The sequence below is a fragment of the Eumetopias jubatus genome, unplaced genomic scaffold (genome assembly GCF_037043125.1).
Source record: "Eumetopias jubatus isolate StellerSeaLion01/CBP00866 unplaced genomic scaffold, mEumJub1_p1.0 scaffold_3, whole genome shotgun sequence".
Classification (NCBI taxonomy): Eukaryota; Metazoa; Chordata; class Mammalia; order Carnivora; family Otariidae; genus Eumetopias; species Eumetopias jubatus.
The window spans coordinates 22,906,330-23,050,508 of record NW_028274809.1 but is presented as its reverse complement, the minus strand read 5'-3'; the positions used below and the strand labels follow the sequence as shown (position 1 = coordinate 23,050,508).

General features: G+C 37.9%; 1 protein-coding gene and 1 pseudogene across 2 annotated transcripts; one reads left to right on the top strand and one right to left on the bottom strand.

Annotated features, from left to right (window-relative positions):
* Positions 1-4,142: 4,142 nt before the first annotated feature.
* LOC148164672 (large ribosomal subunit protein bL36m-like) lies at positions 4,143-4,476 on the top strand (annotated as a pseudogene).
* A 23,304-nt stretch (positions 4,477-27,780) lies between these two features.
* Positions 27,781-116,257, bottom strand: BARD1 (BRCA1 associated RING domain 1). Of its 2 annotated transcripts, XM_028112268.2 has the most exons (11): positions 116,073-116,257; positions 104,998-105,054; positions 100,158-100,306; positions 87,544-88,496; positions 72,588-72,668; positions 70,761-70,933; positions 54,307-54,415; positions 48,052-48,184; positions 47,422-47,514; positions 31,390-31,487; positions 27,781-30,253 (listed from the first exon to the last, which is right to left on the bottom strand). In XM_028112268.2, the coding sequence occupies exons 1-11, from the start codon at positions 116,213-116,215 to the stop codon at positions 29,921-29,923; spliced, it is 2,322 nt and encodes a 773-aa protein (XP_027968069.1). In that variant the 5' UTR covers positions 116,216-116,257; the 3' UTR covers positions 27,781-29,920. The 2 variants fall into 2 exon arrangements, with proteins under 2 accessions (XP_027968069.1, XP_027968070.1); XM_028112269.2 differs by lacking the exon at positions 72,588-72,668.
* Positions 116,258-144,179: the final 27,922 nt, after the last annotated feature.

Here is a 144,179-nt window from a genome sequence, read left to right as displayed (position 1 = left end):
CCTTTGACTTTCTTTGTTGTCCTCACTGCTCCCCCAAGATGGAAAAGGAAAAAAAAAACTGGTATGTTTTGCTGATTGCTGAACAGTCAGGAAAGCTGGGATCAAATTAGAAGAAATATAGACTATTGTAGGTGGTGAAAACATGATCAAACCTTGGAAGATCTATCCATACCATCTTGGAATATATAATAAGAAAGGAACACAGATGTAAGATGAATACAAGCAATGGCATATTCTATTAATTGGAAGTAATGTTTTTAGAGTAGGATCTGCTCCATGCTATAAATTATTAAAATTCATATTCAGCATTTATTTTTCCCCTCTTTATCTCATAATCTGACATCAAGAGTAGATATCCTCCTCAATAACCAATGGATCGATAAAGAAATCACAAGAGAAATTAGAAAATACTTTTATATTAATAAAAATGGAAACATTGTATCAAAATTTATGTGATACAACAAATCAGTTCTTAGAAGGAAATTTATGGCTCTACATTTCTGTACTAAAAAAGATTTTGAAACAATAACTTAACTTTGCACATTAAGAAACTAGAAGGAAAGCAAACAAAAGGAAAGAAATAATAAATTTTAGAATGGGTATTAGTGAAACAATAGAAAAGTAAGAGAGTAAGTCAATAAACCCAAAAGCTGGTTCTTTGAAAAGATCAACAAGATTACAAAACTTTACTTAGACTGGCCAATAAAAAAGGAGAGAAGCCTGGGGTGCCTGGGTGGCTCAGTCATTAAGCATCTGCCTTTGGCTCAGGCGTTCTGGGGTCGAGCACCTCATCAGGCTCTCTGCAAGCCTGCTTCTCCCTCTACAGCTACCCCTGCTTATGTTCCCTCTCTCGCTGTGTCTCTCTCTGTCAAATAAATAAAATCTTTAAAAAGAGAGAGAGAGAGAGAGAGACTAAAATTATTAAAATCAGAAATGAAAGAGGGGACATTTCTACTGAGTTTACAGAAATAAAAAGGATTTAAAGAGAATACTAGGAACAATTGTATGCCAAAAAAATTGATAACCTAAATGAAATAGACAAATTCCTAGAAAGATATAAACTGAAACTAATTCATGAAGAAAATTTTTAAAAATCTGAAGAGACCCATAATGAGAAAAGAGATTGAATTCGTAACCAAAAAATTTCCTGCAAAGAAAAAGCCCAGGAACAGATGGCTTCACTAGTGAATTCAACCCAACGTTTAGAGAAGGATTAATACAAATCTTTCACCAACACTTCCCAAAAAATAGAAGATGGGAGAATTTTTTCCAAAATTTCTTCTATAAAGCCAGGATTACCCTTACACCAAAACAAGACAACGACATCACAAAAAAAACAAAATTGCAGGCCAGTATTCTCTATGAATATAGTCACAAAGTTCATCAACACAATACTAGCAAAAGGAATCCAATATATAAAAAGGATTATTTACTATGACTAAGTGGAATTTATTCCAGGAATGAAAGGGTCTTGTAATATACTAAAATTTATCAATGTAATATACAGTATTAATAGAGTAAAAATAAACACCATATGATAAACTCAATAGATAGAAAAAAAATTGACAAAATCAAAATCCTTTCATTACAAAAACACCTAGAAAATTAGGAATAGATGGGAATTTCTTCAACTTGATAAAGAACATCTATTAAAAACCTGCAACTAACATCATACTTAATGGTGAAAGACTGGTTTCCCTCTATGATCAAGATAAGGCTATCCACTCTAGCCACTTCAATACAACACTGTAATAGGGTTTCTAGCCAGGACAATTAGGCAATCAATCAATCAATATAAAAATGAAAAGCATCCAGATGGAAAGGAATAAGTAAAACTATCTCTATTTACATATGACATTATCTTATATATGGAAAATTATAACAAAGCCAGAAAAACTATTAAAGCTAATAAATGAGTTCACCAAGGTTGCAGAATACAAGAGCAGTATACAGAAGTCAGTTGTATTTCTATACATGAACAATAAAAAAATCAGAAAATGAAGTTAAGAATTACATTTTCCGGGCGCCTGGGTGGCTCAGTTGGTTAAGCAACTGCCTTCGGCTCAGGTCATGATCCTGGAGTCCCGGGATCGAGTCCCACATCGGGCTCCCTGCTCAGCAGGGAGTCTGCTTCTCCCTCTGACCCAACCCCCTCTCATGTGCTCTCTCTCTCTCTCTCAAATAAATAAAATCTTTAAAAAAATTAAAAAAAAAGAATTACATTTTCCATAAGATTAAAGAAAAAAACTACTTAAAATAAATTTAGCAAAAGATGTGTAAGGTTTGTACATTGAAAAAACTATAAAATATCACTGAAATAAGTTAAAGAAGAACTAAATAAACAAAAGACACATCCCATGTTCATGAATTGGAAGACTTAATATTATTAAGATGGGGATACTCCCCAAATTTATCTGAAGATTTAATACAATTGTCTCCAAAATTCTGCTACCTTTCTTGCATACATAGACAAGCTGACCCTAAAATTCATATGTAAATTTATGAGACACGGAATAGTCAAAGCAATCTTGAAAAAGAAAAACAAAGTTGGAGACCTCACACTTCTCAATTTCAAAACACAATTTTAAAACTTACTAGAACTCCACAGTCATTAAGACAGTGTGGCTTGCATAGGCTAGTCCTAGATTGACGAATAGAATTAAGTCCAAGAATAAACCTTTACATTTAAGATCAATTGATTTTTGATAAGGGTGCCAACAAATCAATGGGAAAAGAATAATTTTTCCAACAAATGGTGCTGGGACAATTGGATATCCACACAAAAAAGAATGATACATACCTTAACACCATACATAAAAATTAACTCAGTGGGTCAAAACCTAAGTGTAAGAGCAAAAAGTGTGAAACTCTTAAATGGTAACACAGAAATAAATCTTCATAACTTTGGATTAGGCAACAGTTTCTTAGACATGACACTAAAAGCACAAGTGACAAAAGAAAAAAAGAGATTAATCAAATACCATCAAAATTTGTTGTTGTGTTTTCAAAAGACACCGAAGATAAAACAACAATCATAGAATGGGAGAAAATGTTTGCAAATCATATATTTGATAAGAGACTTGTATGTAGAAGTTGTAAAGAATTCTTACAATTCAATAATAAAAAGACAACCCAATTAAAAAATTGGCAGAGGTAATGAATAGATGTTTCTCCAAGGGCAATGTACAAATAGCCAATAAGCACATGAAAAGATGTTCAGTATCATTAGTAATCAGGGAAATGCAAATCAAAATCTAAATGAGTTGATACTGTACAAGCCCTAGGATTTCTAGAATCAAAAGGTCAGATAACAAGTGTTATGGAGAATGTGGAGACTCAGAACCCTCCTATACTGCTGCTGGCAATGTAAAATGGTACTATCTCCACGGGAAATAGTCAAGACGTTCCAAAAATGATTAAAGATAGAGCTACCATATGAACCAGCAATTTCACTCCTAGGTATATACCCAAGAGAAATGAAAATATATATCTACACAAAAACTTGTATACAGATATTTATAGAGCAGCATTATTCATAGTAACCCAAATATGGAAACCACTCAAATATCCATGTGCTGATAATAAACAAAACATGGTAGATCTGAAACGGAAATTATTCAGCCATAAAAAAAGTGAAGGACCCATAAATGTTACAGTATGGATAAACCTTGAAAGTGTTATGCTAAGTGAAAGAAGCCAATCACAAAAGGCCATATTGTATAATTCTACATATATGAAATGATCAGAATAGGTAAATCTATAGAAACATTTCTTCTTTAAAGAAGAAATTTATGAATGGTTGACCCATTCATTCTTTATTAGGATGCTCTTTAGCCTCCATGTATTTGAGTTCTTTCTGACTTTCCTCTTGTGATTGAGTTCTAGTTTCAAAGCATTGTGGTCCAAAAATATGCAGGGAATGATCCCAGTCTTTTGGTACTAGTTGAGACCTGATTTGTGACCCAGGATGTGATCTATTCTGGAGAACTGTCATTTTTTTTAAGTAGACACCATGAGCATAAAAACACAATTCAAATGAAGAAAATAAATTTTCAGAATTGTATTTATATACTTCTGTTGATAAGGTGCATGAGAACTGTGCTACCAGCCTTCCAGGACATCTTCCCAAATTCAGCGACAACATGGCAACTGTGTTTGTAAGGAAAATGCCTGTATCTTCCCTGAACCCTCTGCTCCATCAAAGTCAGTGCCCAGTGAACCCCCCACCAGGCTATCCACTCTCCTGCCGGGACCACTTTGTGCTGGAGGTCCCGTTGGTGCAAAGCCCAATGTGATGGTGCCTACAGTGCCCTTGTTTCTCCCCAGCCACCTCCTGCTCAGCCTGCAGTTTATCCTGGAGTTCAAGACAAGGGTGTCATCAAGGAGCACTGCAGGGACTGTTACTGGGTGAAGAGGTGTGGGCACTGGTTTATCTACTGTAAAACAAACCCAAAGCACAAGCAGAGACAGATATAATTCCTCTCACTGTAAAATAATGTGCAAAACTGCATCACTCCTTGAGGAATTGTACCACCTTACCAAAAGAAAAATAAAATTTAAACACTAACTAAAAAAAAAAATTCTATTTACATAAAAATATTGCATAATTTTCTTTGTATCAAACATTGATTATATGTTAGTTGTATTTTACTTTTTATTTAATTTTACTTAGACTTACTAATTTTCTGCTTGGGACTCTCAGTAGTGCTGACAAGCAAAGCAAAAAAACGAAATAACCAACTTTCTTTGGCGTCATCTTTGGCAAATTATGACTTGGCAAACAACAATCAGAATATTATCTGAAGTCAGCTTTAAAGTTTTGTTAATTTTCCTTGCATGTAAATGACCATGTGTGCACACAATGTTTCTTTCATTGATGTCACCAAACAAGTGCCAGGCCCAAAAGAAAACAAACAAACAAAAACACACATATAAAAAAAACACGAATTGTGTTAAATGCCACCATAGAGAAGATATTTATCAACATTGACTATATTTTCATTCAGTTTAAGTGCAAGATGGAGGATTTGCTTAGCAGATATATCAAGTGGGGTTAAGCTTGGCTCCTTATAACAAAAAAAATCTGACTCAGACTCAGGGCGCCTGGGTGGCTCAGTTGGTGAAGCGACTGCCTTTGGCTCAGGTCATGATCCCGGAGTCCTGGGATCCAGTCCCACATCAGGCTCCCGGCTCAGCAGGGAGCCTGCTTCTCCCTCTGACCTTCTCCCCTCTCATGCTGTTTCTCTCTCTCTCTCTCTCTCAAATAAATAAATAAAATCTTTAAAAAAAAATCTGAAATAGAAGTAGCTTATACAAGAAGACACAAGTTTATCTCACATAAAAGAAATTCTGAGGTTGGCAGTCCTGAGCTGGTGTGGGCTCTCCACAATGTCATCAGGGAACCGGAGTCCTTTTGGCTTCCCACTCCATGATATCTGGGTGTGATCCTTGTCTAACAAGTCTATCCACTTAGAACAGTAAAATGAAAGAAGACAAGAAGGTTCTTATTCAGGGAACACTTCTTATGACTGACCATTAACATTTAATTGCACAGCTAACTGCAATGGACACCTGGAAAAGTAGTCTTTTAGTTAGGCTAAAAGATTATAAATCTATACTAGGGAAGGAGGAGAGAATGAATTATAACAGGCAACAACTAAAAATCTCTGCTATGAAGAGTAGGTATAACAATGATCAAAATCTCTGTCAGCCCACCAAGTCTAACCAAACAATGAGCATAAACAATGGAAGTTTTTTAGGTGCCTGGGTGGCTCAGTCAGTTAGGTGTCTGCTAGGCATCTGCCTTCAGCTGGGGTCATAATCCTGGGGTCCTCGGATTGAGCCCCACGTCGGGCTCTCTGCTCCATAGAAAGCCTGCTTCTCCCTCTCCTTCTGCCTTCCACTCCCCCTGCTGGTGCCCTCTCTCTGTCAAATAAATAAATAAAATTTTTCCAAAGCTATGTGCCAGATCAAAAAGTCACAATGTTTGTTTGTTTGGAAAGCACAAGTGGGGGGAGGGGTAAAGGGAGAGAGACAGAATCTCAAGCAGACTCCATGTTGAGTGTGGAGTCTGGTGGCAGGGCTGAGATCATGAGGTGGGCCAAAGAGTCAGATGCTTAACCAACTGAACTACCCAGGTGCCCCCCAAAAATCATAATGTTCTATGTATACAATGAACTCTGCTTTGAATCAATAAGCAATGAAGAAGGATGTTTAGCAAAAGCAAGTAATCTAAGTAACAGCAGAATCTGAAACAATGTTTAGGATGCCATGAAAATTTCTCACCAAACATGGAGAACTGTCTCCCCACCATGGGTTAAAGATGGCTATAAATTCTTCAACCTTTCCTTCCACTGAGATGTGGGCTTTATTTCCCCTCCCCTGGATCTGAACTGACCCTGTGATATGCTTCAATCAATAGAATGCAGAATGCAGAATGATAATGTTTAACTACTGAGACCAGGCTTCAAGAGATTTTGCTTCAAGAGCACTTTCTTTCTTCACTGCTTAAAATACTATTCTCTTTTGGAAGTCAGCTGGCATGTTCTTAGAAGTCTAAACCAGATCTAAGTTGAGAGGCCACATGGAAAAGAAAAAAGACACAAGGGGGTTGTGTAGCCAATACCAACTGCCAGTCACATGAGCAATATGTATTAAAGGACTCAACCCAGTCAAATCTACAGATGTCTGGAATCTCAGCTGATACCATGCTGCACAGAACCATCCAAGTGAATCCAATTAAGCCACAGCCTCATGAAATATGACCCATTTTTTAAGCTAATATGTTTTGTTATGGTGATACATAACTAACACACATACACCCTCCCATGTTAGATAAGTGGTAAAATACAATTTGGTTTTGTCTTAGATTCTAAAATTTTGTTGCCTTTTAAAATGATTCTTAAACTTATTTAAATCGGGAAAACTTATCCTCATGAATCAAAAACTATGTCTTCTCATCTTTAATTCTATAGAGTCTACATATGACTAGTAGTAGACCTGGTCATCAGGTAAATATTTACTTAAGAAACAATGCTTTTTGACAGATACAAAATATTTATATTTTGATATAAAATATATTTTATATATATTTGATATAAAATATATTTATATTTTGATATTTATAATATCAAAAGTAAATAGTGTGTAAAGACTTTTTTATAAGTAGTGTAAAAATCTCAATGAAAGACTTATTCTTTTGGAAATTATTTTGAGAATGATGTTTATAGATGGAATGTTTTCCTTCAATAAACAATCACCAAAAAAAGAAAGAAAGAAAGAAAGAAAGAGAGAGAGAGAGAAGGAAGGAAGGAAGGAAGGAAGGAAGGAAGGAAGGAAAAAGAAAGAGAGAGAGAGAAGGAAGGAAGGAAGGAAGGAAGGAAGGAAGGAAGGAAGGAAAAAGAGAGAAAAAGAAAGAAGAGAGAGAGAAGAAGAAAGAAAGAAAGAAAGAAAGAAAGAAAGAAAGAAAGAAAGAAAAGAAAAGAAAAGAAAAGAAAAGAAAAGAAAAGAAAAAGAGAGAGAGAGAGAGAAAGAAAAAAGAAAACAAGGAAGAAAAAAAAGAAAAACATTCTTGGTCATCACTTACCATCTCTTTGTTAGTCATATTGAATTGACCTTTGATTCCTGACTACTCTTCAGAATGTTATTTCCTGAAATGTTATATAGAGTTTTGCAAGTTTACAAGTTCAGAGCTAAGTTCTGATCTCACATATTTTTATTACACTGTAAAGAACAAAACTTCAGACTACATACATATTTTAGATCCCTTTTATGTGATTACTTTGTGAACTTAATAGTCTATACCCCTTAATTCCCCTTTCTAATCCTTGAAGGAGATACTGAATCCATTCATGATTGAGAATCCAATGTAAAATTTAATCTTGATTGCAATTTATGATTCTCCTATACCACTAAGATTACATAATTATGACTAGATCAAGAAAAGATCCTTTATATTGTCATAAAAAATTATGAGGCTTAGAAACAAAACATTTTCATCGAATAATATCTCCTTATTTAAAAATGTAAACATTTTTCAAGAAATAAACTCACTGGGCGCCTGGGTGGCTCAGTCGTTAAGTGTCTGCCTTCGGCTCAGGTCATGATCCCAGGTTCCTGGGATCGAATCCCACATCAGGCTCCCTGCTCCGCGGGAAGCCTGCTTCTCCCTCTCCCACTCCCCCTGCTTGTGTTCCTGCTCTCACTATCTCTCTCTCTGTCAAATAAATAAAATCTTTAAAAAAGGGCGCCTGGGTGGCTCAGTTGGTTAAGCGACTGCCTTCGGCTCAGGTCATGATCCTGGAGTCCCGGGATCGAGTCCCGCATCGGGCTCCCTGCTCAGCAGGAAGTCTGCTTCTCCCTCTGACCCTTTCCCCTCTCATGCTCTCTCTCTATCTCATTCTCTCTCTCAAATAAATAAATAAAATCTTTAAAAAAAAAAATCTTTAAAAAAAAAAAAGAAACTCACTACCTTAAAATCATATGAAGGAAGGATAATAAATAATCTAAGCTATTATCAGAACTGCATCATAGTTGTATTTTGGTATACAACAAAAATATTCCATAATTTTAATAGAGTAGAAGGCATTAATTAAAGCTATCATTCATTTGATTTACCTTTGATTACATGACATCTATAAATATTTCAAATTTAGATAGGTTGTAAATATTCTGACAATAATACTACAATTATTGCAAATCTGTATCTTGGAACTGGAGAGCTTCTGGAGATGCCATTCATCTCTAAAATATCAGTTTTATTTGATGTCAAAAACCCTTCCCATTTCTTTTGACAGCCAATAACTTTGTCTGCCTTGGTCAAGTACATCTATCAGCTATTTTCCCCCTTAGAAAAACTAGTATATTGTCAGAAGCCTCCTAAATTATAATTCCTTTTATCTCCATATAGGTCTCTATAGAGGACCTAACAATTTACACATGCATTATTACTTGATATACAAAGCAACTGGGATGATAAAAGACTATTATTTTTTTGACATAGGTCAAAAAAACGACACTCTGAAAGGCCTTGTCCTGGTTGACAGTAAATGGCCCGGTGGGAACTTAATCCAGAACTTCAACTCCTGGTCTAATGCTCTTGCTACTATATCATGCTGCTTCAAAACACAAAATATACTTTAACTTGAGGGATTGATAGCAGAACCTACAACTGCTGACCTGAAGAGGAAAGTGTAAATTTATTTTGTGTGGTATTAGAAATTACAGAATATTGTAAAGGACAGTGACATAAAGTGTGGTTATTGCCAAAAAGAATCTTTGCAAAAACAGTGCTCCCAAGAATATATATTTCCTTCCCATGTGTCTTCTGATTCACATCTGCTTAGTGTACTCAGAAAAAAATAAATTTTTTACTACCACCTCCTCTGCAGAACCAAGATTGCTACAGAGGAGCAAAACACATGCTATTCTTTCTCATGAATCAAAAGTATTACTAAATTCTGATTTGAGAGTCACCATGGTTGGCAATGATATACAAGCCAAAAGGAACCCCTCATTGTTAAGAAAAAGGTTTTCAATGCTATGTTCTTAATATATAAAATAAACATAAATATTTGGCAAAATGTTCTCTTTGAAACTTGTATCAGAAATACTTAAATTTGTTCTGATAGAGAGAAATGCTTGACATCTTCAGTTGTGGATATAAAAGTGTGCTCTGATATAAGAGTGGCAGTCACCGATCTTATTATCAGGAGATGGGTGATTTAATTTAATACATCCTTGACTTTTATGTGGTAGAAATATGTCGCAAAGCTCCAAGAAATTGAGAAAGATTGTATTGGCCCAACCATGCCTAGCAGTGATTTGAAATCAGGTAGAGCAGAATCCTTCAAGCCATAGAGTACATCTACATAAATATCAGGAGCTTCTGTATGATTGCATCAGCTCTTATCTTTATAATAGCAAAAACCCAGCAGCTGAAGCCGGCAAACTCCATCAATGCCACAGTGAAACTGGCTGTACTTATAATGCAAAAAACAAATATGCCTATCTTCCTCCAAGGGCGATGAAAACTCAAGCCTATAAACATTAAAAACTTGGTTCTGGATTTTTGGCAAAATCCAGACAGCCCATCACTTAAATATTTCTCCAAATTTTTTAATGTTCTTTTTTCACTAGATGGGACAGATTTTGCCTCTTTTATGTATTCTTTATTACTAGTATATTTTACCTAATAAGCAAGAATCTTCTCTGAAATGACCTATATTATGAAAGGGTAAAAATGAATTTTATCAGATCAGAGGCAAAAGAAATGTATACAAGACACTGTCCTCTCTTGAATGCAGACATATTAAAATCACATTACTTTCATATTTTAAAGCAGATAGGGGAAAAACCATAGTTATCTTTTTCAGCCAGGCCTTTTCCCAGCATTATAAGAAATTTGCCATTAGCAGTGAACCTGGACATTATTCTACATGGGTTATATTTCTATCTGTTTCATCCATCTTGCATTGGAACTCTTGAAGATTCCTTTATTACTTAACCTCTTTTAAAATGGGACAAAAATACTACTGAGGAAATGAAGGCTGTTTTGAGAATTATTTAGCACATATGAAGCAATGAAAATGGTGTCTGGTCATGGTAGGGCATGCAGCAAGAAAGCATTCACTGCTATGATCACTACATAGTCCTAGCTTTAAGGAGGTTATATAAATTAGATCACAGTTTCTGTAATAAAAGAGACAAAGGATTACTGATTTTCACCAGTAACAAAATAAAAATTTTGGCAATTGTTTGGTAGCTACATTGAGTAAATGTTGAAGTAAAAGCCAAAATCTGGGGAAGAGGGTAGAGGAGAAAGAAAGAAAACCAATAATTTATAGGGCAAATTAAATTTAAAAAAAAGTAGTATTCCATTTACTGAAGTAGGGGAACTTCTGATGGCTTTACAAAAGTAGACAATTCCAAGAGTCCTGTGAAACATATTCTCCACTTGGATGACAAAGCTAGAAAATAACTGGAGAGTATTGAAGATCAGATATTTCAGACTGAACACCACTGAACAGACAAGGGGCACAAATACAGAGCAAAGCAGGAGAATGGTAGTATCAAGGTAAATGGAAGTCTGGCAGAAGCAAAAAAAAAAAAAAGGTAAGTAAAGGACAACACAGTCTGCTGTTCAATATATAGGAAAAAGATGGAGGCAATGAAACAGCGGAACCTGGGGGAAAAAAGAGACAGGTCAACCATAAAACAGACTCCTAACTATGGAGAACAAACTAAGGGTTGCTGAAGGGGCGTGGGTGGGAGATGGGTTAAATTGGTGATGGGAATTAAGGAGGGCCATTGTGATGAGCACTCAGTGTTGTATGTAAATGATGAATCACTGAATTCTACCCCTGAAACTAATATTACACTATGTATTAACTAACTGGAATTTAAAGAAAAAAGGAGAGATCGAGGCAAATAATTTACAACAAGAAAGAAAAACCTATTAAAAATATCTGGTGACAGAATGGCAAGAAGAAAACACCCAGATATAAAATGGAGAAAAAGGAAAATCTGATAATTGGGGGGGGGGGGTACTCTGAGCTCCAGTACTATAGCATTTTTGCTTACGGGTGATGCAACATTTTAAACAAGACAACTGAAGCAGTATGCTATTTTTAGATATCCTGAAGATCACCTACAAATGGAAATGATTTATAAAGGAACAAAATTTTGGAAAAGGTTCAAAACAAAAGGAGGAAATGGCACAGGATCAAGATTCTAATTCAAGATTTCCTGACACTCAGCACATGCTGACAATTTTAGTAGGGATGGTCCCATTAAAGACAAATTTAACTCTTAAATTCCTCTTTTTTGTTCTATGGATTCCTTTCCTTCAAAAATTATCATATGATATTTAAAATATTCCACAGAGGTAACCACCTGAATATGATATTTCCATAGATTATTTACTACCCAAAGTAGGCTCAGTGGCTTATTGTATAGATGAAAAGGCACAAGATGACAAACTTATCTTTTAGTGAACAGGCTTATCTTACCTGCCAATTTTCTTTTTTAAGAGGTATAATTGACATACATTATATTAATTTTAGTGTACAACATGATGATTTGATACACACACACACACACACACACACACACACACACACACACACACACACTGAGAAATGATCACCACAATGAATCTAGTTACCATCCATCTTCATATGGTTATACACTTTTTTTCTTGTGATGAGAAATTTTAAGATTTACTCTCTGGGTGACTTATAAATATGTACTACAGTATTATTGACTATAGTCACCATGTTGTACATTACAACCCCATGACATTTATTTTATAACTGGAAGTTTGTACCTCTTCACCCATGTCATCAACCCTCAAACCCCCTACCCTCTGGCAACCACCAATTTGTTTTCTGTATCAATGAGTTCTGTTTTGTTTGTTTTTAGATTCCATATATAAGTGAATTCATGCAGTATTTGTCTTTCTGACTTATTTCACTTAGCATAACACCCTTAATGTCCATCCATGTTATCGCAATTTGCAATGTCATTCTTTCTTATGACTAAGTTATATATATATATATATATACATATATATATATACACACACACACATACACATATAGCCATTGATGGACACAGGTTGTTTCCATATCTTGGCTATTGTAAATAATGCTGTGATGAACTTAGGGTTGCATATATCTTTTCAGATTTGTGTTTTCATTTTCTTTAGATAAATAGCCACAAGTGGAATTGCTGTATCATATAGTAGTTCTATTAATTTTTTGAGGAATCTCCTTACTTTTTTCTAGAGTGGCTGCTCTAATTTGCATTCCTACCAATGATGTACAAGGGCTCCCTTTTCTCTACACTTGGTATTTTTTGTCTTTTTGAGAATAGTCATTCTAACAGATATTATGGAGTATCTCATCGTGGTTTTGATTTGCATTTCCCTGATAAATAGTGATGTATATATTTTCGTGTGCCTGTTGGCCATTGGTAGGTCTTCTTCGGAAAAATGTCTACTCAGATTCTCTGCCTTTTTTTAAATCTTTTTTTGACTTTTTGCTGTTGAGTTGTAGGAGTTCTTTATATATTTTGGATATTAACCCTTATCAGATATATGATTTGTGAATATCTTCTCCCATTCAGTAAGTTGTCTTTTCAGTTTGTTGATGGTTTCCTTTGGTGTGCATAAGCTCTGTTTGAGGTAGTCCTGCTTATTTTTGCTTTCTTTGCCTTTGCTTTTAGAGTTAGGTCCAAAAAATCATTGCCAGGGCCAATGTCAAGGAACTTACATGTTTTTTTTTTGGGGGGGGGGTTGTTTGTTTGTTTTTGGTTTTTTGAAGAGTTAATATTGATAGGTCTTACAATCAAGTCTTTAATCCATTTTGAGTTAATTTTTGTGTATAAGATAGTAGTCTAGTTCTATTCTTTTTCATGTGGCTGGCCAGTTTTCCCAATGTCATTTATTAAAGAGACTGTCATTTCCCCATTGTATATTCTTGGCTTCTCTGTCATAAAACTAGTTGACCATACACGGGTGAGTTCATTTCTGGACACTCTATTCTGTTCCATTGATCTATGGGTCTGTTTTTATGCCAATACCATAATGTTTTTGATTACTCCAGCTTTCTAGTACAGTTTGAAATCAGAGAGCATGGATGCCTTCAGCTTTTTCTCAAGATTGCTTTGGCTATTTGAGGTGATTCATGACTCTATACAAATTTTAGGATTATTTATTCTATTCCTGTGAAAAATGCTTTTGGAATATCAATATGGAAGGCATTAAATCTGTAGATTCCTTTGCTTAATATGGACATCTTAACAATATTAATTCTTCCAATCCATGAGCACAGAATCTTTCCATTTCTTCAATTTCTTCTGTCAGTGTTTTATAGTTTAGTGTACAGGTCTTTCACTTCCTTGATTAAATCTATTCCTAGGCGGGCGCCTGGGTGGCTCAGTTGGTTAAGCGACAGTGGGCTCAGGTCGTGATCCCAGGGTCCTGGGATCGAGGCCCGCATCGGGCTCCCTGCTCGGCTGGAGGCCTGCTTCTCCCTCTCCCACTCCCCCTGCTTGTGTTCCCTCTCACGCTGCCTCTCTCTGTCAATTAGATAAATAAAATCTAAAAAAATAAATAAATAAATTTATTCCTAGGCATTTTATTATTTTTGATATAATTATGAATGAGATTTTCTTAATTTCTCTAATAGCTAATTGTTAGTATGTAAAGACACAACAGATTCTTGCATACTGATTTTATACCTAGAAAATTTACTGAATTTATTAGTTCTTAGTTTTGGGCGGGGGGAGTCTTTAGGTTTTTCTATATATAAAATGTCATCTGCAAATAGTGACAGTTTTACTTCCTTTCCAATTTGAATGTCTCTTTTTTTTTTTCTTGTTTAAGTGCTCTGGCTAGGACTTTCAATACTATGCTAAATAAAAGTAGTAAGAGTGGACATCCTTGTCTTGTTGCTGATCTTAGAGGAAAAATTTTCAGCTTTTCACCACTGAGTCTGATGTTAGGTGTGGGCTTGTCATATATAGCCTTGTCATATATGGCCTTTATTATGTTGAGGTACATTCTCTCTATACCCACATTGTTGAGTTTTTATCATAAATAAATGTTGATGTAGCTAAGGGACATTTTAAGGGCCCTGGATTTTTTTTTTTTCTCTAGGGCTAGCAGAAGAGGAACTGATGACTTATGTCTTTCTTGAATTTTACCCAGCATATTCTCCTGGCCTCAGTGCAAACGGCTGGGACCTGCTGTTGGGGCATGTAGAGTATTTTCCATAATGATGATGATTTTAGCAAGGATGACCTCATTATCACACTCAGGGCTATTTTTTCCCCACAAACCCAAGGGGAGGGCCACCCTTAGCTAAATCCATCCTACTGACTTCAATAGAATCTTCTGGGGAGCTCAGGAAGGGGTAGGCTGGGTTATAAGCTGCTGTATATTATGCAGACAGGTATGGCTCCTCACTGTCTCACTATTCCTCATGTGAAGGGAGCAAAGGAAGAGGCTTAGGCAAGAAATCCTCCCTTGTCCCCAAAATGCACCCTCCAGACCACTCTGCAGGCATAGGTCCCCACATGAGAAGTATGACACCCCAAATCCTCAGCCTTTTTCTAAACTGAGAAGTAGTGACAGCCAGGGCACAAGCACATTCCCTGCACTTTCCCTACATCTAAGAGAATGCAGGGGGAAAACTGCAATAAAAGCTTGACCTTCCCTCCAGAGATTTTAAAGTCCTTTTGTACTCCATGAGAAGTTGTTTTTAGGGGAAACAGGAGGTCAGGAAAGCTGCATTTCAGAAATGCTGTTGTAATGGTTTTTAACACTTTTACTCATCTTACTGGTGTTATTTTGTAGGATAAGGAACAACGTTGACAGGTTTTGTGGGAATTTTTTACACACCTTTTTTTTTTAAAATCACAGACTTCTATTTTTATGTTTTAACATTTTAATTTTTTTTTAACTGGAACCACATAACAAGTATGGGGAAAAATTGTGCCTTGTTTCAACAGCTTTGCTAATTTTTAGGCTGAAATATGACAAATCTCTAGAGTTTCCCTTATGCTGAATTAAAATCAGTATTTCTCTTTAAAAGGGGTGGGGCAGCACCTGGGTGGCTCAGTCTGTTAAGTGTCCAACTCTTGATTTTGGGTCAGGTCATGATCTCAGGGTTGTGAGATTGAGCCCCAGGTCAGGCTCCACATTGGGTGAGGAGCCTGTTAGAGATTCTCTCTCTCTCCTTCTTCTCTCTCTGTCCCTCCTCCCCACTCTCACCCGCTCACATAAACGCACTCTCTAATAAGTAAATAAATATTGAATTTTGTCAACCTTTTTTGCATCTGTATAATTTTTAGCCTTCATTTTGTTAATGTGGTGCATCACCTTGATTGATTTGTGGATGTTGAATCATCCTTGCATCACTGGAATAAATCTCACTTGATCATGATGTATGATCCTTTTAATGTATTGTTGAACTCAGTTTGCGAACACCTTGTTAAGACTTTCTGCGTCTGTGTTCATCAGAGATAACAGCCTGAAATTTTCCTTTTGCTGCAGTGTTTTGGTATAAGAGTAATGCTGGCCTTGTAAAATGAGCTTGGGAGCATTCCTTTCTCTTCAATTTTTTGGAAGAATTTGAGAAGGATAGGGATTAAATCTTTGAATGTCTGGTAGAACTTAAAAGTTAAGCTGTCTGGTCCTGGACATTTGTTTGCTGGGAGATTTTAATTACCAATTCAATCTCCTTAGAGATAATTGGTCTATTCAGATTTTGTATTTCTTCATGATTCAGTCTTGAGAGATTTTATGTTTCTAGGAATTTATTTCTTCTAGGTTGTCCAATTTGTTGGTATATAATTGTTGAAAGTAGTCTTTTAAGATTCTTTGTATATATATCTGTGATATATAACAGATGTAACTTCTCTTTATTTATTTGAACCCTCTCTCTTCTTTTCTGGTGAGTCTAGCTAAAGGTTTATTAATTTTGTCTTTTCAAAGAACTAGCACTTAGTTTCATTGATCTATTCTATTGCCTTTTAAGTCTCTATTTCACTTATTTCCACTTTGATCTTTGTTATTTCCTTCCTTCTACTAACTTTGGGCTTCATTTGTTCTTTTTTTTTTTAAGTTCCTTTAAGTATAAAGATTCATATTTTTCTTGTTGGGTTTGTTTTATTTTTTGAGGTAGGCTTGCATCCTGTGAACTTTCCTCTTTGAACTGCTTTTGTATAAATTTCAAACAAAAAACTTTTGGGCATCTGTATCTCATAGATTCTGGTATGTTGTATTTCCATTTTCTCTCAAGGTATTTTTCTGATTTCTACTTTTATTTCTTATTGACCCATTGGTTACTCAGGAGCATGTTATTTAATCTCCACATACTTGTGATTTTTCCAGTTTTCTTCTTATAATTGATTTCTAGTTTCATACCACTGTGGTCAGAAAAAAATGCTTCATATGATTTCAGTCTTAAATTTATTGAATCTTGTTTTGTGGACTAACATATGATCTATCCCAGAGCATGTTCCACGTGCACTTGAGAGGAATGCATATTCTGGTGTTTCTGGATGGAATGTTTTGTATCTATTAAGTCCATCTATCTGCCATTTAAGGCAAATGTTTATTGATTTTCTGACTGCATGACGTACCCACTGATATAACTGGGGTATTCAAGTCCCCTACTATCATTGTATTGCTGTCAATTTCTCCCTGTAGGTCTATTAAAATTTGCTTTAGTTATTTAGGTGCTCTTATGTTTGAATATGTAAATATTTACAAATAGCATATCCTTTTGTTGGATTGACCCCTTTATCATTAAGTAGTGCCCTTCTTTGTCTTTCATTACAGTCTTTGTTTTAAAGTCCACTTTGTCAGGGGGCACCTGGGTGGCTCAGTGAGTTAAGTGTCTGCCTTCAGCTCAGGTCATGATGCCAGGGTCCAGGGAGTGAGCCCCGCATTGGGCTCCCTGTTCAGTAGGGAATCTGCTTTTCCCTCTCCTTCTGCCCGTTTGTGTTTTCTCTCGTGCTTTCTGTTAAATAAATACTTTTAAAAAATAAAACAAAAAGTCTACTTTGTCTGATATAAGAAGAGCTATCCCAGCTTTCTTTTTGTTTCCATTTGCATGGAATATTTTTTCTATGCCTTCACATTGCCTGTGTTTCCTTACATCAGCAGTGAGTCTTTTCTAGGCAACATATACATGAGTCTTGTTTTTTGTTTGTTTTGGTTTTTTTATCCCTTCAGCTACTCTCTGTCTTTGGATTGGAGAATTTAGTCCATTTACATTAAAAGCAATTATTGATAGGTATGTATTTATTGCCATTTTGTTCATTGTTTTCTGGTTGTTTTATAGTTCTTCTCTTTTCCTTTCTTCTCTTGCTCTCGTCCCTTCTGGTTTGATTTCTTTAGTGCTATGCTTAGTTTCCTTTCTCATTATCTTTTGCTTATCTGCTATAGGTTTTTGCTTTGTGGTAATCATGAGGCTCATATATAATAGCCTATCTATACAACAGTCTATTCTAAGTCAATAGCAACTTAGTTTTTATGAAGGAGCTGCTCAGCTAGTTTTCAGGTCTTTTTCAGAGGAATTATCCCATATGTAGCTGTAGACTCAGTATGTTCCCAGGAGGAGGTGAGTTCAGGATCTTGCTAGGCTGCCATCTCTGACCGCCCCCTCTACATTCTGGATGCCTGCCAATTCTTAAGAAATTATTATAGTGTAACATAACAAGACACAAAGCAATTGTTCTAAATATTTTAACTTGTCCTTTCTTCCTCTTTCCTCAGCCATAGTTATAGGAAATTAAAAGGTTTTCCACTTGATATTCCACTCCACAAAATGCCCAATTGGTCATCATCAATTGGTCTTATCTTCTTTGGGTTATCACTGATAGTTCTTTCTAATGCTTTCTAAAAATCCCCATTACCTCTCCTACATCTAGATGACTTCCATTTGCTGTTTAGAAGATCTCCTATCAATACTGCCTTTACTTTTAGGTTACAAGATTTATAAGTCTCAATAGTTCTACCTAAAGAAAAAAGTGCCTGGTCAAGAAACATTAGATTGAAAGACTTGTTGTTTAAAAGAGTATCCATGAAGTACTGATACTTTGTATATAAAATAGTACAAATAGAATCAGTGGGCTTATCAGGGCAGGGCATGATTTGATCACTCAAAATCATCATTTAAGGGCTCAAATCTCATTCAGAAAAGAAACTGTTTATATGTTCTGTAAGTTACCCAAGCCCCACCTGACTAACCTTTTCTTTTTTTGTCAAACATTACTCTCAAAGGGCCACATTACACAATTTTAAACAAGAGTATGCCCAATTATTTACAAATGGCATAAGTAATCCAAAACATCCTTTTGTTAACTATATGTAAAAGGTATTGTTATATATAACCATACATAAAAGGTATTCGAAAGAATGAGTACTGATGTTTAAGACGTTGGTCCACTGCCTGCACTTTCTCTGGCTGAAAACCACTGAGTAATCTGACATAACACTCAACACAATATATGGCAAGTGAAATGACTTCCTAGATGGGAGGAAGCTCAAAACCAAGTGCCTGCAGATGGGCATAGTCAAGAAAGGAGATGCTGATTCACTCTCTGAAACCCCACTCTGAGGGAAAACAATGGCCATCTAAGAATTATTTATCAAAGCAAAATCACAGGTGATAGCAGAATGAAGACATTTTTCAGCCAAAATATATAAAAACTGTATTCTTTCTCATGAAGCTGCTGGAAGATATGCTTAATCATGATACAGGTGTAAACCAGTAAATAGGGACCCTCCCTTCCCAATAGGAAAGAGAAGCAAAGGGGTTTCCTAAGATCTAGACAAGCAGGGAAGTCACAAGATAAAAGCTTTGCAGATTTCACTGGCAAGCAGTCCACATTGGAGAGGGAAGACAGAAGCCTTTAGGAGGTATGTTTCCAGGAAAAACAAGCTAGTCTGTTACCTAGTTTTGTCTCAGAGAAAAATTCCATTGTGACTTTTTTCAAAGATGTCAGAAAGTAGTTGAAGATGTAGACATAGGTTCAAACCTTTAGACAGAGATTTAAAAACTAATAAAAATTAAAGAAAAACAAAAAGGTTTATAAAAAGGAAATGCAATCACTACAAAAAAACATGGAAATCAGGGGACCATGTCCATAGTCATCATTGTGAAAGCCCTGAGAAAAAATTTAAGTTAGCTGTTTGGAATAATTTAGAAAGGAAAGAAGGAATCTTAGAGTGGGGGAAAAAAAAAATCAGCTACCATAATAGGAAATCACAAATGTCTAAAATAGCTTAATCAAAAGAATGCAGTACACCCATACTTACTAACATAGAAGGCAAATACCAATGTAAACTACTAAAACAGTACAAAGTGATTGTTTCTGAACAGAAACTGAGAAAGAGGTACAGGAGACTGATGCCTTTTAGTCTAAATCTTTTAGCACTATTTCACTTTTTAAACTATGTACACAAATTACTTTGCTATAAAATAGAAAATTTCAAAGTATCAACAATCCATTTAAAATATTTTTAACATAAAAAAAAGAAAACCTTCCTTCTAATGACTACATCTAAATTCACAGAAAACCAGCATGAATATTAATATGATGCATTTTTTTCAAAAAGGTAGATGAAATAAACCTGGACAGCTTTAACTACTGTTTAAATTATCTTGAGGTTAAACTTGCTAACTTAGCAAATTAAACAGAGACAGCAAAAAACTCATTTCCTATTCATGGCTTCAGCAAGCTGCATTTCCTATTTCTGACTTGTCTCCCTAATTAAAAGAAAAAATTTTAAAAAAAACTCTCTAATAAAATATTGATAAAATGTCATTCTCTTCTACAAAAGACAAGGAGTATCACTCAAGGAGAATCAAAAAATGCTTAGTGAAACTGTGGAAAGAGCCAAGATGTCCATCGACAGATGAATGGATAAAGAAGATGTGGTATATATACACAATGGAATATTATGCAGCCATCAAAAGGAATGAGATTTTGCCATTTGCAACGACGTGGATGGAACTGGAGGGTGTTATGCTGAGTGAAATAAGTCAATCAGAGAAAGACATGTATCATATGACCTCCCTGATATGAGGAATTATTAATCTCAGGAAACAAACTGAGGGTTGCTGGAGTGGTGGGGGGTGGGAGGGATTGGGTGGCTGGGTGATAGACATTGGGGAGGGTATGTGCTATGGTGAGCACTGTGAATTGTACAAGACTGATGCATCACGTATCTGTACTTCTGAAACAAATAATGCAATATATGTTAAGAAAAAAAAAAGAAGAAGATAGCAGGAGGGGAAGAATGAAGGGAAGTCGGAGGGGGAGACGAACCATGAGAGACGATGGACTCTGAAAAACAAACTGAGGGTTCTAGAGGGGAAGGGGGTGGGGGGATGGGTTAGCCTGGTGATGGGTATTAAAGAGGGCACATTCTGCGTGGAGCCCTGGGTGTTATGCACAAACAATGAATCATGGAACACTACATCAAAAACTAATGATGTAATGTATGGTGATTAAAATAACAATAAAAAATTATTTTAAAAAATGCTTAGTGAACATCATGGTGAATATTAAGTCATCTCATCCTAAGACTTAGTCCTAGGTACCCTTCCAAATAATACTTATGTCCAGAGCAAACACTGGTTACTTCTTCTGCCAAGCGAGCGAGGTAGACTTCTAAAAGTATGCCCTGACATGGAAAAGCCCATTAGTGTGCAGGTTTCCACCAACATGTTCTTCCTGCACAGGTCACAGGGCTGTGCCTCACCAAGAACAATGCCTGTGAAATCTTTACTTTCTACTTTACTTCTTTACTTGTTTGGCTCTCCTGCTAGAGTACAAGCCCCTTGAAGGTTGTAGACATGTCTTATTCACCTTAGTTGTTCCAAGTTAAGCAACACAGCCTGATATCCACTAGTTTCCCAATAAAAATCCAATGAATCAATGTACAAATTTGTGAGTAAATCAGTATCAGACTCTTTTTCAACCTCTTTTGAAAATGTAAAACCAGATCTATATATTTTTTTAAAAAAAGACAAAACTCATATGTGTAACTGCTAGCACTTTAAATATGAGGATACTTACTGAAAATCAATTGCCCACTCTGTGCTTCTGTCACTATCTGCAAAAGAAAGGTCAATAGGAAAAAAATCTTTAGATTTTGTTTACTTTTCAAAATGTAGTAATTAACTTTTAAAATAAACATCACACTTGCTAATCGTTACTTCTACCGCCCAGAAAAATAATCTTAACTTACTACCAGATATCAGAACTTTAGTGCTCACAGGAAAAGGAAAAGTCCCATCACAATGGGAATGTTGATGTTACGGCTTACGCATCACCATATTCTACCTCAAATTCCACATGCCTCAGCTTCAAAATGTAGGTCTTGGGGAACCAGACACATTACATACATAATATATGGTCACATTTGGGCGCGCGCACGTGCACACACACACACACACTCTGCATTGCATTAGGTACCTGAATCAGAAATACAATTTCACAAGGAAATTTCCAGTAATAAATGGTGCCAACCAGTGCCTTGCCACTGTGGTAAGGGCAGGCATAAAAATCACCTAGAAAGCTTTTTTAGATGTATTATCCTTCCTGTGCTCTCCCTGTCTTGGAGGTTTTGCTTGTTGCTGTTGTTGTTCTTGAGCTCCTTTAACTCCCAACTAGGAGGACATGGCCTGCCAGTTGAGAATCATTTCTGAACTGAGCCACAATTATTGACTGGAATATGTCCTATATACTCCTGGCATGCTGTGGGGACAGCAACAAACATATAAAGGTCACGTAAGTTTTTAAGACGTGGTTCAGTTTGGTGATGGTGAATACATCCTAGCTGATAAACCAGCTTCACCAAATGGTTGTGGTTGCCTGAAACTAAAGTTAAAAAAGATTTTAAGATACTTTTTGGTCTCAGAAACAGATGCAGTAATTAGGAATGTCTGCTGAGGGATAGATGCCATCTCTTTCTAGATGTCACAGGCCAGTCCAATAAGTACATTCAAGTAAAAAAATCACAGGCTCCTGTAATAGCAAACACCAATTTACTTAAAGAAGTAAGGTAGCTTGGGAGGTAGTATGGCAGGAAGAGAGGAACATACATGCTTCATCTGGGCCCTGCCAACAATGAGCTGTGTGATCTAGAGTTCTCTGGGCCTATTTCCTCATCTTAACACAGGCAAGGTGATCTCCGGTCTCTACCAAAAGGCCTAAGGCTTTTTTGGGTTTTTTTTGCCTTTTTCAGGTTAGTTTCTAACCCATAAGAGCGGGAGCATTTTGAACCTTACATGCAAAGTCTCATCAACTCATGAAAATCATAGCAATCAATTAAGGCTCATTTTCTAATTTTTATATTTTAAGCATAACTAGAGGTCTTAATTTAAATGCATAGGGCATGCACTGCATTTTGTAGAGATGGTAATGATAGATGGTGACTTAGTTTGACATTTTAAAGCTCCTCCTTCCCCCAGGATCAAAATTTATCATAACAATATTTATACAGATTTATCTATGACTGAAACAATCCAAATACAAAATACCAGTGATTTAGTTAAATTATCATATATCTTGTTGAGAGGCTACCATACAACCAATGGAAACTATGTATAAGAATATTTAATTACATGGGAAGTAAGGGAAGTAAAAGGAAATTTGGGGTTTAATCCCTTAGTTATAAAAGCACTTGAAGAGAAAAAAAAGGACAAGAATGTTTTTCTGGGTTGTAGATTAACTCATGTCCAAAGCCCAAGTAAATTAATAAAGGAGTGTGTATCTCAAGTGTGGAGGCCTAAGCAGTCCTAGTATCCAAAATAAATGTATGCATGGGATGAAAGCTAAACAAAATGTTAGCTGAATGGGTAGGAGAGGCCACACAGATGGAGACACTTCACTAAAGAGATGGGGAGAGAAGTCAGAGGTGAGAAATTAGACAGGCTGGGTCCTAGCTGTTGTTAAGACTAAACCCAGCAGGAGAAGAGAAATTATTTAAAGACTAGAGCAGAAATCAATGAAATGGAAACCAAAAGAACAGCAGAACAGATCAACAAAACTAGGAGCTGGTTCTTTGAAAGAATTAAAAGGATTGATAAACCCCTTGACAAATTTATCAAAAAGAAAAGAGAAAGGACCCAAACAAAATCATGAATGAAAGAGGAGAGATCACAACCAACACCAAAGAAACACAAACAATTATAAGAACATATTATGAGTAACTATATGTCAACAAATTAGGCAATCTGGAGGAAATGGATGCTTTCCTAGAGACATATAAACTACCAAAACTCAAACAGGAAGATACAGAAAACCTGACAGACCCATTACCAGTAAGGAAATGGAGGCAGTAATTAAAATTCTCTCCACAGCTTCATTCTTCTACATGTGGCTGTCTAATTTTCCCAACACCATTTATTGAAGAGACTATCTTTTTCCCATTGGATATTCTTTCCTGATTTGTTGAAGATTAGTTGAATATAGAATTGAGGGTCCATTTCTGGGCTATTCTGTTCCATTGATCTATGTGTCTGTTTTTGTGCCAGTACCATACTGTCTTGATGATTACAGCTTTGTAATAGAGTTTGAAGTCCAGGATTGTGATGCCACCGGCTTTTTCTTTTTCAACATTCCTCTGGCTATTCGGGGTCTTTTCTGGTTCCATACAAATTTTATAATTATTTATTCCAGTTCTGTGAAAAAAAGTTGATGGTATTTTGATAGGGATTGCTTTGAAGGTGTAGATTGCTCTAGGTAGCATAGACATTTTAACAATATTTGTTCTTCCAATCCATGAGCATGGAACGTTTTTCCATTTCTTTGTGTCTTCCTCAATTTCTTTCATGAGTATTCTATAGTTTTCTGAGTACAGATTCTTTGCCTCTTTGGTTATATTTATTCCTAGATATGTACGGTTTTCGGGGCAATTGTAAATGGGATGACTCAATTTCTCTTTCTTCTGTCTTGTTGTTGGTGTATAGAAATGCAACTGATTTCTGTGCATTGACTTTATATCCTGCCACTTTACTGAATTCTTGTATGAGTTCTAGCAATTTTGGGGTTGAGTCTTTTGGGTTTTCCACATAGAGTATCATGTCATCTGCAGAGAGTGAGAGTTTGACTTCTTCGCTGATTCAGATGCCTTTTATTTCTTCTTTTGTCTGATTGCTGAGACTAGGACTTCTAGTACTATTTTTGAACAGCAGTGGTCATATTGGACATTTCTGCTGTGTTCCTGACCTTAGGGGAAAAGCTGTTTTTGAGAATGATATTTGCTGTGGCCTTTTCATAGATGGCTTTTATAATATTGAGGTATGTAACCTCTATGCCTACACTGTGAGGAGTTTTAATCAAGAAAGGATGCTGTACTTTGTCAAATGCTTTTTCTGCATCTTTTGAGAGGATCATATAGTTCTTATCCTTTCTTTTATTTATGTAGAATGAAACTGGACCATTTCCTTACACCACACACAAAAATAGACTCAAAATGGATGAAAGACCTAAATGTGAGACAGGAATTCATCAAAATCCTTGAGGAAAACTCAGGCAGCAACCTCTTCAACCTTGGCCACAAGAACTTCCTGCTAAACACGTCTCCAAAGGCAAGGGAAGCAAGGGCAAAAATGAACTATTGGTACTTCACCAAGGTAAAAAGCTTTTGAACAGCAAAGGAAACGGTGAACAAAACCAAATGACAACAGAATGGGGGAAGATATTTGCAAATGACCTATCAGATAAAGGGCTAGTATCCAAAATCTATAAAGAACTTATCAAACTCAACACCCAAAGAATAATCCAATCAAAAAATGGCCAGAAGACATGAACAGACATTCTTGCAAAGAAGACATCCAAACGGCCAACAGACACATGAAAAAGTGCTCAACATCACTCGGCATCAGGGAAATACAAATCAAAACCTCAGTGAGATACCACCTCACACCAGTCAGAATGGCTAAAATGAACAAGTCAGGAAATGACAGATGTTCACGAGGATGTGGAGAAAGGGGAACCCTCCTACACTGTTGGTGGGAATGCAAGCTGGTGCAACCACTCTGGAAAACAGCAAGGAGTTTCCTCAAAAAGTTGAAAATCGAGCTACCCTATGACCCAGCTATTACACTACTGGGTGTTTATCCCAAAGATACAAATGTAGTGATCCAAAGGGGCACCTGCACCCCAATGTTTATAGCAGCAATGTCCACAATAGCCAAACTATGGAAAGAGCCAAGATGTCCATCGACAGATGAATGGATTAAGAAGATGTGGTATATATACACAATGGAATATTATGCATCCATCAAAAATTGAAATCTTTCCATTTGCAACAACATGGATGGAACTAGAGGGTATTATGTTAAGTGAAATAAGTTAATCAGAGAACGACAATTATCAAATGATCTCACTGATATGTGGAACTTAAGAAACAAAAACAGAGGCTCATAGGGGAAGAGAGGAAAAAATAAAAGAAGATGAAACCAGAGAGCGAAACAAACCACAAGAGACTCTTAATCATAGGAAACAAACTGAGGGTTGCTGGAGGGAAGGGGGGCAGGGGGCTGGGATATCTGGGGGATGGACATTGAGGAGCACATGTGATGTAATGAGCACTGGGTATTATATAAGACTGACGGATCACAGACCTGTACCTCTGAAACCAAGAATACATTATGTGTTAATTAATTGAATTAAAAAAAAGAAAAAAGAAAAAAGCCCAGCAAAGTGAAGACAGGACAGGGAGCAGCTGAGCAGGGGTTGGGGGCAATAGCCAGGACTATTCAGGACTTAAATTGAGTTGTGCTACCAAAAGTCACCTCTAATGAGCTGCTTTTAGAGAAGTCTCTTATTCATATTGTTCACCAAGGTTTTGGAAGGTGATCCTGTAAATGCCCAAACAAGGTGCTCAATGCTTTTGTCCATCTTTATGCCCAGGTGAGATGGAGAGTATTTTTCTCACTTTATTAACTGCAAACACAAGTTAGCGAAACTAGTAGAGATGATAAACAAACCCAGGTCCAGCTGAATCCAAAGCCTGCACAGGAGTCATGCCCCGCCCCCCCAGCCTGCCCTATCTATAATTCAATCTCCAAGCCTGACAATAGGCTTACTGGCCTTCTGGAGGTGACCTACACAGGCGCACGGGACCACTGGGGCCAAAGGAATCCTCTTCACGTCTGGGGAGTTAGTCATCAACCTTTTAAGCTAGGTCAGAGTCAGAAAGGTCTAGTGCCTTCCTCAACTTCTCCCACATTGCTATTCTAATAAAGGAAAGGTATTGTTATGTGCCTTAAAATGCTACATAATCAACAATCCTTAATTCATAAAATAGTATGTAACTAAGTAGCCACAGTATGTATTAGCTGACTGAAAAAAATTAGAACTGCTTAGTTTTCATTAGGTGATCATACATTAAGTTCACAATTTGTAGTTCCAACAAAATAATGGCTTATAGTTATTAAATAAGCATGATTTCCCGCCATTTTGTGTTCTCGTTAGAGAACAGAATACACATTTGTGGCTGTCATGAGGTCCACGAACCTTCAGATCACAGCAGGCTCTTTTTCTGCCCCAACCCAGGGAGGTAATTACAGCTAACGTGTAATGTGACTACCCCTCCCTGCATCTTCTTATTCCCACAGAAACATCAAACCTTCCAATAGATAATCTTCACCTATGCAGAGGTCACTTAATCACCAAATTCACAAAGCAGGCTCAAAAGATATCAAAATAGGTAGAATAAATGGTAAAACTTTTCTACAAAGATTTAAGTATCTATTCGGTAAATCACCAAAACCCTCACACACTGCTTATTTATCCTCATTTCACTCATAATTCTAATATGGTTCCTGCCTGGTTTTCATTCCTTAGCAAGTCAAAAGAAAAAAAATTAATTAGGGGCACCTGGGTGGCTCAGTTGGTTAAGCGACTGCCTTTGGTTCAGGTCATGATCCCGGGGACCTGGGATTGAGCCCCACATTAGGCTCCCTGCTCAGTGGGACTCTGCTTCTCCTCTCTCTCTGCCTCTCCCCTGGCTAGCTCACTCTCTTCAAATAAAATCTTAGAGAAAAATTAAAAAAAAAAAAAAAAAAAAGGAAATAGAGAAGTAACAAGCAGCCCTGTGATACTGTGGAGAAGCTGCCGACCCTCTGGCTTTAATGGATCCATGAAGGAATCACTGTGTAATCACTGACCCTCTTAATGATGATTCCAAACTATCAAAATTACATTGTATTCAGACACATTTATTTAAGGTAGTAAAGTATTATAGTTTAGAAATATTTCTATCCAAAATTAACCACAATGTGTTAAGTGTTCCAAAAGATAAGCTTTTGTTAGCTCAAAGATTTCCTCTCAGGTCTTACTGAGTCTCACTCATCAACAGCCCAGAATAAGTAAACTACTACTATAAGAAGATATAGAAATACAGAAACACAAATAACTTTAATGATTTATAGTCAATAAAAAGGAAGCTTGAATCTGTGATGGACAAATGAAAACAGTGACAAATATATCTACACAAATATTACAAGGTTCAAGAGCTTAACATCAACCAACTGCTGTCAAAATAAATATTTAAAGGAACCAAAAATAAAACTGCTTAATAGTGGGGGACAGAATACAACAAAGAGGGAGGGGTGATAAACCAAGAAAATGAATGAAGGAGAGTGGGCAGCAACCCCCAAAGCTGTTTTACAAACAGGGATTCAAATCGGAGGAACAGACACAAACCTGTCTAGGAATGTGACCGATGAGGCAATAGAGAGTGACCACAAGTCAGTTATAAATCAAAAATGACAAACCGAAATCCCAGAGAGTCCTAAATTATTTAATCCAGACATTAGCTAACCCCTCAGATTTGCTTGGTGCTATGGTGTTCATCATTCTCCATTAGAATGAAATGTGGGACAAAGACATGACTGGTTGGAGAGGGTTGCAGAGCTAATTCATCCGTGAAGGACAGGGTCCCCAGTGTATCAGTGTGTTTACATAATGTTTCTTGATATGGAAACGTGACATGTGAGAGAAGGAATTACAATAAGATTTATTTTGAAATAATCAGCAGAATCTCACACTTACAAATAAATGAATCTTACTAATGTTCATTCACTTCAGACTCTCAGTATTCTCATCCAGTGCTTCACTAATCTCCAGCCCAACAGAGACCAAACCTGGCAGGTCTCTCAGTGTCTCCCTTCCCATGTCTTTCATAGAACTATGTTCAGTTTCTAGGAAGACTTATTAAAGAATTCTTCTTACAAATATTTTTAAATGATCTAATTTACCTTGTCGATTCATTCACCAACAAGAACACTCCAATCAGAGTAACCTCCCCAGGACTCCCCAGGCTCAGGCGGCGTCCTGTCTCCTACTCTGTGGTCTTGTATTAGGAGACAGCCCTTCCTACTCCTGCCTTTAGACTTATTGTGATGGCCTTTTGTACCACCTGGACAAAATCTCTTCTAATCAGATAATTCCCAACTTCTGCCTCCACAGCAATCTAAAAATGGAAAAATAAAATCTTCACAAAAGAAGAAATTAAGACCTTCAAAAACAATTATTTTAGCAATATGTAGCGAGGTCTACTGGAAAAAGGACTAGCCCTAATTTAATTAACATCTGATTGACAACTTACTAATCTGGTGAGACCTTCTAAGGAATACTGATACTAAAATTTGTTAGAGAAAATGCTCTATGTATATGTACATACACTGTAGATAAACACAGTCACAAATTGATAGCTAACAATAAGCAAGTATATACAATAAAAATATGTACCATGAGTCCAATGTTGATTTTTCACCACCGAAGAAAAATGCTACGGTTTAAATCATGATTTCTTGATGAATACGGAAGATAAAAAGAAGGGATAAAAACGTAGGAACTAACAGCCATGTAAATTATAAGAAACTAAACACAACGTAAGATGAAGACAATTGTAGACAGAAGAATTTAACACCTATGGTGGTACATTCAGACCAGGTACTCTATTACAATAAAGCCAGAATCAATTATTTGACAATATTCTTTGTTTACTAAGGATGGGAAGTATTTTTGCTGGTGGCAAGTGTGGATTATTTTCATCAAAGAACATTAAAAGGCTGAGAGAGTAATGATACTGCTTGTATATTTAACCAATAGTTCTGGTACTCCCTCATTAATCTTTGATAGCTGATAATTTGAATAAAAAGACATGATGAATCAAAACATACACCAGTTTTAAAAAGAAAAATCCTTCAAAGCAATTTCAGCATCTAAATGGTAAACAGAGAATGAATTCTAAGTCTGGCCCAAGTTTTGTTTTGTTTTTTAATTCAAGGAAAAAATATGTATGAACGAGTCTACCTATTATAAAAATGTGAATGATCAAAACAGTGTGAGTTCAATTTGAAACGTTCATCTGGTGCAATATTCAGCTGTCAAGAGGGAGCAACTCAAAGGACATCACACAATCAATAAACCAGCTGGAAGGAGCCATCCAGACTTTGCCCTGCCGGACCCTCTCTGGGCGATGATTAGACAAATCTTCGTAGATGATATACTGTGTGCAGAAGCGCTGATCAGAATCAGGTCTCGCGTGGTATGCAACTGTATTGATGGTCTGAGTCACGTCACTGTCTGGCTTGGGCTTTCTACTAAGGACCTGGCCCCCAGCTGCAGCGACAAGCTTAATAAGGTTGTCCTTTGGATGGTGTTTGAAGGTTCCCCCGAAATAGAAGTAGCATCCATCAAACAGCTTTGGCAACTGAAAAAACAAGAAAAGGCTTGTTAAAAGCAGATCAAAATATTTAAAAACACTGCATATGAATGAGGAAAATATAGATAAGTAGTCATGAGCTATTAAGAAGCTGCTTAAATGAAGTGCTGGGATAAACTGCATTTCAAGTGCATTATTTGGGTCAAGAAAAGTACTCCGATATTTATAGGCTTCCTAGTTACAATCTTTCTCCTAAAACTCAGCCACCATCGCAGGAACTTCACTCTCCTCAGATTTTAGGTGTTAGGGTGTGCTGCGTGTGGATGTTTCTGATAAACACACATATTTTTAAAAAAAGCAAAGAGAAACTTCTCGTTAAACTTCTTTTATCAGAATGTTATTCATATTTGGTGGGACTTAAAGCCCCATGAACTCCTAGGGTATCTCAACTGAGCTTCAGGGATACCCGGCAACATTTAATAAAATTATACAAGTAACATCATTCTGTGGATCTTGACCCAGTTCTGTCCATCCTTACTCAGGTCCCTCTGTGTGATGAATCTCTGCTCTCGAGGACAGCTCCGGTGGGAATGTGGCCTCCAGGGTTCCAGACACATACACCACAACACATACAATACATTACGAAGCTATGGCTAGGCATCCAGTTAGCTATGAAACACACCTCTTTGTGCTTTATGGAAAAAAAAGTTCCACAACTGCCTTCTATGCAAATTTTTCTTTGTCATTTCCTATATATATATATATATATATATATATATATATATATATATATATATATATATATATATATCACGCACACAGGATAATGGAATGTTACCCATTAAAACTACAATATGTGGCAATAAAGACATATGGGACCTAAATCCAAGCAGTAGCCATAAGTCTTCTTTCAAGTTACTCCCTGATTCTGAGACTTACCTCGGATTCTGAAAGGTTTATGGGAATGTTCAAGATGCCAACAGTCCATTAACAGCATGAAATTATCACCTTCTGGGTTTTACTGCTCATTGTGATCATCTCTCAGAATCAAGTGCTTGAAACAAGCACAATTAAAATTTTAATCAGTCACCTGTACTTGTTGAAAGGGCAAGAGAAGTTTTTCCTGACAGTGATACTATTAAGTTATAATAAGCCCAATGAAAGTAGTATCGAAAGACAAATACCAGCTGTTCCTTGTTGAGCCTGCTTCGCTGTGGCCCTTCAGGAATCTCATATTTTTCCTCCTGTTCACATGCTTTTCTCTGTAGACATGCTTTCACCCCTAACAAAAAAAAAAAAAGGATAAAAGCAAAATAAGTATCGAGTACTGGTTTCTCACTGAAACAAGTAATTTACCTAGGTGATTTTTCTTCTCCGTGGCTGTTTTAACTGTTGTTCTGAAACAGAAATAGAAACCTTACTTATGTTAAAACAAAATGTAAAAAAATGGTTTTTCCATATAAATATAAGGAATCTTTCCTTCAGAGAACTGAGCAGTGAAGTGTACTGAACACTAATTTTAGTCTCTTTTCTGAAAAACCTAAATCAATATGCTATTTCACATGAAATTATAAAAATCTAAATTTTTATTTATAGCAATTACCAAAAGGAAGGTGGATAAAAAGTTCCTCATTTAGTTCAGCCCACAGTGATTTGAACTTGAGGGCTTATCTCCTGCACTGCTCATTTCCACAGTTTTTGTCTAACCCTGTTAGACTCTAAAGTGAGCTGACATAAGGAAAGTGCCTGAGTCCACAGCACCTAGCTCAGATGGCCACCCAGCAGAGACACGACAGTGCTTGTTAAATAGTAAGCAGAGCTTGGGACATGTTTGGAATTTGACAGGTACAGAGTTGAATTCTCCAGGCTAAAGATGACTTGGTGAATATTTCAAATGCTTTAGAGCTGCTTCAATAAAGATGTTCCAAGATACTGCTTAAAGTCACGAGATTTTAACAACTAATTCACCATCTCTCCAAAAGCAGAGCTTTGTCAAGAGATTGAATTTTTCTTAACTTGGAACTGTTAATGCATATTCAAATTCAACACTCAACCTTGGGATAGCTGTAATTCCTTATCATGTGATTCTTTAATTTTGCTTATGCTTTGGTATCCCTTTCCTCCAATGTTTTTAATACAAAAATCATATTTAGCCAAGTTTGTTATGCTGAACTTCTGAATATTATTCTAACTCATCATAAATACAATTGTTCTATAAAAATTGTTGGGTTTCTACATATAATAAAAACTGCACTTAAAAAATTTTTAATAGCTTGCCCACTGAGTAAACAACTGGCTTTCTAATGGAGCTAATATTAAAATATATATGGTATAGGGATGCCTGGGTGGCTCAGTCGGTTAAGCGTCTGCCTTCGGCTCAGGTCATGATCCCAGGGTCCGGGGATCGAGCCCCGCATCGGGCTCCCTGCTCAGTGGGGAGCCTGCGTCTCCCTCTGCCTGCCACTCCCCCTGCTTGTGCTCTCTGACAAATAAAATCTTTAAAAAAAATATGTACTGTATATTGAAAAATAAGTCTCAACATTTTTGACTAGGCCAAAGCATCCTACCAGAAACAATGCCTGTGTGCTTACACTGCATCACATACTGTTTCTATTATTAAAAACCAACCTAAAAAACATTAGCAGTCTAACTCAATCATGGACTTACCTTAAACTCATTATTTTACATGTAAATTATTATTTTTAGTTATCGCTTATGCACGTAGTCCCCTTCCTAAATCTCCTTTCCTAATGACACTTGCAGAGCATTCGTACCAGTATCTTTAGATGAATGAACATGACAGCATATAAAGCCAAGGACCGAATACGCCTATGATAACTACTGTAACAAGTGAAGAGCAAATGTCTTAATTACAGAAATAAATAAATGGGCTGGGCCCATGCTTGCTGCTTATCTATTTTACAAATTCATTTGGTTGATTACTGAAACTGTCAAACGGTGTATTAAGATGGTATCTATTGATCCCAGCGATGTGCTGGCATTGGCTCAGTCACCAGATTCGGGAAGGAGAGAAGGGTAACATCTGGCTGTCCCAGACAAGGCGGCAGGGCGGTTCCACGGCAAGACGCCGGGGCCTCTATAGTGTGAATACCTCAAGTCACAAAATTTACAGCTTTACAGCAATTGTTCAACAAATTCTATACAGTAAGAAAGAAAAATCTGATGCTCTAATTAGTGCGTTGAATACAATCTGCCAACTCTCTCTCTGCAACTTCATGATCAAGAAGAAAGAAAATAAAGCATTTTCCCCCTGAAAATTAAGGAACAGTGTGCAGGTCTTTAATAACATGCTTGAATGATGACTAAGTGTTCTGTTAGTTGCTGTCATAGCATAGAAAATATGAAGAATCTTTTGAAAATTAGGAGCGACATCTAGTCCAAATTGAATGCCTACAAGGGCCAAAGGGATTATGTAAACATGTAAGGAACACACGATGTCAAGGAGCAGGAAGTCGTGGTGTCAAGGAGCAGGAAGTTTTGGAGACTGTAACCAGTAGGAAAAAGAACATCATACATAAAGACACAAAATGTAAACAGTTATGCTGGACTGAGTTGTCCACATAAATTGTATCTGCTTTGGCCCTTAGACTACCAATTTGAAACGTGTGATGCAGGGCTCCTGGGTGGCTCAGATGGTTAAGCCTCTGCCTTCAGCTCAGATCATGATCCCAGAGTCCTGGGATCAAGTCCCACTTCCAGCTCCCTGCTCAGCGGAGAGCCTGCTTCTCCCTCTGCCTCTGCCTCTGCACCTCCCCCTGCTCATGCTCTCTCTCTCTCTCTCTCTCTGTCTCAAATGAATAAGTAAAAAAAAAAAAAAAAAAAATCAAAAACAAAACAAAAAATAGAAATGCCTGATGCTTCACCTAATCAATCTCTTCATTTCAGATAAAGAAACTCAAGTCTTTTTTTTAAAGATTTTATTTATTTACCTGAGAGAGAGCCAAAATGGGGGTGGGGTAGGGGCAGAGGGAGAGGGAGAAGCAGACTCCCCGCTGAGCAGGGAGCCCAACCTGCGGCTCGATCCCAGGACCCCAGGATCATGACTTGACTTAACCAACTGAGACACCCAGGCATCCCAAAACTTAAGTCTTAAGAAATTTAAGCAGTTTTCCCAGTGACACAACTAAGAACGAGAACTCGGATATCTTCCAACTCCTAGATCAGTTTTAATCTTTATTCTTTAATCTTTATTCTTTATTAAAAAAATAAAGCATCAAATAAAATGTCAGACATTCTCTACTCAGATATAACATATTACACCTCTCTTACAATGTCATATAACGACTTAACAGATGACTAAGTAGGAGGATCCTCATTGAAGAGATTAGCAAAAAATTATACCAAATGGCAAAAACTGGTGACTACCCTGGGAGAGGAGGTGTGGGGAGAACAATGCATTTGGCTTTGTCTTTAGTGAATCAATTATTTTATTACTAGTCTTTCTCAACATTTACTTATTGACATTTATGATCATTACATATCAATTCATATCAATTTTCTAGTGAACCTCTTTTGAGATAAACCAACTAACTTGATTTACTAAACAAGTAAAAAAAAAAAAGGATAAGATACTTTAAAATAAACTTTCAGCTATTTAAATAGTGATACATTAACATCATCAATGAAATGGAAGAATCTGCCAGCCAAAACATTACCAAATTAACAAGTCGAAATAATGGATGGTATTTTAATATTTTATTTACTCAATAAAAGTTAAGCAAACTGCAGCAAGAATTCCTAAACCTATCTTCCATGTTAAACAAAACATTAGAACTTTCATAACATTCATTGACATAAGTCACCCAAAGTACAATATATATTGTAATCCTTATTCTCTATATATACATCAAGACTTAAAAATAGGCCATTTTCCACCAATTAAAAGACACTTCTTAAAACCAAAAAATGTTTTATGTTTGTAATAAATATTTAGTAAAGTTGGTATTATTCCATCATCAGACACTAAAACAGCTTATTAGCAAAAGATGGATACTTATCCTCTCTTTTGAAGAAATAAGAAGCATATGCAAGACCATTTATTAGCTTTTCGGCTAATAATTTCCAAACCAAATGACTACATGAATAAGCTATGTTATTTATGTAAACACAGATTTCTACATATGCCAGAATGATATATACATTAAAATGTGTGGAGCCACTATCCTTATAAAAAGTTTATACCCTTTCTTCCTTTTCACATGTTCCATTATGTTTCGAGATTTTGACTGAAGCTATCATTTTGCAGAAATACTGGAATGAATTACCTCTTTTATTAAAGTTCAGAGATTCTTTTCGACCACATATATTCCTGATCATGTCTACCATTTCAGGGAAGCTTTCCTTTGGCCCTGATTTATTACTTTTTTATATAGGTAAGGAGCCCAATTCCCAAAGTACTGCTTAACTCAAAGTCATTAACTCAAAAGTCATTAAAAGTAGCTCTGGCTACCTTAGCAAAGCCTGGAATCTTTGCATACTAACGCAGCTTATGAATTCTGGGCTACAATAATTTTTTTAAAAGGGTGCCTGGGTGGCTCAGTTGTTAAGTGTCTGCCTCCAGCTAAGGTCATGATCTCAGGGTCTTGGGATTGAGCCCCGCATCAGGCTCCCTGCTCAGCGGGAAGCCTGCTTCTCCCTCCCCCACTCCCCCTGCTTGTGTTCCTTCTCTCGCTATCTATCTCTCTGTCAAATAAATAAATAAAATCTTTAAAAAAAAAAAAAAGAAATTTGTACTATATGGAAAGATATCCCTTTATCTTAAATCTCCAGTAACCACTCTTACCTCCTACACCTCATAATAGCACATATATATCAATGACTGTTTATTTTCATGAACTGCTGATGATACTTGTGAATCTATACTAAGCTTAATCACTTTTTTCTAGTTTTAGAAGGGAAAAATCTAGTTTTAAATCATGGAAATGGGAAGGAGTAGGAAAAAGGTTTCCTAAATCCACAGCTACATACAAATGATTATAAAATACAATGAAGATGGAAGCTTTAAAATGGAGATTTATTAAATGTCCAAAGTGGGAAACTACCCTTCCATGGAAGGCCACAGAATCTGCTCACTTTCTTCAAAACCTAGAGCAGTAAATAAACCATTTTAAAGAACTGCTATTTTTTCTGGAGTTACTGGTTATCCATAGCTGAAATAGCAGTGAAAATCAGAATTAAATACCACTCTCACACAACACCTAAGTCCTAAAAAAAAAAAAAAAAAAAAAAAAAAAAAAAAAAATTAAAATACAGAAACAAATATCATTCTATGGTAAAATCAGAAGTCCTAATAAATGTATCACTAGATCTAAACCAGGCACTTATGGAACTCAAAATAACAGCATATTAGTAAAACAGACATTGAGAAACTCCCCCTCTGATTCTATTAAAAATGAATATCCAAGTTGTACAAATAAAATATTTTTTAAATGCTTTTCTATTTGGCTTTTTAGGCAAATAAGCTATGATATCACTAAACTTTAGAAAAAAGGAAATCATCCCAGGAAACCTTTAACAGTGACAAAAATAGTGGAAAAACAACTTACACTCTCCCTGTAATTTCTGAAAATCTGGGTGGCTGGTAAAAGAAGAAATAAACCCAATATTATGAAATGCCGCAGTACAGAGTGGAAGGACAATGAACTGAAGGCTGAAAATATAAAATAAAAGCTAAATGTTCCACTCATGACATCATGAACCTCTAGACTGGGGATATCACAGAAAATGCTATCACAGACCATTAGATTTTGTAACTTTATATAAATACCATTTAACAACTGGTTATTTCTGACTACTTTTTAAGCTAGTATTCCAATTACAAACTTATTTATATATAAAAGCATATTTCTTCATAGGAGAGTATGCTGAATTTATTTTACTTAATGCATATTGAGAAGCAGATCAAATTCTACCACAAAAATATATTACATGCTGTATTGGGGTGCCTGGGTGGCTCATTCGGTTGAGCGTCTGACTCGGTTTTGGCTCAGGTCATGATCTCAGGGTCATGATCTCAGGGTCGTGAGATCAAGCCCTGCCTCAGGCTCTGCACTCAGCCAGAGTGTGCTTGAGATTCTCTCTCCCTCTCCCTCTGCCCTTTCCCCTGCTTACACACACACTCTCTCTAAAATAAACAAACATATCTTTAAATATATAGATATATATTACATGCTGTATCGTAAAATTTTATTAGGCAAACTTTCGGTATCAATTCTAAAACCCCATATTATGAACAATATCAAAATAATCCCTTTTATTTTTTTAAGATTTTATTTTTAATTTTTTAAAAGATTTTATTTATTTATTTGAGAGAGAGAGAACACGAGCGAGAGCGCACAAGTAGGGGGAGCGGCAGGCACAGGGAGGAGGAGAAGGAGACTTCCTGCGGAGCAGGGACCCGACATGGGGCTCGATCTCAAGACCCTGAGATCATGACCTGAGCGAAAGGCAGCTGCTTGCCTGAGTGACCTACCCAGGTGCCCCCAAATAATCCCCTTTATAGAGTTGTGGGTTAAAGACTAAACTTTTTTCTTTTTTTTCAAACATCCAAATTTTTTCTTAATAAAATAATTTAAAAACTCATACTTGGTATTCTTTAGTCATATATTTAAAGTTTAAATATGTATATAAGAATTTCTGTTTGACTGGTAGGACAATCACCACATCAAAATGTACTTGCTAGGTCTACAGAACTAGTATAAAAGATCCAGTATATCTGACAGCAGCAACATACACACACAGGTGCTAATTTCACTGAAAATGAGACTGAAGCCCTTACCTATCCAATTAATCTTTGTAAAGTTGAAAAATAAACTTTCTAATTTTCATGGGAACTTAAGAAGATGAATTTCTTCTTAGAGCACATGGATTTCATTTAAAAGACACACAGTGGGTTTTTTGGTTTGCTTTTTGTTTTTCAGAGAGAGAGTGAACAGCAGAGGGAGGGGCAGAGCGAGAGAGAAAGAGAGAGAGAATTCCAAGCAGACTCCCAGCCAAGCATGGAGCCCAATGTGGAGCTCAGTGTGGGGCTCAATCTCAAGACCCTGCGATCATGACCCAAGCTGAAATCAACAATCAGATGCTTCACCGACTGAGAAACCCAGGCGCCCCAGACACACATCGTCTTTTAAAATGTCACAAATAGGTCTCTGCTTATCAACCCACCAACATTTTCTCTTGACCTATCCTTCGCCTGCATGCATTCACACATTTATATAATGTTAAAAGTGAAGATATAATTTTTTTATGCTTTTTCAAAATTTCAACAATCCTGTTTTTTATAATACTTTAGTCTTAATACTTATCACATAAAAATATGAATTTTTTCAGAGAATACATTTAAACTTTTCTTAATTACTTACAATTTAAGGTTATTTCCCCCATGTCCTGCTATTGGAAATAACAATGAAAATAACTTTTTTGTTTCTTCAGTATTTCTTACTTAGGACAAATCCTCAGAAGTGGGACTATTAGATCAAAAGATGTTTTGTTTTTTTTTAAATAATTCTTACAGAATCATTGGTGAAGGATTTCAGTAAACATGAAGTTGCCTATCAATTTTAGTTGATAAAAATACTTCACTAAGAGGCACAGAGAACCCCCCCTCAAAACCAATTAAAATACATCAACACCCTGACATCTAATAGTAAAACTTACGAGTCTCAGAGACAAAGAGAAAATCCTGAAAGCAGCTCGGGAGAACAGATCTGTAAGCTACAATGGTAGAAACATTCAATTGGCAACAGACCTATCCAGAGAGACCTGGCAGGCCAGAAAGGACTGGCATGGTATCTTCAGAGCACTAAATGAGAAAAATATGCAGCCAAGAATACTATAACCAGCTAGGCTGTCAATGAAAATGGAAGGAGAAATAAAAAGCTTCCAGGACAAACAAAAACTAAAGGAATTTGCAAACACAAAACCAGTCCTACAAATATCAAAAGGGGTCCTCTAAGCAAAGACAGAGCCGAAAAGTAACACAGATCAGAAAGGAACATGGACAATACACAATAACAGTCACCTTACAGGCAATACAATGGCACTAAATTCATATCATTCAATAGTTACCCTGAATGTAAATGGAATAAATGCCCCAATCAAAAGACACAGGCTATCAGATTGGATGAAAAAACATGGCCCATCGATATGCTGTCTGCAAGAGACTCATTTTAGACCCAAAGACACCCCCACATTGAAAGTGAGGGGGTAGTAAACAATTTATCATGCTAATGGACACCAAAAGAAAGCTGGGGTAGCAATCCTTATAACAGACAAATTAGATTTTAAACCAAAGACTATAATAAGAGATGAGGAACGACACTATATCACCCTTAAAGGGTCTATCCAACAAGAAGATCTAACAATTGTAAATATCTATGCCCCTAACATGGGAGCAGCCAATTATATAAGGCAATTAATACCAAAAGCAAAGAAACACATCGACAACAATACAATAATAATAGTGGGGGACTTTAACAACCCCCTCACTGAAATGGACAGATCATCTAAGCAAAGATCAAGAAAGAAATAAAGACTTTAAATGACACACTGGACCAAATGGACTTCACAGATATATTCAGAACATTCCATCCCAAAGCAACAGAATACACATTCTTCTCTAGTGCCCATGGAACACTCTCCAGAATAGATCACATCCTAGGTCACAAATCAGGTCTCAACCGGTAACAAAAGATCGGGATCATTCCCTGCATATTTTCAGACCACAGTGCTTTGAAACTAGAACTCAATCACAAGAGGAAAGTCGGAAAGAACTCAAATACGTGGAGGCTAAAGAGCATCCTACCAAAGAATGAATGGGTCGACCAGGAAATTAAAGAAGAATTTTAAAAATTCATGGAAACCAATGAAAATGAAAACACAACTGTTCAAAATCTTTGGGATGCAGCAAAGGCGGTCCTAAGAGGAAAGTATATAGCAATACAAGCCTTTCTCAAGAAACAAGAAAGGTCTCGAATACACAAACTAACCCTACACCTAAAGAAGCTAGAGAAAGAACAGCAAATAAAGCCTTAACCCAGCAGGAGAAGAGAAAAAATAAAGATCAGAACAGAAATCAATGAAACAGAAACCAAAAGAACAGTAGAACAGATCAACGAAACCAGGAGCTGGTTCTTTGAAAGAATTAACAAGATTGATAAACCCCTGGCCAGACTGATCCAAAAGAAAAGAGAAAGGACCCAAATCAACAAAATCATGAATGAAAGAGGAGAGATCACAACCAACACCAAAGAAATACAAACAATTATAAGAACATATTATGAGTAACTATATGCCAGCAAATTAGATAATCTGGAAGAAATGGACGCATTCCTAGAGATGTATCAGCTACCAAAAATGAACCAGGAAGAAATAGAAAACCTGAATAGACCTATAACTGCTAAGGAAATTGAAGCAGTCATCAAAAATCTCCCAACAAACAAAAGCCCAGGGCCAGATGGCTTCTCAGGGGAATTCTACCAAACATTTAAAGGAGAATTAATACCTATTCTTCTGAAACTGTTCCAAAAAATAGGAATGGAAGGAAAACTTCCAAACTCGTTTTATGAGGCCAGCATTACCTTGATCCCAAAACCAGACAAAGACCCCATCAAAAAGGAGAATTACAGACCAATATCCCTGATGAACATGGATGCAAAAATTCTCACCAAAATACTAGCCAATAGATCCAACAGTACATTAAAAGGATTATTCACCACAACCAAGTGGGATTTATCCCTGGGCTGCAAGGTTGGTTCAACATCTGCAAATCAATCAACGTGATACAATGCACTAATAAAAGAAAGAACAAGAATCACAGGATCCTCTCAATAGATGCAGAAAAAGCATTTGACAAAGTACAGCATCCTTTCTTGATCAAAACTCTTCAGAGTATAGGGATAGAGGGTACATACCTCAATATCATAAAAGCCATCTATGAAAAACCCACAGCGATTATCATTCTCAATGGGGAAAAACTGAGAGCTTTCCCCCTTAAGGTCAGGAACGTGGCAGGGACGTCCACTATCACCACTGCCATTCAACATAGTATTAGAAGTCCTAGCCACAGCAATCAGACAACAAAAAGAAATAAAAGGCATCCAAATCGGCAAAGTAGTAGTCAAACTCTCACTCTTTGCACATATGATATGATACTTTATGTGGAAAACCCAAAAGACTCCACCCCAAAACTGCTAGAACTCATACAGGAATTCAGTAAAGTGGCAGGATATAAAATCAATGCACAGAAATCAGTGGCATTCCTATACACCAACAACAAGACAGAAGAGAGACAAATTAAGGAGTCGATCCCAATTACAGTTGCACCCAAAACCACAAGATACCTAGGATAAATATAACCAAGAGGCAAAGAATCTGTACTCAGAAAACTACAGAATACTCATGAAAGAAATTGAGGAAGACACAAAGAAATGGAAAAACGTTCCATGCTCCTGGATTGGAAGAACAAATATTGTGAAGATGTCCATGCTACCTAGAGCAATCTACACATTCAATGCAATCCCCATCAAAATACCATCCACTTTTTTCATAGAAATGGAATAAATAATCCTAAAATTTGTATGGAACCAGAAAAGACCCCGAATAGCCCGAGGAATGTTGAAAAAGAAAAGCAAAGCCGGCGGCATCACAATTCCGGACTTCAAGATCTATTACAAAGCTGCCATCATCAAACAGTATGGTACTGGCACAAAAACAGACACATCGATCAACGGAACAGAACAGAGAGCCCAGAAATGGGCCCTCAACTCTATGATCAACTAATCTTCGACAAAGCAGGAAAGAATGTCCAATGGAAAAAAGACAGTCTCTTCAACAAATGGTGTTGGGAAAACTGGACAGCCACATGCAGATTAATGAGACTGGACCATTTCCTTACACCACACACAAAAATAGACTCAAAATGGTTGAAAGACCTAAATGTGAGCCAGGAGTTCATCAAAATCCTAAACGAGAACACAGGCAGCAACCTCTTCGACCTCAGCCACAGCGACTTCTTCCTAGAAACATGGCCAAAGGCAAGGGAAGCAAGGGCAAAAGTGAACTACTGGGACTTCATCAAGATAAAAAGCTTTTGCACAGCAAAAGAAACAGTCAACAAAACCAAAAGACAACCAACAAAATGGGAGATGATATTTGCAAATGTTATATCAGATAAAGGGCTAGTATCCAAAATCTATAAAGAACTTATTAAACTCAACATCCAAAGAACAAAGGGTCCAATCAAGAAATGGGCAGAAGACATGAACAGACATTTTTCCAAAGACATGCAAATGGCCAACAGACACATGAAAGAGTGCTCAACATCGCTCGGCATCAGGGAAATCCAAATCAAAACCTCAGTGAGACACCACCTCACATCAGTCAGAACGGCTAAAATGAACAAGTCAGGAAACAGCAGATGTTGGTGGGGATGCGGCGAAAGGGAAACCCTCCTACACTGTTGGTGGGAATGCAAGCTGGTGCAACCACTCTGGAAAACAGTATGGAGGTTCCTCAAAAAGTTGAAAATAGAGCTACCACACGATCCAGGAATCGCACTACTGGGTATTTACCCCAACGATACAAACGTAGGGATCCGAAGGGGTACATGCACCCTGATGTTTATAGCAGCAATGTCCACAATAGCCAAACTACGGAAAGAGCCAAGATGTCCATCGACAGAAGAATGGAGAAAGAAGATGTGGTGTGTGTGTACATATATATACATGTATATATACACACACAATGGAATATTATGCAGCCATCAAAAGGAATGAAAGCTTGCCATTTGCAAAGACGTGGATGGAACTGGAGGGTATTATGCTGAGCAAAATAAGTCAATCAAAGAAAGACGTGTATCATATGACCTCACTGATATGAGGAATTCTTAATCTCAGGAAACAAACTGAGGGTTGCTGGAGTGGTGGGGGGTGGGAGGGAGGGGGTGGCTGGGTGATAGACACTGGGAAGGGTATGTGCTATGGTGAGTGCTGTGAATTGTGTAAGACTCTGAATCACAGACCTGTACCTCTGAAACAAATAATACATTTATATGTTAAAAAAAAAAAAAAAAGATGATGATGATAGCAGGAAGGGAAAATGAAGGGGGGATCGGAGGGGGAGATGACCATGAGAAACGATGGACTCTGAGAAACAAAGCGAGGGTTCTAGAGGGGAGGGGGTGGGGAGACGGGTTAGCCTGGTCATGGGTATTAAAGAGGGCATATTCTGCATGGAGCACTGGGTGTTATATGCAAACAATCATGGAATACTACATTAAAAACTAATGATGTAATGTATGGTGATTAACATAACAAAAAAAAGAAATGCTTTGGTATATTTATTTTTTTAGAAATTAGCAAAGTTTAAATAGAACTGAATAGATTCTATTCATTTTATTGAATAGAATAAAATTTGAAGAAACATATTTAATAGAAAAGTCTAAGTTTGTTAACCTGATTATGAGGTTATTTATAATATGATGGTATGATGATTGTCTTTTAGGTTCCATCCACCTCAACTGAAACATAAACAAAAAAACACCCTACTTGGTGCTTCCTCACCTCACAGACACAGTCCAGTGTAAAATATTTGGCACATTCCCATGGCAATGCCCTCGGGTGTTAAGGACTTTCAAAACTTCTGCAGCAGCGAAACTTAAGAGGAGAACGGGGAAGAAGGAGAGATTATTAAGAAAAGATGACAGCCATCTGCTCTCTTCACATTGAGATGAGAAGTGAAGAGGCAGATTAAAAAAAAAAAAAGCTGAGGCTAGAGGAGATTTTGAAAGCAGTGTACTAAAAGGATAGGTCAATAAAAGACATTTCCTCTTTTTGAAGGCTAGTTTACATCTTTAGGATGTAGTTCAGCCGTATTCACAGTCTAGAAGGTGAATAAAAATCACTTATTTGTGTATCTTCTATTTTTTCATTCTAGTCATGTCTTTAATTACCCAAATTCACCCTTGTACGATGACGGTTCTAAGTTGCATGTGAGGAATTAGCACCAGAACCAGGACTTAAGCAGGAGCTCAGTCATAAACTTAATCTTAAAGGAATTTTCCTATCTGTATCTCTCATTTCTGTAAAATATTTATAAAATAAATATGAAACAAATGGCTGGCACAATAGTCTAACTATAGCCTATTCTCAGAATCCCCATTGGTATATCCATTAACTGTGACACACTCTACATATATAATGTGGGAAAATAAGGAGATAGTAACCAATTAAGACAAACATGGTTAAACAGAACATTTCCAATAGGTAAATTTAGATAGCTATAATTCCTTTTTGTTAATTTGTTTAAATTTGTTTAATTTGTTAGATTATTTTGGTAATTATCTACAGAGAAAAGTTTAGATAGAATTTCCTCTTGAATCTACTTGGTTTATGGAAAAATCCCATGAAAAGAGAATACTGAAGTTTCCACATAGTTAAACAAGTAAAGATTTTGTCTACCAGGAAGCTAATCGGTATCTTCAACCACAAGACCTACTTTCAGTAAGTCATAAATCTTTACAATTAATTTTGAAAGCTTTGGTCCATCTCATGTTTCTTCAACATACATGTTTGTTTCAGAAAGTTCTGAATAGATCTGAACATGTTAAAAAATCAAACTGACGTGTCTGACGCAAAAAAACAATGTAGTGAGAAATATGTATTAGGACAGAAGGTATTTGCAGTTTCTTGCCTTCTCTTGATAGACCCAATGACCATTTACAACACAACATGAATTGTCCCAAACCCTGACCCTATTTCTCTTTGGACTCTGTTAGAAAGTACAAGGATATGAACTTTAGTAAGAGATTCCATGCAATTACGAGGGTGCCTGGGTGGCTCAGTTGGTTAAGTGTCTGCCTTCAGCTCAGGTCATGATCCCAGGGTCCTAGGATGTAGCCCAGCAGGCAGGGCTCCCTGCTCAGCAGGGAGCCTTTTTTTCCCTCTCCTGCTCTACCTGCCACGCCCCTGCTTGTGCGCTCTCTGTGTCAAATAAATAAATAAATAAATAAATCTTTTAAAAAATTAAAACAATTAACAAAAAAAAAAAAGATTCCATGCATCCTTTATCCTACAGAACTACTGACACTGGAGTGTGTTATTCAGCACTGTGAGAATCACCGAACAGCACACTACTGAGTCAGCTTGAGTCCATTGTGATTCTATAAAAATGACATGGCCAAGCCATTAAAATGATAAAACTTCCATTTCTTAAAGAAGGCAGATTTTATGGAAATGAATCATGTAGCATGTACATTTAATCAGATGCAAGTTGAGCATATTCACAAGAACAAGACTTAAACTAGCAATGCTTTAACATTCAAAATTTCACATGGCTTCTTTATTGTTAAGACCTTGTTATTACGAAAATCTGTTCCTTCCTATAACCGCTGGCAAAGCTTCTGGAGCAGTTTCAATAAAACAGCATCTACAGTCATGAAACCAAATGTTTTAAACACTGAGGCTCAATAAGACTTGCCACAGATTTAAAAGGGAAAAGAAGTTCAAAAATAAGAGTGAGGCAGAAAGGGAAACTTTTTTTTTCTATGTACATAATCCGTCAGTCCAACTGCTTATCATACTCCTTGAACTGGTCATAACCAGGACAGACTAATCACAGATAGGATGAGCAGAGATGAGTAACAGTGCTGGTCACAGCCTTCGCTGGATCTGACCCATCAGTGGAGACTGGCATCACAAGGACAGTGGTAGCTGCATTTAAAAAGGACATGAATACCAATTGCTAAAGGGAAACCGTTCTACAAACCCAATTAATTTCAAACTAGAGATCAAATTAATAACACAATTAAGATCTTGATAAATCAAGCATTTCTACCATAAAACCTTCAAGGCACAAAGCCATAACATAAGTTTTTTAAAACTAATTCTAATCCATCCTTTGCTTCTTAAAAACAAAGTTTCATTAAAAATACTTGCTATCCTTTTTTATCTTTTTAATCTGAAATAATTATAGATTCACAGGATGATACACAGAAATGTACAGGGAAGTCCCATGCGCCCTTCCTCCAGGGTCCAATCTAACTCCCTACACACATTTAGAGCACAATATCAAAACCACGAATTGACACAGATACAATCCATAGAGCTTATTCAGATTTCATCAGTTACACATGCACTCAGGTCTGTGTGTATGCATATGCATGCAGATCTATACAATTTAATCATGTGTGTAATGTACCACTGCTAGGATCAAGATACTCGGCCCCATCATCACAAGACCCCTGTGTACCTCTTTTACAACCATTATTCTCTTCTAAAAAACTAGTGCACAAAACAGATATACCCACCGTCCTATTTTAGTCATCACATGCAAAGTAGATACTTTAGCTGTTGAAGAATAGGAATTAACCCTGTATATGCTTTCTTTTGTTGTTTGAAGTCCTAAGTGAATCTAAGGGTAAGAAAAGCGAACAAGTGAGAGCAGGGAAGGTGGAAGGCAGTTCTCAAAGTGGTGCTTGAGCACCAAGAAGAAGCAGATAAGGACGATACATCTTTAGCAGAGGTGTGGATAACAGCTGGTGTAATCACTCCAACTCAGGTAGTACAAGGCAGTCGAAACTTCCAACAGTTTCTAAAGATACACTGGATCAGCTAAGAAAGCGTGCAGTTTTCAGAAATCATAAAGCAAGGGGTGCCTGGGTGGCTCAGTTGATTAAGTGTCTGACTCTTGGTTTCAGCTCAGGTCATGATCTCAGAGGGGTGAGATTGAGCCCCGCGTCGGGCTCTGCGATGGGTGTGGAGCCTGCTTAAGATTCTCTCTCTCCCTCGCCCTCTATTCCTTCCCCACCCCTAAAAAAAGGTCATAAAATGAAAGCCATAAACTATTTCACATCATGGTAGTATATTTAAAACATGTGTTTATTAAGTTAAATATATCTCAACAGTGATATGGATTGCTTAAGCTTAAAAGTCTACTATATAATCCATTTACTCTTTATTAAAATAGTTCATAGTAGAGAAAAAAAGACTTTAAAGAAGACTAAAAAGCACTTCTGTGGACACATCAACAACATCTAAATGATACCATTAATATAAGTTTTTTCAAAATACAGTGACTAACCGGGGGGGGGGGGGGGGGGGGAATAGCATTTAGTTCCTTAAATAATTATTGGCAATAGAACACCATAAAAAATGAAATTAGTCAATTCATTTTGTAGTTCTCCCAAGTCCAGTACTTACATTCAAATTTTAAGATCCAACATCCACTGAGAATCCCAAGCATACATTTTAGGGTACTTTGAACTGTATCCCCAGGAACAATGACATGAGTTACTAGAATACAAAAAAAAAGAAGAAAAACAGAGATATAAACCAAAATAATTCTTTAACTATAAGAACCAGTTAGTCAGCGCTTCATAATCTGAATTTTCTTCAAAAGCAACAATCTTTATACTTAGATATAAGACTTTTTAAATTTAGTATCATTCTCCATCCTGGCCAAAAACATGAAAAATCAGATCATAAACCATGTACCTTAAAGCCACATTAGCAAACATATATTTTTATTTTCAAATTATAACTAAAGAATTAAAGCATTCCATTGCACACAATTTATCTGTCATTAGTGAACTCAGAAGTTTGCCCTTCTGACACTTATTCTGTCCTAGAATATGTGCAAAGCTTTAAACTTCATGTTTCCTAACTAAATTAGGCCTGTAGTTTATAACTATGAACACATTTTTGATTACAAGATTCAAAGCATACTGCCAATCCCCAGTAGTTAAAACATATAAATTATCAAGGGAGGTCTACAAAGGGATTACCTATTTAAAAATTTTTTGAACCAAAAAATAAATATATAAAACTCACCTGTATTGTCAAATTCAGCACATTTTTTAACCTTAAGAATTGCTGCAAGCTCACTGAGCATTTTTTGTTGTTCTGAAGAAAGCCCACTGCCTATAAGCACGAGAGGTCCATCCCTACGCTGACCAGTGTTCATCTGTTAAGAAAGGGGAGATACCACAGTGTTAAAATTATTTAAAGACTAGAGAAAGATATTAACTGACTTGCACTTGATAGAAGCTTGAGTCTCTGTACTTACCTTCCTCTATCCAGTGATTCCCCACAATGTCCATCGAATCGTCACTCAAGAGCCTTAATGCTCAATGCATTTTATTAGTCCCTTATTTTTCCCCCAATAAAACGTTATTTGGAATAGCAATCTAAACCCAGGGCATCTTGTCTCCTTGATTCTAAACTGGATTTCTGTAAGATTTTACGACTTCATTCTATCACCAGGAAGCCTTTTATTTTTTCCTTAAGTAACCCAAAACACCCCCTTAAAAAATGATCAATTCCTTATCTCCCCTCCACTAACTTACTCCACTGAAGTTAAAACTGTTTGGTCTTGTTATTTTAAACTGAGATTATGTGAAAAATCAAAGAATACTAAAGCTTCTAATAGCACGGAGCTCAAAAATCAAAAACCCGAACTCTTAACATCAAAACAGCTACCTATCAAAACCAAGAAAATTAAAACAGACAAGAGAACACAAAACTTAGATCAGATCTACCAACAGTAATAACTCAACGCAGCTCATGAAAAGGAAAGAACTGCTCTAACAACGACCAATATTTTCACTTGAAGAGAGAGACAGAGCTTACAGGAAACAAAAACAAAGAGAAGACACCAGTGGACAGCATTTGAGATCAGAAGTGAAAGAATCAAAGAAACAAGGAGATGTGTGCCCAACAGCAGCCAACAGAACTTAACGAACAGAACTGGAGTGAGGGCTGGCCACAAGCCATCCGGTAAGAAACGAGCAACGACCCAGCAGAGAAGAAAAGAAAAAGCAAACCAGCACCACTGAATTAGAGGACAAAAAGCCAAACAGAGTACTGGAACTTTCAAATACAAGACACAGGGCCTTCTGACGTTGTGTAACTTTATATGCAGAGGATTTTTCTGGGTTCTCAAAAGCTCCGAAGAACATGAGTGAAACACTGAAGGTATGATCACTAGTACAGTTCAGCAACTAGATTTGAGACAGTTAGTATTTAAATATTCACTTCACATATCAGAGTAGTGATAATTCAGTCTGACGCCCTACAAGGTAACATCTAAGTTGTTTAGCTATATCCATAAACAGATCGACCTCATTCATTCAAATCTATTGAATAGATCTATAGTAGATTTCTGTAAAAGGTTTTTTTGATGGCAATATTCAGCACTTAGAAGTTAAAGTTTCCTGAATTACTTATTCATCTAGGGCTCAAGGGGCAAAGGTTTTACTGGACGAGTTTACACATATTGACATCACATTTCTGTATATGTATCTCCCCTATTCACTAAGTTATAAGGTGATGTAACAATGTCTAATCTAAACACTGCAAATATTCCTTAAGATGAAAATAGTGCAGTACACTTTATGGATCATTCAATTACTAAATACTAGTAAAAAAGAGGGGGGCGCCTGAGTGGCTCAGTCGTTAAGCGTCTGCCTTTGGCTCAGGTCATGATCCCAGGGTCCTGGGATCGAGCCCCGCATCAGGCTCCCTGCTCGGCAGGAAGCCTGCTACTCCCTCTCCCACTCTCCCTGCTCGTGTTTACTCTCTCGCTCTCTCTCTGTCAAATAAATAAATAAAATCTTTAAAAAATAATAATAATAGTAAAAAAAAATAGTAATTCAAAAATTGTCAGTTATACAAATAAGTGCCACAAAAATAGCTCTAAATGCAACACATTACTTTCCAATTTATATAACTCCACTTCAGCTAAATGAGTTCTCTGCACAAAATACCAAGAGTGAAAAGATATCAATTCTAAATATAGCATATGATACTATTTCCATCAACCCCAGAAAAGCACCAAAGTGGGTCAAGCATTTTCCTATCAGTTTCTACATTTGAATAAAAAATAGAAACTGGCACTAATTTCTCATAGTTAAGAAATACTATTAAAAAAATAATAATAAAGCAAACAGCCACCAATGCCACACATCTGATTTGTAACAGGCGGTGAAGGGTGGGCGAGGAATTTGGCTTGAATAAACAGAGATCTTAGAACCATGAGGTTCAAAAGATGTTCAGAAAACATCCCAAGGGTTCAGTACCCTGACTCTATAGATATTAGTTACTATGTACAATGACATTAAACAAACTCTTTTTTTTAAAAGATTTTATTTATTTATTTGCGAGAGAGCAAGACAGTGAGAGAATACACCAAGGGGAAGGGCAGAGGGAGGGGGGAAGCAGACTCCCTGCTGAACAGGGAGCCCTCCAAGGGAGCTCGATCCCAGGACCCTGGGACCATGACCTGAGCTGAAGGCAGACGCTTAACTGACTGAGCCACCCAGGCGCCCCATGTGTCTCCATCCTCACTCTCAAATTGAAGTTCCAATCTAGCAGAGATCACAGTATCCCCAAGTGCCTGGAACACTGACTGATATACTGCAGACACCCAATAAATATTTGTCAGATACGTGAACACATTTATCATCATGCCTGCATTGCTGTTTCGCATAAAGCAGATAAATATTTCTCAATACCCATGACATTATCTTAAAGCCCTGAGCTAAATTCTAAGAAGTAAAAACTCAAAGTCTTGGGTCTGTTGGTATCTGGGCACCTGGCTGTGGGCATAAAAACAAAAGGGGAAAAAAATCCAATAAAATAAAAATATATTTTGCCAGGGCGTCTGGGTGGCTCAGGCGGTTAAGCACCTGCCTTCGGCTCAGGTCATGATCCCAGGGTCCTGGGATCAAGCCCCGCATCGGGCTCCCTGCTCAGCGGAGAGCTTGCTTCTTCCTCTCCCTCTCCCTGCTGTTCTGCCTACTTGTGCGTGCTCTCTCTCTCTCTGTCAAATAAATAAATAAAATCTTTAAATATATATATATATATATATTTTGCCAGACGATTAGTGGTACAGGAAAATAAAGCCGGGTTGGGAGGACAGGAAGCACTCTGCTATGTAAGATAGGGCTGTACAGAGCGCTCCCTGATAGGACTACACCAGAGTCGGATGCCACGTGTACACCGAGCTCCCTACAACTGTTCCTGGCAGAGAAAACAGCTAGTGCGGAGGACCTGAACTGGGAGCGTGGTTGGTGTATTTAAGAAACAGTGAGGCAGCCCAATGTGGCTGAAAAAGAGTGAGTGAAAGGGAGTCTAGAAGCAGCTGAGGGAAGACAGATTCCAGAGACACAACCCTTTCAACTTAGGACTTCTAGCCATTAGCTTTTCCTTAGCCAAAAATCTACCACTAAGGTAGTAAACAATGATATCCTCAGGCCATGTCCACGTGACATGAGGAAAGTGTAGGTTTATTACATTTAATAAAAACAGTAAATGGACAGTATAATTGAGAGGACGATAACCAATTTCCCATTTTCACGCTCCAACAATACCATAGTGACATCTTTATTTTTGACACATTTAAAACAATCCTTCTCCAGCTTTTCATAAAAGCAACACTGGCAAACGACAACTTAGTTCTTAGTTCTATGTTCTGCCAGGAGAGTCCAAGTCCTAATGAATAAAATAAATGCCAATTTATTTTACCATATTAAGTATGGTGGGACTGAATAAGTACTTACCTAAGATGTAAGAAACTCAAGTTCTAACTGATCCATTCAAAAAAAAAAAAAACTTTTTTTTTTTTTTGTAATGGCTCCTTAACCATGAGCAAATCAAACTAGGTTTCAGCTTTCTCATTTATAAACTAAGAAAATTAAACTGCTGACTTCTACTTTCTCTTTCAGTTCATTATCAAAATTCCAGCTTGGTGCCCATTGCAGAGCTGACGTCCAGGAGAAGGCAGGAGATAGAGAGTTCTCCGAGTACAAAGGTAACTAGCCTGCAACAGCACCTATGATCCCCTCAAGTACCTTAGGTCACCTCCTCATCTGCAACAATGGGATCAATCACCGCGCCACTGCCCTCACCAGACAAGACGCGCAGGACCTCTGGTCACAGACCTCAAGTCATCTCTTTCTCTCATCTTCCCCTATCTGGGCAGTTGTGATGTGCCCGCCACACCCCTCTCCTGAAAACCCCTCTTCTCTCCCTGCCCACATCAACCACCCTTTCACATCAGAGTTCTGTCTACCTCACAGCCTCCCAACAAGTCTTCGGTCTCGGCCCACTCTGAACTGTCCTCTGCACTAAAACTCACTGCGAGTACCCCACTGAGTGGACCAGTAATGCCTAAACTCCTCCTCAGGGCATCCAAAGCCTTTTACAGTCTGATCCCAACTTCGCTCCAGCTCCTATCTAATAATACACCTTCTGCTCTTCTCACGCTAACTCTAGTTTCTCAGATTTTGAAGGTTCTTTACACCTCCTTGTCTTCAAGCTGTTGTTCCTTAGGTTTGAACTGCCATCCCCACTTTGTATACCTGATTCACAGTGGGGCAATGCTCACTGGATCCATGCCTCACTTCCTCCACACTAACAGAATCCCAATTTTTACAGATATCCACGTATGTCAGCACCAATTGTGTGACCAGTTCTGACCAGTAAGACATAAGGGGAAGTCCAGTGGAAGGCTTCTGGGGAACGTTTTAGTCCCTCTTTTAACACTGGATACTGTCCCATCTACAATTGTGGCAATCGTCCTATAACCACTGAGGGGAGAATAGTGAAGTGAGGACAATGCCATCAAGCTGAGGATGGCAACGCAGAAAGACAGAATTTGGGTCTCTGGTGCAGCCATTTAATTGCTGAACTCACCAAGGAAAGCTCTCCTATATTGAGATTATCTTTAGATAAAATAAAACACTGCCTTTAGGCATTTAAGTAACTTTTGTTATCTGCAGCCAACATTCTATTAGGCACCTTGCTAAAACTTTTACCTTTACAAGTTTACATGCCTTCTTTGTCACCTTCTCTGTGAAGCTCTTCTGATCACTCCTGAAGTCAGCTTCTTCCTTCTCTATGAATCTACTGTACATTTTTATGGCTTCTATTATAAATTTATTACAGTATATAATGAACTTTTTTAACATCTATATTCCCCACTAAACCATAAGTTCCTAAGGAATAAGCATTCCTTCCACTTTCTCTAACTTATAGCTCTTTCCTAAGCTACAGACCCACCTGCCCGTTCAACATGTTTGCTGCCTTAGATATAAAATTGGCAGGGAATTACTGGTTTCCTTCCCCACAGCAGGAAATGGCACCATCATCTACCACCCCACCGCTGAAGTCACACTAGTTCTATTTATCCACACTTCATATATAATTCATCAGAAAATTTGTTGCCATTAACTCAAAAATATACACTAAACCTCATTACTTCTCACAATCTCCACGGCCATTACCTTAATCCAGGCGCTATCTCTTCTCATCACAGTGAAACAGTCCTCAGTAACTGCCCTGCTTCTGCTCTTGCCCCACCCGTCTCTTTACTACAAATCAGCCAGAGTGAACTTTCTAAAACATAAATTGAATCATGTCATTTCCTTGCTTTAAATCCTTTCAGTGGTTTCCATTACTCTTAGACACTGACTAGTCGCCAGCAAGTATGACCTTCTCTCTAACCTTCAAACACACCAAGCTCATCCACTGAGGGACCCTATACAACATTTGCTATAGGGAACACTTGTCATCCAGACAGATGTTCACCCGGATGCCTCGTCCTCCTCATTCCAGTTTCACATCAAACATCAGCTCTCTGGAGGCCCTCCTCAATGACCCCAGCTAAAGCAGTACCTTTTAAACTGGAGCCCTCCACCTCCACTCAATTACATTCTACAAAATCTTCAAACCACACATTTGTAAGGTCCTGAAACTATTTCATTTATATTAGCTTACATATTTATAGTCTCTCTCTTTCCTATCTCTCATTACAGTGTTAGCTACTTGAGAACAAGAGCTCCATCTGTCACATTGGTTGCAGTATGAATGCTCCCTAAAATACAGAGGGGGGGTTCAAAAAATACTTGTTGTTAGACTTATTCTGATGATAATAGTCTTTGAACTCACAATTCCTAATACAAAGGAAGTGTTCAATAATTGTTTGGTGATTGAAAGCAATTTGCTAAGTAGAAATTTTCCTATTATGTTCCTTTCACAACCAATTTCAAAAAGACATAATTTTCCCAAAGCCTAATCCATACTTACTACTGAGCAATGGCGAGTTGATGATGATTCATTCTTCTCTGGCAGCAGCAATAGTGATTTCATATTTTCACCATTTGCATAATCCACAGGTCGCAAACCAAATATGTTACTGGCAAAATAAGTGAAGATGGGTTTAAGTAAATAGAATGTGTGACTTGATTTTTAACTAAATGGATGAACCAGGGGAAGAATTTTTAAACTTCCTTAATAATATACAACTTTTACTAAAATGAATGACTCAGAATTCACACAAAGCGTTAAGGATCAAGTATCACAAGCTGCTGAATTCAATGGAAAAAAGATGTGAAATTTCAATTTGACATCAGACCATTCTAGGGAGTATTTTTAATTGAATATGTTGTTACTTACACATGAATTTTTTCACAACTGTATTCTTCTGTATTCATACGCATATTTCTAATATAGCTTCATAATCATTAATCACCAAGGGCAAGAGACTTTCAAATGCAAATAAAAATGATTTCCCATAGCTATTATAAGCTCTATATTCTACATAAACAAATAAAGAAATTAGATAAATACACAAGACAGGAATTCAGATCTGCAGAAAGAAAACCATGCCACATGACAAACAAATGAATAAAGCAGTGAGCAGGGCACTTTGAAAATTAACTTTAATATGGATGTACATTGTGTAGTAATCAGCCATCAAGAGAATCAACTGGTGGTTTAGGGAACAAGCTGACGCAGACACCTCAGCGTGTACTAATTCACAAGTCATAGAATATGTTACACTGGAAGATAATTCAGAAATAGTAGAGAAGTCTGCCATTTCATACGTAAGAAAACAGAAAGAACGAAGTTCCAATGACTTGACTAAGGTTGTGTTTTTCTTGTTTATTCCAATAGTCAACATTGCCCATCATTAGTTTTATAATTATAATTATAATTATTTAATTTATTATATACCATTATAATTTTATTATAAAATTATTGTAAAAATTATAATTATTAAAAATATACTTTTGTCTACCCTTCCACTTCCTTACATATGGTTTCATAATAGTTTCAATATATTTTATTATGACAAGAAAGTTTCCTAAAATGAGCATTTCTTTTATAAGCTTTTATGGTTTTTCAGATTATGGTATATCCATGTAATGGCCATTAAAGTGCATATGAACATGCAATGTGTTCAAGAGGACATAAAATGATAAACACGGTACAATACCAGTTTTTAAAATTGAACTGAATGTACAGGGAGAGATCTGGAAGGAAACATGAGAAGGAAGAGGAAGGAGGAAGGAGTCAACTCTGATGCTGCGTGAAGGGCATATAGATGAGGGACAGAAGCACCAATTTGGTTTGGAGACAAGGACATTAATGACCTTGGAGAAAGTGGTTTTGATGGCATAGCAGGAAGAGATAGCTAGTGAATGAAGAAATAAACCACAGTAACCATTTCTCTAATGACTGCCACTCATGACTATCTGATCACTCACTCTTCTTGGGATGTGCCCACAAACATCGATAAATTAGTACTCTCAGATTTCCCTTTAGGCCTAGGTTCAATAATTTGCAACCCTTCTCTGGCAACAGTCCTTCTCCAGCCAAGAACTGTATTGTGTTTCTGCTTTCTGGTTTACAACAAAGCGACAAGCCACTGTGCTGGATTTGGGGTCTTTCCAAATTCCCATACATTTAGAGGAATCTCAGTTTATTTCAAAAGGTATTTGATTTCATCCACTATACTTGATACTTCTTAATTTCATTCTCTTACTGTGCTCACATGCCAAATAAATAATCCCCTCACACATATATTCTGCAAGTATGACAATCAAAATAGAAATCTGAGATAATGAATCAATATTCTAGGTCTTAAACCAAGTACAAAAATGAATAAACAACAACAAAAAAAAGATGTCACACCATATGCCATCAAAAAAAAAAAAAATCACTGTACACCAAGGACTTTTTAAAAAAGACAACTGTAAATTTCACACTTCAAAGAAATAAAAGAGCCTAGGCAAGTATACTTTAATAAACAGTAACTACAGTATACTTGTTTTACACAGATATGAATAACCACTATGACAACATAAAACAATGTTTATGAAAGTATTTCCCAAAAGTACCATCAGCAGCTAGTGTGCCTCAAACAAAAAGTAACCAGTAAAACAACTGTCTGAACAAGTGAGATGCTTGTACTGTCTATAAAAGTTTTCCTTCATAAAATAACTGGCAGGCTTCTAATTTATACTTCGAGCCTTAACTACACAAAGCTCACTCTCTCATATGGTCTTTAGACATGCACTTGGATTAGGGACGCTTCTGCTTCTACACAGTCCACTAAACCCTTAGCCCTCCGGTATTGCTAATGAACTGGAGAATGGCACATACAAATGCTACAGACCGAAAGATAATTGGTGAAACCTCAGTCCTGCATCACAGGAGATGGAGCCTATTAAATCCTGTCATGTGGACCACTGAAATTTGAAATTAGAATCAAGTTTTTATGCGGCACCTTCAAAAACCCACAGCAAGAGGAGACAGGGCACACCTAAGATTTCTCCTTTATCACATGGGCACAAAAAAGTCATCCAACTTTTTTCCACATAATGATATATTTGAATGGGCTAACATTTACACTTAGTGTAAAAAAAAAAAAAAATTGGTTTTAAATGCACATAATTAAGGGCGCCTGCGTGGCTCAGTCAGTTAAGCGACCGCCTTGTGGTTTCGGCTCAGGTCATGATCTCATAGGTCATGAGATCAAGCCCCGTGTCTGGCTCCATGCTCGGTGAGGAGTCTGCTTGAGATTCTCTCCCTCCTCCCACTCACACTCGCTTCCCCCCCAAAATAAATAAATAAATCTTTAAGTAAATAAACACATAAATAAATGTACATAATTCGATTTATCTTCTTTTTTGAAAAAAGGTAACACTTGGAAGAAAAGTCACATGTTGTCACATGCACAGAAGACTATCAATGTGACTGAATATTAATTGAAGACAGTGAGAATAACTTTCCTCACTAGGATTCTTTTTGATTACTAAGACTAATGAGAAGGAAGCTCTTATTAAAGAGTTGAACTGTTGTGTTTAACATTGCAACTTTATCCCAAAGGCAAGAGTTCATAATATAGTATAACCCTTTAGTGTCCTTTCTACTTAAGAATATGGTAGAACCTGCCCACAACTAGGCCCAAGAGAAGGCTCACCACTCAAAAAAAGGAGGAGAGATGGGCAAATTCAAATTTGCACTTACACATACAGACCATTCAGTCCCGAACACTCATGCAAAAAGGCATTTTTGCTAATACTAACCTATCACTCATGACAGGCTACCAAGATCGTCCATGAATGAAATCCTTTATGAATCCTATAAAACTGCAAACATACAGATTTTAATTTTTCAAGTCACTTGGCTTGCTGTGAAGCAGGAAAGGCACAGAAATTCAAAAGAGCAACACTTCTTTTTTTTTAAGCTATGAAACAAATTATCTGTTATAGCAGATTAATTTTTTTTAAAAATTAACTAGGGCAGTGGGACAATTAATAGGTCCAATGGTCCACGTAATATTTTCTAATTATGAATTCTACACCCTTGCAAAAAAAAAAACTGTGTTAATAGCAGACCAAGTACCAAATCCTAAACTTTATACATCTCTTAAAAAAAAAAAAAAAAAGGCATATGCTACTGTCTATACACTCAAAGTGGTTCTGATGGGATGAAGAGTTTGTGTTTTAGGTTCACAGTGGATGCACTGAAGGCAGTGGGGAAGAAGGACAGCCACTGAGGTTTTGACCAGTCACCAATATAAATATTCTCAGGCGAACAATGAAGCATAGAAGATCTGAACCTCTGTATCTGAGGTTGAAACAGAATTTTCCCTCTTGGGTAATGGACTCTTAGCGCATAAGAGGTAAATTTCTCATGTGGAACATGAGTAAAATCAGAGTTAAGTGAATTAATACTGCATCTAAATGCAAAATGTTACTTTAAAAAGTGGCAAAGTTTGCACAGCAAAAGCCCAAAGCACATAAGAAATTATTCTAAGTGAAATGTGATTTAAAAAACAGTAAGGTGTTAGATTAACATTAAATTTAAACAAAAGATAAAGTCTGAAGTAGATAAATATGACCTTCTGCTATATACATAGTCCCTCCATAATCATAAAAGACCTAGGGTCCCAAAACCTTGTAGTAGGAAATTCAGAGTTAAGGATCATAGCCTCCACGAGGAAATACAGGATTAGGAGACTTCACTGGTGAACTTATCCATCAAAAGTTGGATGACTTTTTTGTGCCCATGTGATAAAGGAGAAATCTTAGGTGTGCCCTGTCTCCTCTTGCTGTGGTTTTTGAAGGTGCCGCATAAAAACTTGATTCTAATTTCAAATTTCAGTGGTCCACATGACAGGATTTAATAGGCTCCATCTCCTGTGATGCAGGACTGAGGTTTCACCAATTATCCATGAAGATGGTAGATAAAGAGTATCAACGATAGTACTGTATGTTGTTAATTCCTAGATAACCTTGTGTTGCCTTATAAGGTTTCAAGATTTCCCTCCACCAGTATTCAGTAAGATGCTTTTAAATTCATTTAACTTCGCAATAATTCATATTCCATTCTTTCTTTTCCTATACCTGGTATTCCACAGACATTTAATGCCTAATTATATTTCTGAGTTGTTGACTCTCTCCACCTCCTGGATTAAAAAAGATTCTGTATTTTCACATTTTAAAAGTGTTACTAAAAAAAAATAGCTCTTGAGCCTTCTCTCCAAAATTTAAATTCACATGGTCTTAGCACCATTTATGACAACTTAATACTAGAACACATCAGAACATAGAACTTTCTAACCTAGGTCCCCTAGCCCTCATATACATGCTTTGCTCCCTTCTAAAGACAACCAAAAATAACTCTAAGGATGGATTTTTGTCCCAGGTTTTCTTCTACCTACCAGGGCTAAGTTACAAAAATTTTTACTCCTCTCTAAAAGTTTGCTTTACATGCAACTGAAATAATTCAACTTAAATTCTTACAGTAGCAGAAAAGGTATAAAGTCAATCAAAAAATATCAAATGTTGGGGCACCTGACCAACTTGGTCAGTAGTGCATGTGACTCTTGATCTTGAGGTCTTGATTGCAAGCCCCACGCTGGGTGTAGAGATTACTTTAAAAAAAAAAAAAAAAAAAATATATATATATATATATATATATATATAAATAAAATTATACCTCAAATGTTGAATAACAAGAATCTATGTTTGGTATAAGGACATATGTCTTCCAACAAACATGCTTTCAACAGAAACTACATTAGCCATGACTTCCTTATGTCTGTAGTGCAATGAAAATCAATGGACTCGAGACAGGCTTACATGCCTCCTTTAGCTTACAGGGCCCTGAAGAATGTAGAAACAAAGAGAGCATTTTTTGGCATTCAGTACTTGAGAACTATCACTACATTTGACGAAAATATATAAAGGCAGACCCAAAGCTTTATAGGTTTGAGATACTCCGCTATACATATCAGAAATATAATAAAGACAGTATTTCCTCACAGACCCTGTCTCACTGGTGTGCCATGTGCTAAGCATCAGTAAGATGATCTTCACGGGCATCCTCTTAAAAAATCACAGCCTTAGATAAAACTGCAAAATAGGTAAACTTTGTTTTTATAGTCTACGGGGACTATTTATTTATTTATTTTTGGCAAGCCGGGCCTCGGGGGAGACATTTAATGATCAGTGGGGACACAACACAGCCCCGTACGGAAGCACCAAACTTAGCTCTGAAGGAAAACACCACACAACAGACTTGCCTGGAGAAGGAGCTGCCTTTCAGTTGGTTGGGGGAGGGGGAGGAATGTTCCCAGGGCCTTCGGAGGGCAGTGGGGGCCTCAGCATCGGGGGCATGGGAGTTGGGGGACGTACCCCAGGATTTGAGGGGTGAACTCTAGGAGGCTGGGGGTGGACCCCAGGAGCTGGAGGATGGACTATGGGGACTATTTAAAGATAAATTTAATGAGATAACAAAAGTCCATCTTCTGTTTAGTACCTATATTCTATTATTAATGCATTACTATTTAAGAGTGATAACTACTAGTAACAAAATCGGAGAAATCTTCAAATATTATATACTATGCAAGTTATAAAACTGACAATGATGTGCCAAATGGAGGGAGAGTATTTCTGTAAGATACTCCATTCATGTTCCAGTAACCAGAGAAGGTAGAAAGCGTCCCTGATTGTCTTTAAGAAGCTGAGCAGGAGGGGCTGAGAAGATGGTGGGGTAAGAGGACCCTAGGGTCACCGTGTGTCCCATGGACACAACCAGATGACACTCCTGTCAGTATAAATAACCCAGAAAACAACCCAAAGACTGGCAGAACAAACCCCACAATGAAAGACAGAAAAGAGCCCACACTGAAGAGGGTAGGAAGGGCAGAGACATGGTGGGAAGCTAATTGGACCATGGCATCCCCGAAGGGAGGGAGCCATGGGCACAAAGGGAGAAAAAACAGACTGTAACCAGGGAGCTCACATGGGGAAGACAATTCCCCATAACACTGGGCTTTGAAAATGAGAGGAGCCAAATTACTGAGTTCTTACAACCAGAATGAGTTAAAGCCTAAAATTCTAAAAATCAGCCAGCTGGGTTCTGGGAAAGCCCAAAGGGCCTTAGAAAGTGGAATTCCCACCCTTTAAGAAAGTTCAGTGAACAGCCAGGGGAGATGCAGCATAGAAACAGCAGTTTAAAAAACATCTGGGGGATAGAGAAGAGTTACTTACTCATCTCCGAGTGATAGGGGAGTTTCACAGGGAGACTCCACCAGGAACAAAGGAGCCACTTCCCTCCCCAGCCGCCAGGCACAAACGAACAGCCCCGTGGGAGAAACAGTGCAGCGCCAACATTCACGGACCTGCTTATACCAAACCCCACACCCTGCAGCCCATCTTGCCTCAGTCCCACCCCCCCCCCACCACCCCAGAAGACCTGTGCCACATTGCAGGGCCTTGGTCTGGGCAGTGGCGGAGAGCCGCTGTGGAATACCATATACCCTGTTAAAATTATGCACTTCACCCTAGCTTCGGACCCAACACTGCCCACAACTGGCAAGGGGAGTCACTGCAGACGACTAGATTGAGGGTGAAAAAGCAGCCAGGACACAACAGCAGGGTTCATGCTACACACAGAGGAGACACTCCAGAAGTGCCAGGTTCTGGGGAACAGGGGACACCACACTGCAGGGCACTTCTTCTTCACAAGGCCATTACTTTCAAGGGCAGGAGATGTAGCTGACTTTCCTAACACACACAGAGACAAAATGAGGACACACAGAAATATGTCCCAAATGAAAAACAGGACAAAACCACAGCAAGAGATGTAAGCAAAATTGATATAAGTAATATGCCTGATAGAGAATTTAAAGTAATGATCATAAAGACTCACTGGACTTGAGAAAAGAGTGCAGGATATCAGTGAGGCCCTTAACAAAAAGATAAAAAAGAACCAGTCAGAGATGAAGAATACAATAAATGAAATTAAAAAAATACACTAGGCAGAATAAACAGCAAGCTAGAGGAAGCAGAAGAATGAATTAGCAACTGGGAGGACAGAGTAATGGAAAGTAATCAAGCTGAGCAGGTGAGAGGAAAAAATTACACAAAATGAGAAAAGACTAAGGAAACTTAGTGACTCCATCAAGTGTAATAACATTTGTATAGACACACCAGAAGAAAAAGAGAAAAGAAGGAGGCAGAAAATTTATTTTAAGAAATAATCACTGAAAACTTCCTTAATGTGGGGAAGGAAACAGATATCCAGATCAGGCGGCACAAAGATTCCTCCAACAACATTAAGCCAAGGAGGTCCACACCAAGACACAGTAGTTAAAATGGCAAAAAATGTGGATTAGTCAGTTGCTCAGCCGACTCTTGATTTCAGTTTGGGTCATCATCTCAAGGTTGTGAGATTGAGCCCCTAGTTGAGTTCAGCACTCAGCATGGAGTCTGCTTGAGATTCTCTCTCTACCTCTTCCTCTGCCCTTCCCCCCCACCTGTGCAAGTGCTCTCTCTCTCTCAATAAATAAATAAAATCTTCTAAATAAAATAAAATGGCAAAAAGTAGTGATAGAATTTGAAAAGCAGCAAGAGAAAAGAAGATAGTTACCAACAAGGGGAAACCCCATATGCCTATCAGTGGATTTTTCGGCAGAAACTTTGCAAGCCAGACAGGAATGGCATGATAAATTCAAAGTGCTAAAAGGAAAAACTCTGAAGTCAAGAAGACTCTATCCAGCAAGGCTATTATTCAGAACAGAAGGAGAGAAAAGAAGAGATTCCTAGACAAACAAAAGCTAACGGAGGAGTTTGTAACCACTAAACCAAATCTGTAAGAATGTTAAAGGGAACTCTCTGAGTGGAAAGACAAGACCACTCTGGGGGATACAGAAGAGTTACTTACTCATCTCCGAGTGAGAGGGGAGTTTCACAGGGAGACTCCACCAGGAACAAAGGAGTCACTTCCCTCCCCAGCCGCCAGGCACAAACGAACAGCCCCGTGGGAGAAACAGTGCAGTTAAGGGTAAGAAAAGTAGGAAGCACAAAAGCACTAAAACTAAGTCAATAAAAATAAATCAGTCAAGAGAATTAGAAAATAAAAGGATATAAAGTATGACACCATACACCTAAAATGTGGGGTGGGGGGGGGATGGAGTCAAACTTAAATGACCATCGACTTTATACATACTACTATATACAGAAGGTATTACATACAAACCTAATGATAACCACAAAGAAAAAACCAGTAATAGAAATGCAAAATAAAAAGAAAGGAATTCAAGTGTATCACTAAAGAAAACCACGAGAGAAGAGAAGGATCAGAGAAAAACTACAAAAACAACCACAAAACAACTACAAAAACAAACAAAAACAAGTAACAAAATGGCAATAATAAATTCCTACCTATCAATAATTGGAACGTAAATGGACTAAACTCTCCAATCAAAGACAGAATGGGTGACCGAATAGATAAAAAATACAAACAAGACCCATCCATATGCTGCCTACAAGAGACTCACTTCAAACCTAAAAACACATGCAGATTGAAAGTGAGGGGAGACAGAAACATTTATCATGCAAATGGATGTCAAAAGAAAATCAGGGCAGCAATACTTGTCATCAGACAAAATAAACTTCAAAACAAAGACTGTAACAAGAGACAAAGAACACTATATAATCATTAAGGGGAGATCCAACAAGAAGATACAATGATTGTAAGTATTTCTGCACCCAACATGGGAGTACCCAAATACATAAAACAGTTAACAACAAACAAAGGAACTAATCAAAATAGTGATACAATACCAGGGGACTTTAACACCCCACTTACATAAATGGACACATGATTGAAACAGAAAATCAACAAGGAAACCGTGAATGACACACTGGACCAGATAGATTTAATAGATATATTCAGAACGTTCCAACCTAAAACAGCAGAATACACATTCCTTTCAAGTGCACAAGGAACATTCCCAGAATAGATCACAGAGGTCACAAGTCTCAACAAATTCCAAAAAAGCAAAGTCATACCATGCATCTTTTCTGACTGTAAGGCAATGAAAGTAGAAATAAACCACAAGAAAAAAATCAAGCACAAATACAAGGAAATTAAACAACATGCTACTAAATAATGACTGGGTCAACCAAGAAATCAAAGAAGAAATCAAAGAGCACATGGAGACAAATGACAATGAAAACAAAATGGTCCAAAATCTTTCAGATGGAGCAAAAGCAGGTCTAAGAGGGAAGTTTATAGCAATACAGGACTAGCTCAAGAAGCAAAAAAAATCTCAAATAAACAACCTAAACTTACACCTTAAGGCGCTAGAAAAAGAAAACTCAAACCAGCAAAAGGAAAGAAATCATAAAGAGTAGAGCAGAAACAAATTATACAGAAACTAAAAAAAAAAAAAAAAGAAAGAAAGAAAGAAAAAGATCAATGAAAACAGGAGGTGGTTCTTTGAAAAGATCAACAAGGTTGATAAACCTCTAGCCAAACTCATCAAAAAACAAAACAAAACAAAAAAGACAGGGCTCAAAAAAACAAAATCACAAATGAAAGAAGAGAAATAACAAATGACACCACAGAAATACAAAGGATTTTAAGAGAATATTATGAAAAATTATATGCCAACAAATTGGACAACTACTGATAAATGAATTAAGGTCACAGGATACAAAATCCATGCGCAGAAATCTGTTACATTTCTACAGACTAATAATGAAACAGCAGAAAGAGAAATTAAGAACACAATCCCACTTAAAATTGCACCCCAAAAAAATCCATTTATGATAAAAACCCACAACAAAGTATGGTTAGAGGAAGCATACCTCAACAATAAAGGCCTTATATGAAAAACCCACAGTGAACATCATTTTCAATAGGGGGGAAACAGAGCTTTTCCCTGAAGGTCAGGAACAAGGCAAGGATGCCAACTCTCACCACAACACTTGTATTCAACATAGTACTAGAAGTCCTAGCCACAGCAATCAGACAACAAAAAGAAATAAAAGGCAACCAAATTGGTAGGGAAGAAGTGAAACTTTCACTATTTGCAGACAACATGACACTATATATAGAAAACCCCAAAGACTCCACTGAAAAACTACTTCTTTACGCAACACACAAAAATAAGCTCAAAATGGATTACAGACCTAAATGTGAGACCTGAAGCCATAAAAATATTCTAAGAGAGCACAGGCAGTAATGTCTCTGACGTTGGCCATAGCAACGCCTTTCTAAATAGGTCTTCTGAGGCAAGGGAAACAAAAGCAAAAACTATTGGGACTACAGCAAAATAAAAAGCTTTTAACATAGCAAAGGAAACAACCAACAAAACTGAAAGACAACCTACTGAATGGGAGAAGATAATTTGCAAATAACATATCCGATAAAGGGTTAGTATCCAAACTATATAAAGAATTTACACAACTCAACACCAAAAATACCAAATAATCCAATTAAAAATGGGCAGAAGGCATGAACAGAACTTTCTCCAAAGAAGACATACAGATGGCCAACAGACACGTGAAAAGATGCTCAACAGCACTGATCACCAGAGAAATGCAAATCAAAACCACAATGAGATACCACCTCACACCTGTCAGAATGACTAAAGTCACAAACACAAGAAACAAGTGTTGAGGATAATGTGGAGGAAAAGGAACCCTCTTGTACTATTGGTGGGAATGCAAACTGGTGCAGCCACTGTGGGAAACAGTATGGAGCGTCCTCAAAAAAGTAAACCTAGAACTACTCTACAATCTAGTAACTGCACTACTGAGTATTTACCCAAAGACTACGAAAACACTAATTTGAAGGGAGACATGTACCCTTATGTTTATTGTAGCATTATCTACAATAGCTAAACTATGAAAGCAGCCCAAGTGTCCATCAATAGATGAATGAAGATGTAAGATGTGGTGTGATACACACACACACACATAATATTATTCAGTCATAAAAAAAGAATAAAATCTTGCCATTTGCAAAGGACATGGATGAATCTAGAGTATCAAGCTATGCGAAAAAAGCCAATCTGAGAAAAACAAATACCATATGATTTCACTCATATGTAAAATTTAAGAAACAAAGCAAATGAACAAAGGAAAAAAGAGAGAGACACAGACCAAAAAACTGACTCTTAACTATAGGGAACAAACAGATGATGACCAGAGGCGAGGTGGGTGGGAGGGTGAGTGAAATAGGTTAAGGGGTTAAGAATACACTTACCTCGACGAGCACCGAGTAGTACACGGAATTGCTAAATCACTCTATTTATAGTACACCTGATACTAATACAACACTGTATGTTAGCTACAATGGAATTAAAATTTTAAAAAGAAATTTTAAAAAGAAACTACAAGTATTATTTTAATATCAAAATCTGAGGGCAAAAAATTAAAGATAAAAACAGATCATTTCAACTATAAATGCAAAAATACTAAATAAAATCCTAACAAACTGATGTAAATTATTTGTTTAAAGAATACCACACTATATTAAATCAAGTTTATCACAGGAATACAACATGGTTTAATATTTTAAAATGTACTAATGACATCAATAGGCAAAAGGTCTAAGATCATCTCAGTATAAGCTAAAACCAGATCTGTATTTTTAATAGATTTTAATACTGACTGTAAACCTACAGTCAATATGTTTTTTAAAATGAGAATAAAACAAGTTATGCCAACTATCACATTGTTTTGTAATACTGTCCTAGAAACTCAGACAAATGCAGTTAAGAAGTTAATAAATGATAATCCGATCCTTAGAATTAGGTGTTAGGTAGACGTAGGAGAAATGTACTAAAATGAACAGCTTTCCTACATGTCAGAAATAACAAGTTCTATTTATTAACAGAACATCCATTCACCAGAGCAACAAAAGAATCAAATACCTAGAAAATCTCAATAAATACCATGTGCACACATAAACATACAAATATATAAAATCACATATATATATATAAAATAGATGAAAACCTTTACTAAGATGTATAACAGAAGGCTTAAATAAATGGAGAAACATGCTATGTTCCTGAGTGAAAAATCAAGTTTATTAAATCCCCTATAATCCACACCCTCCTGAGTCTCAATCACAACCCTGATAAGGTCTTTCTCAACAGTGTACCAGACTTCGTGCGAAGGAAGAAGCTGATAAAAAGAGTGCATTCCCTCCCTCCGCCACCACTGTCCCCACCACTACTTTAGCTCAGACTCACCTCCCTGGGTCACTGGACACACCCCTCCACTGAGCTCCCAGCCCAGGTGCAGGCGAAGGTTTCGGCGTACAATCCGACCCCTCTGGCTCGCAAGGTCTTTCTGCCGCAGCCACCTTCCCCAGCCTCTTCAGTGGCCGTCGGCCTCCCATTCACACCAGTCTTACCCACCACCCAAAGCTTCTAGAGCTGAAAGGATAACGGCCTTGGCTACAGTGTGCCTTAATACCCACCAGCTCCTTCCGGAAAGCCCATCCTCCTGTTCCTCTTCCCAATTCTGTGTTCATGCTCCTTCCTCTAGAAAGCCTTTTATGACTTCCTCTAGTCACACTCAGAGCCCCCAGTCTAGATTTTCAGAGAATCTTGTGCGCTGACCTATGAAGGCACGGACCTGTCTGTTCACTCCACTAGAACAGCAGGAGCAGATAAACAACGAGGGATGAGGAAGTAAAGGAGCAGTGGCGAGAGTCTGAGAAGACCTAACAGGATGTCACTGGAGACCCAGAAAATGAAGGCATGTGAGTAAGAAAACTACCCCAAGCTCGAAAGAATGAAGACAACTAACAAAATGTCTGTTATAGAGCTGAAGATTGCCCTTTGGAAACCCAGAAAAAGTAGATATAGACTCTACCCACCTACAACTTCAATTAGTCCAAGTACCAAGCCATCAAGAGGGAAGGACAGAAGAACAGCCTTCACCCTTTCTGGTTCCAACCCTTCTTCCTTCTTCCAGGGATAGAAAGTGTCTAGTCCTGGTGATTGAGAGAAAAGTTCCATTAAGAGTAAAAGAGACATAAACAGAAATAAAAATGTAAGAGAAATAAGAATATAAGCAGAGAAAATAAAAGTAATATGCTTGCGAACTCAGATTCTAGAGTCAGAGATAATAATGGCTTAAAATGAACAAGAACATCAGGCCAAAAAAAAAAAGAGTAGTAAGAAGTCCATACAGTCCCCCAGGCTCCCCTCCCCATGCTCTGCTCTTAAACAGAGAAAGTCAAGCAATGAATTCCATCTATTGTTACTTGTCAGTACTTAACTCAAAAATACAGAACACTGGCAGAAAGAAAAACAGATCTTAAAAATGTCAAGGCTGTAGGAATGGGAAGCCATGACCCCACAAAAGGTAACATACTATGGATGCCCAATGGACCAGAGACTAAGGATTCTGCCCAGGGAGCACACATCATTTACCTAACATCTACCAGGAACCAGTGCTACCACCCTAGAAAAGGTGCAGCTTATGGAAACTTGGGTTTTAGACTTTCACTGCACACTTACAGTGAATCAGGGAGCAGAGGGAGGCTATTTCCATTGTCGTCAGATCTGACCCTTTTCCAAAAGAGAGGAAAAAATATACCATCTTTTCGTGCATTCAAATACTTACTCGCTTCCACTATGAATTGAGTGTGGGTACAGACTACGTTAGGCACTTGGCAGGACCAGGAGAGCAGGCGTGATTTAGAAAGGCTGGTATAAAAAAGGCTGAAAGGAAAGGGGGATGGGAGGAAGAGGGGCAAGATGAAGCTGGGGAAGTTAGTGGTGCCACACCATCCAGGGCCTTACGAACCACGCCTTGAAGGTTATTTTAAAAACATTAAGAGGTGCCAGTGAAGGGTTTTAAGCAAGTAAATGATTTGGCCAGACTTTTCTACTTTTTAAAAGTTCTTGGGCTGCAGTGTGGGGAATGAACAAAGAGAAATAATCGGAAAAGGAGGAGACCAGTTAGAAAACTGGTGAAGCCAGTCAGGTGAACAACCACCACTATGAAATAAAACAGAAAGCAAAAAAACACAGCAAATACCAGAGTATGATGACCACCAGTCTGGAAAGGAAGGAATAATATTTAGAAACAGCTATCACACACTCTCACACCCTGGATTAAATCTACCACTGTACTGGCCCCACAGCCGCCCTACCACCCTCCGCCCAGTGTTCTCCCCAACCTCTCACCAAATAATTCTTTTTTCCCCACTGTCCCAACCGTATCAAGCAGCTGTCCAGTTCATTAGCCACTTGGCCCATGTGGCCCTTTATATTGGTTAAAATACGTTTTCAAATTTAGATCCTCAACAGACACAGCCACATCTCCACAGCAGCGAGCGCCCAGCACAGATAAGAGAGCACTCCCATCACGGCAGCAAGGTCTGCTGGACAGTGCCGGGCTACAGCTACATCTACATCTGCCACCTCACTTGGCGAGCCTATTTACAATGACGTATTTACCTGAGAGGCACCTGTGAAGGCAGACTCGGCTCACTGTCTTACGCCCACACCTTGTATATTAATAAGCTTCACGGCGCGGTGAAGAATCATAGTGTACAGACCACCAGACAGGCCCTGTGTTTTGGCTCATTAATCCTCACTATGCTCTGAAGAGAGAGAAAAGCAGCAGGCATCATCCATGTTTTATAGGTGAGGACACCAAGGCACAGAAATTAACCTGCCTGAGGCTATAAAGTCAATAATGGAGTCACAAATAAAAGCTGAATTCCCTAACGCCTTGACCAGTGCTCCATTCATTAAAGTAGTCATGGCTGATTTAAGAACCCAAGGATGGAAACTATTCAGTTTCACCTGACCCAAGCAACCATCTGCTTTAACAAATGGCTGGCTATACCCACAGGAGGGTCATATATGTTGGTCCACGTGTCTGTGTGTGTATATATATAATGTATGTGTGTGTATAATGTGTGTGGTATAACGTGTGTGTGTGTACACACGCACGCATGCACGTGCAAGCCAGAAAAATAAAAATACAGAAAAGCAGGTACCCCTTGAGTTTGCCCCAACTATCTCATCACTTGTGATAGAAAATAGAAGATATTAGACACACTTAACTAAAACTAACAGCACCAAGGTACGGTACACTCCTGCATTATTAGTTTTTCAATGATGCTATAAAAAAATTACAACCTAAAAGCTCTGCATTTTGTAATTCTTATTTGCCTCTGTAGTCAAAGTAAGCATGACTTTCATGTGCACTCTCCAAACCTGTATAAGCAACGGGGACATGAAGAGGCAGTTCTTCTATTTCCATTTCAACTCCCTCATTAACTGAAAGGAGTAAAATAATACATGGGGAGACATGAACCAAGCTATAGATTAAAGACATAAAACCCACGTACAGCAATTGCTTGTGACACTCTTGACAAAGCAATTTGAAAATGCAGCCGCCAGCATTCACTAATGCATCTCCGTGCCCTAACACCGCAAAACAATTTACCCGGAGCTTCATTTGAATGATGTGAAGTCTAAGAAATAACTCAATAGTACTTGCCCAACATCTGAATTCTTACATATTTTAACTAAATATGCAGAAAAAGCACAAAAAATAGATTCTGAAGTGCTGGAAAGCATACAAAATAGTTATTTCTACACTTCTTTTCTTATTAATAAGTATGACTCAATCTACAGAATATAACTAAGTGAATTTATGCAGAAAAATCAAAGCTTCCGAAATTAATTTGGCAATTGTTTCGAAAGTAAAGGAGCAAATCGCCCTCAAAAATGTCAAAGAAAAAGGGCACAAATGCTGAATTTTAAATATAAGATATAATGGTCATGTCTAACCTCAGCTGTGAAAGACAAGAAAGGGAGCCATCTGCCTGGGTCTTACAGGGTGTGTTCCATCACAGTCTTGACTCAGGAATACAAGTCAACTAAACAACACTGTTTAAGTTTAACGACTTACACAGCGTTCCTCGAGGCTCCGTAGGAAATTAAGAGTTTGACTATATCCAGGTGCCCATTCTTGGCGGCATCATGAAGCGGCGAGTCGTTCTGATAGCCAGTGGTGTTCACCAACGCCTTGTGCTGTAGCAACAACTCCACTACCTTCAGGTGCCCATGATTGCAGGCTTCATGCTAATTAAGTAAGAAAGGAAGGGAGAAAAGCAATGAGGAAGAACAATGCATAATATCGTAATAAAATTGCACTTGAGAAAAATAAATGTGAACTTGTCAGTAAATTGATTCTTATCTAAATATTCATACAGACTGTAAGTATTGACCCACAGTAAAGCCCTGTTAATAATCTTAATAAGATACATGATGATCAAGATCTACACAATTCACGGAAAATGGTGTTATTTATCTAAGCCTTTGGTCAACTACTTTTTTAAGAAGAAAATGTAGTTGACCAACTCTGTATGTGTATAAACCAACTCTAGTTCCTAAACTGTTCCATAGTAAAAAATTACAAACAAAAAAAGACTTAGAAAGTATTTAACAATTAGATCATGCATAAAAAGTGAAATTCTCCATATGCTAAGTGGTGCACCCACACATACACATAACCACCCCACCAAGTGAATATCCTGGAGAGAGTATTTACAAGACAATCCTCTCTATTTGCTGAAGCTACAGATTACTGTACAGCTGGTATTGATGATAACACAAATAACACAGAGTAAGTGCTCAAAAAGAATAAATGATGTAACAGGTAACAATGCGATGTGCAAAGATGCTTCATGGGCAAATATTTTCTTATGTCTAATGAACTGTTAATGACGCCACTATATTGTCCTCCAATAAATCTTGGGCATACTGTGCTTAAGTACATCTATTTCATTCATAATAAGCAATACCACACGAAATGTCCGTAGGGCTGTTTCTAGGAGAAAGGAAGCCAAATTAGACATCAGCTCCTCTAATAAATCACTCACCAAACTTTACTACAATTTGCCTTACTGGCTGAAAAATACAAAACAAAAAACAAAAACAAAAAACCTGACCTTTCTTTGAAAAGGTTAGCTAGCCCATGGAGTCAAAACTTAACAAGTGACTCCAAAAGAGACTAAACACTCCCAGCTTAGAAATTTGGTGAGAAATTATTATTCACAACTTTAAACCTTGTTTATACCTGGACTAATGAAAATCTCCCAATTTCCAACTCACAGGGTAAGGGCTTCCACCTCCTCTGTTGACACCTCTACGGCTGCCTTCAAACTGCCCACAATGAGCCCAGGTAGCATTGTTCCCATGAATTTGTGCCATTCCTTTTCCAGACTATACTTCACATTGCATTTTTAGTAATAAGGATTTTTTAAAAATGTTTAATGTAAGCCAAGATTTTCTACTGCCTCTATATATTTGCAACTAGGTAGGGTATAAATGAGGCTACAATAGATTCTCAGTAAGAATCACTGCCTTGTGATACAATCCTATACCCTGTTTCTGACCTCTCTCTGTTCCAAGAAATCTAGTTCTAATGACATGCAATGTGGCCAAAGAGCCCTGATGTAGGTTGTAGTAGCTACCTCCATGTCAGCTACATTCAACAATACAGTATAACAAGATTCCTAAATCTAAAGGTAGTCGGTGAAAAGGTAGGCAATTTCTTGCCTGTCACAATTGAAAAGCTAGATGAAAAAAATCATCATTTTCCCTTACTTGAGGAAAATATAAATTCTTCAGATTAAAAAGAGAGTGAATACTGCAGAGGGTAATATACAGACAACTATATAACTATAAAGTATAATAACCATAAAACATAAACAACATGAGAATAGAAAACTACCAATGGTGTCCATCCAGCATGATCTTTAACATTTGGGTCGCTTCCGTTTTGTAAGAGGTACTCAACAGAAGGTACATCGCCCTAGTAGAAAAATGAAAAAATAAAAAGAAATTAAAATCATCAAGAAAAGAAAAGAAGATATTGAGATTTGGGTTTGGTATTAAGATTCTGTCTTCTTAAAGATAGAATCAAACTTAAATCTTTTCTCTAATGCCTACTGCTCATGAAAAATAAAAAGTAATGTATGGATGAAGTGTTCTGAGGTATCAAGTCATGAAGTCATATAGTCCATCCTTGAATATCAAGTATAAAATACCTGCGATTAGCAACCCTTATCAAAAGTCATTTCAAAATACCAAATAAAGGGCACTAACCAAAAATCAACTAATGATAATGAAGTATTTAAAGTCATCACTTCATTTATGAAAAACATCCTTTTTGAGGATGCATTAAAATGATTTCCAAGTACTGTTTAAAGCAAAATTAAGGCTAACAAGATTACTCAGTTAAAACTGCCAAAAACTGTTTTCTTATTGACAGTTACTCCCTTTATCCTTAATACAACAATTTAGTTTATATTCACCTTATTTGCTCTAAGGTATTTTTCTAGGCAAAAGCCAGGCTTATTTCCTCCAAATACTGCACAGCTTACCCCAAAAAAGGCTGAATAAATAAAAGTTACATAGGGCAAAAGTTACCTATGACAAAGCTGTGTTCAACTGGTTTTGTAAAGAGCTTCTTTAGGGAGAAGGAAATCTCTCCTCTCCCACTCCCAGCTCCAATATTCTTCTGAAATGAGTTTTTCCCCTCTTGGTTTGATTATCTATAAGTCACTAAGTCTCCTAAAGACAGTAACTTTTATTTGCTTGTTTGGGGCTACCTCTCAAACACAGCAAATCTTAAGATGATAGCTTAACTTAGTTTTCTTAAAAAAAAAAAAATCCATTTGCAACATACATCTTTATGTTCCTAAATTAACAAAATGACCCTATATACTTAATGGATCTAAAAAATAAGCATTATATATGTTTCAAATCAACTGCCCCAGTTTCAGTTAAAAAAACATTTTCCCATAGTTTCTTAGGGGTGCAAATTCTATACTAGTACAAGTTAACATTTACTTAGCAACATTTGCTCTATCTTCCAGTCAATTCCAAATAAAACTAGGAGCACCTGTCAAGATACAAATTTGAATTTTCTTCAACAATCCCATGAATATTGGGGCAGATCAACTGCCAGAACCACACACATTCATACATTTCCAACCTTCAACATGAAAGTACACACACACACACACACACACACACACACACACACACACACACACAGTCTTCTGAAAGATGTCCCCATTCTAATTCTACATAGTAGTCACAAAAACATATTAACCTAAAGAAGCCCTTAAAATAATATAAACACAACGGTGGGACAAAGAATCACAGGGGAACAGTCACATATAAACAGTGACAATCTAAAGACTAAAAGCAGACTCTCTTATAAGGTTGCTAGACAGTGGTATTTTTCTTTCATGTCACTTCATCAGACTATCAAAGTGTCTTCTGTTAACAAACCATCCCTAGACTTCCCCCAAAACACATAGCCAATTTGCAAACTACTTGTTATTTATACCCAATCTGCTTTCTCCTCCACAGTATTAAAAAGTTTGTCATAATTTCATTGTTCTACTTTATGTAAATTTAAGGTCATGCACATAAATAACATTATGAAAATTAAAGCCCACAGAAACTGAGTAAGCTTGAAGCAGTATGGCGTTCCTGGGAAATAAATTAACTTCTGCTTCTGATTTCTTTAAATTACTGTCTTTGCTAACAGAATATTTTCTGAGTAATAAGTACTCACTTTTATTAGACTCCCCACAACTTAAAAGGATAACTGAGATTTTCTTAAACCACGGTAAGAAAAACAAAATCATCTAAGGAAAGTTTTTACCAAGGCTTGTAAGAAATTTTAAATGGATTTGCTATTTTCAAGTAATACCTAAGAGGCTGAAAATAAAGGAAGATGTGTACCACAATCAATTTTCTTATTGCTAACCTTTCGTTCAAAAAGATTCTTCACACATCCATACATGTTACAGCAGTATAATCTGAGTTCCCAAACACACACACACACACACACACACACACACTTATTTTTCCTTATTATAAAGATTAGCTCTTCTAAAATACAATTAAGAGTAAATATCTTGATAAAAATGGTACAGGACATTACAATAATGACGACTTACGCAAATGGTTAAGCTTTTCCACATAAATAAACTAATCAGCTACCTAAAACTTCTTCTTTTGGCAACTAGATATTGTTAGAAAATTTTTTTAGTCATCAGAATGAAGCTCTAAAATACATTAAACCCTTCCCTGGCTTCTCAGACTTTACTGAGTAAAGTAGTTTCACAGATGATTCTGACAACCTAGTCTGTGATGGTAAGTTCCTGATATTAAGGAGGTTCAGTATTATAAAAGTGGTGGGTGACAGAGGGAAAAATGGATACTGAGTCCAAGGGATGTTCTAGAAATTAAAATCTTGAAAATATCATAGATGCGAGTTTGCTTCTAAGTTCTCTGCTACTTTCTCAGGAAGGTACTATGAAGGATATGTAGTAACATGTCTTTACACACAACATGACTACCTTAAAATACAATGAATTACAAAGTCAAACCCTGAAGGAGACTCCTCACAAGGGATGTTCTCTCTCCACCCAGGGGATTCCCATCACCTTTGTTAAGTGTATCATGCCTTGTAAGTTGCCTTCAAAATATGATTATGTCTGCATCAAAAGTGTATTATGGGGGCACCTGGGTGGCTCAGCCGTTAAGCATCTGCCTTCGGCTCAGGTCATGATCACAGGGTCCTGGGATTGAGCCCCGCATCAGGCTCTCTGCTTGGCAGGAAGCCTGCTTCTCCCTCTCCCACTCCCCCTGCTTGTGTTCCCTCTCACTGTGTCTCTGTCAAATAAATAAATAAAAATCTTAAAAAAAAAAAAAAAGTGTATCATGACATGCCAAGGTCAAGCCTTTCTTTCTTCTATTTCATGATACATTCAGTACTGTAGCATGAATTATAAGTAATCATTACCATTTTAAGAATCTGCTAGAAACTTGAGGATGTTTATTCCAGAAACTACAAATTTTCAAGCAAAGGTGACATAATAACAAAATTTTCTCTATGTCTAAAGAAATATCAAATACTAAGGTTTTAAAAGTTATACCAGAAGAACAAATAATGAGTGCTTATCTTAGTTTCTACTTAGGTGCAACACTTTCTCATAAAATCTCACATTTATAACAATGTTCTCTAGCATTTTAACCATAGGTGACATTCACATCCAAATACAAATAGAAAAACAGGCAATAAAGAGAACTGACTGGATCTCAACTTTTGTTCTGGTTAAATGAGAATATGCACAACATCCCAGACAACATATTAATGAATAGTCTGCTTGAAATTCCACAGTGTAATAAAATCAAAGTATAAATAAGGAATTCAAGAATAATCCTGTGTGGGGTTTGCATTAAAATAGTGCTGGATGTCCAAAAACTAGATGGCTCATCTGTAAATCCATGATTCTGAGGGGAAAAAAGGATTTGAGAACTGATCATTACAAACAGAATCGGCAAGCAATAGAGTAGCTGTCTGCATTCAAGTAGCCTGAATTTAGGCAGTCTGGATATTTACTAAGACCCTTCCACTGCCAAGTACGGAGCTTATCAAGATAAATAAGGTAACAGATGCCTAAACTTAACTCAGAAGTCCACGTCCAGGAATTTAGCCTACAGATACACCCCCTCACATACGAAACAAAGATTGCTTACCACAGCACTGTTTATAAAAGCAAAAGAATAGAAGCGAACAGTCATCCATCTATAAGGGACTAGTTAAACAACGAAAATTCATAGAAAGCAATGCTACGACAAAAATATACAGAAAGCTGTGTCGTAATATGAAAGCATTTGCTTATATTTACATAAAGAAATTCACAAAGGACACACAAGTAAGAAAGGTAGTTAGCAAAAAGGGCCTGTCAGTATTAGGGTAGCTAAGGGCCGAAATGGAAGTGAGGTTTTCTACTATAAATACTTTTATTCTTATTTTTGAAACATGCAGTTATGAAGTTAACTTTTAAATGAAGAATATACTCTGGATAACCACAATATCTAAGTCATGTCATAAACAGAAAGCTAAATGAATATAAATGCAAACAAAATAATGTCACCATAGAGAAGAAGCTAACTCTGGGAATTCTGAGACTTACTAAGAAGGTAGGATGTAACCTGGATTTTGAAGGTTAGGTACAAAGAGCCAGGAAGGAAAAAGGAAGCATGTAAAGGAAAGAATTTAAGAGTCGGAGAAAAGAACATGTGAAAAGTATTGGTAGCATTAATGAACATACCCAAATAATTCATAAAGCTAAATACAGTTCAGTGTGACAGGAGAATGGAATGGGGTTCAGATCATGATGGAGTAGAAAATTTGCTCATTTATTCAACAAATTCATCTGCTATGTTCCAGGCAATGTTCTAGATCCTGAAGATGTAACAGTGAACAAACAGCATTCTTGCTTTCATTCTAAAGAGAGAGGCAAAAAACTAAAAGATCTATAATAATAACAGCATGAAAAACAAAACAAGCAGGGCTGCTAGGCAGTCTCTCTGAGGAGGTGGCATTTGAGCAGAAGCCTGAAGGAGGCTGAGCACACTGGGCTGTGTAGACCCTGGGAAGGACGGTGGAGTCTATTTTCACGGGGCCAGGAAGCTACTGGTAGGAGAGCACAGAATGACAAATTTTGACTTAGGTCAGATTATTCTGGCTGCCACAGAGAGAACTGAATGCAGTTAGAGTACAGGAAAGCAGAGCAAGAAATTAGGAAGCTACTTCAGTGGTGGTTGTTAGTATAATCACACCCCCACCCCCGCACAAATGTCTGTGACCTAATCCCCAGAACTTGTATGTTACACCTTACAGGACAAAAGGGACTCTGTAATGTGCTACAATTTCCACTATATTTTAGGGTACTGAGCTTCAATGGGGATTAATGCTGCACTGTCTAGGTAGCCGCAGTCTAATCATGGGAGTGTTTAGAAGCATCTGCTGTGGCAAGCTTTGAAGACACAAACTAAGGAACATGAAAATGGGGGGGGGGGGTGAGCCTAGCTGGCTCAGTCAGTGGAGCATGAAGACTCCTGATCTCAGGGCTGTGAGTTCAGGCCCCACATAGGGTGTAGAGATTGCTTAAAAGTAAAATCAGGAAGAGGGAAAGGGAAAGAAAGGAAGGAGGAGCAAGATGGCGGGGGAGTAGGAAACCTAAATTTTGTCTGGTCCCAGGAATTCAGCTGGATAGGGATCAAACCATTCTGAACACCTACGAGCTCAACAGATCGAAAAAAAGAATAGCAGCAACTCTCTAAACAGAAAAGTGACCACTTTCTGGAAGAGTCATATTCTATCCTTTCATAGTAGTTAACCTTATTTTTGGTGTGTGTGTGTGTATATATATATATATATATATATATATACACATACATATATATATATGTTATTCTCTCTTTAAAATTTTGGGATACAGTTTCTTCTAAAAGACCAAAATATACCCTAAATCTCTAGTGTATGGCTTTGTGCTAGTCTCCTGCCTGATCACATTCTCTCCTTTTTTTTTTTAATCCTTTTTTTTTAAATCCTCTTCTTTCTTTTTTCAACCAACCTCTTACCTGATCAATTCCTTTTATAAAATCTTTTATAATTTTCATCTTTAGGGACGCCTGGGTGGCTCAGTCGGTTAAGCGTCTGCCTTCGGCTCAGGTCATGATCCCAGTGCCCTGGGATCAAGTCCCGCATCAGGCTCCTTGCTCAGCAGGGAGCCTGCTTCTCCCTCTGCCGGCAGCTCCCCTTGCTTGTACCCTTGCTCACTCTCTCTTGCTCACTCTCTCTTGCCCACGCTCTCTCTCTCTCTAACAAATAAATAAGTAAAATCTTGAAAAAAAAAATAATTTTCATCTTTACACTCATATTCCAACCCTTCATCGTGTTTACCCTTATTTTTGTACATACATAGTATTTCTTTCTTTAAAATTTTCAGAGGCACTTTCTTCTAACAGACCAAAATACACCCAAAATCTAGTGTGTGGCACTAATCTATGCACCAGCCTGATGGAATTTGATCATATTCTGTTTTTTCGCTTGTTTGTTGGGTTGGGGTTTTTTTATCTTTTCCTTTCTCTTTTTTTTTTTTCCTTTTTCTTTCTTTCCCTTTCTTTTCCCCCGGTTTAAGGTCTCTTCTGATTTCTTTAGTGTATATATTTCTGGGGTCATTGTTACCTTGTTAGAATTTTGTTCTCTCATTCCTCTATTCTCTGAACAAAATGACAAGACAGAAAAAATCACCTCTAAAAAAAAGAACAAGAGGCAGTGCCGACTGCCAGGGACCTAATCAATACAGACATTAGTAAGATGTCGGAACTAGAGTTCAGAATGACAATTTTAAAGATACTAGCTGAGCTTGAAAAAAGCATGGAAGATACTAGAGAAACCCCTTCCGGAGAAATAAAAGAACTAAAATCTAACCAAGTCGAAATCAAAAAGGCTATTAATGAGGTGCAATCAAAAATGGAGGCTCTAACTGCTAGGATAAATGAGGCAGAAGAGAGAATTAGTGAAATAGAAGACCAAATGATGGAAAATAAAGAAGCTGACAAAACCAGAGATAAACAACTACTGGATCGTGAGGGCAGAAGCTGAGAGGTAAGTGATACCGTAAGACAAAACAATATTAGAATAATTGGGATACCAGAAGAAGAAGAAAGAGAGAGAGGGGAAGAAAGTATACTGGAGCAAATTATAGCAGAGAACTTCCCTAATTTGGGGAAGGAAACAGGCATCAATAACCAGGAGGCACAGAGAACCCCCCTCAAAATCAATAAAAACAGGTCAACATCCCGACATCTAATAGTAAAACTTAGAGTCTCAGAGACAAAGAGAAAATCCTGAAAGCAGCTCAGTAGAAGAGATCTGTAACCTACAATGGTAGAAACATTCTATTGGCAACAGACCTATCCAGAGACACCTGGCAGGCCAGAAAGGAGAACATGATATCTTCAGAGCACTAAATGAGAAAAATATGCAGCCAAGAATACTATATCCAGCTAGGCTGTCATTGAAAATAGAAGGAGAAATAAAAAGCTTCCAGGACAAACAAAAACTAAAGGAATTTGCAAACACAAAACCAGCCAAACAAGAAATATTGAAAGGGGTCCTCTAAGCAAAGACAGAGCCTAAAAGTAACAAAGACTAGAAAGAAACACAGACAATATACAGTAACAGTCACGTTACAGGCAATACAACGGCACTAAATTCATCTTTCAATAGTTACCCTGAATGTAAATGGAATAAATACCCCAATCAAAAGACACAGGCTATCAGATTGGATTAAAAAAACATGGCCCATCGATATGCTGTCTGCAAGAGACTCATTTTAGACCCAAAGACACCCCCACATTGAAAGTGAGCTGGTGGAAAACCATTTACCATGCTAAAGGACACCAAAAGAAAGCTGGGGTAGCAATCCATTTAACAGACAAATTAGATTTTAAACCAAAGACTATAATAAGAGATGAGGAACGACACTATATCACCCTTAAAGGGTCTATCCAACAAGAAGATCTAACAATTGTAAATATCTATGCCCCGAACATGGGAGCAGCCAATTATATAAGGCAATTAATAACAAAAGCAAAGAAACACATCGACAACAATACAATAATAATAGTGGGGGACTTTAACAACCCCCTCACTGAAATAGACAGATCATCTAAGCAAAAGATCAACAAAGAAATAAAGACTTTAAATGACACACTGGACCAAATGGACTTCACAGATATATTCAGAACATTCCATCCCAAAGCAACAGAATACACATTCTTCTCTAGTGCCCATGGAACACTCTCCAGAATAGATCACATCCTAGGTCACAAATCGGGTCTCAACGGGTACCAAAAGATCGGGATCATTCCTGGCATATTTTCAGACCACAGTGCTTTGAAACTAGAACTCAATCACAAGAGGAAAGTCAGAAAGAACTCAAATACATGGAGGCTAAAGAGCATCCTACCAAAGAATGAATAGGTCGACCAGGAAATTAAAGAATTTTAAAAATTCCTGGAAACAAATGGAAACAAAACTGTTCAAAATCTTTGGGATGCAGCAAAGACGGTCCTAAGAGGAAATTACACAGCAATACAAGCCTTTCTCAAGAAATAAGAAGGGTCTCAAATACACAAACTAACCCTACACCTAAAGGAGCTAGAGAAAGAACAGCATAATAAAGCCTTAACCCAGCAGGAGAAGAGAAATAATAAAGATCAGAGCAGAAATCAATGAAACAGAAACCAAAAGAACAGTAGAACAGATCAACGAAACCAGGAGCTGGTTCTTTGAAAGAATTAACAAGATTGATAAACCCCTGGCCAGACTTATCCAAAAGAAAAGAGAAAGGACCCAAATAAATAAAATCATGAATGAAAGAGGAGAGATCACAACCAACACCAAAGAAATACAACAATTATAAGAACATATTATGAGCAACTATATGCCAGCAAATTAGATAACCTGGAGGAAATGGATGCATTCCTAGAGATGTATCAGCTACCAAAACTGAGCCAGGAAGAAATAGAAAACCTGAGCAGACCTATAACCACTAAGGAAATTGAAGCAGTCATCAAAAATCTCCCAACAAACAAAAGCCCAGGGCCAGATGGCTTCTCAGGGGAATTCTACCAAACATTTAAAGGAGAATTAATACCTATTCTTCTGAAACTGTTCCAAAAAATAGGAATGGAAGGAAAACTTCCAAACTCGTTTTATGAGGCCAGCATTACCTTGATCCCAAAACCAGACAAAGACCCCATCAAAAAGGAGAATTACAGACCAATATCCCTGATGAACATGGATGCAAAAATTCTCACCAAAATACTAGCCAATAGATCCAACAGTACATTAAAAGGATTATTCACCACAACCAAGTGGGATTTATCCCTGGGCTGCAAGGTTGGTTCAACATCTGCAAATCAATCAACGTGATACAATGCACTAATAAAAGAAAGAACAAGAATCACAGGATCCTCTCAATAGATGCAGAAAAAGCATTTGACAAAGTACAGCATCCTTTCTTGATCAAAACTCTTCAGAGTATAGGGATAGAGGGTACATACCTCAATATCATAAAAGCCATCTATGAAAAACCCACAGCGATTATCATTCTCAATGGGGAAAAACTGAGAGCTTTCCCTCTAAGGTCAGGAACATGGCAGGGACGTCCACTATCACCACTGCCATTCAACATAGTATTAGAAGTCCTAGCCACAGCAATCAGACAACAAAAAGAAATCAAAGGCATCCAAATCAGCAAAGTAGTAGTCAAACTCTCACTCTTTGCAGATATGATATGATACTTTATGTGGAAAACCCAAAAGACTCCACCCCAAAACTGCCAGAACCCATAAAAGAATTCAGTGAAATGGCAAGATATAAAATCAATGCACTAAATCAGTTACATTTCTATACACCAACAACAAGACAGAAGAAAGAGAAATTAAGGAGTCGATCCCATTTACAGTTGCACCCAAAACCACAAGATACCTAGGATAAATATAACCAAGAGGCAAAGAATCTGTACTCAGAAAACTACAGAATACTCATGAAAGAAATTGAGGAAGACACAAAGAAATGGAAAAACGTTCCATGCTCCTGGATTGGAAGAACAAATATTGTGAAGATGTCCATGCTACCTAGAGCAATCTACACATTCAGTGCAATCCCCATCAAAATACCATCCACTTTTTTCATAGAAATGGAACAAATAATCCTAAAATTTGTATGGAACCAGAAAAGACCCCGAATAGCCAGAGGAATGTTGAAAAAGAAAAGCAAAGCCGGCGGCATCACAATTCCAGACTTCAAGCTCTATTACAAGGCTGTCATCATCAAGACAGTATGGTGCTGGCCCAATACAGACACATAGACCAGTGGAACAGAATCGAGAGCCCAGAAATGGACCCTCAACTCTATGGTCAACTCATCTTTGACAAAGCAGGAAAGAATGTCCAATGGAAAAAAGACAGTCTCTTCAACAAATGGTGTTGGGAAAACTGGACAGCCACATGCAGATTAATGAGACTGGACCATTTCCTTACACCACACACAAAAATAGACTCAAAATGGTTGAAAGACCTAAATGTGAACCAGGAGTTCATCAAAATCCTAAATGAGAACACAGGCAGCAACCTCTTCGACCTCAGCCACAGCGACTTCTTCCTAGAAACATGGCCAAAGGCAAGGGAAGCCAGGGCAAAAGTGAACTACTGGGACTTCATCAAGATAAAAAGCTTTTGCACAGCAAAAGAAACAGTCAACAAAACCAAAAGACAACCAACAAATTGGGAGATGATATTTGCAAATGTCGTATCAGATAAAGGGCTAGTATCCAAAATCTATAAAGAAATTATTAAACTCAACCTCCAAAGAACAAAGAGTCCAATCAAGAAATGGGCAGAAGGCATGAACAGACATTTTTCCAAAGACATGCAAATGGCCAACAGACACATGAAAAAGTGCTCAACATCGCTCGGCATCAGGGAAATCCAAATCAAAACCTCAGTGAGATACCACCTCACACCAGTCGGAACGGCTAAAATGAACAAGTCAGGAAACAACAGATGTTGGTGGGGATGTGGAGAAAGGGGAACCCTCCCACACTGTTGATGGGTATGCAAGCTGGTGCAGCCTCTCTGTAAAACAGTATGGAGGTTCCTCAAAAAGTTGAAAATAGAGCTACCCTACGATCCAGGAATCGCACTACTGGGTATTTACCCCAAAGATACAAACGTAAGGATCTGAAGGGGTACGTGCACCCTGATGTTTATAGCAGCAATGTCCACAATAGCCAAACTGTGGAAAGAGCCAAGATGTCCATTGACAGATGAATGGATAAAGAAGATGTGGGGTGTGTGTGTGTGTGTGTGTGTGTGTCTCTCTCTCTCTCTCTCTCTCTCTCTCTCTCTCTCTCTCACTCACACACACACACACACACACACACACACACACACACACACACACACACACACACTGGAATATTATGCAGCCATCAAAAGGAATGAAATCTTGCCATTTGGAACAACGTGGATGGAACTGGAGGGTATTTTGCTGAGCGAAATAAGTCAATCAGAGAAAGACATGTATCATATGACCTCACTGATATGAGGAATTCTTAATCTCAGGAAACCAACTGAGGGTTGCTGGAGTGGTGGGGGGGTGGGAGGGATGAGGTGGCTGGGTGATAGACACTGGGGAGGCTTTGTGCTATGGTGAGCACTGTGAATTGTGTAAGACTGTTGAATCACAGACCTGTACCTCTGAAACAACGAATACATTATATGTTAAAAAAAAAAAAATGAAGATAGCAGGAAGGGAAAAATGAAGGGCGGGGAATCGGAGGGGGAGATGAACCATGAGAGACTATGGACTCTGAGAAACAAACTGAGGGTTCTAGAGGGGAGGGGGGTGGGGGGATGGGTTAGCCTGGTGATGGGTATTGAGGAGGGCAGGTACTGAATGGAGCACTGGGTGTTATACGCGGACAATGAGTCATGGAACACTACATCAAGAACTAATGATATAATGTATGGTGATTAACATAATTTAAAAAAAAAGAAAGAACAACAAATGAACACGAGAATGGCCCTCAGCAGAAAATCAGCAAGAAAACAGGATCTCAGTCCTCCCACCACAAGGAACTATCCAGTTCTGTGCAACATCCCAAATAAGCAAGGAAATGGGTCTCTCTTAGAGCCTCTAGAATATAACACAGCTAACAAACTGATTGTAGTCCAGTGAGACCCATACTGGCCTTCTAACCTACAGAAGTGTAAAAAAAAAAAAAAAAAAAATTAATTTGCCTTAAGTCACTAAATTTGTGGTAACTTGCTATGACAGCAACAGGAAACAGACACATGCGGTCAGGGCAAGAAAAGGTAAGTTCCACTAGAGTAGTAGCTATGGAAAGATTATGGCCAAAAAAGATGCCAAGGGGTAGGTGTGTGGCAAGATATTAATAGAATTTTATTAATCACGTTACAAAGATCGGAGATGATTCTGTAAAGCTGTAACTGCAGTAAGAGATGCTAACTAGCCTAATAGAACTGCTGGGGCGGGGCGGGGAGTGGCTCTCTACCCTCAGTGCACACACCAACTATATATGGTGCAACCGTGCACTCCTAAAAGCTGACTGGAACGATGGAATTGGCAAGTCAACCAAGACACTTTGGGGAAAAACAACAAGCACAACAACAAAAATCTACCTTTCACAGCAAAAAACCTGGTACTACTCCTTATCTGCCTTGGCTACCTGAAAGGTCATGAGATCTACACTCCATTCAGCCACAGTTAGCTCTCCTCTCTCCCTGCTCCTTGTTCCATTTTTAGTATGTGAACTTCAGAGCCACCTCACATCTTTTTCTAAAGTAGGTGGGCACAAAACATAAATTAAGATAGCAGAATCACAATATGTGGTTTTCTAGTACACACAGATCATTCATTCTTGGCTGCAAGTGAGAAAATTACGGCGGAAAATGAAATGAATACTATTTATAAAAAGATAAATATCCTGATAAATCCACTGGGTTTCTTGTGCCCCCCAAGTATTTGTTCATTAAAATCAACCTGGATGGGGCATTTACACTCAACTCATTAACAAATTTTTAAAACAGTGCATCTTTGTTAAATAGTGACTTAAAAAACAACAGAAATCAATTAGCTTTTCTTAAATGTACTATATCAGAATCTGCCAACTAGTGACAATAACAGTATTTGATAAGTTCAAGAGAATCAAATGGGTAATTTTTATACTGGCAAGACTCTTCCTAGGTAAACTAACAATCCGACAAAACTTATATGAAGCAAACTTCAATGGAGAAAATTCACAAGACAGAATCATTTTTTTTTCCTGGTTTTAAGATTCTGTGTCTTTTTCCATTGCCGAGGCCAAGGGTAGGCAAACTATGGCCTATAGGCCAGACACATGATTTTATATGTCAAGTTTTATTGGTTTTCATATTGTCTATGACTGCTTTTGAACCACGGGCAGACAGGAATAGTTGTAGAGACTACATGACCCGTGAAGCTGAAAATATTTACTCTGCCCCTTTAAGAAAGAGTTTGTCGAACTATGGCCTAGTTCTTAGGGATCTTCATTAGTAAAGATAAATTATTATTATGGTTAAAGAAAATTCTCTACCAATGTAAATGGAGGCTTGCCTGGTGGTCTGAAAGTAACTACCAGAAAGCAAAATGTAGAAACTAAAGCAGTCTACATTCTTATGCGCTAGTCAGAAAAATGAAAAAATTATTATTATGCTAGCTACTTATGTCTAATGAAGCATTTATAACATTGTAAAGTTAGGATTATACTAGCTTATGAGCATATATACTAGATATATAACAAGTAAGACAAAAAATATAGTCTGATTTTTTAAATTAATGCTTTGCAAAAAATAAAGTATACCCGGGACAAACTTTGAAAATTCAAGTTGTTCAAAGGATATGTATATAGAAACTAGCAGTTTTCCTCTTCCCTGTTATCAGATAGAGAGTATTCTATATTCATCATTTATTAGAAGATAATGGATAAATGAATGAATGAATGAATGAATGAATAAAACCCTAGGGGCGCCTGGGTGGCTCAGTCCATTAAGCGTCTGCCTTCAGCTCAGGTCACGATCTCAGGGTCCTGGGATCGAGCCCCGCATCAGGCTCCCTGCTCAGTGGGGAGCCTGCTTCTCCCTCTTCTCCTCGCTCCTGCTCTCTCTATCTCTGTCTCTCTCAAATAAATAAATAAAATCTTTAAAAAAATTCTTTTTAAATAAAATAAAGAAAACCCTAACAGTTGGGGAAACTCCTTTTTATGCTTTTCCCTTTCTCCATACAAAAATATAGAAATGCCTGGACTCAATGTCTACTCCATGTTCTTCCCAGATGTTTTGTGTTGCCGACCAGCCCTATGTTTGGGGGTCTCCAACGGCTTCCAGATCCCCCAAAGTTCTCTATCCATGCAAAAGACTCAAGGATTTCCTGGTGAATTTACTAGAAGATCATAAAAGCTATCCTAATTCAGTCCTAAGCTCTCCCATATTTTATTTTGATAACACTTGCATGAAATCACAAAGTCTATGAAGCTATGGTGCTAAGTGCTCCCCGTATGTGCAGTTCTTGAGTCAGCTGCAAAGATTGAACCCTTGCAAGTTTATCTCATGCCTGACAAATGGGCTAGGTTCCCAAAAACTCACACTGCAACACCTCTAGTGTTGAGGCAGTAAATAAAGAGAGGTAACTTGAATGGACAGGCTAGTAAAGAAATGGCTGGCTGTGGGATACAGACAAACTCCTTCATGGTCAATCGTGGGAGCCAGTTCTGAGAGTCAAATTTCCAGGTCATTGGAAAAAGATACGGACCACAACTTTCAACCTTGCAAATCCTGGCAGTGCCCACGACAAGCATCCGACATACAAAAGTCTGTCACCTCCCACACAGTCCCTAGCTCTCTGGCTAGGTAAAGATGTGCTGCCAGCAGTAACTTGGCAGTTGTCTGTATTCATAAAGCAGGAGAATGTGGTGAAAACTGAACAAAATCATTATGGAATAGACAAATGAAAGCCCCTGGCAAAGTAGAAGCTGAAATATTGAAATACTTGTTCTCTCCTGTGAGTTCATGCTCCTCAGGCCACTGCTCTGAGGTGGGGAGGCGGTCCCTGTGAATTTTCTTCTCTGGTTCAAAGGAAGTATCACATGTGGTAGGCTAACTATCCTAGTCATCTTAGGTCACTGTTCATAAGCCCTGCAGAAATTGTTTTATGGCTGGTCTCATTCCAAAATTGTATTTCAGGGTAAGCATCCTACCTTAATGGAAGCAATATGGAGCAGAGTCTCTCCTCTATGATTTCTTTTCACAGCCATAAGGCTAATGGGTGACAGCTTCGCTGCTGAGGGGCTAGACATCATCCGTCTGTAACTCGGATTGTTCAGTGCAGAAGGTGGCGTACCTGGTAAGAGGCTCATGGACTTGTCTGATACATTACTCTTTCTCCTCCTTAATGTGTCACCAACTTTGAGTTTGTTTGAGGGTGGTGAGGGGCAGTCAGGCGATGGTTTGTTTTCTGAAAGCACTATGTACTGTCTGCTGGTGCCAGGAATGCTGCTCCTGCATCTCTTAGGGACGGGACTGGACCGTCTGCTGCGACACCCACGTCGCCCACCGGGACCTGACAGCAAGCACTGCTTAGATGGACGAGGATTCGCACAGAGCTTCTTCTCGGGAGTCACTTCTTCATTCCTGCTCTCCGTTTCTGGGGACTCTATGTGCTCAGCTAATGGTAAAGAGACTTCAGTTAGGCTGCTACAACCCTGTGATTCCGCGGCAGAGCCACTGGCTAGTAAGTCTATCTCACCACTTGTCTGAGGACTAGCGATAACAGACGGCTGGCTGCAGAAGGACACCAGCTTTTCCTTTAATTCCTCTTTGGAGTCAAGTTCACCATCTTCTTTTTCTGCCTCCAAGTTCCATTCTTGGTTGATTTCAGCTAAAGTTTTCTTTTTCTGTTTTTTTCCAGATCTTGCAGAAGCCTTTTTAGCCTTCTCAGAAACACCTGCTGGAGGACTTGTAGAAACAAATTCGTACATGGAAGCCTGCTGAGCATTCTCATCATTTATCACTTGAGGCTGGGTTTGCACTGAAACTTTACTCATGACATATCTGACCTTCTTACTTCGAGGACTAAACCACATTTTTATTGAATTCTTCTTATTTTCTGCATCATTAAATAAATTTTCCCTAGATGTATCTTCTTTCAAATCTGACAGAAAAAAGGAAAAGAAATCTGTTACATGAACTTAGTCTCCGCCAGCTTGAGCTCCCAAAGAATTGTGTTTTTAGTTCTCCTAAGTTGTATCACATTTCTGTACCTCTTTCTCCCCTCCTAGACTATGAACTCCTTGAGATCAGATATTCACTTACTGAACAAATATTTACAGAATCCTACTTTAATTCCAGACAACATTCTAGGGACTGGCGGGCGATACAACAGAGAAAAAAACATGGAGCTTAAATTCCACTAAGGATGGGCAGAACATACAAATAAATAAATAGAACATACAGCATGCTGGCAGTAATAAGAGCCAGGGAGAAAAGATATACTAGATCAATAGATAGGCAGGCAGATATGGGATTTAATAAGCAGTAGTCAAAAAAATTAAGACTTGTTAAATGATGCTTAATTTTTTAAAAATACTTGTGGAAAACAACCAATATACTACAATAATCAATAATTCACTACAACAATCAACAATTCACTACAACAATCAACAATTCACTACATGGCCAAATTAAAAGAAAACCATATGATGTTCTCAACAGATACAGGAAAAAAAAAAAAGACAAAATCCAATGTTCATTTATGATTTTAAAAAAGAATCAGCAAGTTAAGGATAGGAACTTCTTCAACCTGATGAAGGGCATCTACAAAAATACAGAGCTACTATCCTCCTTAACAGTAAAGGACTGCAACTACCATTTTGTTCCTACAAAGGAACAAGGCAAAGATGTCTGTTCTCACCACTTCTATTCAGCAACATACTGAAAGGTCTAGATAGCACACCAAAGTAAGAAAAAGATCTAAAAGGCACACAGATTATACAGGAATATATAAAACTGTCTCTATTTACAATTGACTTGCATCACTATATAGAATATCCCAAAAAACTTTTTTAAATTAATGAAAACTAACAAGCAACTTTAACCTACCAAGGTCATAGAATACAAAGTCAATATACCAAGTTCAACTTCATTTCTATATAATAACAATGAACAAATGCAGAATGAAAATTTGTTAAAAATTGGTATCATTAAAATAGTACAAAAAAAAGTACTTAAAGTAAATCTAACGAAGTATGTACAAGTTATGAAAATTATGCAACACTTCGTGAATAGGAAGACTCAAAATTGCTAAGATGTCAATTCTCCCCAATAGATCTATAGACTATATATAATCCAATGAAAATTCCAGGCTTTTTTTGTAAAAATAGACAAGCTGATTCTAAAATTTACATGAGAAAGCAAAGGAACTATAATATGGAAAGTAAAAGACCTAGAATAGCCAAATCAACACTGAAGAAGAACAAAACTGGAGGACTCATAGACTTGTGAGTTCAACTGACTTCAGACAAAATGAATCTAGCGGTTTAAAGACAATAGTCACAACTCTTTAGGTCCATCTAATGTAACCTCAAGCTATGTAAACCAGAAATTAATGTGAATTAATGAACTACAACTACATACTCAAATATATTCTTCAGCAAAAGAAGCCAGGTATAAAAGAAAACAGCTGAAACGAATCTGATGAGTTAAGTCAAAATAGTGATTATCCAGTAACTACGTGGAAAGGAGTTAGTGACTGAAAAGGGGCAACAAGAGGGGCTTCGAGAATATTGTCAATTCTTCTGGGCAAGTTCAGTTTGTGAAAATTCATCAAGCTATAGAGTTATAACGTGTATACTATAAAAATTTTTTTAACATTTTATTAATAATCAGATATTAAAACTCGTACAAAGATTCAGCAGAATCTAAAAAAAGAAAAGAATCACTGCTCCTAAGTAGACCAGGTGCCATATTTTGTGGGTGAGTATTCTTGTACAAACACCTCGCTGTTAGCTAAATGTCATCAAGGAAGGCCTCTCTGTGAAGCTCACTTCTGAGCTGAGACCTTAGGACAAATGACAAAAGGGAAGCAGCCACATAAGGATCTAGGAAAGTGGTTCCCAAGTAGAAGGAAGAGGAAGTGCCGAGGTCCTAAGTTGGCAATGAGTTTAGCACATTCAATGGACAGAAAGCCACTGTGGCTGGAGCTTGGAGAAGGAGCAGAAAATTGAGTCCGACAGGTAAGCAGAAGCATTCTATAAAGAGCTCAGCCTCAAGTTTTACTGCTAGTATTCCTCATTCCATCAACCTCTGAAGTGGGAGGGCTTGGGACTTCTTCATCTGCAATCACTCCTTTGGTAACCTTACATCTATCTATCTATAGATACACGAACAACTTCAAACATGTACATACAGCCCAGATCTCTTCCATGAACTCCAGACTAATATTTGACTGCCTACTAAACAGCTCTTACATGCAAAGTCTACTCCTAGTAAGTATTTCACACTGAACATGACTAAAACTGAGCTCCTGATCCAAATCCTCCCAAACCTCCTACAGTCGTCCCCATCTTAGTAAATGACACATCATCGATCCAGTAGCTCAGGAATCAAACTTGGTTCTCTTTCATATCCTATATGCAAAATGCAAGTTCCATAGTTCTACCTGCAAAAGACATCCAAAATCTGACCACTTCTTACTGCCTCCACTCCTGCCAGCATGGTGTAAGACACCATCATCTTGCATTAGGTTATTATAACAACCCCCTAGATAATCTCCCCGATTATGTACTTGCTTCCTCCCCCATAAGTGTATTCTTGACACAGCAGTCAGTGATCCTTTTATAACTGGTCAAATCATGTCACTAAAGCCCTCCTGACTTCCACTCTGACTCTGAATAAAAGCCAAAATGTTAGTAGCCATCTAACAGGTCAGAAACAACCTGATTTTCAATTACCTTCCTGATCTCCTCTCCTGTTCTCTCCTTATTCCATTCTAGCCACTGGACCTCCTTGCTGTTTCTCAAACCAATAAAATGTTTTATATAAGTCAGATGGCATGACTACATCTGTGTTTTACAAGATCAGTCTTGACTGGAGAGAAAACAGGTTGGAAGAAGGCAATGGGTAAGAGAAGTGGATGATAACAGACTGGAAAGGTGGTAGAAGGCGGGGGGGAGAACTCTTTGAAAAGTATTTAGGAGACAAAATTTACAGAATTTGGTGATGCAGTGAATACAAGAAGGCGGCAATGACAAAGATGATTCACATATTTCTGGCTTACACCACTGAAGGCACCTAGACACACTGATGTGGGGGACACAAGCTGCGAGGGATCCTGAGCAGCCTGTATGTTTCTGCAGGGTGCGCCAAGAAGGCCCTGGCTGCTCTTCCCAGACCACTTCTCAGGACTGTGTCCCGAGCAAGCCTCTCTGAGGGATGTGGCAGTTGTCTCCCTGTGGGAAAAAGAGCAGGCCTATTTCTGCTTACTATAATTCCCCAAGGTTAGAGTTCATTTCCTGTATTGCAACCCACTGTGTGTGCAGGATTCCACGATGAGGCCTTTGCCAATTATGATCAAAGATGCAAAACTGCTATATAAAACATTAGCAAATCAAATCCAGGAATTTCAAAGGCAAGATGGTAAGATATTTGCAAATTTTAAATGTGTGTACCCTACCCTTTCACAAAGCAATTTCACTTCTAGTCATCTTTCTTACCAAATATAGAGAATACCCACGCATGTACCTGCAAACATAAATGTGTAAGAATGTTAACTGCTGCAGTATCTGGAATAGCATAAATTAGGAAAAAAAAGCAGTGTTCATCTATCAGCAATCAGTTAACTATGGAGCACGTAGACTACAAAATCGTATGTGGTCACTATATACATCAATGGACAACCCAGAGATCTTCAAGACACTTTTAAGTGTGGCACAATCCCATTTATGTTCTAAAAGTTCTATTGCATTTATGTCCAAATAGTTTCATAAATTCACAAAAGAAAAAATATAAAGTTAAACAATGAAAACAGTACCTCTGTAAAAGAATGGGATTTTCTACTTTTCAGCAGAGGGAGAGGGTAGAGGAGGACTTTCACACTTTATACACTTTGATATAGCTTAATCAGTTGTAAAAAAGAATGTTTTTTCTTATGTAAATTAAACAGCAAACAAAACTTGTTTAAGGTTATAAACGTGGCTGCTGAAAAGAGCTGGCATTTGAACTCATACCTATTTTTACTGAATAAACATCAAAACTTTTCACTAAGCACACACCATATGGGATACTGTAATTTATAGTAAGAAAATAGATTTGGTCTTCATCTATGGTTCCCCGTACAGAAGTCCAAAAACCCTTGTAATGTCCTAGAGAATCCGTAGGGGCATCTTTTGTTGTATTTAGTACAGTTCCAGTGCCTAAAATAGTTCCAGAGGAAATGGGTGTCTTCTGTTATTCATCAGAGCTTCTTTCAACCACACTAAGCTTATGTTAATGAGGTGATTTCTGGAGTCCCTCGAGGGATGGGGGCTGGTTGCCAGGGGAACCAATCAAGATCAGAGTTACAACTTTCAGTCTCACCCTCAACCTTCAAGAGGGGAGAAGAGCTACACGTTGAATCAGTCACCAATGGCCCAAGGATTTAATCAATTGTGTCTATGTAATGAAGGCTTTAAAAGAAAAAACCCAAAAGGAAGGGTTTGGAGAGCTTCCAAGCTGGTGAACACGTGGAGGTGCTGGGCGAGCGACACACCCAGAGGGTATATAAGCCTCACACCCTTTTCTTCATTCCTCGCCCTATGTGAATCTCTCCTATCTGGCTGTTCCTGAGTTATATCCATTTATAATGAACAGTAATCTAGTAAGTAGAAGATTTTCTTGAGTTCCATGAGCCACTCTAGCAAATTAATCAAACCCAAGGAAGTCATGGGAACCTCCAATACACAGCATCTGAAGGGCAGCGGCGGGGGTGGGGGGTTCTTGTGCGACTGAGCTCTTAACCTGGGGCTTTGACATTATCTGCAGGCAAGCAGTGTCAGAACTGAATGAAAGAAACTGTGGGACACTCAGTCAGTGTCACAGAATGGCTTAATGTGGGGAAAACCCACACATCCGGTGTCAGAGTGAAAAAAGAAACACACAGGCAAAGTGAGTTTTTCTTCACACTATATATGTACTATAATCTCTATATGTATTGTATTTTTTAGACCTACCAATCTTGCCCATTAACAGACGCTTAAGAAATAGTCAGTGAATGAGTTGTATAGTGATCCACTTTCTGATTCTGTCAGTGATCCCCCTTCAAGTTGTCTTATTTTGTTTTTGCCTTTAAGCCCATTCATTTTTCTTTAAAAAACATTGCCCTCAACATTCTTGCCTCCCACCCCACACAGACAGGTAAAACCAAACCAGGTCAGCCCAGCACAGTGGTGAGCACAATCAACAGTGCTGAAAAAATACTGATGAATAAATTATTTGATATCTGCTCTTAAACCTTGACAAGTATTTATACGAGAGGTTAGACTTTAAGGGCTAGAAGAAAGTCATACATCCAATTCTCTCACGTAAAGATGAGAAATTAAAGGAGAGGGAGGTTGGTCGCCCAATCCAGCACTCCTCTCCTCCCCAAGAACTGGATTACCATGAGGCTGTTTCAGGTCAAAGCACAAGCACAGGAAAGGCAGGTAAACTGGAAAACCACCACCACCACCACCTTTCATGATTAAACAATGCCTAACAAACAATTTCCTACTGCCTGATACTCATTCTCCAAATTAACACAGACTTAATCTCCTTTGACCAACTAGAGTACTTGGAATATGTTTTATTCATCCTATTTAAAAAAATAAGAAAAAGGAAGCTATCTGATTATATATTTCTCCTGAGAAGTTACTCCTCATTCGAGATGAAGAGAACTCTTTATAAGCCTTCTCTTAACATTACAGAATCTAAAGCAAAGTTTTAACAAACTTAGTTCTAAAACTAAGTTACTTTAAGAAGAAAACCAATGGCATCTTACTCCTAAGAACTGGTAACATCTGCTGTGTAGGAAATAAATGTGCCTGATGCTACTAAGGTGTTATATAAAATTGTCAAGTGCGTTTATTCCTGAAAAGTTTTAATATTTAAGAGATAAAACATAATTTTAGTTACACTTTTTTTGTTTCTGGGAATACATTTCTTCTCAACATCCTCATGTGTTAAAATAACAGCAAGAGAAAAAGAAATTATGAAATATTATTTTTTAATTCCTTTCAGGTATTTTTTTATTCACACAAAACACTATTATTTTATCAGTTTAAAATTATTAATACACCAGAGGATTAGTTACTACAGTCTCTCAAATCTCTTAAGTTCAAAATTGATTCTTCTATTCCTCTTTCACCTCATATTTCTTGAGTATAAAACTATCTTTATAAATAGATCTGTCAAGTAAAGACAGCACTTTAAACAGGTAAGAAAAAATGAAAACTAGTGGATTATAAAAAACAAATGATTTGTATTTCACTCTGTAGAAATTTCATAGACCTTATACTCTGCCTAGCAAAGGAATTCAGTCAAACTCCATTCTACTCCAAAGAAGCTCTCTCTTCCTCCTGGGGCAAATGGAAGCACTACAACTGGCTAGACAGTGAGCCAACAAACCCAGCTGGAAGCAGGAGCGTGTATCTGAGTAACGTCAAGACTGTGGGGCACCCTTCTTATGTCCTGGCTGAACATCAGCTGATCCACAAAGTGTTATTAGGTCAGGATCTTGGAAATAAAAACAATCAGAATAAGGTATCCATTCACACAGAGACTTTATGTCTAATTTCTAACAAGGTCTCTTCTCTGCAGTGATTGGTAGATTTCAAAAAACAAGTCACTTGTGATATAATCTTGAATCTAGAGGAAAGGTCAACATGAAGTGTTACCAGGATTGCTTTTTTAAGACTCAGGATTATAAAGACTGAAAGGTTAATCTGCTGGTAGTCTGTAAGAACTTGTATTTGATGTTCTAAAATTTATTTTAAAGCTAGATAATGACATTTTCAATTAAACACAAGTCAAATGCTAAAGTCCTTAATACTTACAAAATTTACAAAATGTAGAATTAGGCACTTAAGAGAAAATTAAAGTAGCAGCAACACACTCAACTGACTAAAAAATCTAAATCTAAAATTTAAGACAATTTCATATTCGGGTGTACCTCCCCCTTAACTTATAAGAAGTGAATGAAAAGAGCATATGTTGATGTAATTTATATGTACACAATAATTTACTAATCATCCAGTAACAATGCATACACTCAGGAAGATTTCATGTTGACCTTTTCTCTAGATTTGAGACTATATCAGAAATGACTTGCTTTTGAAATTATGCTTCTTGTCCCAACTAAGCCAGACCACAACAGCAAATGTGATTGTAAATCCTGGATTTTACACAGCTATCTAAGTTAAGACTGTAAAAAGCAAAAGCACCACCCCTGCTGGAACATAAATCATATTACTAACAGCTACACCAATTTTTAAGAGTGAATGCTTCGAAGCACAATAAATTGTCATATTCATTTCATGACGAAAAATACTGGTCTTTCCACTACACAGTAAATTTCTTAATGATGGCATTTTAAAAAATTCTATTCTCTGAATATAAATATTTCTGAGAAAACCACAAAATATCGAGGAACAGAGATGCACATGTTGCTAAGGAGCAGCTTAGCCAAGTTTTCTCTTAAAATTTAATAACAAACTATAGAAGAAGGAGGCAATTAGAAAATGTGATTTAGCTATCATTAATCTACATCAAAGGATTATAATGATGTACATTGTGTGCCTTTCAAATTATTCTCTATTATAGGTTTCACAACAGAAGTTGAGAAATCTCTTTGACAAACTAGTCCCTTATTAAAAATCAAAGGAAAGTACTTTGCTACCATCTGTACAACATTAACGCCTTCACTGAAGAATGATTAGTTTGTAAGAAGTACTCCATTCCATTTAAAAAAAAAACAACAACAACACAGCTATTCAAATGTTCATCTTCATCTATTATAAAAAAGTCATAACATATATGAAACACTATGTAATTCACTCCAGAAAGACAAGCCTCTCTCGGGAAACCAGAAAACAGAAAAGGAAACTGTGATCCAATGAAAGCATCATCAAAGTGCTTTTGTTTTTAACTGTACCACCACCACCCACACATCCTTCAAAGAGCCTGACCAGCACCTGCAAGGTCAGATTTAATATGATGGGAAGCAATATAAAATACAAACTTTTAAATTTGACTCTATTAGTAGAAAGCAGATTATGTTATAAAGAATAAGGTAAAATTATCCATAAATGGTTGTCAGAAAAATTTGTGACCGACAATCTTTTCTCTTTAAAGTACACTGAACCGAGGACAATCTGTTCGAGTATTTGGAAGCTCATTTTAAAAAGTATTTCTATAAATCAGGCTTCTTTATCTCCAGTATACTATATACCATGTCCATGATTTGACAAGCTCTTCCTAATTACCCACCTTAATTATGGTAATTACATATTTTATAGTAAATGCAAGTAACAAGGTTCATTTGAAAGATAAATTGTGAACTACAGGGTTTAAAAAAAATAGAGATGTAGGAGATAGCCAACCATCCTGCTTAATTCATCATCCTCAACACCCATTTAACAGAACCATATGATTTTCAAGCTAGACCTTAGGGATAACTTAACTGAATAACCTTATTTTATGAGACCCATTTCCAATTTCCTCATTATAAAGAGGACAAACCATTATTTGTCCCCAACTGTTTGTTCCCTGTACCTATTCACCTAGTACACCTTATACCACTTTAGGTTTAGGGAGTACTTGCTGTATAAATCAACATGAATTGCTACATAAAATACTGAGTACACTATAAAGAAACAAAGAACAATACTCTCCAACTCAAGTGCCCTTTGAGGCTAGTTTGTTTTGGGGACCTCAGGAGGAAAAGTTGATGACAATGCAACTGATAAGCAGAAAAGGCTCTGCACCATGTAATTTACAGATCTGGACAGATATTTTTATTTCAATATGCTTATTCTCTAGATTTACCATCTTCTATAAAAGGAGCAAAGGAGGATGTTACCATTATAAATTGAATTGTTGAAACCAAAACCTAAGAATTTGTTTTAAAATTGCTTTAATTAAGTTTAGTCTTTGGGATATGAATTAAGCCTTAGCACTTCCAATTTGTCTCCAATTCAAAAACTATAATGAACACCTACACTCCTCATGAAAGCTTTGAGCTAAATGATAAAACAGTAAACAAGAAACTTACAGTGTGACCTCCCTGCATAACCTAAGTCCTCGATTTCCTCACCCACAGAATAAGGGACTCAAGATGACCTTCCTGCTCCTAAAATTCTGATTATATGTTATCCAAAGTGAAATTTCAATTCATTTTAAAACAAGTAAGGTTGAAGCCAGCACTACTAAAGTCTGGTAAGGACAAAAGTAGTTATTACTCACTATAATAAGGAAGATGAACACAAAATGGCTTTCGAAAAATGAATCACCATAATTCCCTCCCCAAACTCCACATCTATTTTTAGATGAGAAAGACGGCATTCTAAAAGGCCTCAAGCCCCATACAAAAACTTGTCCTAAACTCAATGATTTTCCACAATATCTTTAGTAATGATGAAATGTGGAGGCCTTTCACAGAGTCCACAAAATATGAAAACCATACTAAAGACTCAAATATCACCAACCACAGTAAAATTTCTAGAGAAGTTCCCTGCTTATTCTCCTCTCTTCTCTCAAGTATCATACCAGTACCCCATTATGCCATAATTCACTACCCATCAAGAGTTACCCTATTCCCTTTTTATCGGCATTAAAAATGTCACTTAAAAAAAATGTCCATTACTTGTCATGGGCTAAACTGTGTTCCTCACAAACTTAGAAATCCAAGTCCTACTCCCAGCACCTCTGGCTGTGACCTGATTTTTGGAAACAGGGTCATTACTGATATAACTGGTAAAAGTAAGTAGAGTGGGACTCAATAATGCAGTATGCCTGGCATCCTTATAAAAAGGGGAAATTTGCCACAAACACGCATACAGGCAGAACACCACGTGGACACAAAGACAAACCAAGCAGAGAGGCCCTTCCCTCACAGACATTTTTTCCTTCACAGACCCTGAAAGCACGAACCGAACTAACACCTCAATGTAAAACTCCTAGACTCCAGAACTGTAAGATAATAAATCCGTATTTTTTAAGCCACCCAGTTTGTTACCACAGCCTGAGCAAGCTAATATATTACTATACAGCAAGTGAAGAATCAAATCAAAACATCCTGACAGAACTCTCAGAGTAGCACCCCAAATGTCAATGCATGGCCACCATTCCTAATAGACCACATCTTTAAGAATCTGAGGAAAGCCACTTTCATGCACACATGAACATTTTTCATATTGTACACTTAAATCAAGAGTTTAGGGGCACCTGGCTGGCTCAGTTGGTGGAGCATGTGACTCTTGATCTTGGGGTTGCAAGTCTGAGCCCCACACTGGGTGTGCAAATTACTTAAAAATAAAAAATCTTAAAAAAAAGAGAGAGAGTTTAATCCTCCCCCTCCACCCCCAGCATGGTCAAAGATGCATGGACTCTATTTCATCAATGGTATCTGTATGTGGAAGAGCAGATCATATACTGATCTTTTTCATTAGAAAATAAACACTACCAGCCCTACCTTTGAGTAAGAAAGAAAAACAGATGTACTAATAATGAAACTTTTCCTCACTGTGTTCTTAAAAAGATTTACAACACATATTATTTTTTCAAAAAGGTAAGTACTTTTTGAACTGTGTGTGTATAATTACATCTGAAAATAAATAAAACTTTATCACTATAGCACATTTTATCCTAAAGAATAGACTCTAACACAATGATCAGATGAAAAAAACTTTTCATAGGTAGACTGTAATTTAAATTCTTAAAAATATGGAGTCAATTTGAGTCAATAAGACTCAAAGTACTTGCCTTGTTTCTTTATTTTGTCTAATCAATTTCACCTTTAGTAACTGACAATAACACATCATGTCAGAAATCTAAGATCAAAAGATTTAAAAACAAAAATTCAACGATTTTATATAAACATTATCAATCATTCACAGCATCCTGCCAATCAAGAAAAGGTTATCCTATAAACATAAGCAAAATGACATGATCTGGTCAATAAAAAGATAATTCTAGTATCTAATTATGAAGTTTCAAAACTCTTTCCTTTCTTTCCCCAGCTAATTAGTTCTCAGCAGAAAGCACAATGGGAAGATATATAGTTAATACAAAGAGTCTAAGAACAATCTGAAAAACATTAACCCCCATTTAAATAGAAAAGAAAATGAATATTAGATTTTGCTCTTAAATGTGCTCATCTAATTAATTCAGTCAGGAAAAGCGATGCACAGAAGGTTATATTCTATCTTGTAAGTGTATTTAAGTGAATTTAAGGGCAAAATCTCTTTTCCATATATATTATACAGAAATTATTATAACTGTAAAAAGCAGGCAGTGTAGGTGGTGAAAAGTGTCTAGACTGACACTCAGAAGAAATGGGCTCTATTTCTCCTGCTTCTGGTACTAACTACACATGTGAAATTAGGCAAGATCATTTAACTTCTCTGGACCTTGGTTTCCTTAAGTTATCTCTAAGTTATCTGTCACTTCTCAAAATAACTGCAAACACTGTATAACTTAAAATCTAAAATAGGTCATCAGAATTCCTGATAGATGTTTACATATTTTATATGATCAATATGAATTCATCAGCTACTTAATGAAGAGAGTCAGTGAAATTTCTCACCTGAAAGCTTATCATCATGTAGCAAATTCCGAAGCTTACTACAAAGCTGGATCATGCTGTCCAATTGTCTATTTATCTTCACATCTTGTATCCAGGCTGGGGTATAACACACTGGACATCCAGTCCCAATGCAGTCACTTACACAATTACTTAAAAAAAGATTAAAAAAAAAAAATACATATATGTATCAGTGCATTCAGCAGAATCTTAATTCCAAAATATAAACATAAACAGTTTGAACAGAAGTAAATGAAGCAAAGTTTGTTTTAACAAGCAATGAGCAAACATAAAATATTTGTTAAAATAATGTTTCTGAAAGAATATAATACACACAAAATCTAAATCTGAAGGCGCATAGGTAATTTGAGATGAAGAGACTTGACTTAACCAGACATTAGTCTACATAAATTTTCAAGCAAATAAGTCTATAGTTTCTAAAGGGTAAGGGTACAGAGAGGGACATACATAAACATATTTAGTACCAAATGCATAACAGCCATGCATCTCAACCTTTTGTATCCTAAATCTTAATACTGTGCTTCATGGAAAATTACCGCAGAGAGACCGGGAAAGGTATTTTTTGTTTTGTTGCCGACAAGTGTCTAAAGGCTTTAATGTAGTTTCTGAGAAAAGACACTTGGTTCTTTCAGACACTTTTATAACCTGTAGACTCAATTAAATTACCTCAGGTTATCTGTCTAGAAGTTAAAGTTTCATAGTTGGGGGGAAGGGGTTCTTAACTTTAGGTTACAAGTCCTTTGCGAATCTGATGAAGATATACATAAACTCTGGTAAAAAAAAAAAAAGGGTGGGGTTCATAATCCCCCCTCCAAAGCTTATCTGTGGATTCAGAAATAAGAAACCTAAAAATCCACTCCTTCCTTAGCCTCACCAGAGGAACTCCAACAAGACTGGTTACCTAACAGTGATGAAAGCCAGATCTCCCCCCAAACACCACATTCCTTTCCATGGGACCTACTCATTTGTAGGCACAGAGGATTCTTAAAATATGAGCTTCTTCCAGAAAAAGCCTGTAGCATTTCTAGTCTTTGCATCTTAAATTCTGGCATGATTCTGATGCAAAGTAACTCAATAAACGTTATAAAATGAATCTGTAAACCATAGTAGAGCTAGGAGAGATTATACTCAAAAATGTCGAATTTCTTTCTTCCTTTTTTTTTTTTTTTTGAGAGAGAGTGTGCGGGCAGGGTGGGGGGCAGAGGTGGGGAGAGGGAGAGGGAGAGGGAGAATCTTAAGCAGACTCCACGCTCAGCAAGGAGCCCAACACGGGCTCAATCTCACGACCCTGAGATCAAGAAATGTCAAATTTCTATAGCAAAGAAAGAAACTTCTTGGAGTTTCTTTGCTTGTAGTTATGAACTCTTAACCTAAAACCCCAACATATAAAAAGGGGAAACTGATTCCACAGGGAATTAAATCATCAATTACTGTGTAATACTTAAGTATTTGAGGAACACTAGTGACAACGTCACAATCGACTCATCAAGAATCATTACCTTATTTTCAGATGAAGAAAATGAGACTCAGGTAAGACACTTACCTAGCACCACACTGGTACCCAGATCAGTCTATTTTATACATTCTATAATGTTCATCTTTTAACTGTTCTCAAATTATTTTGTAAACATAAATCGAGAATTCTAGGGAAAGATGTCATTTCTCAATAGATCTGTGTAACTCAGTAAGTCAATATTTCCCAAATGACCAAAGCATGATGTCAGAAAATCATGCTGGGAAAAAGATCCATTCAAAGCACAGGATAAACCAGTGAAATTTAATGTAACAGAATACCAAAAATTCATTGTTATCCTTTTAGATTCCACACCATAACAAATCTAAAGAAACTAGCACTTGGCAAATAATGGTGTAGTATCAAAGAATATCCAAAATTACCTAAAAAGGCTATTTAAAAATCCTTCCTTTTTCCAATTATGCAGATGTATAATACAAGATTTTTCCTCACGTGCTGCAATCAAAACAATATATCACAACAGATTGATTACATAAGCAGGTATGCGATCTACTGTCTTCTATTCAGCAAAACAATGAAGAGATTTGCATAAATATAAGTGTCACTCTTCTTACTCGTTTTTCTTTATGGTCATTTTTCCTTAAGAAAGTGTTATTTATGTTACTATGTAAAGAGTTTATTATTGTTATTTTTAACTAAACACTATTTTTTAAATGTCTCGGTTTTACATGGCGAATACACACATAAAACTGCTTTAGGGGCCTCAATTTTTAAGGGTGTAAAATGATCCAAAGCCAAAAAGTTTGCATATGTCTGCCATATGTTTTAAACGATTTCTATCTTAAAAAGAATACATGGGTTATTTTTATCAGGGATTGGCATGAAAGTACCTTGAAACTACCACAACACTGTCAATGACATAAAAATCTGTGCCCCTCCCCCAACCTCTCCCCACCCCCCCCCCCGCCCGCCCCACTTCTATGCTTCAGCAGACTGGTATATATACCAAGCCATCTTTTAAAACTGCATGATATTTACAGCATTGCTCAACAGTTTTACACAGCCTCAAATCTGCAAAGACTACAGTTACCCTAATTGTGGCATCACATTATCAAAATAAACCAAAATTACACTGAATCTATTCTTTCCTGTGATCATGTCATATACAGATGTACAGATGACCACTTTCTAAGATGTTCTCATGCCTCTCTTAATCTTTCATTGGCCATTTTAAGTCACAGACCCCTTTAGAACCCAATTAAAGGTATAGATCTCTCTCACACTCCATACACTCACACATACACACACAGACACACACTTTACATACTATTTCATGGAGTTGGTTATGCTCCAGCAGACTTGTCACTGATAGATTATACACAGTGAGTCCATCAGCTGAAACAAAATAAATCTGCTTACTACCGAGTGAGGACAGGAAGTAGGCGTCATTTCATAAGGGGATCATGGGAGGCTTTTTGGAGGAGGTGACATATGAGCTGAAATGTAATTGATGAAAAGTCAGCGTCACAAAAATTTGGCAGTACATTCTAGATGGAAGAAATAGCAAGTGCGAAAGTCCTGGGGCAGTAGTAAATTCGGTATGTTTAATGAACTAAAAGGAGAAGGTGGCTAGAACAGGGTGAGCTAGTGGGAAGTGTGGTTGGAGAGGTAGGTAGGAATTGGGTCCTGTACAGGGTCTTCTGAACCTTAAGAGTGAAGAGTTTGGATCTAATTCTAACTGTAATAGAAGCCACTAGAGGATTTTAAGGAGGGTAATGATATGGATGTGATTTACATTTTTAAAAGATCACTGGTAAGAATGGAGAAAATGGGGAAGGGAACCAGGTAGGAACTTAGGACAACAATCTGAGGAGAGATAATAGGATAGTGGCTTGGACCAAAGTGTAAACAGTAGTAAATATAGAGCAAAGTGGGAAAATTCAAGATTCAAGGGACATTTTGAGGTGGAGCTGAAAGAACTTAATAATATGATAAGGAAGAAAAGAACAATCGGGTATGACTTGTGGCTTTTGCCTTGAGCAACTCTGCAATCAGTGGTACGCTTTATGGCCACGAAGATCACCGATGGAAGGGGAGAATGGCCAACAGACATGCTCTGCACAACCAGCCAGTCTGAAATCCCCTGTCATCATCCAAATGGAGTTATCAGGTAGGCAACAGGTATAATTTCCTATCCCCCCTCCAGCTGGATATGTCCCATATATCAGATCCATGTTTCCAGAAAGAAAATTGGGACCCCAAGCATAATTGCTTCCCACGCATCCCAGCCCACAGCAGTCAGGCAGTAAATTATTTTCATATGTGCTTAACTCCACATTGCAGCGGCCCGTGCCAGACAGTCACATAGTCGTAACTGAAATCATGAAAAACTACTCAAAGGAGGCTGTATCAACTCTGTCTCACACAAAACTAAGACATTCAATCCTTGAATTTATTTCCCCAAAATAAGGAATAGAATGAGGTGAAAATCTAGTATTCTAATCTATAAGCCAGGGCTTTCCTACTAGAACACGGATATAACTTCACAGTAACTGTTATGGCTTGAACTGTGTCCCCCAAAAAGATGTTGAAGTCTTAACACCCAGTACCTAAGAATGTGATCTTATTTGGAAATAGGATCTTTCTGGATGATCAAATTAACATGAGATCGTCGAGGTAAGGCTTAATCCAATATAACTAGCATTCTTACAGAAAGGGGAAGTTTGGACACATAAACAAATACACAAGAGAGAAATCCATGTGAACATGAAAGTTCAAATCAGAGTGATATATTTACAAGCCAAAGAATGCTGAAGATGCCAGAAGACAAAGACTTCTCCACCAGAAGGTAGAACAGACTCATGGAACAGAGTCTTCCTCACAGCCCTGCTTGTCACCTTACTCTCAGAATTCTAGCCTCCCAAACTGTGAGACAATAAATTTCTGTCACTCTAAAGCACCCAGTCTTTGGTACTGTGTTACAGCAACCCTAGAAAACCAACCCAGTAACTATAAGAACTAGATTTTCATAATCTGGAAAGTCTAGACTCAAAACTAACTGGAAGGAAAAAAAGAGACATACTTCAAATACACAATAGATTTTTCTCCCCAAGCTTAGCCGAGCTACTTAGTAAGCTTCACAACTTTGGACAAGTCATCCCCTTTGAGCTTTGATGCTCTTATTTGCAAATTAAGACAGTTATAAGAATCAAAATGAGAGAATGTACAGTAAGTTATCTGCAGTCTATGAGAGCTACATAAACATAATGTAATGTTATTATTAATATGATTACATGATGACCTAGTAAAAAAAATAGTAACACTGAGTATCAAGTCATAATTACTTACCTACAGAAGATGTGCTCACACCCCCCTAAACACACAGGCTCCCTCAGAATATGAGTGCTGTTTGAAGAAAAGAAAACAATCGAGACTTAGGTCATTGTTAGATAAACATTTTACACCCAACATTTCATAAATCCAAAGCCTAACACTACCATAGTTCTCTTTCTCAGAAGATACCAAGCAGAAAAAGAAATTAAGGATGTTTTTATTTGAAAGGTTATTACTACCTGATTAAATACTGTATCATCACACATCTGCTGGACTCAAATAGCTACTACCAAACTCAGTACATACTGTAACATTTTCTATAATGCACATACTGGGAAATTATAGAAGCAACTCTGTGCAAGTATCTCTATACCTCTTACAGGCAAAACCAACCACTGGCTGCTTCTTTCAACTACTAAGATACATCTTCACCTAATGATTCAAAGTACAGACCATAAATTTCAAAATAAGACTTAAAAATAGAATGACCATATATTATCCATATGAGAACATTTCTGAGAGTGAAGGGGCGTGATAACTGAATAGGACACGGGGACAAGCAGGTATAAACCAGGGCGGACCCGGGAAAATCAGGACATCTGATCACTTAAGACCCTAAGAATTCACGATTTCCCATAGGAATACACTGGTTTCTGGCTATTGTTGAGTGGCCATTTACATTTCATCGATGCCTTGTCAAAAATACAGCCATTCTTTCAGTTCACAATTAGTTGACTGTTTTGTACTTTAAGCAACCGCAAATAGGAATCATCACTCTGCAGACTGAATGAGATTCATGGCATTGGGGGAAGAGAGACAGAAACACAATTATTGTCCATCAAAGTACCTGCTACATTTGAAAATAACAGTACTTACTTATTAATAAACACATCAAGTCATTACTTTCAGAGGGCGTAATGCAGTGAGAGCAAACAGGAAAAATAAAGCTTTCAAAGGATGAACATTTTTTGTGCTTGGTTTATTACATTAACCTGAGGACCTTTAGGTATTTACACCATTATTATCCAATTACCTCTGTACACATTACCACATACCAATAAAAAGTTTTCCACATTTCTTGAAAGATCAAAAGTATCACACTGCACATTTTAATAGATATGAACATTAAAGTGAAATCGAGCTTTCAGAAAGAATGCTAACAACAGAGTATAACACCTACAATGTTATCCTCAAGATACCAAAAATGGTGCTCATTGACATTATAAAACCCATTACTTTTTTAAAACTCACAATATCTGATTTTTCTATCACATTACACAGATCACAGTGATAAAAATACGATTTGTGACGTGCCAGCCACTTTTGTGATTCTGGCAATTAAGATGATCTCTGCTCCAGCGACCATACTCTTCCTGTAATTTTTGTTCATGATTTCATCTACCAAATCTCATCTTCTATCTCCTAATCAAGTGTGCTGAATTCTACCTTCATTAAAAGCTCTGCTCTAAGATCTCAGAAGTGGTGGTGTTTCACCTCCCCCATCAAAATAATTCCCCGTATCTCTTTCATTCCATCACTCTGACCAAACCTCCACCTTCAGGTCGCGTTCCACCTTGAGAGAACACCGTTCAGTTCATTAGCTCCTTGGATTCCCTAGGCCAGAGTTAACTACTTCACAGTCACCTTCACCACCACCCCATTTCCACTGACCTCTGAGACACTCACAGACACCAATCTACAATGCCAGATAGGCCCCGCAGTCCACTCCTTCCTCGCCTACTCTCAGGCTATGACTAACCATTATAAAAAGACAGTGAGATAGAAGTGCCTAGGTGGCCCAGTCAGTTAAGAGCTGGACTTGATCTCAGCTCAAGTCATGAACTCAGGGTGGTGAGACAGAGCTCTGCATTGGGTTCAGTGCAGAGTCGGCTTGGGATTCTCTCTATCCCTCTCCCTCTGCCCCTCCCCCTGCTCACTCTCTCTCTAAAAACAAAGAGAGAGAGATAAATGTGTCTCTATACATTTAGTTGGTAGTTTCTTCACCTTTGTATCTCTACCAAAGTGGCACGTATTTTCGGTGAGAAAACAAATGAATAGATGCTTTTTGAAACAATCTCCATGCTCTGAAATCCCACTAACCTGACTGGAGATGAACAGTGTGAGCTTTTCACCACCCATTCCTACCTCTTCCTCCATAATGCTTATCCGTCCCTTCAGGCTCAGAGGAAAAGATCTCCTGCAGTCACTCTTCCTTCTTAAAATGTGCCGCTGGATCTCTCCCTAGATCCCTTATCTTCTCTGTCTCCTAAAGTGGTCTATTCTTATCATTATAGTCACCTTTCTTCTTCCATCTGCCTAAACATGCCCAAGTAGGTACTCTCTCTTCCACCCTAAAAACAAGCACTTTCTTTAGATCCTGCCTCTCACTCTACCTTCAACCCCAGCTCTTCCCTACAGATCAAAGGTCCTAAGTGCTCTACAGAGTTCACTCCATCTCCTCACCTCCCTAGCTTTAACTCCCAACACTGCTGAAACTGCTCCCCAAAAGCACTTTTAGGCCTCATTTTCCCTGACCCTTCTGTGAAGCAACATTGACCTCAACTTCTTTCCTGAAACCTTTCCTTCTGTTGAGTCTTAATTTTCTTATAGCACATTTATCTGCCCATTTCAGCATTCCGTTAACTGCTTCTTTCCTGTCTCTCAATTGTAGGCTTACCAGGATGCAGTCCAGACTTCAGCCTTCTATGGTAGTACTCTACTCAATGCCTTGATTCTGTTTCTAAACTTAAATGTCCTTTCTAAGATGACTCTGAACCCTTTATCTATGGTTCTGATCCTTCACCCTAGCAATGAGATGCTACAGTGTGATTAGCAATGAATCTAATATCTATGAATAACTGATCAACTGTACTAATTATTCTAATTAGTGAGCTAAAATATATTTTGTTGTTGTTAACAGATGAGGAACACCACTGGATGAGTGACGGAGAAGTATGTGCCTGTGAGCATAGGGGAAGGGACAGGGAAGGGGGTGTTAAAACCAAGACTGGGAGGGGGCCATGTCAAGTTCAAAAGAATGTTACTGAAGAGCTCAAAAGTGCAGATACAGAGGGTGGCAATGATCTATGTCAGAGCCAGGCTTTCTGACAATGCCTAGAGCTTAGCTGAGAAGATACTATGGAATAAAACAATTTCTATTACAACCAGACAATATCTATCAAAATTTTAAATGTACCCACTTTTAATTCAACTATTCCCCTGCCAGGAATTTATCCTTTAGGGATACTCAGATGCTTGCAAAACTGAAACTTCAAACATAACTACTTAAGACAGGATACCAAGAGATTGCAGAGATTAAGAAATAATAAAACTAAAATGTCATAAATACATATATATATATATTTTTTTTTTATTAAAGGACTCAGAATAGCCTAAGACATCTCAAGGATAACAGGGATGCCTGGCCTTCAAAATAATGATTGAAAATTATTTTGTACTTCAAATTCTATAGTCATCTTCCATAGTAGAAAATTTTATTATAAGAAAACATAATAAGAAAACTCTTTCTTATAATAAGAAAACTCATCTTTTAGAGTAGGAGGTTAGAAAGTAAATAAATAAATGTCTAAAATGGAAAAATTCAAGAAGTAGCAATAGAAACATATCATTTGGAAATGCAGAAGTAAATCATGAAGAACTAAAAGAGATGAAAGAGGTTGTATCTGAAGTACAGATGAAGCAAAAGAATGTTTCCATTATGTCTTTGCCTTATTGACTTTGTTGACTATGTTCATGTATAATTTTAATAAAAAATTTTAAAATGTTAAGGCCAATGGACAAGGATATTCACTCCAGCACAGATTACAGCAAAAGACCAGAACAATCTAAATTTTAATCAACAAGGAAATGGTTACATACATCATGATACCTCTCCTGATGTATAGCATCTTCTCATCTGAGGCATATAATGCTTATATAAACAGACAACCTCTTATTAAAAGATACACAAAAAAATTGATCATAGTGGGTCCTTAGAGAAAAGGATTCGGGCTCACCTGTCATTCACTTATTTAATGGCCACATACCTTGATATTTTAACGCATGTATTACTTTCAATTTTTAAAAACTTATTATTAAAGTTCTTCACAATCCAGTAACTACAAAGCAGGCAACCTTTTCTTATACTGCTCCCCCACAAAAACTCTGGTCTCAACAGTCTGCAACATTTCTCAAATATGCAATGTCCAAAACCAAGCCCATGCTTAGAATGTTCTCCCCAGCCTAGAATACCCTTCCTCCCTCCCACCCCCAAAACTATTCAAGCCCAACACATCCAAATACTATCCAGGATGATATAATAAAAACAACACTGGAAAAGAAGCACAGAACTTCTTGGATGTTAGTTTCTATACCATCACTTATGCAAAATCTGTACCTTGCACCGGACACGTAAGGACACAAGGTTGCCTGCAACACAATCTATATACTAAGGGGCTTATAACTGAACTAGGTAATTTTATAAGCAAAGTTAGTATATGACTTAAGAGAAGTACAAAACACTCTAAAGTTCCAGAGAGATGGAATCTAGTTGGAGCTCTGGAAATCAATGCTGAAAGCGAAATATTTTGAATTTTATCTGCTTGGTTCCCTATTTTTCCCACTGGTCTCCAAATAGACTGTAGCCCTACAAACAAGAGAATTTGACCTTTATTTTTTCTGAACTCCCCAACACACTATTACCTCCCTAGCATGGTGCTATATGAACAGCAGAATTTCAATAAATCCTTAGTGAATGAAGCAAATGGAAAACTACATGCAAAAATGAATTTATATTAACAATTCTATTTTATCCTTACCCTATTCTTTGTTTGATATACATATATATTAGAAAGAAAAAAAAACCCAGAAGAATAAGAAAAGACATCTGCATGGTAACAGGATTTCTGTACCTTGAAAATTCAGCTACTCTACTTTTTCCCATCTGCAGTCATATTTCTGTTACTTTACATGTAGTTGATTTGGAAAGATCGGCGCAGTCAGAGGATTATAACTTAGGGAAGAACTAAGTAGTGAAAACAAACAATATTTTTTTATAAAAAAGTCCCACTGAAATAAAAATTTCTTTGCAAAGAAGAAAAGGACAGTAAATTCAGCTGAGATTACAATACGGAGGCAGACCTATTTCTTAACAGAACGGCTCCCTAAGCTTCTATGAAATAAACTGCTATTTAACATTAGGCAAGATAGCTAGCTACCACTGTGCTCACATTTTAGAAAACTGCCAAGTTATTTTGCCAAATGTGGACAAACACATTTGGTTAACAAGTTTTCCAAGCCAATTAAACAATTTCTTGTATTTATCTTTAGAATAAACAAAATTATCATCAAGTAAGGGATATGAATAATGACACGAAAGCATTTTATTCTGTGTAGTTATTTTGTATGCCAGATTCAAGTAAATCACATGGGAAAAAATTTTTTAAAAAATCATGTCTAATTTTTTAGTGTTGGTAAATAATGAATAAATCAATGAGCCAATATACCAAAAGCCAAACGGGCAATAGACTTCTATCTATTAACGATTAATTGTAATAGGATCTACTGTTATGAGACAGACAGGCCACAGAGAATATCATGTATGTCTGACTCGAACAGTACTGGTTTACTCTGTCCTCTATTCCGTTTCTTCCAAAGCAAAACAGTACCTAAGTAACTGTCCTTAAAGCTTCACCTCTTCCACCTAATGTTCAAATGTTGAGTTTCAAGGCTCAGACACAGGCGTTCATCTTTACATTTGCTTCCCTGCTCACTTCTAGAAGTATGCCTTAAATTACCATCTACATCCAGGTGACTGTCAAAAGTACACTTCCAGCCTGAAATCCCTCCTCTAAGTCCCAGACCCATTTAACAACTCCACTTGTAAGACGATCCCCTATACTGTAAGAAACAGGTGCTCAATGTGTCTGGTAAGTTTCTCTGGCAGTCCCAAGCCCTATGTAATACCAGGTATGTGTAGGCCTGTGCAAGTCATGGTTCTAGCTCTAACTCCCAGGGAGAAAGACCTTTGCCTTCTACATTTGCCCTAAGACCTCAGTCATTGTTTACTATGGGTAACTAACCCTAGGAAACTATGGAGGATTCTTGGTGAGGCAAGTGAAATTAACCAGGTCCTTCTGGTATTCCCACCGGCAAAGGCTCCTCAAATGTCATCCCAACTTAACCTAAATTCTTTTATACATTAATTCAACAAACACTAAGAAACTATGTCTTCAGCACCATGGCTACAAATGTGAACCTGTCTTTATGAAGCGTGTGGTATAACTGAAGGCAACAGGTTATCAAACAAAATACCACATTAAGTAAATCAATCCCACAATTAGGAGGGATATATGATACATGCTGAACACCAATGATTTGTGCCCTTTTCTGGATGTATGTTAACCCTCAATAAAAGTTTTAAACAAAAATTTACAACCAATGGAAACTAATAATTATGGAATCTGCAAACTGAAGGGAGCCTTAGAAAGTACTTAGTCCATCTTCCTCATTTTATAGAGGTGAGGACACCAGAGTTACAGGAAAGTTAACACTAATCGCCTCTCCTTAGGAACTATGCAAACCGACTGAATAGGCTGTTGTTAGGCCACTAATCACTCTCTGATCTGACCCTTTCCTAACTCTTTGCCCACCTGACTCACTTCCCCTTTATTCTACAGTACCTTTTAGTATATTGTGATTAGCACATTCTACCTGTCTCCATCTATGAAAATCTTTCCAAGGCCCAATTCAAAAGCCATGAAGCTTTCCTGTATCGGCACCATCCACATACTCTTCTCTGCATGTCCGTGGCCCTCATCCTAATTTTCCCTGAACTCTGTGTGCACTTTATCCCTTACAGTTAAGCATTTGCTTCTTAAGGGTAGAAAATGTCTCACCAAAGCATCATTAATGTAGTGCCTCAGTGATCATTTGTGGTCCTAATGAAGAATCAGCACCAGAGCAAGCCAAAGGAGTAATCATCCCATTTAAGGATCACTGGCCTATTAAAATGCTTCTGAACATTCAAAACTAATGAAGGCAAAAGCTTAACGCTGGGGTCAGGAAATCTATCCTGTGTCTTACAAATATTCATACAGCACTTAGAACATAATAGGCACTGCTCTAAGTATCTTATAAATATTAACTCATTTAATTCCCATAATAACCTTATAAGATAGAAACTACTACTAACTCATTTTGCAAATGAAAAAAGCATACAAAGATAAAATAATTTACCCAAAATCACTGAGCCACGATTGGAAGCCAGCGTTCAAAATCAATGCTCTTAACAACTAAGCTATCAATAAGCGAAAATAATCCCGATCGCCTTTAAAATGACAAAAGAGGGCGCCTGGGTGGCTCAGATGGTTAAGCGTCTGCCTTCAGCTCAGGTCATGATCCCAGGATCTCGGGATGGAGTCCCGCATCGGGCTCCCTGCTCCCTGGGAGCCTGCTTCTCCCTCTGCCTCTCTCTCTGTGTCTGTGTCTCTCTCTCTCATGAATAAATAAATAAAATCTTTAAAAATAAAATAAAATAAAATGACAAAAGATAATTTACAAAAATAAAATCCACTACCCTAAAAATCACAAGATTATTTTTTACTGTAAGTCGATTTAAAACGTGATAGAGCTCCAAATTACATTGTAGTAGAGGTCAAAGCCCCTGCTGCTCCCAATGGCAAGCGGTACCTAATTATTTTAATTCACAAAATAGTGTCATATGACACGTGGGCTTTTACACTACAGCTCCTATTATTTTTTTCCTACTGCCTTTGGGAACACGTTATTACTAACTATGCTTTCTGCCAGCTTCTCAAATGACATAGTCGTCCTGTCTCATTTTTCCAAATCTTTAAATACCTTCTATCTGGTTGTGAGGCTTGGACCTAACACAAATGTCACATCTGGCCTCTTGAAAAATTTCATCCGCTTCACCTTGGAGCCACACTTATGTTAAAGGTCAAGAAAGGATGCCCTGTAATGCAGCCAATCCACCCTCACTCACCCTCAAGTAATGCTTCCTGCAAAATAGATCCAATGTGCTACGCGAGACAGGTGACACCTGGGAACGCAATATAGATGACAGCTGCAAGCTGAATGTGAGGGTAATCGGGGTAATCACTAGCCCACTGGGTAGAACTTTGAAACTCTGTAAAAGGGCATACTGACACACAATTTCAAATAATATGGCACTGCTATTAATGGTGGGTAGCAAAAGCAAGAAGCAGACCATCCAGAGTTGCTCCTTTCAAGCAATGATATCAGGCGGTAGGAAAAGGCAGAGGTGGAAAGAATGGGTTTGGTTTTTTTCTTTTTTTCTCCCCATGGGTAAGGAGCAACTAGCCATGCTTTATTCACTACAAACAGTGCCAAAACATACAGAGACACCGAGAAGACCGCCAAATTATTTCTAAATATTAAATCTCATGGGATATAAAATTTTACACTGAGAAGGATCTCTAAAGTTAAGACATTCTACTCATTAAAACAGTTTGGCCAACTATAGCCTATGCACCAAATCAAAACTATCTTTGTACAGCCTTGAGCTAAGAATGCTTTTTGGGTTTTTGTTTTGTTTGAAGATTTTATTCATTTGAGAGAGAGAGAGAGCGAGTGAGAGAGAGCAGGCACCTGCACAAGAGAGCATGAGCAGGGGAGAGGGGCAAAGGGAGAGGGAGACGCAGACTCCCCGCTGAGCAGGGAGCCCTACGCGGGGCTGAATCCCAGCATCCCGGGATGGTGACCTGAGCCGAAGGCAGACCCTTAACTGACTGAGTCACCCAGGCGCCCCTGTTTTTAAGGGCTATAAAAAAACAAAAAGAGTAAGAACTGAGACCGTGGCCAGCAAAGCCCAAAATAGTTATTATATGATTCTTTACAGGAAAAGTTTGCATAGGCCTAGGTTAAAAAATGCAAAGAAACAGGTGATGAGTTTAGTTATTCCATGAGTGGTTCATATACTAATTTTTTAAGGAAAATCACCGGAGTTCACTATTATTCTCCAGCCAACAAAATGCATTATATTAAAAGTCTGGACCTAGTTACTAATGTCCACTTTCAGTCCTCTGGCTCTTATTGTCTGCTCACTTCAGTTAGAAACTGGAAAAATATTTGGTTGGGGATAAAAAGTGAAATTGGCTGTATCAGATTTTAGGACAACCTATAGATTATTCTTATAAATCACCTACTTTGTCTTCCCCGAACCATTCAGCAAGCAGGCTATACTTCTTTGTATTTTTATAAGACAGCTATTATTTATCACTTATCCTATGACAACCAACATACTCAACCCTGTACACATATAATTTCATTTAGTTTCTTCCCTCCCACAGAATGTTAGCGTCATAAGGATTGAGGTTTTTGTCTGCTTTGTTTTGTTCACTAACGAAGCCCCAATGCCAAAAGAGCACTTTGCTGGTGCTCAATAATATATTATTAAGGAATCCTCATAGGTGGATGAGCTGAGCACTATTATCACTCAGATGGGGAAGCCAAGGCAGAGAATTTGAATGACCTGGGCCACAGTATCAAAGCTAGAACCTGAACTCAGGCAGTCTGCCTCTCTAGTCTGAGCAAAGCACTAGGCTACTGCCTGCCCTAATGCCTTCCATACAGAAATGTCCCATCTGAATGTCTTTTTGCTGACCTATGAAGGTATGATTATAATTGCTTCTATTACAGCAACTGGCAGAGCCAGTTGTAAATTTCTTATTCTCAGATGGATGACCCCTGTGTTATGAAAAAACACACAACTCAGAATGTCTCCATGTGCTAACAAAAGTGCCACTTTTCTAATGGGTGCAATGATTTTTTAAAGTTTTATAAAACAATATAAGTGCAAAAGTCTGTGACAGTTAAGTCCATTTCTTTTTTTTTAAGATTTGAGAGAGAAAAGACAAAGAGAGGGAGAGGAGGGGGAGGGGCAGAGGAAGAAGGAAAGAGTTTCAGGCAGACTCCCCACCCAGGACTAGATCTCAGGACCTTGAAATCATGGATGTGAGCGGAAATCAAGAGCCCCACGCTTATCCTACTGAGCCACCCAGGTGCCCCACAGCTAAGCCCATTTCATTTTTAAAGAAAAAGCTGCGGTGTTACTTGTACTTGTTCTGCAGGTTGGAAATCAGAGGGAAAAAAAACAAATCAAAACAAAGTCCAAAAAAGAAACACAGGACAGCTACAAGCAGAGAGAAAACCTGCCTGAGTGATACTGATGCAGAAACACTGAGCTGCACGCACAGCAGGTGCTCAATCAATGCTTCTGGAAGAAATGAAAAAGGTGACAATTCCTTCTTGCGTTTTATAAACCTCCTTGGTTTGTACAGTACGAAAAGCTACAGGAAAAGAGTAGCAGTCATGAAAATGATGTCTTCAGATATAATGAAAACCTGGAAGTGAGAAGACTCCCATGGCGCAACAGCATGAAGGAAAATAAGAAACAAAAAATGATAATAAACAGCATCCGTTAAGAGCTGGAACCTCCAGCCGTACAGGCTTTTGACTAAACCAAGGAAATGAGAAACTGAGAAATAGAATGGCGGCGTCCATCACACTGCTATCTTCAATCTACCTCCAACAAGGGTACCCAAAACTCTCCCCAGAAAAAAGCTGCTACGGAGAAACGGTCCAAGGGCCAGCTCAGCAATGAGCGACACTGCTTCAAACTTAGCAGCCCTCGGCAGAGGTGCTGTAATTACTTTGGTCAGCAGGGGTCCCGGGCCCTGTAAAAAGTGCAGATGTCTTAGCCCCACCCCAGCCCTACGAAGTCAAACTCCGGAGGCGGGGCCTGGGATCTGCATTTTTAACCACACCTCCAGACGAGTCTTCGGCCCGCTAAGTTCGAAAACTACCATCTCCGTTGGGTTTGGTGAAGAAAAGGCAAGAAAGCCGCGCGGAAAGGCTGTGAACCGGGCCCAGGGAGGGGCTAACTTAACACCAGATCCCTGGGCAGGTACTAACTCTGCTCGCCGCCCCGACTGCGGGACGGCAATGGGAAGAGGGAACCCGGGGTTTGAAAAGATCCCCGCCCCCCCCAGATTGGGGTGACCCTGACCCCCGCGCTCGCGGCAACCCGCCCGAGGGTCCGTCTTTACCAACGCGAGCAGCGCAGCAGCTTCTCCAGCCGGTCGAGCGCGGCGCGGCTGTGGGCCCAGGCCCCGCGCCCCTCCGGCTCCATGGTGGGCGCGGGACGAGGCTCGTTCCCGGAGCGTACCCTCGGCTGCCGGTTCCCCGGCATCGCCCCGCCTTCCGGGGAGGTGCTCCTCCCAGGGCTGGAGCCGCGGCGGGCTCGGGCAACGACCGAGACGCCGCAGGCCCGCGACCCGACCCCGGCCGCAGCGGTCCCCGAGTCTGGGCGGGCAGGACGCTGGGGGGCGGGGCCCGAGGGGCGGGGCCGCGGAAAGGCGCCAAAAGTCCGGGCGCGCGGGACGGGAGGGGTGGGGCCTGCGGTTGGCGGGAAAGGGGGCGGGTGCAGAACGCCCGGAGGGGTGAAAACGAGAAAAAAAGCCAGTCCTTGACTTTCCTGAACCGACGGCTCTAGGGACCTTCGGCAAGGCTTAACGGATGGAGGGAACTTTTAGTTGAGAATAATCTCTAAGGACTGCTGTTTCGACTACCGTAAAACTTGGGAAAGCTTTGATCATGACACTGAATACGCCACCTTCTTTACTCCTAAAGTTAACTTTCTCCTCCCCTCCACCTTTTCCAGGCTTTTTGTTTTGTTAAAGATGTGTCTACCCTCCACATAAGAATCCTTCATTGATCACCATATTAAATGGATAACACCTACTGAGCACTCTTCACCCTCCCCATCCAATCTACTGCCAAATCTTTGCGTTTCCCTCCTTGATTTACTCTCAAATCTACCCACTTCTGTCTTCACTCCACCACAGGCCCTTTGTCTCATTCTCACCTAGACTGTTCCCATAGCTTTCTGGCTGATAATCCCTGTGTCCACCCAAGGCCCCTCCAATCCTTAGGCTACACTGTAGCCATCTAAAACATTTCCAAATAAACACTTGGTTAGTAGAAGCAGAATGGGTAACACTAAGATCTTATAGGGTGTTTTAACTGACCTATAATAGCATAGTAAACAAAATTTTTTTTCTTAATCTCATAGGTAGTCAAGAAAATTATTATTAACCCTGTTAAGCTAATGCTTACTCTTTGCAGAGCCTCAGAGAAATCAAACTCTAGAAGACTTGAAATGTTAAAGCGTTGCTGTGGTGTGTGTAACGGAGTAAATTGGGGAGTTCTCACACTTTTTCAATTAGGACGTAATGTAACTGATGAGAGTAAGTGCAAATTTCACATTTTGGTAAAATGCTGTAAGGACCAAACAGTTGTCACTGGCCTATTTGTACAGTGCTGCTAAATGGATTGTGATACAGGGGCAATGAGATCTTCCATTAGTTTCCTTTTCCTTCCTTCTGCCATTGCCCCATTACCTCTTGCCAAATCTCATGAAATTCCCAACAGCTGTTTGATGGTGGCCATAATAAACTCATCAAGAGAATAAGCCAGGTTATTCTCCCATCTGCAGCTTCCCCTTCTACTTCTTTCCTTCCAGCCCTGTTATAGTGCAAGTGGAGGATGCTTTACTTTTACTTGTTAAATTCCAGTATAGTTAGCACAGTGTTATATTAGTTCCAGATGTATAATATAGTAATTCAGCAATTCTATGCATTACTCAGTGCTCGTCACAATTACCGTACTCTTGGGGCACCTGGGTGGCCCAGTTGGTTAAGTGGCTACCTTCGGCTCAGGTCATGATCTCAGGGTCCTGGAATTGAGCCACATGACGGGCTCTCTGCTTAGCGGGGAGTCAGCTTCTCCGTCTTCCTCTGCCTGCCTCTCTTAGTCTCTCTCTGTCAAATGAATAAATAAAATCTTTAAAAAAAGTGTACTCTTAATCTCCTTCATTTCTTTCACCCATGGCCCCACCCATGTGCCCTCTAGTAACCACCAATTCTCTATATGTAAGAGTCTGTTTCTTGGTTTGTCTTTTTTTCTCTGTGTTCATTTGTTTTCTTAAATTCGACATATGAGTGAAATCGTATGGTATTTGTCTTTCTCTGACATACTTATTTCACTTAGCATAATACCCTCTGGATCTATCCATGTTGCTGCAAATGGAAGATCTCCTTTTTATGGCTGAGTAATATTCCATTGTGTGTCTATGTGTATGTGTGTATACATTTATACATTCATCTATGAATGGACACTTGGGTTGCTTCCGACTTTTGGCTATTGCAAATAATGCAGCAATAAACATAGGGTGTATGTATCTTTCTAATTAGTGATTTTGTATTCCTTGGGTTAAATATCCAGTAGTGGAATTGCTGGATCACATGAGAATTCTATTTTTAACATTTTGAGGAACTTCCTACTGTTTTCCACAATGGCTGTGTTGCAGGATCACAGCGTTCTTGTCTCATGGAGTTGAAGAATGAATCTCGCGGACACAAAAGGGTGAAGTGAAGTGAAAGTTTATTAAGTGAAGGTGAGAGCCGAAAGGAAAGAAAAAAACTCTCGAGAGTGAAAAGGGTCCCTAATGGGTGGCCACTGAGGGCTTTTAGGGGCGCTCTTTTATTGAGAACTGACTGGAAAGCTTACGGCCTTGAGATTCTTGTGCCCTCTTGGTTTGTTCCCTTATCTCTTGTTCTGCTCTGTCTCAGCATCTCCACCTGCCAGGAATAGTTTCAGAGCCGGGTCAGGGGCCTCCTGTCTCTCTTGCCTAGACCTTCACCACTTCCCTACTCAAGGGACAGGACCTCTGGGCAGAAGAGCTCTACTGGGATTGTGAGGAGTGATTGATTTTTTACTTTTGAATTAGAGGGGGTTAGGGATAGGTTAAGACCCCAGGGAATCTGGCAGCAAGGCTTTCAGGACCTGGAGGGGCCACCTGCTGCCAAGACAAGGTGCCCTTTAAACAACGAAGGTACTGGGGCGCCTGGTTGGCTCAGTCGTTAAGCGTCTGCCTTCGGCTCAGGTCATGATCCCAGGGTCCTGGGATCGAGCCCCGCATCGGGCTCCCTGCTCCGCGGGAAGCCTGCTTCTCCCTCTCCCACTCCCCCTGCTTGTGTTCCCTCTCTCACTGTCTCTCTCTGTCCAATAAATAAATAAAATCTTAAAAAATAAATAAATAAAAAAAATAAACACGAAGGTACTAAGGCAGCCACAAGTTCGTTGAGGAAGGTCACGCTCGGCATGTTTCAGGGATCTACCAGTGGGCTGCAAGCTGTAAGAAGATTTTAAGCTACATTTCTTTTGCCTGTGTTTCCCACATTAGCTGCACCAGTTTGCATTTCCCACCAAAAGTGTGCAAGAGTTTCTTTTTCTCCACATCATTGCCAACACTTGTTTTTTCTTGTGTTTTTTATTTTAGCCATTCTGACAGGCATGAGGTGGTATGAGATTTGTGTTTTTGAATCAACCCTTACTTTTAGCCCTGGATCCTGAATTTCAAGAGCCAATTCTTTCTCCCACGTGCATTTATGTGTGTGCATAAAAGATGGGCAACCGATCCAGGATGAGGTACACCAAGAATGCATCAAATCTTGAAACTCTGCTTCCAGAGAGAAATTTCCTGGGAAAATCCAGTCCATCTATAGGGTCTTGGTAAAGCCCTATAGGGCATTCGCAATAGCTTGTCTTCACTTTAAAAGGGACTAAATGTCTTAATTCCCCTTCTGTGTCCCCGCAAGGACCTCCCGAGGACATCAGAGTTGAAGTGTGTTGCTCCACTTTGCTCCCAGTCTGCTCTCTTCCAGCTCAGCAGTATTCCCCAGTACCTTAGGATCTTACAAAATTATTCAGCCTACCCACTATAAAACTCGGGTCCTACAGGCATTCTGAGGCAGATAAATTGGCTTGCTTGAGCCTGTTTACCTATCCTTCTATCTTCCTGCCCTTCCTCACCGCACTGATTATCATCTCTAGTGCTACTATACTCCAAAGGCATCTCGGTCTGGTCTCTTTCCTGATCTGCAGGCTCAATATAACAGTTTGTTGAAAACAGTCTAAATGCTAATTTTTTTCTTCCATTGTGTTGTGAAGGATTTCACAAAGTAGTAAATCTTCCTCATATTCACTTGGATAAACATATTTAACAAGCAAAATGGGACAAACATAATACCAAGACTCTCCTGCCGCGGCATGTAAAGCTATCTCCCGAATTCAGCATGTTCTCTAATTCTTCTCTGGCTTTTAATTATGGTGCCAGGCAGTGGAATCAACCGCTTTGACTCTTCTGAGTGCATTCTCTTTGTCAGATATGAATTTGGTTTGCAAGGACCTCTATGAAACCTAGATTCCCTCCAAGAACTGCAGTTTGAGAACAATTAATAAAGAACAATTGAATGTGATAATTGATGGCATGGAACAAACTGCCACAGCACCAAGGAGTGGTCTGTGCTCTCTACATTTGACCGAGTTAGCTTCCTAGGTGAAAATGCTCTTAACCTAAGTTAAAATCCTAAACTCTGTGCTATTTTTTCTGGAATCCAGTGTGGCATAATGATTAAGTGCATAGAGCTCTGGAGTGAAGCAGAACTGGGTTACAGACCAAGTCCTGCCATTTCCTAAAATGGGCTCCAGGGGCCCATTGTTTTAACCTACTTTGGAACTTAGTTTCATCTTTTGTAAATTTAGAATGAATGTATACTAACCTCACACTTGTGGGGTTGTTGTGAGAAAGGAATTACAAATCGTGAAAAATGTTCTAAACCAGGAGCACAGCACAACCAATGGATATTCCTTCACAATGGACATGTAATGTGCTTTAATACATATATTCACAATAAGCTTAATTCACAACAAGTGCTCAATACCTATTCCCAATTTTAGGACTAGTTCTAGCATTTTTGAGTTGCACTATGCCAGTTACCCTTGCTTTAAAATTCTGTTAAGAAAGAGTACATATTTTGGGTAAGAAGGAGCCACTCATTTCATGACTATTGGAGCAGAGATACTTGCCATAGCAATTCCTTTGCAAATATGACACAATAACTCTGAAAGGCAGCTTGCATTTTGTTTAATGACCATAATCTTTTTTAGTATCATCTCAAATGAAGTATCCACTGGATTCCTAACACCATCCATGGCATGATATTAGGACCAGATAATAAAAAAATCTTTATGGTTTTTGTTCAATTAACTTGGAGATCTTTTACTGACAATATTTTGTTCATCCTTTAAGAGCAAAATGTCCTCAGCAATGAAAAACAATAAGTTTGTTCTGTGTACTATAGCTTATATGAAGCAAACAAAAAAAATATGGCCCGGGGCACCTGGGTGGCTCAGTTGGTTAAGCGACTGCCTTCAGCTCAGGTCATGATCCTGGAGTCCCGGGATAGAGTCACACATCGGGCTTCCTGCTCAGCAGGAAGTCTGCTTCTCCCTCTGACCCTCTTCCCTCTCGTGCTTTCTATCTCTCATTCTCTCTCTCTCTCTCTGAAATAAATAAATAAAATCTTTAAAAAAAAAAAAATATGGCCCAAACTAATCAGTACCTACCACTTAAGGCCAATGTGAATCTCTTCTTGATTGGTACAGTTGTGCATATATCTAGGGATCAAGTTATTGGCTGCAGTATACTGAACTGTTTTGACATGCTGCTGTCTCTGACTTACATATAAGGACACAGTCTCAATGTCACGTAGACCTCGGAATTTACTGAAAAATTACCCAAGTCTCTAGAAGCATCTAGATCTTTTGAGATGGTGTTTGAAAGAATGTTAGCTCCATTCTTGTGGGCATCTGCCAGATTTCTGTCACAGGATCAAAAGTAACTAGTCTAAGGACATAGTTACATTAATATGTCCCTACAGCAGTGGTTTTAAAGGTTTGGGTATCTTCTGTATTGCCTGATCATTTATCAAATACAGTCTGACACACATATTTCACTGGTCATTGTTTTCTGTTCAATGGACTCATTGAGAGTTCAGCCCATTCCACTGCCTTTTATTGCTTGCTATTTTTAAGGAGACACCTCAGTAGAAACCCCCTTTCTCTGTACAGTGTAATTACTGAAGCACATAAAGCGGTTATACCAGGGATTTATCACTTTCAGGTGGAAATACCCCCAGCCAAATAAAAGATAGAGTAGGAATGCCGGAAGCAATTTATAACAGGCTCACTGACATTTTGTGTTGAGAAGCTCTACCACTGAATAAGCATCAGGTCATAAATCTCTGTAAACGTGATTAAAGCAAGCAAGTTATTCTTTGAGGGGACACTATAATAAAAAAAACAAAAATGGTGTGATGGAAAGCAGGAAAATTCTGTTGACAAAAATCACCAAAAACAGCTGTCAGTAAAATTTACGAACAGCTTGTTTTAAATTCTGTTGAATTTCAACAGCTGTTTGTTTGCACATAAAATGTTCATTTAGGAAATGAGCGTTGGCCCTCGTTTGGATTCCATTGTGTTTCAAAATTTTGTAATCAGCTTAAACAAAATTCATACAATAACTTAAATTTCAATGGACAAGAGGTAACTAGTATATTTAAGTATGCCTTGTATACAGTATGTGTTCAATAAAAAGAAGAAGAAATGAGTGAATACTGTATACCATTATCCCTGAAAGCAGTGGTCATTACAAACCTTTTTTTTTTTCCCATCTATATACACTGCTTCAGAAATTATGCCTTGCTCAGAGGGGATTCACTTTACTAGTATTGGTAATAACCCTTCATACCCCTTCAGCAATACGTTCTAGAGTTTTAGAAAGCTGAATTAAAATTTAGTTACTGTTGTAAAATCACTCTCTGTGAGAATTCATTAATCTCTCATATTTTTGCAAACGCCTTCATTTAGTTACCTTTCTCACTATCTCAAAAAAATAGATTACATTTTTTTCATCTGTGAAATGGGACTAATAGAAAATACCTCGTTGCTGCTATATGAATATAATAAGCTAATACATTTAGCAAAGTCCTTAGAACATAGTAAGTTCATTATAAATGCTAGCACTTATTAGTGTACAAAAAAACTCTAGGTGCAGGAATAAAATGCTAATTTTATTCTTAGGTAATAAGAGCCACAATATCCTAACGTATACTCAACTAGACAGGAATCCAGTGTGTTTCAACTTTTAAACGTATCTGTGCCCCCCCAACATCTATCTATCTATCTATCTATCCATTTATCTGTGCCATTTTTAGGTATTCGTTTGGAAGATTGGGAAGTTGAGTCAAACCAAAAAACATTACCTAAAAAATCACTATACAATACTTTTCATTCTTTAAGCCAGACATACACAATGATAATCTTACCTTTCCCTGAATTACTGAAATCATTAAGAAAAGTAGATTACATTCATTTTAAATTTCCAGAGAAGAGTCTATATAATCCAGATTTACCATATAACCCTAACATCACCCAATGGTGTTGACATCATTATCTCTCCGTTTGACAGAGGAGGAAAAGGACCTTCATGTTGTTAACTTCTAGTTTCTCCCTTCAGAGAACTGTCTAGTTACAGACAAGGCTAATGCAAGAAACAATACAAATAACATGAGACAGATAACAATTGTGTTCAATTATGTGGTGTACATATAAGTATCACAAAAGGTCAGGGGAGACAATGCTTAAATTGCTTAATGAAGAATCAGGGCTATGTTTGTGGGAGAGGTGAAAGTAGGAGTTAAGTCTTGGAAGATGAGAGGTTTGAAGCAGCGGGAGGAGGGAGGAGAAAGATTATTTCAGATGTGAAAAATTGCATGAACACAGAGACACAAATGACAGAGGAACATTAGCACCAGTTTGACGAGAGCAAAGATATTTGTTTAAAGCATATGAAATTACTGTTTTCTAGGTCAAAAATGGTTGGATAACAGCGATTCCATCTGGCTCACTCTAATACATGTTAGATAGTAGTGATTATAGATAGTACATAGCTGAATGCAATATAGAGCTCCTAGAATTTAGGGAATCATCAGTGAAAAGTCACCTTCTTGAGAGGAAAGCTACCAGGAATCAACAACTAATGGCTGAGATTATTATCTGCTCATTTATGTACCCTGAGAGATTTGGAAATCTGCTACTTAGATATTCAAAGAAAAGCCCCATCCAATCAAAGCAACAGTAAAATTAAAGGACTAAAGCATTTGTTTTTAAACCTGCCTTTTTGGGGCAATTTGAGAATAAAAATTAAGTCACATTACTAGTAATAACTTATATTTATATAGTTTTCGCACCTACCAGCGGTGTGTGATAGCTGGCTTGTACTAGCTCACAATAGCCAATGTTTAAATTTGCAGAAATTTTACTAGCTGTTCGTTAAACATAGCCACCATTAGAAACCATATTGTATAGGGCACCTGGGTGGCTCAGTTGGTTGAGCAACTGCCTTCGGCTCAGGTCATGATCCTGGAGTCCCAGGATCGAGTCCTGCATTGGGCTCCCTGCTCAGTGGGGAGTCTGCTTCTCCCCCTGAACCTCCCCCCTCTCATGTGCTCTCTCTCTCTCTCTCTCTCATTCTCTCTCTCAAATAAATAAATAATCTTTAAAAAAAACATATTGTATAAACTTAGAATCAAATATATTATTTCTTAAAGCAAAGGTAGTAAATATTAAAAACTCATCACTTCCTAAATATTTTACTACCTTTCTTATTATCTATTCTCTTGATGTGATTTACATCATTTGTTTTTTTTTTTTTACTCTATGGTGGAAATGCTGTAGTATATATGGTGGTGCACTCTTGTACATTTCTTGCCAACTCCATATTCCTTGGTGGCTTGAAGTCAACCACAGCGAGAGTTTTTACAAGTATTTACACCATGGATATTGGCCAATGTTGCAAATTAGGATTTGATATATCGCTCTCTGCTAGTTGTTTATTCTATACTTAGATGAAGAAGATGCTAATAATGCCAATTTTGTCATGTCCATAGCTCTTGTACTGTGAACAGGCGCACAAAGTTGGATTCTTGCAATACTCAAAACGTATTCAGCAAACAGTTCACTCACATCATTGACAAACAAGTTTCACTTCCGTCTAACTCATGAATTTAACATGAATATCAACCAACACGTGTGTCAGAACTACACTCAGAAAGCCAGCTTCTCAACAAACAACAGCAGATCAGTGCATCGACCCATTATGTCAGATCTGGGGTCTCTCCTACCTGCTCCCCTGTGGAAGTCTGCAGGCTGTAATTCACATTTTACTCACAAACCCAGTGCCATTGCCTATGATATAGCATCCAGGCTCCGAGGCTGAGCACCACAGTGCTTTCTGCTGCCTTAGCTCAGAAGCCTGGCATGCTCCGAAGTCTTCAGATCGTCACGCTTTTGGGCCCCACTACCCTTCCAAACCCCCAAACGCTGCCTTTGGAAGGTACTCCATGTCAACACTATTCTACTCCAACAGAATCCCTATTCCCCTATTTTTTTTTTTGTACTTATGCTGAACTAATCGAGTGTTGCCTTGTGCCTTCAGTATCTCTCAGAATTATTGTATGAAATTGGCTCTTTTTGTTTTGCTGTGGTTTTTACACTTACATCACAGGGGCTTATTTGGAAGAACATTTGCTACCCTACTTTACCTCCTTTATGTTTTTAGCAGGTATCACTAGCTAACACATTATACATTTAACTGATTTATCTAATTTATTATCTGTATTTCCTTATGGAATGTATGTTCCAAGGGATTTTCATCTATTCGTCGCTCTATCCCCAGCACCCAGAACAGCTCCAGCATCACAGTTGGTTCTCACAGGAATGAATGAATGGGGACAAAATGAATGACTTATGCTGTAGTCAGAATCAGCTTGGCCCTTTGATGTGGGGGGGCATTATTTCTGGACGAAACTTGCCCTACTTTCTCTGTGCTTAAGATAAGCTGTTTTCCAAGAGATCTCTAAATCAGGTGTTCCTCACAATTTCTCTATGACTGAATTCTTCTCTGCGGGGTGGGGGGCTGGGACAGGGTTGCTGCTTAGATTCCCCTCCCCCACCATCCACCAGCCATGACTACTGGTATGTGACTGGAACATTATAATAGAACTGTCTGAAGAAAAATAAAACTTATGAGTGTATAAAATCAGAACGTAAAAAAAAAAAAAATGCATTTTCAGACCAGATTTTGTCTGTGGCATGATTTGGGAAAATTCTTGATGAGATGCTTGGCTGAGAGGGGTAGTAGCAAAAGCTAAAGTAACAATGGACAATGTTTAAACTACCTTCCATGGGACAAGGAAAGAGAAATTAGGTTGGAGGCCTGGGAAGGAGGAAGGGAGAAGAAAAGGAGAACGGGCAGGGAGTGGAAACAACATCATCACGAGATTAAACTTACAACAAGAAAAGGCAGCCAGGGATGCCTGGGTGGCTCAATTGGTTATGCATCTGCCATAGGCTCAGGTCGTGATCTTGGGGTCCTGGGAGGTGCTCAGAGTCAACCGACTCCCTGCTCAGTGAGGAAACTGCTTCTCCCTCTCCCTCTGCCCCTCCCCCCCTCAAATAAATAAATAAAACCTTAGGAAAGACAGCCAGTGAAAAGTCCCAGGAGTTGTTGGATGTCTGAAAACTTTTAAGAACAGGTGTTTAACTCTGGAATGCTTTTAGCTGGATATAGGATTGCTATGGAAACAAACCTGAAATCTATGGATTTATGGGGACTGGTTCCCTCGAAAATGCCTTATAAGCAATGTAATTGAGTGTAAAGGTGAAGATACTTCATGTCTGCGCACATAAGTCTCTTTTGTGCAAGTGAAGTACCTGTACACATTATTGTTTACAGATCAGAGGCAGAGCACATCATTATGTGGCCAAAAAAAAGAAAAGGTGTGTATGGGAGTGGGGGTTAGCAAATTCAGATCTTGAAATGATTGGGAAAGTATGAAATTATTAGCAAAGATGGTAAGAGCTCTGATTTGTGAGAGTCTGGTTTGAAATCTAATCTTTTGTTTTACTTCAGTAGGGCTAGGTAAGAAAGACTTCTGGGTTTTTTGTTTGTTTTGTTTTGTTTTGTTTCTTTACATGTGAGATACTTCCTGCCCCCCACAGGGAAATATTTTGCTACCAGAGCAGGATGGGCAAAAAGCTGCGGGGTTAGAAGGTGTTTCAGGTTTCTACTGTCTCACTCTCAAAACTGTCCAAACAGCCCATGAAATGCAGGCTTTTCCTTCCAGAGTAAGAAATGACAGTTTTTGTGGGTAAAATATATTACCTGAAATTTTTCCTGATCATATTATCTTCTCAATAGGGTTCTATTTTCACACTCAGTGACCTGATGTCAAAGATTTTCACATCTTTCAGGCTTATTGCTTTAGGTGAACGTGGATGCTGTGATAGCAGTAATTATCAAAACTGAGAAGGAACAGAAAAAGAAAAAAATACCCTTTGTTTTCCAGCTATTTTTATTGGCTAAGGGTATTTAAAACTAAAGGAAGAAAAATCATATAGATATAGATAGATATATACTTTAAAGATTTATTTATTATTTTAGAGAGAGAGTGCTAGGGAGGGACAGAGGGAGAGAGAGAGAATCTCAAGCAGACTCCCCACTGAGCACAGAGCCCAATGCGGGGCTCTATCCCAGGACCCCAAGATCATGACCTGAGCTGGAATCAAGAGTCAGATGCTTAACTGACTCAGTCACCCGGGTGCCCTGAGAAGAAATACATTTTTAATGGATACAGATTTTTGAATGAATTCACAAGCATCTTTTTGGGAGGTGGGGAGCAGGAAGGAGAAAACGGGAGGGATGCAATAACTACTAATGAAGAGCCAAACAAAAACAAAAAACTGGGCAGTGTTTTTGGAACTATAAGAGATATGTTCATGCCCAGCCCTTCCATTTACTAAATTTTTTTTTAACCTTAGCGAAGCCATTTAATGCATCCTTCCAACTAGTCTCATGCATCAAGTGGTTCTTGAGAGCTTATCATGTCATACACCCTATTGTAGGTGCTAGAAATACAGGGGTGAATGAGACCAACTATCCTTGTCCTCATAGAGTTTACAATCTGTGCTTCCCTTTTATCAACTCTAAAATCAGGAAAATAATAATTGCCTTCTCTTTGTGTTGCTGAATCAAGTGAGAATAGCTTATGTTAAAGCAGTTTGTAAACCATCCATGTGAGAGCTTATTATTATACTTCTCTTCATCCAAACTCAAATTAAGAGGTACTCAGCCAACCCCACATTTGTTAAAATTAAAACAAAACCATTAACTTCAATTGTCAGTGCACAATTGCCTCTGTAGAAGAAAATACCTTCTTTAAAAAAACCCATCGAGGTTTTGTCCAACTCCCATTATAATCAACAGACAATGCAGCTTGCTTTGAAATTGTCCTCTATATTTCATTTCCAAGTAGGAGTTAAATTTCCTTTCTTGAATTATAGGGTGCCAGAATAAATGGTTGAAACATTGGGTGAGAATCCCAAAAATCTAATTCATTCTGAATCTGAAGCATAGACCAAAAAAACAAAACAAAAAAACCCCTGCAATTTGAATAGAGGTATTCTCAGACGATAGGTTATTTTTTATTATGCAATATCAGTATAACACAGTAAAAAAAAAAAATACCTAAAGATAATCTTTAAAATACTGGATTAACTAATCTGTTCACTCAGAATAAATTTAACATTAAATCAAACACAATGATAGCCCTATATCCCCTCTTGTTCTCATTTAAATTTTCTATCTCTTTAAATAAAATGATAGCACTAACATGCTCATAGATCAAGCAATCTGGACAAGCTCAGCTTCACTAAGTGTTTTATAATCATTCAAAAATCATTAAGTATTACTTGAAATGAGTGTTTCTTATATTTCAAGTGTTATTTGTTGATAAGCATACCAGTTTTGAAGTCGTGGCAGTACCAATTTTAAACGGTATTTGATCCATTAGTTTTCTAAATAAAGTTGCTGTTAACTTTTGAAAACAAAGGATAGCAATATAGACCTCCTAAGACAAAAAAAAAATAGAAAAATACATCATCTTCCCTTCCATAAACTGAAATATGTTTGCAGTCTTTGTCAATAAATCAGCATGTGTATGCATTTCTCTGTTGTGCTGTACTTAGATTTACAACCAAGTAAGCATAGAACAAACCTCTATACATTACAACTAAGAACAAGTGTATATGAATATAATAGCACATACATACAAATATATTATTGTAGTAAGTTATAAGATTAAACTGTCTCATTCTTAAATTCATAAGGTAAAAAAGTTACAGATTCCAGAAATAGGGGAAAGACTTTTTTTCTGCAGTAAATTACTGCAGACAATTGGACATAGCGAAGTGCAAACAACTTGGTCCATGCACGCGTGAAGAATAAACAGATCACTAAATTTGGTTTATGCGGTGTTAAAGCACAAGCAAAGCAGTCTTTGCCTTTATAAGGCAAATGTATTTTAAAATCAATTTGTAATGTGACAGAAAGCCAGCAAAATAGTTTCAGTAGTGATATGATATACTGTGATAGTTTAGTTCTAAGCAAACATGAATCAAGACCTCCATATCCTGTCAAGGCAACAAAGAACCTAACCTTGCTAAGGGAGTAATATGAATTCCAAACAATGTGCTTCTTAAAGGAAAAACTTAAGGTGAAAAATGGCACCAAGCTTTCTGGAAGAGAAGTACAATCATATTCCAAGCAGATGGTACTGCAGCCTCTATATTTTAAAGTACCTTAACATATTATCTCCTTCTTCATGGACTACTTAGTACAAATGGTGTATTTATCAAAATGCGGGGAAGAAATTTTGAATCAAAATACAGTAATCATTATTTTGCAAGGTTTGGTATGTTTTTTTTTTAATATAGTGAAAGTTAAAAATGTTCATGTTTGTGAAAATCAGTATTTTAACTCCCTGAAATAGAAGTACAGGAAAAGCAACTTTAAAATCGTGAATTTGTTTTTAAAATAATAAACCTTTTTGTATTGCTTTCCAACAGGACTTTAGAGGGGATAACAGCTCCTTGCTACAATATATTACTCATATTCTGTGTAAATGAAATGAAGAATATCATGAAACAATTTATAAAGTTTATAATCACAATCGATGAATCACATTTTACCTAGTATCTATTTTTCGAGTGGAATATAATAAAATCCTGTATAAAGCATGTTCTTATAAAGAATCATCATTTCACATTTTATATTGCAACTTATCACTAAAGAGATTTTCTTTAAATAATCTATGAAGATCAATTGTAAGGTATCTGAAGAATACAATTTGCAAGTATGGATGGCCTCTTAAGACTGGAATTCAACCTACAATGTATGCCTAATATTTCTATTATACATCCATACTAGAACTAGGGGTGACCAAAAGATCCAGTATTAATTACCTATGGTCCATTAGAAGGCACCAGGAGGGTAGGTACAATATTTCTTATTCCTCACCAGTATGGATGATCTTGGCTGAATCATAATGAGCAAGGCAGTCCAGTCATATTTCCTTTTTCAATTACTGAAGCAGGGAAGAAACTGAAATGTTATTATGGTAATGGTATTCTCTGATACTTGCAATTAACAAAAAGAATGTATTCAATAGGAAGAGATTCAGTTTTAAATCCAGACTGAAAGGGAAGAATGTGAGAGATGTGTTGCCACATGTGGCAGAATAGTAATACAAGAACACCTTCTGGGAGGCTGTACAGTGTTAAAGCCTGACCTTCCTGTCGAGAAAAAATTATTTATTTATTTATTTTTAGTCAGAAACGTATTTGGAAAGATCCCTAAAACATACCTGCTTACCAGGTGGTAAAACGAAGCAATTTAAAAACACAATCCCCTAATTTCCAAGACATTCAAGGGAAAGCATTGAGGAAGAGGGACGAACACCTTAAGGGAAGCCTACACTTAGGAGGCAGAACAAGATGATTAAAAGAAAAAAGACTAATAATAAGCCATAAGGGGAATATAATTTAAGCTTGAAAAACCTTATCTTGAAGAAAAGTTTGGGAATCTAAGTGAATAAGGAGGATACGAGGGGGAAGAGACTACAGATTATATCTGATGATATTCTGCTTTTGGAAACACTCCCCTCCAGCGCGGAGAGATTAAGGCCTGAGAACTGGGAAGTTCACAGAATTAGAATATCTGCCCCCGAAAGATGATGGCATTCCAGAACAAGTATCATGACCCCTAATCCTGTCCTTTTCAGATTATTGAGATTTGAAAGGGTCAGATCATTCCTTTCTCTGTTTCTGCCCAAAAGGTTCTCCTGATCTGATGCTATTTGGTAGGAGGAAAAATCCACTGAAGGTGGACCCTCTTAGCCCCGGGGCCAAAATTTCATCATAAATACTGAAGGAGGAGAAAGACAAAAAGAGAAGAAAGAGGAGGCAGAGAAGGAAAAAGAAGTGAAAGAGATCTGATGGATCTTTAGCTTGAAAAAATGAAATAGAAATTGTGAAAATAATCATATTTAACAACATTTAGGTTACAACTTGTAATTGTGTATTGATTTTTGGAATGAACAGAGAATGAGCCAAAATTTCATTGCTTTGAGGCGTAACATTGCACACAAATGTTTTCGATAGTAAGATAGTAATAAGAGAGTAATTCAATCCACATTTCCTCACAGGTCTCCCTTAACCCTTTAGTGTTCAAAGAATTCTCTTTTGAAGCTTCTACTGTGTCATCACGCCTGCTGCTTTTGCCTTCTCCAGTGGTTGAATGATTACATTCGCATTTGCCTGTCATTCTAGCAGCTCTCCCTTATCACTCTCAGTGACTTTATGAAAGTTTGAATCTTGTGGAATTTTTCCATTTTCACTTTGCCTTGCATTATATTTTACATCAGACTGTCCAGATACTGATGCTCTAAGCCATGGGGAGTATAAAGGCTAATGTTATGCATAGAGAATTCTGTGTTCTTTGAGTGGGGACTAAATTTTATAAATGGCCAGTTTCGTATTACGTATTTGTAAGAATTTTGTATTTTGCTCTCCTATACGATCTGATATAAATCCAGGAATTTGATTATGGAAACTCAGAAGAAAGACCTCCCTGATCTGTGAATAATCAAGAATGGACTGTCTTTACAAATGTCCATAAATGACTAAATTTTTATGTAAAGGAAACATAACCATTGAGAAACATGATTTTATTTCACCTTCAGAAATCTTGTTATGCTAGCCTTAAGCCATAACAATATATTTTGGGAATCTATGACTAGTCTTTAGCAAGTCAGTTGGTTCATCTTAAAATTTAACTTAAAAAAAAAAAAATCAGGGCGCCTGCCTGGCTCAGTCAGTAGAGCACACAACTCTTGATCTCGGGAGCATGAGTTCAAGTCCCATATTGGGTGTAGAGATTATTTTTAAAAAACTTTAACTTAAAAAGAGAAAAGAAAAAAATTGCTTACCATTGTCTAAGTATGACTGGTGAGCTGTTAACAAACAAAGAAAAGAGTTTCTATTTTAACTGCTTTTCTCTATGGTATTTTAAATTGGTAAAAAATATTAGTTTGTTAGGTTTGACTTAATTTTGTTAAGTTGTTTGAATATGTAGGAAAAAATAACTATACGTTATGACAATTTGAAATACAATTATAATCTTATGATACAATGCATATGCACAGTCGGAAAAATATAATGTTGGTATGAGACATGTTGCTAGGGAATAAAGCTATCTCTATCAATTTGTATTTCTGGAAATTTCCTATTAAAGGGATGTATTGATTCGTTTTGAAATGAGAGTTTCTTCAGATTAACTTGAATTTTCAAATCAGGTTTACACAATGAATTAAGATGATAAAGAATGTAAATCAAATTTAAGTATTCAATGCTTTTCAAAAAATAATTAAGGATTGATAATTTGGTAAAATCCCATTTATATTTTTAAATCTCCACATTCTATTTTTACTACTGGTATAGGGATAAAACCATTATAATGCATTGTAAAACCCGTTCGTTTGGCTTTGCAAAAAAAGATTAGCTTTTGGAATAATGATCTTCACTGCCCAAATCGCTTTGCATTTGGTTGCATTGGAAGCCAAGTCAATGTTGGCCAAGAGGCAATCAGTAAATGAAAAGTTAGAGATACACCACCTTTGTGCCATCTTTAATGCTTTTCTATTCTAGTAATTTGGTCCATATTGTGCCTTTCCTGAAACATCCATTTTAATCATTTCCTTATTTAGAATTCTGTGAACCTTCTCATTGCTTTGAAGTAAGGGCCACTTCTGAAGATAGACGTTTTGACTTCACTTTCCCCTTATGGTTGGCCACAAACATGCTCTAGCAATTATGAGAAGTGGCCAACCAATTTCCCTAGGACATTGGTCATAGGACTGTTTTCGAACATGGTCTACAGCTGGGACAAAAAACTCTCACACACACTACTCCTCTCACTGTCTAATTAATGAGTAACAAAGAAGTGTGATTGTATAAGGATAGGTGAGTGAAATAATATAAACAACAATGTTGTCTTAAGGTGATTCTCAACTATTGTTAGTCTTGTTTTGAATTAAATTTTTCAATAAATCCAATTACGTAGTAATTTTAGTTCATGTAAACCAAAATTTAGCAAGTTCTAGAAACTTAGTAGTATGTAAAAATTACCAAATGATTTGAAATTTCCCAAGGAGGTTTTAAAAATTATATACTTCTATGGGGCGCCTGGGTGGCTCAGTCGTTAAGCGTCTGCCTTCGGTTCAGGTCATGATCCCAGGGTCCTGGCATCGGGCTCCCTGCTTGGCGGGAAGCCTACTTCTCCCTCTCCCACTCCCCCTGCTTGTATTCCCTCTCTCGCTGTGTCTCTCTCTGTCAAATAAATAAATAAAATCTTTAAAAAAATTATATACTTCTATAGAAGTACATGGGGAAAAAAAAAGATCATAAAAAGATTGGATCATGGTAACTGCTGCATCTTTCCTCCAAACAATCTCTATGAATACTGCAAACATTACCTGTCATTTTACCTTTCTGAAGCTTTCAAACTCGTGACAATATAAATGACAGAAATCAAAATATGGTAGAAAAACCCTGAATTGTGAGCCTGGATGCCAGAGTTTGAGACTGGGCTCCTGCTCACTAGAGAAGTCATAATACTCATAAATTTAACTTTCGATTGAATTCCCTCATCTGCTTTGCTCCAACTTAATCTGTCTACTTAAGGCAGACAAATTGCTGCTTGGCCTTGCATTTGTGATTCTCTCACTTTGACTTGCTTCTGCATTTACTTTTACCCCCAAAAGTGGTTTTTTTTTTTTTTTTGTTCCTTTCTTCCAAAGAGAAGAACCTTTTGTCATGCAAGAGATCAATACAAATATAAGAACTCATGGGCAATTTCCTCAAATTCAACCCACCTTCCTCTTTATCCTAAGCGTTTAGCAATCCTTTTAGCTTTGTATACAGCTGTAACTGATAGTGAAAAAGACTTAATGAATTTGAATAGTCTCCCTTGAATGTATCCTATCTCCTCAATTATAGCTAGTGATTGTCATTATTCTGTAGTTCATAGAATGATGGAATCTGTTCTCCTTTTACTAAAGAAATGCTGCAGTTAAACTTGCAACTAGACTGCCCACCTTTGAGGAACTGCCTACCATGCCAAGATCCTCTTTTTGAGAGGACTTCTGTAGTAAGTGCCTGATGCGTCACTGGACCCGCTGATGCTTATCCCATAACTAATTGACAAGGGCTGGGCAGTCTGCCATGAAAGCTCTTCCCAAAGGAGATGACCTCTAAGAATGCTTCAGGGTTGACCAATTAGATCCTTTCTGTGAGGGAAGTCAAAACTCAGGCTGGAAGGAGCTAAATCACCATGATGATGGGACAAATAGACCAGAGAGATACTGTGTGCTGAAAAATGTGATAGTCTGAGACAATAAACTGATACATGCATGGGTCACTGGAACGGCCACCTAAGAGCTGAATGCCATCATGCAATTTCATGCTTGTGTCTATACTGCATCCATATTTCATGTACTGAGTAAAGGCCAATTAAAGTAAATACCATTTTCTCAGTAATGGAACTCGAGAACAGTGTTGGGAATATTGAGTGATAACATACTGGTCAAGAAAAGCCTTTGCACAGCAGTCAGTACCACCATACTTGGGTTGCAAGGAGACTGTGGTAGGCTACACTGGCCCCCAAAGATAGGCAGGTCCTCATCCCCAGAACCTCTGAAAGTTGTTCTACATAGCAAATGAGACTTTGCCAATGTCATTAAGGTAAAGACTTTAAGATTGGGAGATTATCTGGATTACCTAAATGCAATCACAAGTGTCATGCTAAATGCAATCACAAGTGTCATGAGACAGAGACAGAAGAGGAGAAGGTGGTACATGAGGATGAAGCAGAGAGATTTGATAATGTAACATTGCTTGCTGGGGTTCCTGGGTGGCTCAGTTGGTTGAACATCCAACTCTTGATCTCAGCTCAGGTCTTCATCTCAGGGTTGTGTGTTCAAGCCTCATGTTGAGCTCCATATTGGAAGTGGAGCCTACTTTAAAAAAAAAATGTAAACATTGCTGACCTTGAAGATGGAGGAAGGGACCATGAGCCAAGGAATGCTTCTCTAGAAGCCGGAAAAAGCAAGGAAATAGATTCTCCCCTAGATGAGGGAGTGTGGTCCTGCCAACACCTTTGTTTCGATCCAATAAAACTGATTTTGGACTCTTGACTCCAAGAACTAACTGTAAGAGAATAAGTATGAGTTGTTTTATGCCCCTGACTGTGTGATAAATTGGGCAGTAGGAAACTAATATCAAGGTGTATGTGCATATTCTATCTCTGAAGGTAATAAATAGAAGAGGAGATACATATTGAAGATTTCTTTTCTTCTCCTCATCAATAACTAGATTTATGTACCTATTTAATATAAAATTCAATAAATTGACAATCAAGCATTGTTTCTGGACAGATTTTGATTAAATATGACATCTGATTATCTTCACCTAGCAGATAAATTCTTGAAATTATTAATACTTGTGTGAATTGGCACACTCTGCAATAGTATTATTGAGGTCAAAAAATGTATACGAAAATATAAAATCTGACTTGATATCTTTGAAATCTTTTTATTATTTAGTTTTACCAAAGTAGTAGCACACATTATATTAAGTTAATGTTTTAATTTAAATTGCATTAGTTTTATACTATGATTTATGCTTAATTTGAAATTTTATTTTCTATGTATATATTTATTTAAGTTTATAGGAACTGTGAACCTGAGGAGGGTAGGCTTAGTCTTATCTTTGTGTTTAAGTCAACATCAGAGTCTGAAACATTTTTTAACCTACTATTTTAAAAGCTAGTAGATTGAGAAACATTATTCAAAATCTTTGTGAGGCTTAGTAGGCAATGGCTTTCTATTCCACCACACCGTTAAAAGGTAAACAGGCATATTAAACATTTCTAGAGTTTATTTGAGCAAAAAGCAATTCCTTGCAGTCAGGCAGTGCCAAACCAGAAGTGGTGAAGAGCCCTCTACATACAGGAACCAGGAGATTGCCTGCTTATGACCGGTTGTCCTTAGTGTTTTGATTTCATAACTTCAAGACATTTATAGGCTTAGATTTTGATTTGCTTACATAGGCGATCCAGGCATTAGAGCTACCTCAGTCTAATGCCTCCCTGTTTCATTAAGTTAACAATACTTTCCCAATAAACTTCCAGTAATAGAATATGTTTCTTGAAGCCTAAGAAATCTTACAATGCCCCTACTTATGTACACCGTATTGTTTAAGGTATTCCCAGATACCTCGGCTCTGGGATGTAATTTGACAAATGCAGTCTTTACAATAAATTCACCGGGAGGGTGAGTGAAGCATAGTTTTCAAAATAACCAATACCCACTCTGGTTAGAACTCTTGTAGTTTGGAGGCACCTGGATGGCTCAGTCAGCTAAGCGATGGACTATTGGTTTCAGCTCAGTCAAGATCTCCAGGTTGTGAGATAGAGCCCCAAGTTGGGCTCCCCATCAGCGGGGAGTCTGCTGGAGAGTCTCTCTCCCTCTCTCTTCCTGTCCCCTGACTCACACACTCTCTCTCCCTCTTTCTCTCTAAAATAAATAAATAAATCTTAAGAAAAAAAAAGGAACTCTTGTAGTTTGAATACACAAAGTTTCAGTTAAGATGATATTAATCCTTGGGGCACCTGGGTGGCTCAGTCGGTTAGGCAACTGACTCTTGATTCCAGTTTAGGTCATGATCTCTGGGTCGTGGGATCAAGTCCCAAACTGGGCTCCATGCTCAGTACAGAGTCTGCTTGAGATTCTCTCTCTCTCTCTCTCCCTCTCTCTCGGCCCCTCCCCCTGCTCATGCTTTCTTTTCTCTCTAAATAAATAAGTAAATCTTTAAAAAAAAAGACAATATTAATCCTTAGATGACAGTTTACGCAATATAAATTCAATGAGTAAGAAACAATAGACAGTGAATTGTTGGTGATTGAGGTTCCAAAGGTAAGCCCCTTAAGTCTTACTCAGTATCTCTGAAAACTGCTTTGTCATTTCCTCCAGGAAGGCTTACTGGGTCCCCAGGGTCCACTAGTATGCATGATGCTGTTCCTTCATACTTTCAGGGTACCTATCCTTGCTGGGCTGTTTTCCCATTCAACAGTGGGGAGAAGGCAGGGGCAGGTGTTTGTTTTATTAATCACCATATCCCTACTGTCTCAAAGGCAGGAACTCCTTTTCCCTTATACCAGCATACCTAGTATATAGCGGACATCCAATTAATGTTTGTCCAATGAGGCTAGTTTCTATATGTGCTATGTTCTGGGAGGAGGAGCACTTCCTCAGGGGCTACCCAGCAAATGTCAAGCCTTTTAAACTGTCACCTAGAAAAATCTGACACTGGCAACATTAACCTTTAGAAGCCATCTTAGCATTTACTTAAAGGCTATGTTTTGCAAGGAATAACAGGCTACATCTAAAGTCTGGTAATGTACTCCAATAACACAGATTTAATAAAAATGTAAAATGGATTGAGAAATTATCGAAAACCATAAACTCACAGCTTATTACTCTATAGCAAAGAACATATTCTCTGGTTAATCTTCTTCTATGTCCTAAAGATCTATGACCACTTAATCAGCCTTACAATCCAGTCAAATCAATTACCATATTAGTTCTTACAGCTTCCAGACAGGAGTATCCTTCATCTGCCCAAATCCTCATGTTCCCTTGTGGATCTAGGTTTCATTGCATCACCAGGTGAAAGCTTATTTTATAAAATGACATGTGCTTTGAGAGATTTGCCCTGTTTAAAAAAAAGAAATGGAAAAATAGGGAGCTTTGAAATCATAAGCAGTACAATTGAACTTAATCTGTGTCTACTAAGGCTTTATCTATGTTCACTACTCTGTTCAATGCTGTGGGGTGTATAAAAGAGGCACAAAACATCAGACTTTATGCAGCCCTATGGCACAGTCATGCAAAATATTTAATAACATTAAAAAGCAAGAGTGTGATAAGTGTCAGAATGAGATGTGTAGTCAGTAAGTGCTTTTGAAAGTTCTGCTGAAAGATATCCGCAGGGATGTCTAAGGGAGTTGGTCCAAGGCAGATTCAAGACACCCCTATGGTGAACCCCAGATTTGGGTAGGGGCAACTGTAGAGATCTCTGAGCAACCATGGTAGCATAAATACAATCATGAGGAGAGGGAGAAGAATAATTAACAAGGGGAAAATGAGAGGAGAAAAGGAAATAGGAGAAATTTTAGAAGGTCAAGACCAAGGAGAAACTCCAAACTGAAAAGTAGACATTATAAAATTACACAGTTAGATCTGGGTCTGAGCTGACAGCTGAAGAGACACCATTATAACATTTTAATTTTTGCATTTATTTAAGGTAGGGATTTTTTTTTTTAATATTTTGTTTAAATTCAATTTAATTAACATATGTTGTATTATTAGTTTCAGAGGTAAAATTTAGTGACTTGTCAGTAGCATACAATACCCAGTGCTCATTACTTCAAGTGCCCTCCATAATGCCCATCACCCAATTACCCCATCCCCCTCACTGACTTCCCCTCCAGCAACCTCAGTTTGTTTCCTATAGTTATGAGTCTCTTATGCTTTGCCTCCTTCTCTGTTTTCATCTTATTTTATTTTTCCTTCCCTCCCGTGTTCATCTGTTTTGTTTCTTAACTTCCACTTATGAGTGAAATCATATGGTATTTGTCTTTCTCTGACTGACTTATTTCACTTAGCATAATACCCTCTAGTTCTATCCACGTTGTTGCAAATGGCAAAATCTCATTCTTTTTGATGGCTGAGTAATATTCCATTGTGTGTGTGTGTGTGTGTGTGTGTGTGTGTGTGTGTGTGTGTGTGTGTGTGTACACACCACATCTTCTTTATCCATTCATCTGTCGATGGACATCTGGGCTCTTTCCATAGTTTGGCTATTGTGGACACTGCTACCATAAACATTAGGGTGCAGATGCCCCTTTGAATCACTATGTTTGTATCTTTTGGAGAAATAGTAGTGCAATCGCTGGGTCATAGGGTAGTTCTACTTTTAACTTTTTGAGGAACCTCCATACTGTTTTCCAGAGTGGCTGCACCAGTTTGCATTCCCACCAACAGTGTAAGAGGGTTCCCCTTTTTCCACATCCTCGCCAACATCTGTCGTTTCCTAACTTGTTCATTTTAGCCATTCTGACTGGTGTGAGGTGGGATCTCATTGTGGTTTTGATTTGTATTTCCCTGATGGCTAGTGATGTTGAGCACTTTTTCATGTGTCTGTTGGCCATTTGGATGTCTTCTTTGCAGAAATGTCTGTTCATATCTTCTGCCCATTTCTTGACCTGGTTTTTTTGTATTTTGGGTGCTGAGTTTGGCAAGTTCTTTATAGATTTTGGATACTAGTCCTTTATCTGATATGACATTTGGAAATATATTCTCTCATTCCATAGGTTGCCTTTTAGTTTTGTTGACTGTTTCCTTTGCTGTGCAAAAGCTTTTTATCTTGATGAAGTCCCAATAGTTCATTTTTGCTTTTGTTTCCCTGCCTTTGGAGATGTGTCTAGCAAGAAGTTGTTGTGGCCAAGGTCATAGAGGTTGCTGCCTATGTTCTCCTCAAGGATTTTGATGGATTCCTGTTTCACATTTCGGTCTTTCATGCATTTTGAGTTTATTTTTGTGTACAGTATAAGAAAGTGGTCCAGTTTCATTCTTCTGCATGTGGCTGTTCAATTTTCCCAGCAGCATTTTTTGAAGAGACTGTCTTTTTTCCATTGGATATTCTTTCCTGCTTTGTCAAAGACTGTTGACCATATAGTTGTGGGTCCATTTCTGGGTTTTATTTATTTATTTGAGATAGAGAGAGTGGGAGCATGAGCCAGGGGGCAGGGGGAGAGGGAGAAGCAGGCTCCCCACTGAACAGGGAGCCCGATGCAGGGCTCAATCCCAAGATCCCAAGACCCGAGCCGAAGGCAGATGCTTTACCGACTGAACCACCCAGGTGCCCCATTTCATCAGATTCTTAAAGGAGTTTGTAACTGAAAATGTTAAGAACCACTGAGAAAATGATATTAAGTTTACATGTCACTGTCACATAATTATATTATCCGAAGCCCACAAAGATTAAGTCCAAGGTCAAAATTAAGATCCCAAGAGCCAAATTTGGCCTATTGATATGTTTTGTTTGGCTCTCACAGCATTTTCTAAAGAAAATGGAATTGCCAACATTTAGAAGTGTTGAAAAACTGAAAAATCTAGCAAGATGAGACTCTCATTCCAGCACAGTAGTAACTATCAAAGCTGAGAAAGGACTGCCCCTGGGAACCAAGCAAATATTCTCAATTTTATCCTCTGGCCTTCAGTACTGATAGTTCTAGACCATTTTATGCTGCCTAGCTACTGTAGAAGTTTGTGTTTGAAAGTCCCAAATTAAATACTGTGTGCAGAAGCTGATAACTGGATCTAGTTGGGCTGCAATTAAAAATGGAGTCTACTATGCCGGGGGTTCTCAAACTATATGCCTGTTGGAACCCTGCTGTTATGTGTTCACTTTGCTTTTTGCCACCATTTGTCTAACAAACAAGTGTCAACAAACACATTTTAAATAGTTTATGATGCTTAGTTAGTGGCTTTTCTCATAAGTACATGTACTTGTGATTCTTTTATATTGTTATATTTACATTCACTCAACACATATTTCTTGAGCATGTAATAGTACATTATTACAGCATAGTATATTATTATACTGTAGTAATAGTATAGTAGTATACCAAGCACTTTCAAGCTCTATTATATATATAATATATAATATATATACACGTCTGCTAGTATTTCCTGACTTATACAATGAAATTAAATATATCAATATTTTATAATGTTCTATAAAAAGTGCTGTAAATCCATGTGTTCTGCACCTCAACACGATCACTGCCCTCCCCAAATTACAGTGCATTAAACTGTTTGTGCCTAATTTTCAGTCTTCTTCCATGAACAAAAAAGATAACTCTAGAAGAATGTGTTTCTTTCCTCCTTAATTGCAGTTTGGTAACACTGATTGATGTAACCTGGTAAATACATCATTCTAGTACCTTACTTTCTCCTACCTGGATTTCATGCTCTTCACAGAACTCTTGATTGTGCATCAAAAATGCATCCCTCCCTTGCCTTCCAATATCAGTAAATGGCCTTGCCATCAACGCAATGCATCATTTCAAAAATTTAGGAGAGGGCGCCTGGGTGGCTCAGTTGGTTAAGCGACTGCCTTCGGCTCAGGTCATGATCCTGGAGTCCCGGGATCGAGTCCCACATCGGGCTCCCTGCTCGGCAGGGAGTCTGCTTCTCCCTCTGACCCTCTTCCCTCTCATGCTCTCTATCTCTCATTCTCTCTCTCTCTCAAATAAATAAATAAAATCTTTAAAAAAAAAAATTTAGGAGATATTCTTGATTTCTCTCTTTCCCTCATCCCCTCCTTGGTATCTAATCTAATCAACACTTTGCTAACTGTACCACTAATGTACACCTTCAAATGTACCACAAATCCATTAGCTTATCTCTGTTTTCCCTGCTCTTACCCTGGTCCTCACCATCCCTCACTTGGATCAGGGCCATAATCTCACCATTAGTTTTTCTACTTCTGTTCTTGCAATTTCATAATTCAGTTGCTGCACAGCAGCCAGGGCAGTGCTTTAAATGTAAAATAGACCCTGTCACTCCACTGCTTAAGATTGCCCTATGGCTTCTTCTTCCACTTGGAATAAAACTCAACCACCCCTACTTTAGTCATCATGAGATTCATGATGCGGCCCGTTTTTCCATCTCTAAGTTCATGTCCTACCATTCTGCACTCTGCTCACTGAAGTGCAGCCACAGTGGCTTCTTGCAGAAATACTGAGAAGGCCAAGTCTGTTCCTTCTTTAGGGACTTTGCATTTCTGTTCCCTGGACCAGGAACATTCTCCCTCTCATTCTTTGTATGATTGGTTCCCTCTTATTCTTCAGAGCTTCAAACAAAGTTCATGTCCTCAGAAAGGGCTTCCTGGCCAGACACTCTAAACGAGTTGCCCTCCCTTCCTATGACAATCAGTCTCACTCATTTACCTGCTTCATGACCTTGTTTTATTTACTTGTTTATTACCTGCTTCTACCCACTTGATCATAATCTCCATGAAATCAGGGGATCTTGTCTCTCTCATTCATCTGAATGCCTGGATCAGGCACTTGTTCATCTAAATGGGTACCTGACACATAGGGAGCCAAAAATATTTGTTGGATGAATGAGCGAATGAATAAATGAATGAAAATAGAGGAAAAAAGGGCCAACACTCTCAGAGTGTAAAAGTGCTCATGTGGGACACTGCAGTTCAGTTTTCTGACACTCAGAACAATGATGTAGATAGTTTGAGGATGGATGGATGGACGGATGGATGGATGGATGAATTTGTTTGGTTGGTTATTGTGCTTGAGTGCATTGGTATGAGCAAAGCTCAGTGGCTCATTTGATTTTGGTTGAGAGGGCCTTGCCTCTGACCTAGGCACATGAACAGCCAAACACTTACCTAGTATATATCACTTCAACAGAAAATAAACAGATTCTTTTGTTTCTTTTCTGAAACTAGCATAATTCACTGCCTGCTTTCTGAAACAGTTTCTGGCTTCAGAGAAAAACAGATTCACAAAGACCACTTTAAACAAAGACCAATCTTTAAAAAAAAATATTTCAATATGGGTGGACAAAAATCATTTTTAATCATGCAAATTCATAATATTTGATAAAAGGAAAAATATAGTGCCTTAGTGATATGCAATAAATATGAAATATATGCTAATGTTCCAACTGCACACATTTGGTTTGGCAGAAAAAAGTAGTTTTTTAAAGGATAAGCCTTGGAGTGCCTGGGTATCTCAGTCAGTTAGGTGGTTAGGCGTCTGACTCTTGATTGCAGCTCAGGTCATAATCTCAGGGTCATGGGATCCAGCCCTGCCTCTGTCTCTGTGCTCAGCAGAGAGTCTGCTTGGGATTCTTTTTCTCTGTCTCCCTCTGCCCCTCCCCCATATGTGTTCGTGCACACTCTCTCTCTCTCTCAAATAAATAAATAAATAAATAAATAAATGATAAACATCTATAGACCTATGTAGTTCACTTATAAGACATAGTAAATAAATTTTAAAAAATGAGGAGGAGGTAAGGGAGGATCTAATCCATTTTTACTGAAAATGAAAAAAATGAGTTATTTTAATAAATATCAAAGTTCAGCTCTTGGGTCCGTCAGGAAAAAAATATTTCAAGTCACATAGGAAAATAAAATATTCTTCTGGGACAAAAGTCAGAAAGACTCAAAATGTTCCCAATGAGGCAAAAGAGAAAATAAAAGAATATTTTTTAAAAGATCATTATGAAACACATGCATCATTTTATTCTTAAAAAAAAAATGCTCCCTTGCTTTATGAAAATATTCAGAGCCTGTCCCTAAATCTACCTAGAACTCCAAGTTCTACTGAATGCAGAACAGAATTTAGCAAATTTGAGAGATCTGGGACTTATGAATAAGGAATCTTCAGATTTGCCTTGAATGCCAATGAATACTTAATTTGTAAAACTTACTAATAATAGCACTAACATTTGTGTAATACTTTATAGTTTATGGATACTTTGAAATACATTATCTCATTTGGTTTTCAAAATAACCCTAGGGACAACTAAAATACATTTAGTGTTATTTTACTCATAGAAGTTAGGGCAGGCCCAAAGTCACTAGTTCTGTACTGAAATAAGGAAAATCCTCCCTGCTGCTTAACATCACTTTCCTTGGGATCAAAG

Bases quoted from the DNA above. Each gene is read 5' to 3' on its own strand.
- BARD1 (XM_028112268.2), bottom strand. From the start codon at position 116,215: ATGCCGGGGAACCGGCAGCCGAGGGTACGCTCCGGGAACGAGCCTCGT. The intron at 70,934-72,587 runs GTAGTTTTCTAT...TTACTTAATTAG, and splicing joins ATGCTGGATGGACACCATTG to CATGAAGCCTGCAATCATGG. The intron at 48,185-54,306 runs GTAAGTATGGAT...CTTTCTTAACAG, and splicing joins CAACTCGCCATTGCTCAGTA to ATGAACACTGGTCAGCGTAG.